This window comes from Fringilla coelebs (genome assembly GCF_963513975.1).
Source record: "Fringilla coelebs genome assembly, chromosome: 17".
Classification (NCBI taxonomy): Eukaryota; Metazoa; Chordata; class Aves; order Passeriformes; family Fringillidae; genus Fringilla; species Fringilla coelebs.
Genome location: NC_140043.1, coordinates 13,081,429 through 13,203,324, shown reverse-complemented (window position 1 = coordinate 13,203,324; position 121,896 = coordinate 13,081,429). Strand labels below are relative to the sequence as shown.

Below are 121,896 nucleotides of genomic sequence, written 5' to 3'. Positions count from 1 at the left end.
GAAGGTGGTGATCGGTCACAAGCTGTACTCGATGATCTCACAGGTCTTTTCCAACCTCAGTGACCGACCCCTCGGGACTCCGAGCGCCTCACGTGAGCGCAGCACACAAAGCTCGCTCTGTGCGGGGCTCTGCTCATGGAGGGGCTTCACCCCCTCACAGGGGCTTCCCTCACAGAGCCCTCGAGGGGTTTCACCCCCTCACAGGGGCTCCCCCCACGGACACCTCGAGGGGCTTCACCCCCTCACAGGGACTCCCCTCACGGACCCCTCGAGGGGCTTCACCCCCTCACAGGGGCTCCCCTCAGCCCGGGCCCACTCAGCCCCGGCGGCCCCCCTCCCCAGGCCCCTTTGGTTCCGTCCAGCAGCGCCCCCCTCCCGCCGCGCAGCCCCCGTGGTACGCCCCGACACGCCCCCCCGGCAGGGGGCGCTGAGGGCGGTGCCCGCCGGGCCGGGGCGAGACCGCGGCGGCACTTCCGGTCCGGGGCCGGGGCGGGAACGGCGGCGGGGCCGGGATGGCGCTGGACGCGCGGCGCCTGGAGGCGCTGAGCCTGCAGGAGCTCAGCGCGCTGCTGGACGACGAGGAGCAGCTCCAGGACATGGCCCGCGAGATGGAAGAGGTGAGGGGCTGCCTCATACTCCCCGGCCGCGCGGCCTCTCCTCGGGCCGCCCCCCTCAGCCCGCCGGGTACCCGGTGCCGCTCGGTGTGGGGCGTTCGTGACTCCCCGCTCCCCGGAGCCGCCGGGCGGTCTCGGCCCCGCCGTGGAGCTGCCGGTGCGTGAGGAGCCCCGGGGGCTGCGGGAAGCGCTGCCGGTCCCTGCCTTGCTCCCCCTTCGCTGCCGCCCCCGGCCCTCGCTCTCCCGGCCCCGGCCCTCCGGCCTTTTGTTCGCCGGCCCCCGGCGGGGCGATCGGTGCCCGCTGGGTGCCGTGCGAGGGGTGAGGGCTCGGCGGGCTGAAAACGCGAAATTAAATGAATTTCAACCGCTGAATTAGGAGACAGTGACGGCCCGGAGGTGGGATCAGCTTTTCCGTTCGCACAGCCCTTGTTTTGTGCCTTGGCCGTGGTGAAGGATTTTGCCAGGGTGAATTCAAAACAATGTGAAAGAGATTTCTGTGTGCCTCGGTTGGTATGCCGGGCGCAGCCAGGGCTGTCAGGCTTTTCTGCTGCTTGTTTTGCCTATTTGAAGTGTCTTTGTCAGTGCATCGGGCTCTAAGTCGGGCTTTTGGATCTGTGATTGTTAAAATAGGAGCCTGTTTTCTTCCTCTGGCTGTGGTTGTCTTTAACTGGTTTTTCTATGTGCCAGTGGACACAGGGTGTTTCAGTTCAGATATGAGACTGTTCTGGGTTTATTTGGTCACAGATGTCCCTGAAAGAATCTTACTCTTAGTCAGATAAGAGCAAATAAGATGAAACTATATGTATGAAAAGTTTAAAAGAAAAAAATGTGCTCTGCTTCTCTGGGTCCTGTATTTATTTTTTTTTTTTTTTTTGTTTGTTTGTTTGTTTTCTTGAATTAGAGGACAAAAGCCTCAGGAGAAGGAAAACAGTGGCAACATGTTCTTGAGAAAGAAGCTTAAGTTTATTAAGTAAAATCAATTATAATTGTGTTCTCTCGAACTAAGATTCTGGCCCTTTTGGTGCTCCTGAGGAAATTGTTCTGGATCACCTCTAGCCAAATTATCAGAGTATTACACATGGAGAGGCCCACTGAAGGCTGGGGCTGAGTTGATGAGGTGTCCTGGGGAATTTATTTGCTGTATTATGCAACAATTTGGATTTTGAACTTTGTGCAAGCCTATATTTTGAGAACTTAGAAGAAACAGACGGTGCTGTGGAAAGTAGAACATGCAGAGAGCTCTTGGTTTGCTGGGAGCAGGAGCACCCTGCTGAATAAAACCTATTTAAGGAAACTCAGCAGGTTATAATGGGCTGAACTTGGTGGAGATGTGAAGGGGTGCAGTGCTGCTGGTTCCAGAGTGACCCCTGATAAAGGATGTGGGCTCTTTATTATGATTTGTCAGTGTGGACTTAAGACTGTAGGCCAGAAGTGACAGAAAACCTCATGACCTCAGTAGAAAAAATCCTTCCTCAGTACACAACCAGCCCATATTCTCGATTTGACCCTCGGGTTTTCCTCTTTCATTGGCATCTTAAGGCTTTTAAATTGTAGAGTGAAGTTCTGTGGGCCCGAGGGAATATTCTGTGGTGTTTGGAAAGTGTGGCCAGGTTTGGAGGTGCTCAGGCTGTGTGGAAACAGGGCTGTGCTGCTGTCTGCTGTAATCCTCTTTTATTGGATGTGGAGGCTTTTACTGGAGTCTGTTCAACTAGAAATGTGTTTACCCATCTTGGAAGGAATTGGCCATGCTTGAATATTCCTTCCTCCTCCTGTTTTTTGCCTTCACTGAATTGTTTATTGCATGTGCTGCTGAGACCTGAGTTTTCACTGGGAAGTGTGTGGCAGGAAGAGGGAGAGAGGGAAATCCTGAACATTAAGGAGGCACCATGGTGACCTCGCTGCTGCTTGGCTGTCAGTCCATATGTATCCGGGTTGTGGGGTTATTCCAGAGTCCTTAAATTCCTGATTTTACTGTGACATTCCAATTAAATCACGATTCCCAAGTCACTTCTCTGAGGCCACTTGTATTTTCAGTGGCAAAGTTGGTTAAAGCTGATTATTCCACAATTGAAAAAACCCTTTGTTCTCCTTGTTGCAAGGGAAACCCAGCTCAAACCCCAATGTTTTGTTCACAGAGGAGGAGGATTTGGAAAAAACACTTGGCTTTCTTGCTGACAGCTAAAAATAGGCACTTCCAGCCTTAGAGGGAATGTATCCTGTGTGGCATTTGAGCAGGATTTGTGGGGGTGTGTGCCTGTGTGCCACGGGGTGATGTGCTGGCAGAATGTCCTGCACGTGTCCCCAGGTGTGTGACACGGTGGCATCAGGGCTGAGCTGCTGCTTTTCCTGTCTGAGGTTGGGTTTGCAGGGCTTGAACAACGAACTCTTGTCTGCCAGAAAAAGGAAGGAAGCTGCTTGTCTGGTACTCCCAGCCTCCTAAAACTGAGGAGGGCTTTTTTTATCATCTCTCAGGTTGATCTCTGCAGTGCTTGTACAGCATCCGTCTTCATTAAATAGACAATCGCAGGATGGTTTGGGTTGGAAGGGACCTGAAAGATCATTTAGTTCCAAACCCCCTGCCGTGGCAGGGTCATAAAAGTAATTTGTTTATAAAAGTCAGTCTCAGTGAGATAGCCCTAAAAAGCACAGATGAGAGAATTTGTGACCTGACACTGGTGATGATTTGATGAATTTCCCTGCGAAAGTGAATTTTCTTTTTATCTCCTGGAACATTACTTCTGTAGCACTGCAGTATTGTGTTACTGACTGCTAAGGTTCCATGGCCAAAAATTGTTTGCTTTTCAATACCTTGATTATGTGAAATCAAGAAGTCAGAAATGTATTGCCTTCTTCTCATTCCAGCATTTCAGAGTACACTGGCAAGCACAAAAGGAATTTTTTGAGCATAGTCCTTTTCTCAAAAGCTGATTGAACAGATCATGCAGGGCAGAAAGTCCAAGTTAAACTATGTGCATTCATGCCCAGATTTCTTGGATTCCTCCTCCTGTCCTAAAACCACACTGTGCAAGTGGTCATGTTCTTGTTGGCCAAACATGAAATTTAGTTGCAAAGTTAGGAATTAGACTTGGTGACAACTACAGATTTTTCTTTTCTAGCTGAGCATCAAATGAGTAACCTGTCTGTGTCTGATGAGTGCAAATTGCAGTGCTGAGTGTCTTGCCTCTGCAAGAAATGTCTAGGAACTGCAGCTTACCTTCTAAGCTTTATTTTGTCATTTTCAAGTAATCAGAAGAGCTAAATTTAGCCAATCTAATTACTTTGCAGTATGTTTTAATATTTATTACAGAACAGATGTTATTAGGGGGCGTATTATTATTCACCAGTCCTTGATGAAAAGCACTCCTAAATCTTCTGTAAAAGAAGTCTCTTCTCCTACTCTGCACCTGTCAGCTCCTGTTTCAGGGGTTAATTTGACACTCCAAGTGTGCATCTTTATACATCCACAGTGTGACTGCATATTTTCTTCTTAATTTGCAAGTATGTGTAAGTGAAAGAGAATGTGGGAATGGTAGAGGCTGGAGAAATCTAAAACTACCACGGATGTGTCCTATGTCTAAAGCAATTAAAACGGTGCCACACAAAGCTGCTTTTTATTTATAGCTCCTTAAGAGACTTTTTCTCGAAGGTACCAAGAGACTCCTCTCTGTGGTGCTGGCCAGAGCAAGCTTATAATTATAGCAGCTCTTGATGGGCTTTGTGGGTAGTCAGGATTGCTCAGTTTCTCAGGAGGCAGCTCCTCTGGGAATGTGCTTTTGGATGAACCAGGGTGACGCTTCTCAGAGATGCTTTACACAAATAACTCCTGCTGCAAACCATTATTTTGGAGTAAGAGATCAACATTTATAGTATGAATGTTGCTAAGCTAGTACTAGTTCTGGTTTAATTTTATCCAGCTTTTTTTTTTTCTTTTTTTAAAAGTGGGATGAAACAAAGCTGCAGTTCATAAAAGTAGTAGACTCTAAATTCCCAAAAGCAGTTGCTGCTGCCTGCTCTTGGAAATGCTCATTAAATAAATCCTTGAGTAAAATTATTCAAATTATGGCCATTAAAGAAATTCATTTTTTGAGCAGCTGAAGTTTTGCAGTGCTGCATAAACCGTGACTTCTGTTTTTAATAACCTTTGTGTGTCCATGGCTTCATTTTCTTGCAGCACAGTTTGGTGTTGAGTGCTCTGCTCAGGAGTGAGCAATCCTTGTACCATGAAAATCCCCTTATAAGCAGCTCAATATGGTTGCCCCATTTGTCCCATTCAGAATTCATAGTGAGAGCTTAGCAGTTATAAAAAAAAAAAGAAGTCATATTCTCCTTAATATTGTCCTGTCTCACTGTGTCTCATGATTCTGACTGGTATTTTCATCTGGTTTCAGATTAACATTTCCTGCCTGTTGAAGTGCTCATGACCTCAAGAGTCTTGTTAGGAATTCTGCTGGACTCCCATGCTCCTGACTTTTATCTCTAAATAACTTTTTTCCTCACACTTCCAGTGGGCAGGTGAACAACCAGTGCAGGAGCAGTTCCCTGCTAAAGCACATTTTTGTCACACGTGACAACAAAATACCTTTTGTTGGATTTATTCCTTCCCCAGCCTTTGTCTTGGGCTTGTGGAGAGCTGTGAATGGATGCTGAAAGCATGCTTTGTGCTGCACTGATAATCTTAATAGACTGCTCATGCTGGACTGTGCATTAGACCCTTGGATGATTTTGCAGCTGTTAATTTTTTTTTTTTGGTAGTTTTAAATTACTCATTTTTAAAAAGCTTTTCTGCAGCACTCTTTATGCAGACTTGACAGTGCTTGCTTTCTGATTCCTTGAATTAACTTCCAGTTGTAGTGGAACAGTTGCTGTAAGGTTTTTGCACAGCCCTTAACATCAGTGACAGATTGTTCTGGTTTATAGATTGTGACTGTATTCGAGTTGCATTGCTCTGGGATTGTGTCTGTTCTGTTTGTGAAATAGAACTCGCAGACTTCAAAATTCTTTCAGTGACATGAAATATTTCAATGTCCTAAAACGAGTGGATGGGTCTTCACCAACTCCTCCTTAAGTTTCAATAAACATCATTCCTGAGTTTGCTTTGTATCTGTGGAACTGGTTCTTCTCATGGTTTTGGGTGAGATTCAAGTTTCTCATCTCTCCAAGGGTGCATTGTTAAAAGAATTTTGACATAGACCAATGCTGGAAGTGAAGACTTCAGGAGTGACATTTTAATTCATCATTAAGTGTCAATTACTATTTTTTATCAACTTCTGTTAGAACAAAGATGTCCTTCTCAGAAATGCTCTAATATGGAGAAAGTTAAGTCCTGTGTAATTTCAAGCACTATAACTTAAAGTACAGTTACAAGTACCTTAACTTCATCAGTTTAAAACAAGTATTTTTAAGACTTCTGCTAAAGCTTTGTCTAGTCCATAATTATTAGATATCAGATGCAAAGGACAGGATGTCATTTTGCCTTAGAGGTCAGCAGGTCACATTAATCACGTTTTTCTTATTTTTGCAAGTCAGATACATCATGTCATAGTGGTATTTACTCATCTCCACACATTTGAAATGATTTAAAAGTAAAGTTATTCAGCAGATCGTGATGAAAGGTTGGGAATTTGTGGCTTCTTCCTCCTGTCTGGTCCTGTTGAGAAATATTCTGACACTTGAGGCAGGGACAACATCACAAAAGTCTCATCTGACTTTAGGAAGCCTTTTCTTATTCTGTTTATTTGGAGTTCTACCTCCTCCTCTTTACTATAAATGATTATAGTAAAAGCTTAATTTTCTTGGTATTTGTGCTCTTGAAAGGCTTACAGGTTTGTGTCCACTGGCTTTTTCTCTGCCCTGAGTAAAGGTACATCTTCTCATCCTAAAAGAGAGATCAAAGTTCACTCATTAAACTGCTCTCTCCTGACTGACTGTGCTCCTGCTTTGACATGAGAACATCAGCCTCCCAAGCAGTGAAAATACTGAATTTGCTGTGAGGAAGTAGTGAGCTCATTGAAATGGTGAAAGAGGCACCAGAACCCATCAATCTTTTTGCACACAGTTTTCCTTGGCTGGCAGTTCAGGAGGCAGCCAGTAACAAGGCTTGTGGGGATGGCAGGGGTTGGTAAGAGTGGGATGCCATTAATTAAGCTGTTAAACCTTGTGTATTTTAGTTCCCTTCATAATTCTTTTTTATAAAATGTAAATAGGGGGACTTCAGCTTTCTGAAAGCAACAGTCCTAACTGGATCATATTATATGAGAATAAACAAATGGAAACCAGTTTAATTTAAATGATTTTGCATTAGATTCAAAAGTAAGAAGAGAACTTTCTTTTTATCCTTTAAAAAGATCCACATTGAACATAAGCATAGTGCTGGATGCTTCTTTAGGCTTGAGGAAACAAAACAATATTGAAAGTGTAATTTCTGAATTTCACAATTTGGAGTGAAATTGGGATTGATGTAGAATTTAGGACTCTGCATTATCCTTGGTGGTTGTTGTTGGGTTTTTAAGGGATTTGGCAAGAACAGGGTGAGAGTGAAGCTTTGGTTTTTGATGAGCAATATTTGGGGACAGAAGTGTTTAAGTAGCAAGTTTGGAATTTAGGAGATTAAAGTAGCATATAAATATTGCAAAAGGAAGTAATTGTTCTCAAAGACAGCTGCTGTGCTTGGAAAAACACCTGAATTTTGATGCTGACCTTTTCTGGGGCTGTTAAACAGCTCATTTGGGTTTCCTCTTTTCCTGTTTGTGGGGTGTGGCTCTGTGTCCACCCAGAAGTGTGGCAGGAGCAAGGTCTGTGCTGCTGTTTGCAGGGCTGTAAGTGGGAGCAGCTGCAGCTGAACAGGGATGACCTGGACAAGAGGGAACACATGGATGCAGGAGGTCACAAAAATGTGCCAAATTTCTGTTGGTTTTGAAGGCAGCTCAATAGACTTAGTCTGTTGTGCCCTGGGAGGACTATTCCACTTGTTGATTCAGCCTGAGAATCTGAAATCAAATCCCTTGGTTGGTTGGGTTTTTTTCCCCCCTTTTGATGTCTGAATATTTTAGTGAATCTGATGTGACACCCAGGGCAGACTTCTCCAAACACTCAGCTCTCCCAGAGCTCCTGAAGGCTCTCTTGATAAACTCGTGTTCATGTGTGAGTGTGAGCAAACTGGAATCTGGCTGAATCTTGGGTGTGTGAGAATTGTAATTTTTTCTTTAGGCTAGGAACTGTTAAGCAGAAGGATTAAACTGAAAAAAATGAAGGTTTTGGCGTTAATCCAGGATTGGTGTGACACAGTTGGGGAAGAATCTTCTGGAGAAGGAACAGTCACGATGCAATCCTTATTTTTTACACATTAACAAGATAAGGGATGATATTCTTCTGCACTCATTGTATCTCACTGCTGGAATTCAGATTTTTTCAAGAACTGTTGCTTTATCTGTCGATTTTCATCATTTGTTCATCAGTTGCAGGTCCAATGCCACAGCACTAATTCTTACATAGTTCTGTTATTTATTTATAAGTTTTCAAAGTCTCATTTTGTCTTGCTTAATAATTTCACTGTCATTTCACACACTTTTCTTTTTTGTTGTTGTTTTTCATTTATATCCAGGCCCAAAATGTTCAGCACAGCAAGGACATGACTCTTGCCAGCAACCGCAGTCTGGCAGAGGGAAATCTCTTGTACCAGCCAAAGTTGGAGTCTCTAAAATCAAATTTAACTGAGAAATATCAAGAGCTGCAAGTTCTTTTTGAAGCATACCAGATAAAGAAAACAAAACTAGGTAACAGTGGCTGTTGACAATTATGATTTGCTGTTTTTTAAGTGAATGTAAATCTGTTGCCTGTTTGTTGTTTGGTTTTTGGTATCTCATTTTTAGCTGTGTGAATTAGGGTACAAAGTGAACTGTCATTCTTGTGTAGTGCTGAAATAGATCACACTTCTGATGATTTATTAAGTGACTGTCACACCTAGTAACAGATACTGTGGATTCTTCCTGTTACCTTCCTGTTCTTGACCTACTCTTCTCTAAATTATCCACTTCAGTTACTTTGCTAAAGAGCAAAACACTCGGAATTTTTAGTGACTATTTATAAATCAAAAGGAATATTACATGTAACTTTCATACTGAATTATATTGCACATCTGATACTGCACTTGCTGAAGTGCTTTCAATATTATAAATATATAATTGGAATTAAATTTCAGCTCTTAGCACTCTGACAATATTCCTGAACTTGTGAATATATTTCTGACTGTGCATCCCCCTGTGTACAGCTGCAGTGTGCTGGCTGTGCAGATGTGCCTTGGAGGTTGTTGTGTAGTTCCAAGTTACTTAGAGCCTGCTCTCATTTTCTGTCCTTCCTGTGCCTTTGCAGACAGACAATCCAGTAATGCTTCCCTGGAGACCCTGCTGGCACTGCTGCAGACTGAGGGGGCCAAGATTGAGGAAGACACAGAGGTAATGACAGAACTCCCCAATTCTGCCACTTCCACCCATTGCCAGAACCTTCCAGTGTCCATGGCTGCAGTGCTGAGCCCAGCATGTGACAGATTTAGGAGTAGTTTTAAGAATATGGTCTTGTCTCTGCTTTGAGCTTCAGAAAACAGCTATTTGATTCCAGCAATTTTATTTCTTTTTTACCTGAGTAATTTTTTACTCTCGACATCTCTGAAGTTCAAGAGAGAAAGTGCTCCTTTTTAGAAAAGATAGGCAAACCCTCTTAGTTCCTTGGCTGTGCCTTGAGACTTGTAGAGTTTAAAATGTGGCATCTTTTTTCAATGGGATTTGCCTGGTACATGTATTACTTCATAATAAATGTCAATTAGTGGCCTAATAGAAAAACCTGTGCCTGTGCTGCTTTTCCTCCAGTGTTTCTGGTGAAATATTCATTGTGCTCTCAGTGTGTCTGTGCAGGTGCCAGTGGTCACCACTTGCTGACACACAAGTGCTTGAAGGGTGGTGTGACTTCAGAATAATGGGAGTGTTTGGTTTTGTTTGCTGATTTGCATGCAGGCATTTTCTGTAATTAATCAGGAGAAAAAAAATGTGCTTATTGGCCTTGAGTTGTGATCGTAAAAAGACGTTCCCAGGACAAGCTGAATTTTGTGATTTTATGTTTGTTCAGCTCTCAGTTATTAAATATCTTGTACCCAAAGCCACAAGTAAGGGTGAGTCTTAAGCCTGACTTAGCAATAATCTCTGTGCTGAGTCTCACAGAGTTCCCAGTGTTTCTGTTGGCATTCAAGCAGCACTGAGCTGAGCTGTAATTCAGCTTAGCTGGCAATCTGGGAAGCTGCTGGACTTGGTTTGTTCCCATCTCTGGTGATCAGGGGAATGCTCAGAGCAAGATTCATATGTTTTTATTGCTGTTACTTCAGTATAAATTTATGCAAAAGTGATATTTAACTCTCAGTGCTTCTGAGTAATAAGTAACTCAAAGTTCTGCTCAGAATTCTTCAGTATGCCAGTCATCTTCCATATGCCAGCTGGAAATTCACAGGCAAAATGCTGCTATTTTTGGGATGTGAGCCATTTAGATTCTCTTGCAGTAGGCTGTTTCCTAAGAGAATGTTCTGTATTTGACAGAATATGGCAGAAAGGTTCCTTGATGGTGAAATACCACTGGATTCCTTCATCGACGAGTACCAGAGCAAGAGGAAGCTGGCTCACCTGCGCCGGGTGAAGATCGAGAAGCTGCAGGAAATGGTGCTGAAGGGACAGAGACTTCCTCAGGTTCAGCCGCCGGCACAGCCCAGGGCAGCCGAGCCCGCCGCAGCCCCCGCCGATCCCTACAAGGATGCGAACCCTCCTCCCTCGGTGGTGCCGCGGCGGATCCCGCCCCCTCCGCCCGTCTCGGGCCCGGCCGGACGCTTCCCCACTCCCTTCACGGCCGCCATGGGCTCAGGACCAGCTCTTCCTTACCCCGGTGCTCCGTACCCGCCTCTCCCGCCGCGGCCGGGAGCAGCTCAGCCCGTGAGCCAGGCGCCCCAGCCGGGATGCCCGGCTCAGTTTGTGCCACCCTATCCTCCACCTCTTCCCCAGAGACCACCTCGCCTTCCTCCACATCCTGGCTTTATCCTCCAGTAAATATTTGGGTGCGCCTGACTTTTGTATTGGTGCTTATATTTCCTTTTCCCCCATCAGAGACTTGCTGTAGGCAATGGGAAGCCTCTGTTCTTTGCACAATGGAGCACAAAGGCCAAGCTGTGGCACAGAGGTTTGCAATTTTTTTGCTAAATGTGATGATGTTTGTTTGCAAAGGTCAGCGGTGACGAGGTTTTCCTAGGAAGGTGATGAGTCTAAATTCTGTAAGTCCATCAAATTGGGAAGGCACTGGCAGTGGATTTGGTGGTGTTACAGAGTCACGCCCTGAATTCCTCAGTGGTGGTAGATCAGCATCCTCCTGTGTTCTGATGTATTCCCCTGGCAGCTGGATGGATGTGTGGAAAATGGGGGGCTGGTTGTCCCTCTGAGGAATTCTGTGACAGTGTTGGGATGGTAACAACCATATCTGATGCTGGGCAGGGGGTGTGCACAGCACCCCCCTCAGCATCCTTTGCATCCAGGCCCAGGTGCACGTTGTTTTCAGAGCTCACTGAGCTGAAACTCCTGTCAGATCGTCTTGGGGGGTTTTAGACAGGGAGAAGGACAAGAGTTTCATTTCTGCATTTCAGTTGTTACCTTAGACAGTGTATAATCAAAGTAGGCACTACTCCCACTCCTAAATAGCTTGATACCCTCAAAGTCCTGGTCTCTTGAAATGAAACTAAACTGTTTGTAGAGCCAGTTTAGGGTTTTATAGACACTTTACCAGGCAGTTTTATTTCCTTGCCTATTAAGACTCTTTCTAACAGTTGGTTTTTCTCTCCTTTTCCACACCTTGGATACAGAAATGATTTTTTTTTACACAGGTGCTTAGCTTTTGCTACCATGTGATTCCAGGAATCTAGGCAGGGTATTTTCTTAATCAAATACTGGATTTTCACATGTAATTGCCCACTTGAATTTCCACAATTTCATTTTATCCCTTAACTCTGTCTCTCCCTTGGCAGAACTACTTTTAACTTTCCCATTGTGTTTAGTTTTGCAGTTTGGGGCATGTGTATCTATCTCGAATTTGCAGTTAATGTTTCTCTGCAAGTAGGCAAAAAAGAAAAGCCTTTTGAAGTTCATGGTGGCTGTTTGCATCTTACAGGATCTGTTCTTGACTTCTGCCACTGGAAGGGAGAGGCTTTTTAGGGCAGCTCAGATTTCACTCTCGATGTGACTCTTGAAGCCTAAGGTACAGACACATGCTGGTATTTTAATCCAGCACTGGGGGAGGCAGATTTGAACCCCTGTTGTTTGCACAGAATGTGTCTGTGAATTTGTTATCAATCAGTCCAGAATCTGTCAAAGCCCCTGGTTATTTCAGTTATTTTGGTATCACTGTGCTGGAATGCACTGCATTGTTTGGAAGTTTGTACTACAAACATCAGTCAGAATAGAATATCTTTTCTTTTTTTCTTTATGTAAGACCTGGATTGTCCCTTAATCATTTCCTCTGGAGTGTGCTGGTTAGCAAATACTAATCTGAAATTAAGCTCATAACAGGAAGCTCTCGATTCTGAAAATAAGAAAATGGTCATTTGGCTTGTTTGCCTTCTGCAGACAAAGGCGGAAGGTTGGTCAGTGTTCCTGGCATCTGAACCAATTCCCCAGTGGAAGTCTGGCAAGTTTTTATAGATGGGGGATTTTGTGAAGCAATGTCCATTGGATTTGTTTGCAAAGTGTGTTTTTTCTGTAATCTAGTGATGGTACAGGATGTGGTTGTTTTGTTGTTTTTTTTTTTTTTAATAGTGTGATATCTTTTCTTGGTATTATTTTCTCACTGAAGCTTTGTATAAGCATGGTTAACTATGACTCGTTTCAAAGTAACTTTGCTGTGCTGTTAGTGCTGGTATTTGGGTGGCAGCTGTTGTATCTGGATGCTAAACATGAGTCTGCTGTAGAAATGGTTTGTGTCCTAGACAGAATTAAAGTGGGTGAGGGCTACCAGGGTGGTGTCTGAGTGCAGAAATTCATACTTTGAGCCTGCTACACAAAAACTCTACAACACTCCCAATTCAGTTTTACTGAGATTTCATAAAAACAACCAGGTATATTTTACACTTATCAGGTGCCAACTTTTTCTCTGAGGGTTGGAAGTCCTCAGAAGTGATGGGGGTGATGGATAAGTGTATGGTGAATTTGCACTGCATTTTATGTATCAGACTTTATTGGTATTAGTAGTCCAGAAATATTTTTACTACTTGTTAAATCTTCTGTCTTTTGGTAACTTTTGTGATAACAATGACCTTTCAGGGATACTTTATCTAAAAACAACCTCTTGTGCACACTAAATACAGACAAAGCTAATGCAATTTTTTTGTCTGGAAGCAAAACAATGCATTATTGCATATGCATGTGGCTGATGTGCCTTAGGATCACTACTTGTGATTGTAATTCTAGGATACTAGCATTTTTATCATTTGAATGGCCATTGCTTAACTCTAATTTAAGGGCTCTTTGGGAGCACTGACTTTTACAAAAACTGACCCTCATACTTCAGAAAAAAACAGCTGTATCTGCTATTTGTAAGCTTATAGTTGCCTTCACTGATGGGTAAGTTTGAACGTAGCTGATGTAACTAATGTGATGTTTCAGTTATTGCAAGCTCATAACTGAAGTCCAACTGCTCATGGAAAAGTTTTGCCATTAATTTTGTGTGTGTGTGCACACAAACTGTAAATATTTACTTGACTGCTGGTGATGTTTAAGGGTAAAGGAGAAGAATGACTGTGGAAAGCTGTTCAGTCCTTTCAGCAACAAATCTGACGAAACACTAACCTGGCAAGAGCTGTGTCAGTGCTTTCAACCTGTTGCCCTTCAACAGCTTCTCCTGTTCTGTTATAGCTAATGAATTAATTCTGCTCTGGCTAGGATGTTTAGAATTGTACTAATTTGCACTGTTTATAAGATAGTGAGATTAAAATGCCATAGGCAAGCTGAGACTTGAGAGGGGGGGCTCACGATGCTTGCCAAGAAAAAAATAAATATATATATATATATAAAAAAAGGATTTTTGATGTCTGCTACAAATAGCATATACCTCCCCAAAGCGATTGGAGTGGAGAAAAATCCTTTAAATACAATGTGTAACACGGCTTTAGAGTGTTGGTAGCATTGGAAATGCTCTCTTTGGGCAGCATTGTTTGTGCCAGTGTCTCTTGTGCAGTTCTGTGAGTTGGGACTTGGACCTGGGACTGCAGTGAGCAGTTCTGACTCCTGGAGGGTCTCACTGCACTCAGGACTGCCTCCCAGAGAAGGTGGAGTCGTTTGTTCCAGCACAGCTGATGCAGACAGCTCCCCTCGGTACCGCTGGAGGGAACAGGAGCTGCCCGGGGATGCCAGAGGCAGCCGGGCCCTGGCACATCCCCACTGCTGCCCCAGCCTCCACAGCCTCAGCCTCCACCTCTCCTGGGACTTCTCTGCCCTCTCAAACTGGAATCACGACGGAGATGCAGAGCTCAGACCAGCAATTCTTGTACCCCCCCGTGGAGCTGCGTGGTGGACGTGGATTCAGAGGGGGCAGAGTCATCCTGTGCCTGAACAGTTCCTCTGTGTGACCCTGGACTGTCTCAACAAGGGGCAGTTTTATATGCTGAGCAAGTTGTGAACATACAGTGGAGTTGTTTGCATAATAAGTCTTTCTGTTATCTACTGTGTTCTGATTTTAAATAAAATAGCATATCTCTTGGTGTCCTGTCCCTTGTGGCTCCCTTCAGTCGTGGTGCAGTTACGTTAATGATTTTCAACCCTAATGGGGTTTTTTCTGTAGCAACATAAACACAGTTTTTAGGTGGATGTAGAACATAAAATTGCAAAATGCTTTAATTATTCATAGTAAATCTGTTGGCTGTGTTTTTAGTGACTGGATATAATGAGTCCATTTTGTGTGGAGCTCACACAAAAGATGGGTTTGCTCACAGTAGATTTCACATGTTGTAGTCAGGGCAGTGAGGTAGGTGGGCTGTCTGTCAGGTAAAAGCCCTTTGCTTTTCTTCTAATTTCCTACAATTAGCTAGTGGGAATGTTCAGAATCACCTCGAAAGGCTGAAGGGAGAAAGCTTTTCTTTTTTAAGAGAGGAAAATCTTAGATATCAGCCAAGTTGGGAGAAATGAGTCAACCAGAGTTATTTAGGAATATGAGTCAGAGGGCAGAAAAGACCTGATGTAATTTTCTGTGATATCTGTCACTTCAGTAGTGATGTAAAATAGAAATCAGAATGACTGATCAGGGAAGAAATACCCTTTTAAAATTGTTTTTTGATCCCTTCCCTTTGTGGTGGCTGCAGAGATTGGATAACCTTCTGCAGAAAAGGGAGAGTGCAGATGAGGAAAAGCTGCTGTGCTGACTCAGTGCAGGTGGGCGAGGGCAGGGGAAGGTGTTATGTAAAAGCTGCAGCTCTTCAGCTCAGCTCTTCTAAGAATTTGCTCTGTTTTGTGGCTTGAAGAGCTGTGGGACTCCAGCTGTGCCTGTTCCAGCCCTGGGGTTGGTGTCCCCAGAGGTTGTTCTGGCTGGGATTGTTCCCACTGCAAAGGAGCTGTCACCTGCTGGGGTCAGACCTTGCCAGGGAGGGACTCAGGTGCCACTTGGGTGTTGGAAAAAGCGAAATGCCACAAGAAAAAGTGTCTTGTTGGGGACACACTGCAGTGTCCGTGTGGCCTTGGCTTGTCCCTTCCCTGGAGGTGGCTTTGGAGGCTGTGCAGGTCCTTCCCTTGCTCCTGTCATTTGAGTCCTCTCATGCCAGGCTTTTACAGCTTTGCCTCTTCACCTCTCTGAGACTTGGACACCAGGAACTGGGCGTGTTGGTTGAGGGTTTTTGAGGGATTTTGGGTCTCCACTGAAGTTTTAGAGGTGCCCTGCTGAGGCTGTGCCCCAGGACACCTTGTCCCTGCAGGAGGCTGTCCCTGGGCAGCCTGTGCTCCCACTCTCCATTTTTCCCCCTACCTGCAGGACAAATCCAGGCTGCTGAGGCTGGGAGAGGTGCCAGTGCATACCCTGGATCCTGCTGTAAGCTAAAAGCTATGTTTTAAACACTGCTTATTATTTCCAAACCGCTCAAAGGTGCTTTTTCTGCACTCCTGTAGGTGATGAGTAGGAATTATTTTTTCCTTCAAAGCTAAAAATGTTTCCTTCTCACCACACAATCCCACACCTTGCTACGTGCACTAAAAACTGCACATTATTCTAGCAACCACTGTGGGGATGGGCTAATTTTTGAGGGGTTTGTTAGTCCTGGAGGGAACCAGTCACAGAGGATGGGAGGTGACAAAGTTCTCAGCACTGGAATGAGCCCACCTGGCTGAGCAGAAAATGCTGGAAATGCCTTTTGGCCTGGGGTGTGATGTCTCACAAGGTATGAGGGGAATCCAGACCAGCTTTGTATTTTTTTGTTTTTATTTAAACCTGCATACCCATGAAGCATTTGTTAAATGATTTGATTAGCTGGTGCTTCTGGGTTACCCCAGTCATTTTTCTGAGTGGGTCATTCAGGAAATACCATCCTTAAATACTCTGCTGCCCAAACTCAATCTAATTCATGCCTGGTTGGGCACAGCAGAAAAATAACTTTTCTTGCAAAAGGCTGCTTTTTGTGGCTTCAAGGGCTCTTAAAAACATACTTTTGCAGAAGTTTTGTGGCTTGGTTTCTTTACCTGACTTCCTAGAGCCTGCACCAGCCTGTCTCCTATTTGTATGCTTGATTTCAATGCACTTTTTGCCCCCAGTGAACTGACACTTTTGTTTTGCCAGCTTTGCTCTCTGTGCTGCTGTTGCTGAGCTGCAGCTGCTTCGTGTGCTGGTGTTCAAACTAATCTGTGGCCACTGGAGGTTTGGCTGCTGAGGGAGCCAGAGGAGGGCTGTGATAACAGCCTGCTTGAAAGCTGCTTCGAGATAAAATAAACTGCTTCACTCACCTCGGTGGATTATTTCACAACTTGGTTGTTTTCCACTGCTTCTCTTACAGGTACCGAGTAAAATTTGTTCTCAGGAGCACATGGAGTGAAACATCTTCCTCTCCCCACAGCCACAATAATGGTATTTAAAAGTCATTAGCAAATTGGATCCTGCACAACAGGATGTCTTGATGGAACCTCAAAATAAACCTTTGCAGACACAGTTTGTCGTTCTGATGTTTTTGTCAGCTACAAAAAGCAAATGCTTTCCAAAAAAGTATAGGACTGAAGAAAAAAAAATTTAGACTGGACAGTAAGAATAATTTTTTGTACAAAAATTAACTTAGATTACGTTTCAAGTGGTTTATAGAGCTTCTTTTTATTTGTGCTGCTACTTTTTGAGACTTTTGATTATCCAGCCTGGATGGTTTTAAGTAAATCACAGCGTGACAGCAATGGAGGAAAACAAATTCCATTTAGCCACAGCATCAATCTCAAAGCTACATTTTATTTTTGATTCTTGAAATATAACAAATCCTTTAAGTAGGACTGTGGCTGGACTTAGGGTAGTAAGAGTTTAAAAGTTTGGTTAGTCAATATTTCTGGGATGAAATGGGATGGTGTGAGTGGCTGGGTGACGTCAGTCTCCCAGCAAATATAACTTTATCACTGCCTATAAATAGACCTTGAGCTACTGCAGAAAGCACTTCCTTGAGAGAAACCAAACTCGGCGGGGAGCTGGCCCCTGTCACTGCTGTGTCATTGTCACTTGATGTGACAGCAGCCACCCAGGGCTGTGTAAGCCTCTCCCAGGGCAGAGCAGGGAACAAACCTCGGGGCTGGGCTGACCTCAGCAGCACCTGCAGGATCGCAGAGCAGCTGCTCCCTCAGCAGCACTCCAGGGGAGCACCAGAGCCCTCCTGGGCACTGCACTTCGGCCTCACAAGGAGCCCTGGCACTGGGGCCACTGCCCACAACCCCACAAACCTGCCAGGCAGGCTGGGCATGTGCAACCTCAGAAAGCTGCGGCCATCACGAGACTGTTTGGTGACTAAAATAAATAATGGAATACCTTAGAAATGTGTTTACCTGAGATACAGCCACTTGTATTTCTTGCTAACTGCTTTACAGCCTCTTGGCAGTCACAGAGATGAAAAGCCCTGGGTTTCACTGTGGCTTTTATGAAGTTTGATTGTAATTGGGCCTGAGGGTTAACGAGGGATGGGATGTAAATGTTGACTGAACATGACAAGGACCCTCACAAGGGTCCTAAACACAAGGCAGCTGTGGTGACCTTGTCATGCTGAGCTCTAAATGCTTCACTCTTATCACCTATATGATATTATGTATCATATATAGCTGCCTATTATTTACATATATATACATATATACACATACACACCTATATTTTATCTAATAGATATATAATATATATGCAACATGTATATATAATATGTAATAATAAATATATATTACAAATCACCTAGATTACCTATCATCTATCTATAATAATATATTTATATATATAAAATATAATTATCTCTTATATATTACATTTTATATATAGCGCTTAATAGTATAGGTACATAAAATATGCAAAAATGCATCCATATATATATATATATATATATATATATATGCAAAAATGCAACCATATATATATGCCTATATATAGATATATATAGGCAAATGCAGAACCATAGATACATATGGCTACACATACATAGAGAAGACTCTCTCTATATATATTTATGTGTATATACAGATATATTTATGCACATTAAGCTAATTTCCTGCCTGTCTCTTCCCCACAGCTCACGCCCAGTTTCCTGCAACCAATCCTGTCATGGCCCTGGCCCTGTCATCAGCCCCTCCCCAACAACAAAGCAACACAAAAGTATTTTAAATATTGCTCCTTTAATAATCTACATCCTGGTAGTTGCTCCAAGGGAAGACACAGCTGACAGGGTTTTGATTCTGCCCCCGCATCTCTCCACATCAGCAATTCCTTATTGCTGCAGACTCCTCTAGTCCCTGGCTCCCGCACGCCAGTTAGATTTAATTCTGCTAATTATCTTAAATATAAAACATAATGCAACTGATCCCTTGACATTGCTGTAGTAATAAAAAATAGAAAAGGAAAAAAAAATAAAAACGTTTGTATCCTTATTGCCAGTGTGTGTCAGTAACTGCTTTTCCCTAACAAAAGCCCTGCTCCATGTGCTGGGGAAGGCAAACATTTCCCTTCCTGCTGAGGGCTGATCCCAAAATGAAGTCAAATATTCCTCAGGCTGGAAAAAGGGGAATTTAAAAAAATGGTTGCAAGAAAAGCCCACCAGTTTCCTACTGTAAAACCAGTTCACAGTTCTTGGAAAGCGTCTGAGCAGTACAGTAGAGCTACATTTACTGAAAACTTCTAGTGCTGATAAAGTCCTTAAAAAAAAAAAAAAATTAACCCAAACAAACCCCAAATTAAATTAAACAGGGAGAGCCAGTTGGCAGGAGGAGGAGGAGAAAAAGAGAAAGAGGAAGAGAAGGAAGAGGAGGAGGAGGAAGAAAAGGAGAAGGAGGAAAAGGAGGAAGAGAGCACTCAGCGGTGCCCGGGGAGCGCAGGAGCCCCGCCGCTCTGGAGTTCAGAAAAAAGGAAAACAAAAACCAGAATCCGTTCCTCGAGCAGCCATCCAGTGTGGGGTTGTTTCCGGGCCGGGCGTGAAGGCACAGCAGCGCAAGGCACCGCGGAGTGTGGCCGGGGGCTGCTACGGCTGCAACGAGAGGGGCACAGCGGCCGAGGCGGTCAGGGCCGGGGCCGGGAGCGCCCCCCGAGCCCGGCCCGCGCCCCCCAGCCGGGCCCCACCTCGCCCAGGCCGGGTTTCTGGGCAATGGGGGGCTTCTTCAGGATCCCTCGCCGCGGCGCCGGCGCCGGCCGGGCCTCGCCGTCCTCCGGCGCGTCCTCGCAGCCCCCGGCCAGGACGTAGTGCTGCTTCCTCAGCTCGCCCAGCCGCACCCGCTCGCCCTCCAGCCGCTTCTCCAGCTCCAGCACCTTCACCTGTGCCCAAGAACCGTCCTGGGGGCCGTGCCGGGGGCACAGGGACCCCCACTGCAGAGCCGGGCCCGCCCGCGGCCGCGCTGGACCCGCCGCGGGGCCCTACCTGCGTTTCCATCTCCTCCTTCTTCAGCTTGATGAGGGACATGCCCGAGAAGTCCATGGTGTCTGTGGGGGACAGCGGGGCCCCGCTGAGTGCAGCCCTCACGTGCCAAAGCAGAGCTGGACGAACACCTCGGGGTGCTCCCCAGGCCAGAAAGGGATTTGGGGTGGGGTTTTCTACCTTTTCCTTGTAGGAAAGCTCACCTTTCTCCTCTATCTGCTCTTGCCCCGACTTGGTGGAAGCCACCACGTTTGCTGCCATCTCGTTGACATTGCGTGAGCACTCCTGGAGCCTGGCCAGGTTCCTGCTGCTCTTCTCAGCCTTCACCTGCAAGGAGCACAGGAATGGCTGTGGGTGCCCACCACAAACCCCCCAAGGAGCTCCAGGGAGCCCCAGGCAGAGGCAAAGAGCGTTTGGGCATGAAAACCAGGGAGTGGGAAGAATGGATGGAGGGACAGATGGGGAGGTTTATCCTCAGTGATCCCATCATGGCCAGACAAGGTGATCCCTGCAAAGCCCTTCAGCCCCAGGACACCAAACCAGCTCTGCTCCCACCTGAGCCAAGCAATCAGTGAAGACACAGCTCTGGTTTTTAAACTGTGCTCTTAATTTTAAATCCGTCTGGTGTAAAAATCCCCATGGATCTCCCTCCCCCCCACACCTGCATCACTGAAAACTCCACCCCTCACTTCCACCCACACCAACAGGAAAGGTGGCAAGGACCAAAGTCCACCATCCTCAACTCCAGCAGCTGCTTCTCTGGATTTCTTGTTAGTTATTAACATTCTCTTTACATAACCAGCTTGACAGGAGGAAGACGGGAGGTTTTACACATCTTTGTTTCCAAGGCAAGCCTCGGGTGTGGGAATATTCACACAGGGATTCAAATCACAGACTGGAAAACAGCAAGAGCTTCCCTTCTCCCTGCTCTGGGAGACTGCAGGATTGGCAGAGAGGAGGGGAAGACCGTGGGACAGGAGCAGGAGACACCCAGAGGATCCTGCTGGGACAGACACCCACCTTGGAGGCAGCCACCAGCTGGGCCGTGCTGGCAGCGATCTCGTGGGAGCAGACGATCAGCTCCTCGTACTTCCCTGTGTGCAGGACAACCCTGTCTGCAGACTCCCTGCAGTGGGGGTCAAAGGGAGATTGTGTCACAGACACAACAGAGCAAGGGCAGATATTAATCTCCTGCTAATACCCTCAGAAATCAGCAGCTGGATCCAGCAGCTTTGTAATTACAGAATCGTGGAATTGTTACAGTTGGAAAAGATCTCTTAAGATCTCTGAGTCCAGCTGTTATTAAAGCTCATACACAAAGCAATTATTCAAAGCCACGATCCAGGTGATTTGGACCTAGGAAGGATTTTGTTTTCATAATGGATGAGATTTTTAAAGCTTTGCCCGAGAGACCCCTCCCACCACCACCACATTTCCTGCACTGGCACTGGGCAATGTCCAACCACCCATCCACAACCATCTGAGCAGGAATTGGGACAGGGGGGATTTGCTTTCCCATTTTGCAGACAGGGAGGAACTGCCATCCCTAGCTGGGTGACCGTGTGGTCCAGCCCAGGCCACCATGCTCCATGAGGAATTAGCAATGAACCAAACTGAGGGTCCAGAAAAACAGAGATCTCCACAAGGAGCCAGCAGTGAGGCTCCACAAGGAATCAGCAATTCAGCAGTGGGAATTTTGGAATTTTGGAGGATGGGGTGAGAGGGAAGCACGAGCCAGCCCTGCCTGGGGGTACCTACACGAGCTGTGTGGCTCCCCAGCCCACGGCCTTGGAGGCAGAGATCAGCCCTTCAGTCCAGCGCGAGTTCTTGGCATAAAACTCCTGAGTAGTTGCTGCCCCCTGTTGTTATGAGAATATTATGGCCTGGATTAACTTCTGTCGAATATGCAGCAACATATAAATCTGTATTAAATACCCATATAAAGTGTAATAATGTGTAAATTCATATATAGTCATAAATCAAGGGAGCGACAGCATTCCTGTGCTCTTCATGCTGCTCTTACTGACCTGCTTAAATAATTATCAAAAAAACATCATCAGAGTCCCAAGCCAACAAATCTGAGCTGGGGTTGGTTTAAAACACACAAATTTGAGCCATGATCTTTAATGGACAAGGCTTTGCAAGGGTGGCAGCGATTTGTGCAAGAGAGCACAGGGCTGAGCAGCCCATATCCAGCAACTGGGACTGCCAGAGTGCTGCTAACATGGGAAACCACAAAATCCAGAGTGTTTCTGCAATTTGGGGGAAATCCTCCTGTACTTCATCAGCACAAAGAGATGAGTGTAAGGGAGGACTTACCCGGCCACTTTCCACTATCTCCTTCTGCAGGTTTGTAGATGTTGTTACGAGAAGTCTGATAGCCTGGAATGAAGGAAAACAGGTTTTGGGGTTTGATGGGGGTCTCACAGAGGAGGATTGATGCTGCTGCTGGTGGGAGGTGACAGTTTTGTGCCCCTCAGATGGTTTCTGCAGCACTGACCTTCATTAGATCCGTGCAGGAGTTCAGAATTCTGAAAGGAAGCAAGGAAAAAGTGTTCAGCATCCAGGGAAGCTTTGGCCTCAGAAAATGGGGCTTTTTTCAAGGCCAGCCAGCCTGTTTTGGAGCAGAGCACACCCCAGCAGGGCACAGACCTGTCACGTGTCAAAACTCACCGCTCATTCACTTCCAGCTTAACCCCAGAGCTCTCGTTCCTGGCCTGGCTCATCATCTCCTGTTGGGAAACACAAGAGGAAGGGTTGGATGCTGTGTTGGGGTGAGGATGTTGGAGGAGTGAAGGACACTCTGCCTCCCCAAGGCCCCAGAATGGCCCATCCTGCAGCTCTGTCTCACCTCTATCCTCCTGACAGCATCCTCAATGGCCTCTGAGGTGGAGGCCATCTCCTTCTCAACCATGTCCCCCAGCTCCTCCTGCTTGATGTCCAGGCTCTTGGGTCTCAGCTCCTGCCAGAGGAGGCAGCAGGCATGAGGAGGTTTTAAGCAGAGAAACAGAAGGGAATAACTACAAACCAAGATATCCAATTCCTTCCCGCCCCCACCAAATAATTAAAGCTGCAGGAGCTGCATTCTGCAGCCTGCAGTGAAGGTACATGTGCCACCAGCTTGCAGCAAACATGCCATGGGGACCTCAGAGGTAAGAAATGCCCCAAATCAAGGGGACAAAATTCCATCATAGGAGCAGTTTCTGCTCCAGAGGGCCTGGGAGAGCTGAAAGTGGTGTAAAAATATAATGGGGCTTCACCAGGAGAAATATCTGCAAGATGGGAAGTTTCCTTCCACAGGGTTTACTGGGCTGAAAGACTTCAGCTGATCAGAGGCTGACCAGCTCTGTGCACCACCAGGAAGCGTCTCAGTGCTTGGAAACTGAGATGGCTCAAGGAAAGCACCAGAACTTGTGGGCATGGGGGGGACAAACCCCACACCCAAAGTGTTCCCTGGGACCCACCCTGCCAGCCTGAGTGGGAAGGTGGCTGTGCTGGGCTCCATCTCCTACCTGGGCCAGCTGCAGGACCCCTCGCAGTGCCCCCTGCACGTGCCCCAGCTGGGCACTGCCCAGCCTCTGCCTGTCCTTCAGCTGCTCCAGGTACTCCAGGCTGCGCTGCCCGCACTCCCGGCACGTCTCCGTCAGCCCTGCCGAGAGCACAGCCTGGGAAAGGGCTCCCTTCATCCCAGCCCTGCCCACCCTCATCTTCCTCCTCCCCTCATCCACAGCTGAGCACCAGCAGCACCCTGCAAATGTCTTCCAGGAGATTACAAATGAAATTTCCAGGCCCAGGGAGGGGCACTAGAGGGCAGGGAATATCGGGAGGGGGAGCATGGGGAATGTGCTGTGTTTAGGAAAATCTGCCCTTGCCAGAGGAGGCTTTGGCATGGCCTCCCTAAATAAAAGGCCCATGAAAAATAATCCCCCCAACACCCCCTGCCTCCCTGCACTCACGGTCAGCGTGGTCCGTGGGGGCCAGGTGGGCCGTGGCGCTGCCGTTGGCGATGGTGTCGCCTGTCAGGTGTGCAAAGAGGGCCAGAGCCCCCACCAGCCCCGCAGCATCTGCCACAGACAGCACAGGCTCAGGAGCTGCCAGCCCCTGCCAGGTGCTGGGGGCTGCAGCTCATCCTTGAAGGCACTCAAGGATCAGTGTAAACTCAGAGATGTTGGGATTGACCCCTCCAGTGTGAAGGAGCACACGGGAACCCCCCAGTGCCACCCGTGTCCCTCTGTCACCAGGGCATTGCTGCTTGCCCATGGCCCCAGAGCTGCTGGGGGCTGCTGGCTGCATGGGAACACGAGCAAGCCGGGAGCAATGCCAGTCCCCAGCCCCAGGTACCTGCCATGGAGGCCACGTACTGCGCGTGCCCCTTCTCCAGGGCATCCGTGGACTCCAGCGCCGCCTGCGCCCGGCTCAGCAGGTAATCTGCAGGGATTCCATTTCATTTCCTTAGCACAGCCTGGTGGGTGTCTGCACCAGGGCTGACCCCACAGGGCACCACTGAGTGGTGTCTATCCCTGGCTGGGTAACAGCACTAAAATCTGAGTGAAATAGCGCTGAACATGAGAGCTGGAAATTCGTCCTGGAAGTCTGACCCCAACCCCTCAGGCATGATGGAAAAAAAGCCATGGGAGAACTGAGATGCAACATTATCTGTCCAGGAGGGAGAAGGCACAGTGTGTTTCAGTCCCCTGCATGAGCAGGACATACCTGGGGAGCTGGTGCAGCGGAGGTGCAGGGGGTCATCCAGCTTGGCCATGGCATCACTGAGGATGGCCTGGGCTTCTCTCACTGTCTCCTGCAGGATTCCAAACTGCTCATCCAGCAGCTTCTGCTGCAGGCTCTGCTCCTGGTTGCTCTGTGAAACAGGAGGAACGGGTGAGTGGCAGAGCACCCCCATCAGCAGCATATCCCTTGAGATCCCCTTTCCAGGATCAGACCCAACCATCCCCTGACCGCTGCTGCAGGTGATATCTCACTGCCTGCATTAGCTGGCACCCCCAAACATCTCACCCCAGTGAGTAGAGAGGCAGTGGGCCCTTCACACAGCTCTGTACCTTCTCCAGGAGCCTGCCCTGGAGCTCTCGGATCTCCCTGGTTGCCTTGTCTGCCTCCTGGCTCAGCTGCAGCTCCTTCTCCTGCACGAGGCCCCGTGTGGACAGCAGCTCACACTCCTTCTCGCTCACCGACCGCCTCAGCACCTCCTTCTCAGCGTGCAGAGCATCCAGCTGGGCACTGAGCTCCACACCTGCCTGCCATGGGGGGCCAGGACACCCTGTCACTGCCCTGTCACTGCCCTGTCACTGCTGGCAGCCCAACAGAACCAGGGGGAGCTCAGGACATGCCCAGCTCGTGACACTGATGGGCTGGGCCCACGCTCAGCCCCGTGACAGCTCCTTGGGCTGCTGCTGAAGCTCAGGCTCAGCAGGGGTGGCAGGTCCAGCCCCCTGTGACAGGGTTTGATGGGCACCTGGGCTGCCCTTACCTGCTTGGCGTGGCTGAGCGAGCGCTGCGCCTGCTCCAGCTCGTCCCGACGGGCGTCCAGCTCCTGCCTCAGCTGCTCCATCTGCACGCTCTGGTCCTCCAGCTGTGCCCACACACCATGCCCAGGCTCAGCCCCTGCCCCACTTGGCACCAGCACCAGCCAGGATGCAGGGAATGAACCCAGCCATGCCTTGCAGGGAGGGGGTTTTGGGGTCTTGGGCAGGGGGTGTCTCCTGGAAGGGCTCCTTTTCCCATGCCAGAATTTTGGGAGCAGCCCTCACCTTGAGCCACAGAGAATGAAAGCACTCAAACCCAACAACCTGCATTGTGGCATTTTCTTGGGGGTAAAAAAGGCAGATTTGGACAAGAAGGAATGAGTCATATATTAACACCTTCCTGAGGAGCCAGGGCAGCTCCTCCTGGAATCAGGGTCCAACAGCAACAACCACAACGTTCCCTCACTCCCAAACTGCATTTCCCAGGCTGGGGAGGGCTCAGTGCTGATCCAGAGCTCACCTTCATCTCAGCCTCTCGCTTGACCTGCTCCACCTGAAATGCCAGCTGCTCCTTGACACGTGCCACCTCCTCCTGGCTCTGCTGTGTCACCGTCAGCTGCTTGGCAGTGTCAGCGTTCTGTGGGGGGACACGGGGCTCACCTCACTGTCCCACACTCATTCCAACCAAATTCTAGCTCAGAGAATAAATCCAAGATGCCTTTCTCACAGCATCCAAAGTGCCAGTGGACATGGATTCAAGGGGTGCCCCCTGCTTGGTGCTCAGAGGGTGATGGCCCCAATACAGGGGGACTGGGCAGGCACAAGTCACACCAGTGGTGGCAGAGGGACCAAGGGAAAAAAGCAAGACCAAAACACCCAAAGCAAACAATTACATATGTGAGTGGCACAGCTGAGACACAGGACCCCCAACACCAGCACATCCCTTGAGAGCCCCTTTCCAGAACTGGAACCAAGCACGCCATGACTGCTGGTACAAGTGATATCCCACCAGCTACACTGGCCACAGAAACCAGCAGAAACAGACCAAACAACAGCAAAACACCTCAAAAAACAACAACAAAAACACCCAAAGGCACCATGATGAAAGAGGGAAAAGGTGCTCAGCTCTGCCCTGGACACCCCAGCCCCAAAAGGGAGGGATTTAATTCGGGGACACTGCCTTCAGTGCCAGTCCCTGCCTGCAGAGGCAGCAGCAGCCTTACCTTTCTCAGGAGCTCAGCGTGGGTGTTGATGAGCTCGCTGTGCTTCTCCTTCAGCTTCGTGTAGCGGATCTCGGTGGCGTTGGCTTTCTCTGCAGGGGTGAGAGACCCTCAGTGACCACAGCAGGGGCAGCCCACAGGCCCAGGCACCCCAGGGCACCTACTCTCGGCCTCGGCGCAGAGTCGCTGTGACCTGTCACTGTCCTGCTTGGCCCTCTGCAGCCTCTCCAGCTCGTCCCGCAGCTGCTCGTTGTCCACCAGCGCCTTCTGCTTCTGCTTGCGCTGCTCCTCCACCTCTCCCTCCAGGCTGTTCACCTGGGCCTTCAGCTGGGTGATGTAGCGTTGTGCCTGCAGGAGGCATCGGGCACTGGGGCACAGCTCTGCCCTCCCCAACACCCCCAGCCAGGTGCCCCTCTGGAATTTGGGGAAGGCAGGCATGGGATGCACAGGAAAGCTCTGCCCTTTACCCCTGCAGTCGCTCTGTCCCTGTTGGTAACATCAGGACAGCAAGGGACAGGTCTCACATGCCCCCACCCCATCAGAAATCACATCCTGGCACAGGGAGAGGTCCCAAAATACAACCCTGGATGCCAGGACCCCACCCCTGCTGCATCCCTTCAGGGTTTCCACAGCACAGCACCAAAGCCTGCCCCAGCTGCTCCCCAGCCAGGCTTTACCTCCAGTTTAATCTTCTCCATCTCTGCACGGAGCGTTTCCACCTCCTTCTTCAGGCTCTCAATCTGTGCATCCCTGTGGACAGGGGCAGGTTGGTCCCACGTGGCAGCAGCCCCTCTCCCCCGCTGGCCCCCCCATACCTGTCATCCCAAACGCCGTTGGGCGGCCCGAAGGTTTGCTCAAACAGATCCGAGGTGATCTGGGAAGGACAGAGGGTGCTGAACTGAGCCAGGACACAGCAGCCTGCCCCCATCCCAGCCCCAGGCCCCCACCTGTGGCTCCGTGGTGGAAGTTGTGCTGATCTCAATGAGGTTCTCAGGCTCCTCATCCTCGGGGGCCTCCTCGGGGATGACGACGACCGGCTTCACGTGCTCGGCCAGCGCGGACGCCCGCAGGAAGTTTGGGGGGCTCTGCAGGGACAAGGAGTTGTTGCAGCCTTGCAGGGGGTTCAGGAACTGCAGCAGGCAGAGTGCCAAGGGAAGGGAGGGAGCCAGCCCTGTGCTGCTGACAGGGCCAGAGGCACTGTCCCCACACCCCAAACCCATCCAGGGGGGCACCCACAAGCTCTCCAGAGCACCACACCAAATCCTGCCCCACCTCTGGCAGCCGCGGGATCTGGATGAGCCGCTTGAAATACAGCATGTCAGATGCCTTCTTAAAGAAGTTTTTAAGGCTGGAGAGGAGGGAAAGACAAAGGGGAAATGAGAGGGGGCTTGGAAGGAGAGAAGGGACCCCAGTGCCCCACCTGGGTCCCGGTTACCTGCGGAACTGCTCGTGGAAGCGGTCCCGGTGGCCCTGCAGGGTGTCAGCTGGCAGACCTGGGTGAGGAGGGACAGCTGTGACTGATCTGGGGCTGCACATGTGTTCACATGCACCCAGACCCCTCCTCTGCAAAAGCCAGCAGGGTAAAAGCCAGGAGGGAGTGGGATGTGAGGGGTCAGGATGGGAGTGAGGTGTTCCCATCCCCTGGCACAGGGATCAGGGATGTGGCACAGGGAGATGTGGGTGTGGGAACTCCAAAATACCCACACGAGGCTCCTGGCACTGTGGTGCCCATGCAGGAAGCTGGCAGGCCAGGGGACGTGGGTTTGAATTAATCAAGAACAAGTCCTTCTAATTCCTTTATCTGGAATGTCTGTGTGGGATGGAGCAGGCCCCTAGAGCCCAGCTGGGATACAGGGACACGGCAGTGGATGCCTCAATCCACACCAGCCTCAGAAGCCCACCCTGGGAAAACACCAGCACGGAGCACATCCCCGGGACTCACAGGAGTGCAGCTTGAACATCAGCTTGACCGAGTAGTGGTAGAGGTGGCTGCAGTCCTGGATGACCTGGATGAGGGGGGCCAGGCGGCACTGCACCGCCGACATCTGCGACACGGCCATGGAGGTGTTGAGCTGCCTGAAAACTGAGGGGAGCCGTGTTTGCAGAGCTGCCCGCGCCCGGCCACGCCGCTTGATCATTAACCACGGCGGATGTGGGGCACGGGAAACACCAGGGCTGCTCCTGAGCTCAGAACAACGCTGCTCCGAGCAGCAAAAACACCCAGAGGGACCATGCTGGCACAGGGAAGGGGTGCTCGGCTCTGCCGTGGATACCCCAGCCCCAAAAAGGAGGGATTTAACCCCAGGATGCTGCCCTGAAGCTGCTGCTGCACGACACAGCTGGGGGAAGTGAGAAGTTTGGCTCCATTCTGTTTAATCATGCAAGGATCTGGGAGAGGATGCCAGGGCAGGGGATGAGCCCGGCGGCACCGCAGCCTCGCCTGCCCCTGCTCGGAAACAGATCCCTTCCCTTGGCAGGGATCCAGGCAGCATATCCACCCTGGCTTCTTCCCTGCTCAGCTTTAAAGTATTTATGAATATAAATTCTCTGTATAACTGGGTCAGGAGGAGAAGCAGGAGGCTGTTGGGAGCTCGGTCTCTCCGGCTGTGCCGTTTTCCAGGGCAGCTCCATGCTCCTGACTCCCGGCAGAGGAAGAATCTGCCACCTCTCTAAGCCATCTAAAAATTCCTGAGGAGGTGAGAGACATGAGCAGGGGCCTCCAGCCCTCCCCAGAGGCATTTCAATGAGGGGAAATTAGTCTTTAAAAAGAAGTACAGCCCCATCCTCTGCTTCAGAGGCACAGAAGAGATTTGTGTAATGGATATGATTAATGTGGTTGTACAAAAAAGAAATAAAAGAGTATTTCAGAGCAGCTCTGCACTGAAAACAACACTCTGCCTTGCTCAGGTGGGTTCAAAGCAGCCACATGCTCTAAATATTTTCCTACAACTGCCTCTACAGAGCTTCAACGGGAGAGTCCAGCTGAGAAACCACCTCAGAAATCTCAGGAGGAGGAGGAGGGACCTGAGCCTCCAACCTCGGCCTCCCGGAACTCCATTCCCGACCAAAGAGCGAAACTATTGCTCAAGAGCCCCGGGGCGAGCGGGAGGGACCTGCCCCTGCCGCCTCCTCACCTGACTCCGACAGCTTCAGCTCACAGTCCAGGTAGTCAAACAGCTCGACCGTCAGCTGGAAGCTGCCAAAACAAACCAAAACTCCATCACTTGACAGCAGAGACACCTTTGCTCCAGCTGCTCATGTTCACTGAGAGTCCTCATGATGGCAAGGGCTCTGACTGACAAGAATTTGGGACTTTTTCTCCCTGCATTTACACCCCACAGTGCTCTGTGGATAGAGGAGGGATTGGGCACCATCCAAACAATTCACAAAATCCTGGTGACTGCCCCATCCTGGGGTGGTTTTGTCAGCAGGACACTGCCAGCTGGGGGTCATGGAGCTGGTGACCACACCCTGGGCTCTGGGCCCCACCAGGACACTCACATGTTGTTCACATCTGTCCCTGCAGTCTTTTCCAGCACCTCATCCGACACTTCGAGGCCCGGGGGGAACTCGGGATGCTTTGTAAAAGGAAGGAAAAAGCCATCAGCTGCTGCTGGTGAGGCACATCCCCCCGTTCCAGGGCTGTGGAGGTGGCAGAGCTCTCACCTTGACGTGGAAGGAGATCTTGGTGAGCAGGAGCCGTGTGTAGATGCTCACCAGCTGCCCGTACCTGTCGTGCAAATGGCCCTGCAGAGACACGAGGGGAGACAGGGGGAATCCAGAGTGAGGTAACCAGACCCAGCAGATCTCACACCAGCCAGTGACCTGTGGCTCCACCACACACACAACCAATACCCAAAGAGACAGCAGGCTGTTTCAGGCAGTGCCTCACCCTCTCTGTGCCCACCGTGCTCCTCAGTAACCATCTCCAACCCCCTGGGAGGCACAAACCTGCACTCTGCCCCACTCACCCACAGGTCCCCTGTCTCTCGGATGTTGCTGCGGTACCTCTGGCAGTCCTGGAGAACCTGGGGACACAAAAACGAAGGATGTGGCACAGTGGGGTTGGCTGTCTGCTCTCATGCTGGGGAAGAGAAGGGATCCAGCCCCTTACACCACTCCAGCTCTGGGAGAAGTTCCAGCCTTCCTCAACACCCAAAGGCTGGGGATTTGCATGGGGAAGTTTCAAAGATGTGAGACCACAGAGTGCCTGGGGAAGGTGGCTGGGATAGGGAAGGGATCCCACTCCCTGTGCAGAGGGATGTTGGCAAGAACCAGAAATTCCCCAAGAGAGAAGCAGGAGGGAGGTGGCCGAGGGGACACTCACATTGGGGTGGCCGTCGCGCAGCACCTTGTGCAGGACGTGGCAGAACTTCCAGCTGAGGATGGCACTGCTGGGCAGGGGCAGCCCGATGGCGTAGGACCAGAAGGTGAAGGCTCCCTTCTCGTGGTGGGTCCCCAGGATGATCCCTTCCAGGGCAGTCAAGGCCAACTGGACACACACATGGGACAGGCTGGACTGGGGACTGTTCAGCTTTCATTGAAAAGGGGACACAGGTGCCCCATGAGCACAGGGATCACCGGCACAACGCTGCACCCCCAAATAAAACCCCCAATTGTCATTTTTGGGCACACCTCCCCCTGCTGAGGCCACACTGGGGCACTCTGCATTTTACTGCCAAAGAAATGCAATTTGATTGCACTGCTCATTTGCCTTTCCACTGATGGATGAACCTTTGTGATGCCAGCCCCCAGCCGAGCTCTGCAGGGGTTTTTGTCTCCCAAATCTTCTTCAGCCTCAGGGGGTGACACCCCCAGAGCCCAAACTCCTCTGTGCTGTCCTGGGAGCCAAGGGAAAGGATACGGCGGGCATGTTTCTCCTTCACTGGTGCTTCCTGTGTGTTTATGGCTTTGCTGATGCTGATGGCCTGCAAGAGGAGGGGACAGTGGCTGTCAGACATGGTGAGACCCCCATGACCACCCAAACACCCCAAAGTGCAGTGCTGGTGCTCTTGGGGAATACCCTGAATTTCAGAACACATTTGTCACCTCAAAGTCATTTGTAACACATCAGAATAGGCCTTTTTATCCATAACAAAGCATCCATTAAAGCCCCCATCCCCAGCAGCATCTGACCACTGCTGCTGGTGCTCCCGGCTGTCCCTGTCCCAGGAAACCAATTTTTGCATTTTTGCAGCCTGAACTCAGCGCCGTGCCCAGGGAACATTAAAGCACAATAGTGAGATGCCAAATTCCAGGGTTGTTTGTGTAATCACAAGGAGCCTTTGAACCACGGGGGAGTGGTTTGGGTTCTGCTGAGGATGTTGCTGCATGCAAACAGCACGTGGGGAAAAGCAGCCCCCAAGCAAGGAGGGAGTGGCAGCCTCAATGCCCATCTTGATGGAGCAAAAATCCAGAGCAATGTGATTATCAGAAGAGGATTATCTATATTTTGATGTGTTTGATCACAGCAGACTTTAAATTAGGAATTTATTCCAAAAGATGACCCCAGAGTGAGGTCGGTTGCATCCCCCATGTGTTGATGGGCTGCAAATCCAAGTTGCTGTGTTTGATGAGGATCTTCCTCCTCCTCCTCAGACTCAACTGAGCTGCTTCACCCCCTCACAGGAGCGCTTGGGCTGTGCCTGTGTCACCAGCAGAGGAAAAAGGTCCCAGCTGGGAAGGCAGGAAGCCACCCCGCTGGCAGCACTTGTGCCGGAAGAGGAACTCGGTCCCTCCCTGCAGCTCCACAGCCCTAAAGCCTTATAAAAACCCTATCTACCTGCCCAGAAAGCACCTGCTTCCACGTGGCTGCTTGTCCAGAGACACCTCTGAAACGAGGTGCGTTTCTGTAGGAGGAGGAACCTGACCCCAAGTTATCAAGTGCTCCTGACTTATGCAGGGGGAACCCGACACCAAAGGGACAATGTCAAAGGTGTCCATGCACCAAACCCACCTGAAAAGAGTCCAGAACAGCTACCCAGGAACTGACCATGACAGCAGCAAAACTCTGAATCATCCTAAAGAGTGAAGCTGTCCCAAAAGGCTGAGCCCAGCTGCTGGGGAGAGGGGCTGGCTTTGCCTTTCGTGCACCAGGAGAGTCCCGGGCTTACCCCGCCATGTGGGGCCGTAAAGCAGCAGTGGAGTTAAGCCGGTGACTTGCTGTAATCCTCTTATCCCCAAAGGTTAACGAGCCTGGAGTGCCCAGGAACAGGCACTTGCAGCACAGCTGCCTCTCCCAAAGTGCCTTCACAGCTACCCAAAAGCCTGGAGCTGGCACAGGCTGTGCCCTCGATGGCAGCTTGGCCAGATATGTGCCACAGGTCCTCAGGGATGCCAGCACCTCCCACGGGATACTGACAGAAAGGATGGCTTATCCTGGACCAGGCAAGGAAGGATTTGGAAATCCTTCCTGCATCTTTCCTGAGGTGTTTTGCACAGAGGGAGCAGGGCAGACACGTCTCCCACACTGGGAGTTCTGCTGCCAGCCCTAAGACAGGCCTGACCCAGCCCATCACACTCATCCCAAGCCATCCATGGAACCCGGAGGAGGCACAGCCAGAAGGGTCAAAGTGTAACACATGCAGACCCCCAGGAAAGGAAATGTTGTCCCTTATCCCCAGGGACAGGACCTCAGCTGCTGAGTGAGCTGGGATCCTGCTGGTCTGACCCAAAACAGAGCTGTAATTCCCACTGGCAGTGGTAGCTTTATTGCAATTATTGCCCTTAGTCTCACTGGTAGCCTGACCAGCCAAAATTCAGCCCAGGAGCTGCTGGAGAGGTTGGTTTCATCCTTGGGGATTCAGTGCAGAGGTTTCACTGTGCCATTTCATGTCCAGCACAAGGACTGGGCCCATGCAGGACCAGCCCCAGCCCACCCACAGCACCACCACGAAACACTGGGTCCAGCATGGTCCCAAATAAACAACAGTGGCACCAAACCAATGCCAGTCCCTCAGGGCTGCCACCCCAGGTGTGCTTTCACTGCCTCCATGCATCAACCTGGCCAGGAGATCCAGGAAAATGGGAGGGTGGCACCAGGGAAGAGCACGGGGCAATGCTGCAGCCTGGCACACGTGTGCTTGTAGGATGCTCCTGCTGGCTGTCTGGCAAAGCCAGGCTGTGGAGGATGGCTCCAAAATGGGGAGATTCACCCTTGACCCAACCTCTTGGGACACCACTGGCACGTCCGGAGATGGGCAGGTCCCAGCTGCCACTGCAGGTGCGCAACCAGCCAGGCCAAAACTTTGATGCAACCTGTGGGCTGCTCCCCACCACTGGCAGGCACCAGGGTGAGGAGCCAACCCCAAAACCTGCCTGGCCCTGGGCTGTGAGATCCCACAGGGCTGCAGCCCCAGTGCTTTGCTCACAGCCTGCACGTTCCAAGGCGGTGACTAAAGCCGGGATCAAAGCACCCAAATGAAGGAGCACAGTTTAACATCCACCCTTTCATTCCTGGCTGCTTTTAATTAGGGCTGATCCTCCTGCCCACGGCTCCCTGGAGCAGGTGGATGCCGGGTCCCAGCATGATGCCACAGCAGGAGAGATTATCTGGCAGCTGGAAACCTCCCCTGGCCAGGCAGCACAAGAGCTGTCAGAGCAGCTGAGCTATGAACTCCTGAGTTCCCTTCCTAACGCTGCTCCTTCCCAAATTACACCAGGAAAGCACCACTTGGCAGTCACACACAACGCAATCCTGCAGGTTCCAGAGCTCATTGGATTTTTAACCTTTCTGTTTAAGAAAAGCAAAAACTGGCAGTAGAAAAGAACAAGTTTTTCCTCCTGCCAGGCTGCCGAGCAAGCGCCTGCTGTGGGATGGTGATTTCCTACTTCCCACGCTCAGCTTCTCTGAGGGAGACATCTACATCACCCTGACACAAGACATGGAAAAGCATTTCCAGGGAAAGCAGGTGACCTTCATGTCACCCTCAAGGACCTGGGATCACAGCAGGGTCAGCAACTTCTGTAACCACAGACATCACCTGAGCCCTCACAGGGGAAAAGGTGATGGGGCTCTGGACTCTGGTACAGAATCCTCAGGCAGCAGAGGGGACGTGCCAGCAGCACCCCTGTGACACAGAGATGAGGAGGGGACGTGCCAGCAGCACCCCCGTGACACAGAGATGAGGTGGGGACGTGCCACCAGCACCCCCATGACACAGAGACAAGGAGGGGATGTGCCACCAGCACCCCCGTGACACAGAGGCGACTGGCGGCCGGCTGGGCAGCTGCTATAATTAGAGGTAAAAGGCAGATCGATACCCACGTTCTGACACTGAACAATTCTGCTCCTACTGAAGCACCACCACAGGAAACCACACCAGAATAAGGCTCCTTTAGGACAGTTTTTAGCAGTTGCTGGACAAAAGGTCAGCTCTGGGCAGCTCTGACCATTAGCCAGCGAGCCAGAGAGCAACCACCTCTTTGCCCTGTCCATGTCTCTGCTCACAGCATCCCTGTGACTGCGATGATTTCCAGAGCACAAGTGCCAGTGAAATGCCCTGGAAGGGCGGGGGCAGGAGGGCACGGGCAGCCCCCGGCACACGGGGCAGCGCTGCGGCCGCGATCGTTTATCAGCGCTGCCCAGCGGGACGACTGAAGGAGACGCGTCCAGAGGGAACCGGAATTGCCGGTTCTCCCGTGTTGCTCCCCAAACCCAGCAAGCTCCGTTTCCTACCCAGCACCGTGACCCTGCGAGGCCTGAAATTCCCACCTGCCTTCGCTGGCGCTCTCCGGGACCAAACCAGCCCAGGGGCTGAGGAAGGAACCGCAAAGCAAAGGGGCAAAGGGGAAAACATCTGCGATGAATGCACAGCCTGCAAAAGCAGAGGGGTCAGAGGAGGCATGCGGGAGGGCACTGTTATTTTTGCTGGGGCAGCATCGAGCCTGACACTCTGTCCATCCCTCTATACACCCCTGCCCACACTGTCTGAGTACTTCATTTCCCACCAGCCGCATGCCAGCCCCACCAGTGCCCGACCACTGCCCACCCCGTGGGGGCCACAGGAGTACGGACACGCCGGCCAAGCCGGACACGATAGGCACAAACGCTTTTGGGCTTTGTTTCCACTCTGCCGCCCTCCGTGGGTCCAAACACCTCGATCCACGCAGGGTGACCCGCGGGTGACCCGGAGCCGCGGGGCAGGGGTGAATCCAGCCCCGCTGCGGAACATTTCCCGGTGTCAGTGGGGCCGGAGCTCGGCAGGGATGCGGAGATGCCCATTCCCGGGGCGCGGGGAGCCCGCGGGCTCGGCCACGTTCCCGCCAGCACCGTAAAACTTTCCCCGTGTGCTGCCGGCCGTGTTTACCTGCGATAAGGCCCGGGAGGTGCGGGGCGGCGCACGGCCGGCGCGGGGCCCGGCTGCCCGCGGGGGCGGCGGCGCACGGCGGGGCCGCGGCCGCCGGGACGGGCGCGGGGGCGGCGGGACGGGCGGGTGCCCACGCGGGACCGTCCCGCGGCCGCGCCGGGAGGAAGCGGCGGCGCAGGTGGGGGCGGGGGAACGCGCGGCGGCGGCGCCGGCACCGGGGACGGACGGGCGGACACGGGGACGGGCAGAGGGACGGCGGCCGCGCCGCCCTACCGGGGCTTCCCCGGAGCCCGGCGGAGACCCGCGCCCCCCATCCCGTCTCATCCCATCGCCAGAGAAGCCCAGCGTGCCCCGAGGCGATGCCCCGCGGAAAGGGCCGGCCCGCCCCGTCCCCGAGCCGGTAGCAGGACCGGGACTAAAACCGGGACCGTAACCGCGGCCGGTCCCGCGGCCCCGCCGCCCCCTCCCGCCGTCCTTGCCTGGCTCTTGTCGAACTGCTCCCGCTCCGCCTCCAGGCTGTGCCCGCCGCGGCGGCTCAGCACCCGCGCCGGCACGCTCTTGATGCTGTTCATGGTGGGCCGCGCTGGGAGCTCCCCGCTCCGGTATCCGCGCTCTAGGTACGGGCGCTCGGGGCTCCCGGGCAGGAGCGACCGGCGCCGCCCGCCCCCCGCCCCTCCCGGTATCCGCGCACTGCGCCGCGCACTACCGCGCCCCTGGCGGCCGCGCCCGGAACTGCAGCGCCGCTCCCCCCGCGGGCAGGTGGGACCGCGCAGCGCCGGGGGGACACGGGAGGGGACACGGACACGGGAGGGGACACGGGGAGGGGACACGGACACGGGGAGAGGACACGGAGAGGGAACACGGACACGGAGCGGGAACACGGAGACCGAGAGGGGACACGGAGAGGGGACACGGAGCGGGGGGGACACGTCCCTTAGCGGCCCCCGCGGGGCACTAGGCACCGAGGTGATTCCCCAGCTCAGGAAACGCCAGGAACGGCGGTCACCGCCAGCACGACCGTCCCATCTCAGCGCCCATCTTCACCCCTCTCCCACCGCACTTGCACACAGCTCGTTCTGAGCCCCGGGGCTCCAACACCAATTCCCGTTACCAAAGTCAATGACCGGAGCTCGCATCCACCCTGCGGAAAGGCCGTGGCTGAACAGAAGCTTTGTTGTCTTTAAATAATAATTCAAACCAAGCATACAATAGCAAAGGGCTCCCTGGAGTATTTGAGCTGCTTCCAGAATTAAGGCACCGAGTTTGAAGCGCTTCCATTCGAGCATCCGAGTGTGGTCAATAATGCAGCTGGGTTTTAAGTCACTTAGTGCTGAATAAATTAACCCAGTTATTTCCCTTCTTCCCATTCCACAAATCCAGGGCAGCCCCAACACAAAATCCTAAGGCTCTGCAGGTCCTTGATGCATCACTTGAGCTCAGTTTTCTGTATTGATTTTAAAGTCATCATTTTAAACTCTCTAGGGGTTTAAACTCAGTGAGTTCATCCAATAACCTCAAAACCATTTAAATGCAGCTGCTGCTTGGAAGTTACACCAATTTCTCTGTGTAGCTGCTGGACAGCTTCAGGGTGGGCATCATGGCATTGTCATCATTGGCTTTTTAGGGGGAATTCTTGTCATACCCAGAGTAGGAGATTGTGAGGATGGAGCCTGAGAAGGCTCTGTGCAGGCAGAGGAATAAATGCACTGTAAAGGCTTGAGGAAACCTGGAAAGAGCTGGAGCAGCTGAGCTTCCCTCTGGGTAATGCTGGTGAGCAGGCAGGGAAAGAGTCTGGAGAACAGCAGCTCTCATCAGAACTGGCCACCTAATTCTGGGGCCATTAACACCTGCAGAAAAGGCTGTCACTGGAGTAATTAAAAAGAAAGCAGAAAATGAAATGAAAGAGTTAACAATGGGAATCCACAGAAACTCCCACCCCTGGCTCTCCCCAGCAGGAAAAACGCTGGCACAGGGCTGTGGGAGGGACACTGGTCCCAAAGTGCTCCCAACCTACACAGGATTGGGCAGCCCACTTGTGTCTGTGCTGAGAAATGTCAGAAATCAAGTGCTAAATGTGTTCAATGGCAAGAGAGACACAGCAAAGTATCACCTTTATCAGCTTATTTGATCTCTTTGTTAAAAAGTAAGTTTAAGTGGTGATAACAGCACATCTTGCCCAATCAGCAAACATAAATCCAGTTTAAATGCTCAAATAAGGTGACATCATACCTGGCTACCTCTACAGTGCAGAGGCCACACACACCTGATCCCATAAACTTTTTTGGAAGAACCAGCTCCTGAGTGTGGAAAGTTGTGGGTGACAGCTCTCCCATTTCAGCCACATCGGAGGCAGTTCCTGCTTACAACACTAATTGGGAACTTCCTATAAACATTATTCATCTCTCTCTACAAGGCAAGACATCCAGAACAAAAACAATGTGCTATAAAAAAAAAAAAAAAAGGAGAATGCTTGGCTGTGTCATACTCTATAAATATTTCTGAGCCACCGTAAAAAAAAGAAAAAGAAAAACAGTTCCAATGTTGTAACAATTACACACTTCAGACTCTCAAAAAACAAGCTAGTGTTTAACCTGAGCTCTCAGCTATAAAAATAGCTCTGTTAATCTTGGCGTAATTCTGTGTTTTATTTCAAGATAAAATACATTCCTGCAGAGTCAGATCTTGCCACTTGTGAGTCTTTCAAACATGCAGGAGGACCATGGGGAAAAAAATGAGGTAACTTTCCATTGTAGCTGCTAGGTGAATGATCTTCAGTCCTCAGAATTACCTCTGTGTTGGAACCAACTTCTTCCTCTGCAGAAAATGGAAAAGATTTTTATTAAAAAGCAGGAACATTTCCTCTGAAACATCAGAAGCAACCACACTTATGTGAATTTACTACACAAATTTTCACACTGCAAACGGAGTAAGAACATGAAGTAAAACATAAAGAGAAAAAGGTAAACAGAGTACTTCACAGAAAGGCAACAGTCTCAGGGCCACCACCAGTGGGATGTTGGGAAATAAAACCTTTCCAGTTGGCTTTCAGGAAAGGAGTGATCTTTGTGCCCCAGGCCAGCCACTGAGTCACCATTTATGAGCACTGGCACATGGTGCTGTGTCCAAAACTGAAAATAGCCTTTTCCTCACTGCTTTCCTCCTGAGTTTTCAACTCCCCCCACCCAACCTCTCTCTAGAGGCAAAACAACTGACTGATGAGAATGGCTAAATCACTGGCAGCTAGGGAGGAAATTGCCCTCATGTTTGTCAGTGCACCTGCCCTCAAATGAGTTTCAAAGCAATTTAAAACCAAACAAACACAACCAAAATCAATTCAATCACTTCTGTATATGAAACTGCACAAATGTTTGGTTATTTCTGGACCTGCTCTGCTTCAGATCTAACTGATCACAGTGATTCAGTGCCTTTTAACACAGAAAGAAAATGAGAATTATGCATTAGCCAGTGACTTGGAGAGCCACTCATGCTTGTCATGGATCTACAGTGGATTGTGGTGTGTTTGTTCCACCAGCTCTTTCTCACTTGAGGCAAATGTGATTATTTCTGTAGGATCAGCGTGCTCTCCCCACTCTGCTGCCTCAGCACGGGGCTCAGCACTTTTGGGGATTTGCTCCTGAAGCTTTGTAACATCAGTGGTTTCAGGATGCAAGTCACAGTGCTGGCTTCAACCTATAAAACCTCCGGCTGCTTTTACCTCAGGGCTCTTTTCAGGAAAAGAAGAGCTCTCTCTGTGCACAGGAAGGTTTGGCATTCCAGCTACTCAGCACCCATCTCCCCAGTGCCCCATCAGCTGCTCTCCTCAGACCCCAGGGTTCTCAGAGCAGCCTCAGTGTCTCCAGGCTTAAAGCAGAACCAGCAGAACACCAAACCAGCCTGACTGCCCAGGCACAACCAGCTCAGGGACTGCAGCTGGAGTATCCCAGAGAGAACTGAGCAGCAGCTCCCCATGGATGGAGGCTGATCCACAACTGGTGTCACACAGTGGCACAGCCCAGCTGCCTGTGGGGTAACCTCCCTTTGCAGGCACAGTGCTTGTCAGCACTGGGAGATATCTTTTTTTTGTTGTTTTTTTGCCAGTTTCTCTCCTCATTGTTGCTGGTTCCTATTCAGTTTCATGTGGTGTTCAGGATTTTAACCATATCTGGTTACTCTTTTGTCCTCAGAACCAGACAAGGTGGTGCCTACTGCAAGCATCCAATCCACAATAGGAGAACAAATAATCAGAGAGTGAGAAATTTCCTGATTCAAAAAGAAAAAAAAAAACAATCTGCTGTGGGCAAGGCTGCTTTGGATATTCTGAAACAGCTCTATTCAATACCCTCTACTTTTGGGGCTCTGAGCCCAGGAACAGTATCCTAAAACAGCCCTTGGCCTTGGCACTGGAAAAAACTTCCCAGTCTCTCATTCAACAATGTTCACATCCTTGATCCTGTTATCTGTAACACACAGAAGGGTTTTAACTACAATAAGGAGAATGAAGGTACTGGGGAATGAAGCTGTGAGATCTGACTGCCCCAAGGATGAGGAACATGCTTCAGAAAAGTTTAATTATTTGACTAAGGGAACTACTTGACTGAATATCTGTTTGCTGTTACAGTACTCACAAGAGTTTTATTGGAAATGCACTTAGAATCCTGCGCCAGGCCCATCTCAAAAATCCATAAAGGGTATTAATATTGCAGATGCATTTATAAAGAGGGAAGCAAACAAAAAAAGATCAAGCTGAAAACACTTTCATGCTCAGGGAACATCACAGAGAAAAAAAGGAAGCTTAGCATCTCTTTCTTCTGCAGCAGGTAACTGGCTTCTGTGAAGAGTTCTGTTGTTTCTATTGTAATGTAAAAACACTACATGGAAATCAAAGGACTCAGAGAACAAAATTTCAGAGCTGCCAGGTTCAAGCTGGTGAGCAGCAGGGGTACAGTTCTTAATTCCCCCTTCTCCTCCCCGTCCCAGCAGGGCACAGAATCCAACACATACCACTTCCCCCTGATTAAATTCCAAGGGCTGTATCTCATATTTATTCCGTTCTAAAGCTCAGTTTTAAACAGCCCCAGGTAAGCCTGGTTTGCAGCACAGGTTAGCTGGCCTGCATAGATTAACTCAAACACGCTTGACGAGTTTTTGCCCAGAACTGCTCTGAAAGGAGATCAAAGTTCCACAGATGTGGCTCAGGATCTGCTCCCGCCACTACACATGAGTTTGCTTCATTTTCTATCCACTAAAGCTGAAGGAGAAGCCAATTTCCAAGCTCAAAAATGCAGCATCAGATCCTAAAGCAGAGTCATGGGCAGACAGAGGAGCTGAGCTGTGACGTGCCAAGCAGTGAGCAGGAGCCAGACAGCTGATGGGGCTGGGCAAGAGCCACAAGCAAGCACTGTGTGCAGGGAGCTTTTCAGGAATCCTCCTACTCAGGAGTCTTTGCAAAAGACTAAACTGCTGCTGTCTTTGCCACTGAATGAAATCCTGCAGAGGAACTTCTGAACAAAATATCCTTTCAGTTGATGCAAACGCTGGCACACAACCTTTACAGTCAGGCCCAGCACAGCGAAGGGTTTATGGTTCTGAATGTTATAAAAATGGCTTTGTCTGCTCCTTACAGCAACGCTGTTCTGGCCAGGTTCATCTAAGGCTAAAAGGAGTGCAACTTTTTAGAGGGAGGTGAAATGTGTGAGGATGAAAATGAGGGTTCAGCACTGCTCTGAAACCAGGAGCCTAAATCCTCCCTTTGGGATATACACCAGCACAAGTGTGCTCACTGCTAGGGACAAAAGGTACAATGTCCTTGTCAAACAAGGTAGAAATTCTTATGGATATTTACCCACCAAACAAGTGACCCTTTCTCTGATTACTTCTGCTGCCCAAATACTCAACAGGAACTTTATCAGCACTTGTGCTCATAAAATAAACTGCTATGACAGCTACATACAGGTTCTTTTCTTTGACCACTGAATATATTCTCTGACCCTGCAATGACGGAGCTAAAACTACTAACCCACAAGAACTCTGCCTTTATTTAAGCTGAGCTTCTGGTTTAAATTCACACCCAAAGTATCCTATATATTCCCTATACTGCCCTCCTTTCCATGAATATTATAATAAACAAGTTCTGGGACAGCAGAGCAGTGATTGTGTGCTGAGCCTGAGAAATCACCTAATTTGCTTCAAGTCAGAAAGAACCAGTGTTCACTTTTTTCTAGACCTCCTACAGCTTGCCCCAAAATGACTTCTGCCTTCCATCTGTTCAGACACATGCAGGAGTCAAATCCTGTCATGACCTTGAGCAGCCAAACAGAATCCTATAAAAAATTCAAGCACTAAGGCATGCAGGAATTGTCTCTTCACAACCAATATCCTCCTCATGCTTTGCTAATGCAGTGCAAGCCAGGCAGAAGGGAAAGGACGTTCCCAATCAGCATCCCTGAGACATCAACCTCATCCTGGGAGAGCAATCTGTACCTTATTCTTGTTGGTGGTGCTGGGAATGCTTGTGTGGAGAAGGCTGAGCTCCAGATCAGTCAGCATCTGTCGGGACTGGGCCAACGAGCGCTCCAGCTTCCAGAACAGGGAACTGGTGTCCTGCAGGACACAGAGAGGGAGCCAAAGTTAGGGAAGGATCTTTTTTTTTTTCAAAGAATTATAATGCACCAAGAATCAGCATTTTGATTTTGAAATGTTTCTGTTCAAAATACTGCAAAGTAACAGACCGTGTCTAATTGCTGGTGTTTCTGATAAACACAGAGCTCTCTCCTAGTGCCATTTTAAACAGATTTCCACATGCAGGTATATGGAGCACTCACAAGAGAGGTACTTCAGGGATAAAGGGGAGAATAAAGAAATGAGAAACAGGGAAAAACTAGCAGAACAGGAAAGAAACCATGTCCAATAGCTTCTGATAACTGCATCCACATGTACCCAGATATTTAGTGGAATTACCAATTAGCCAGCATCCATTTTCCTCAAGCTTTTCATTCCAAAACCTTATTAATTTTTTAAAAAATTAATTTATACTTATGCTGTCCAAGATATATTGAGGCAACAAGGACCTATTTTAAAAAAAGTATGTTATCACCTTAGCCATAAGCCTGCTGTCTCATCATTTGAGTCCCCAGTTCTTCCATGCCTGGAGACATTTGCATTCCTACCATCAGTCATAATTCCCCATAATTCCCCTCAAAATGAGTCAAGGACATTGTGCAATAAGATACTGACTGTGTTCATGCAGTATCTCTTTGTTGGTTTAGTCACTGCCAGGTCATTGATGTCCAGAGGGGAATCTTCATCAGAGAATTTCGCAGAACTTTGACTCTTGTTGCTCTTCTCAGTGGATGCCAAGAGAGGAGAAGCCAAGTGGAGGGAATTCAGATCCACGTTTCCTTCACTGTTAAAAAAAAATTAAGACATTGGCAGAAACAGCATCACCATCCTTTTTAAACTTTCAAGGGGAAATCATGGCACAACATAAATAACTGTGGGCCCTGAGCCAAGGAAACCAAGAAGCTTGGGAGATTACTCTGCTCCTCAGAGCATTCCCATGTTTAACAGCTTCCCTAGATCACTTTCATCCTCTGAGGACAAGGCTTGACTTTCAACCAGTCTCAACCAGCTCCACGACCATGTGTTCGAGTGTGTGTTTAACCTTGCAAAGAGCACACAAAAGGCAAAACTTTGTTCTTCCCAATACTCTGCTACTCACTCCCCTCTCACACCCAAATCCTTTTGGTTCTAATCAACCATTAGGCAAATTAATATTGGTAGGTGTACCTTTCAAGAGAATTTCACAGTTTTACAGTCATCATCTCACTTCAGAGATCACAGGAGAGCTTTCCCAAAGAGGCTTGGATTTATTTATTTTTAAATATAGGAGCAAACCACATGAATCAACTTCTGAACACAACAGAAGCCGAGTGCTAGCCCTGCCTGGACTGGCAAACAATGAAAAAAGATGTGTATTTTAAAGGAAATCTTCTCTTTGAATTGATGACATCTCAGTAGATACTCAGTTAGATACTTATTTTGGTGTAACAATGCATTCCATACCTGATAAGACTGTTAAAAATAGGTGCATTTTTAACTGACACTCAATCTAGGAAAAAGCCCTCATGAGAGCTGCCAGCTCATGAGTGTCTGCTGTGTCCCATTTCACTTCTCCCATAAAACACAGGGATAAAACAGGCTCTTTTTTAAGAGAGGAAAGCTCATGTCTGTGTTTCTGACAGGGAAAGGTTCTGTGGAGACATGAGGGAACAAGCAGCCTGGAACGGAGATGTGAGGAGATGAGATGAGCAGGGCCTGTCCTGGAAAACACACAGCCTGGAAAGGAAGGGGACACAGTTTGATTTTGAAGCAGGGAAATGGCTCTGGAATGAGTGGCTCAGTCCAGCCCAGGCAGACTCAACAAGTACCTGCTGATGCTCCATCTGTAAAATGAGAATTGAGATAAAAATCCAAAGGCAGCAAATGTTGGCCCAACATAAATGAAGTCACCAAGTCAGAGCACACAGAGATGATTCCTGCGCTCTGGGATTTCACAACCCCCTCTGCCATTGGGGAAGGCATTTGACTGTTAACAGCCTCCTTGTTGGCTGTTCCAGAACTCAGGAACTCATGGCAAAAATATTTGCTGGGATGACAGGGAGGTGCCAGCACCCTTCCCTAAACACAAACCACATCATCAGCACTCTGAAAGCAGCAATGGAAAACTGGAGGATCCAGATCCAAGTCCCAGGAGGAATGTTGTGCCGGTCTGTGCCATTAATCCCTTCACAGAAGCAATGCTCCTGCCTTCCTCCCGTGTAGGGGTGAGGATTTATTGCCTGCCAAATCCGAGTCAGCCGAGGCTGGAGAGCAGACAGTCAGGGATTTGCACTGAGTCAATCCATCTCCAATTAGCAGGGCCCCAGGACCAAATGTGGGCATCAAGAAAACTGGAGAGCTCAGCAGCAAATCCCAAATGGGTAGCACAGCTCCCCCCTAACTGGAGGATATCTTCTAGCTGCACTGCCCAGGTTGAATTTGTTCCTTTCCCCTTAAAACTCACTCAAGGACAAGACAAATAGGGCAAGACAAAAAGTGAAAGCAGCTTTCATGATGCAGCCTCAAAAGGGATTTGGAGGGATGGCAGTGTGTCATTGGTGCTGCTGGGGGAGCTGATAAGGAAGGTCAGGGTAGACAGAAGGGGAGTGGAGTCTTTCCAATGATTTATAGGCAGTGGAAACTAGAGAGAGCCCACATGGAGAGTGAAGCTCAGCTAAGGCACATGGGAATGTGCCAGGCCAGCATTCTTTTTCAGTAGCTGCCCATTCACCTTGTTTCTGAACAGGTCTGTCTCACTGCAGCAACAATTCCTACAATATTTCTGTTTCAAAAGCCACACAGAATGAAAGCATCCATACATCAGATCTTTCCATTCCATAACATTAATCTGTTTGGATGCCGGGCAGGCTTGCTGGCAAACACTGTGAGCAGGTTTAAACAGCTGTTCATTTAGTGTACTTGTCAAACCACCAGCTGGAAGGCTCCTCTCCTCTGGCTAAAAAGCAGCTATGAAATCGCTGTGAAACTTCAGAGATCCTTCTAAAATAGAGCTGGGTAAATCGATTTTTTGAACAGAAATAGAGGAACCAACAGAACAAATCCACAGCAAGTCCCAGCTCTGAATGCCTTTGCTTATGCAGGCACAAAGCCACTTCTGTAAATGCAGAGCAGGTTTTTTATCTCGGAGACATTCCAACATCACTGAGGCACCTGGGTCTTCTTCTGACACTTCTCAGCATTAGAAACCTCATCCTGCTCGTCCCCAACCACATGTCCTTCTCCTCCCACAGCACAAACAGAAGGATAGAGTCCCACGAGCTGGAGAGTGGACAGATTGCTGTCCTTTACATCTTTGCCATCTCATTTCTTGCCCTGACAGAGGCAGCAGCCTGTGCTCAGAGCTGTGTCCTACATTCTTGCCCGGCCAAGATGTGATTTCTCAATAGAAGTAACACAGTCACTAAAGCATCACGCAAAACCTGCATCTGTTTCTTGCCTCACAGAAACATCACTGTACAAGTCCAGCTTTGGTCAAAACATATCTTACCCATTAGAGTCGTGAGCAACACCTGGGATTTCAAAAAAATCTTAAGATTTTCTCAATTAGTTTATTTGCCTAAAAGTTATATGGTATTGCAGCTTCTCCTACCCACACAGCTCTTGGGGATAAGAGAGGAGAAAAAAAATAAATGCATAAAAATAGAATCATGATACTTTAAGAGCTATTTTTATTTTAAATTTGTTACTTTTCAGGTAAGAAAGCTAAATTTAAAACAGCAGTTACTCTAAACATAGCTTGAGCTAATACTGAGAGCTTATATACCTAAGTTTCTACATAGTCTAGCTTATGCTTATTTCTTAAAGGCAACAAACTCATAACCTTTTTGAGCAGGTACATTTCATCTCTTGTGCAGTCTCCAAACAGCTGTGATCTCTTCCACGCCGTGTATTTCCATCTCTCTTTTTGGGCTTGAAAATCTCCAGCCATTCCAGATCTGAGAGTGGCTTCCACTGTTTGTCTTTAATTACAATGAAGTTACTAATACTGGAATCAGAGTCAGACTTGCAAGTGGCAGGAGTCTCTCTGCTTTTTTGGCCAGACTCAGTGTCAGATCTCTCGTCCCAGGTTTTGTTTCCATTATCAGTTTTGTCGGAAGTGGTGCTGCTCTGGATTAAAGTGCTTTGCAAATCTACACGAGATTTGATTTTAAGCCAACGATCATATGAAGGCAAAGACACCTCAAAGGTTTTTTGGTCTCTGCTTTTCACTTCATTCTCTCCAATTTCCCTGTTTCTCAATGGACTTGTGTTGTTTACCTCATCAAATTTTTCACTGTCTAGCTCATCAAAGCTTGATGTAACATCCTGCTTTGCTCCTTCTTCCACAGGCAGGGCCAAGCCTTTCACAGCTTTTTGACACTGGTTTAACAACGCTGAGGCAGTTTCCTTCAAGTCTGAAGCATTCAGTAACTGTCTATTATCTACTTCACACATCTCAGGGGTGGGTTTTACCCTACTTGCTGGAACTGGTGCAGTTCCACACTCCTCGCACATCCTGTGGCTGCCCTCAGTCCTACCCTTGTCTGTCTTGCTGGACCTTTCAGAGGCAGAGAGTGTGGCCCCTGAGCTACAACGGCACGACAAAAACAAGTCAGAAACACTGCAGGTAAAGAGCATCCCCACGTGCACTCCTAAAGCTCTACAGAACACAGGCTCTGCCACGGTTCTGCAGCAGCTCACACACCACCAGGCAGCTGTATCCTGCCAAAACCCCACAGAAAATCTGCCCAGATTTGGCTGTTACTTTTCAAAACCAGTCTGAGAGTTCCCTCATGTTTTAATCACAGTATGGTGATTCTGTCTGAACTTCCAGGGTGTGCACCAATTCTCTAAGTTTACTTCCTAAAATAAACTTTGCTTTTTAAATAAAAGTAGTAGGGAGCCAGGTTAACACCCCTACCACCAGACTAGTTCACTTTCTAAAAAAAATCATGAGCTGTCTGGCCTGCTACAACATTTGCTCTGTGACTGATGTTCATGGTCTCTCCTGACCAAATAAAACACAAGGTGCTTGACAGCTTCACTGGATGTTTGTGGTCGAGTCCAGCAAAGCCATCCTGACCCAGCACACACCTCTGTGAGGATGTTAGCTGGGGCTGAACAGTGAAGTCTCTCTTTGAGGACAAACTATTTAAGAAAAAAAAACATTTTAAAATGTCTTTACCTCTTTCCACTTGATGCACTTTCATGGTTTTGCCTGGATTCCTGAGAGCTATCAAAGTTGACATGGAGGAAGTGCAAGTCCCGCTGCTGTTTTACACAGACCTGTCAGAGGCAGTGAGGGGCACTGGTGAATGTCTGGGTGCAGGAACATCATCATCAGGTAGTACCACAGTGCTTGTCTTCCAAAAACATCCTCAAAATGTTTTTATAAACCAATGCCTGTAGTCAAATTATTGACAAAGGCTTCCAAATCTAAGAGAACATCTCTGCATATATTTAGGAAAATGTTTTGCAGCAATAAACAGGATTTCTATTAGAAAATTAGGATATTCTTCTAAGAAGGAACCACACTGAACAATAAATAAAGTATCATTACTGTTACCTGACACTTAATGCATGTTGTTATTATGTTGTTCACAGCTACAGAATTACAGGACATGGAGGATGATCATGGGATTTAGCTTAGACTGCAGGCGTTTTTTGGTGAAGCTAATGGAGAAGGTAACTACCCATCAATTATTTGCAATTAAAAAATGGAACATGCTTTGAGAACCTCAGCTGAGAGCAGGTGAACACACAGGGTCTAGGTTGTGAAAAACAGACCTGCCAGGACACTGTGTCCCTTACTCTGCTGAGTTCACCTTGGGCAGGTGTGTGATCCCAATCCTGGAAGCACCGCTGGCTTTTCAGCTTAACCCCAAATGAAATAAATCAACATTCTACAGCAAGGCACAAACAGACTTTTGTTCCTTAATCAATACTATCTAGATCTAACTTTTTTACACTGTTCCACACAGATCTGATGTTCCTGAAAAAGCTCCTCTGACCTCAGAGCAGGAACACAACCAGGGCTGTACCTGTCGCAAACTGGACAATTCTCTTTCAATCCGCACTTGCTTCGACTTGGCGAACTGAAAAAGTTGATCCTTTCTCTGGGCCTCTTCCACTGTTTCAAAAGATAATCATTATTTTTATTACTTCAGGTGAACGGACACAAAGCAAGTGCATTGCTAATGCTGTGTCTGTAGCAGTAGGAGATGGTACAGAAACAAAACAAAAGCATTTTCTTAAGATCAATGGGACCTGTTTCTCCTCCAGATAAAGAGAGCACAAAACCCACAAGAAAACAAAAAATCAAGTATTTTCCTTGGACTTTTCCTCAGCACCTGGCTTCATTTTACTAGCAGCAATACTGTGCTTCACTGACTGATTTATTTAACATTTTCAGAAAGGAAAAGAGAAAAGGGAAAGGGGAAAAGGGGAAAAAAAAAAGAGGAAAGCATAAAGGAAATTCAGCTAATAAATTTTAATTCATGCACGTAGAGAGAAGTGCAGCAAAACATTTCCCAATTTCATTGGTTTTAAAATAATGAGACATGGCATCAATATCTGACAAAGGTCAAACAGCAGACTAAAAATGATAGGCAAGGAAATTATCTGAGAGCAGAGGACACCTTTAGCCACCTAATCTTTCAAGGTCTCTGTGGTTGTCCCCAAGAATATCCTAAGGTATTATGGAGAGCAAGATGCAGTTTACCAAGGCCTGCATGTTAAACCAGCCTAAACCAAAGCCATCACCTAAAGAAAGCAACAGAAAAGACAAAGTCTCAACATTTTCAGGAGAGAGTCCCCTGAGCCACTCACTCCTCTCTGTGTAATCACCCTGGTGAACTTTGTGCTTTCACAAGATTTTATAAAGTGTCCCTGCAGAAGCCCCAGATATTGCTTCCACAGAAGAATGGCACACAAGGGATAAACTTTTATTAAACTGCAAGGAAGGCAGGTAACAAGCTGCCTCCTTCACAGATATCAGTGACCTGCTGCCCAGAAGTCTCTGAGCTGTCGAAAGCCAAGGCATGAAAGGCCAACTGCTCACCCTCACCTGCCAGTAACAGCTCACTCCTCAAGCAGCCATTTTCTTGCTTCAGGTGACTGATTTCTTCCTGGTTCTTGCTGCTCTCTTTCATTTTTTCAGAGAGGATATCTGCAAAACAAAATGTAGCATTTCCCAGAGTGAAAAGAAATCGTGTTGGCCTACACTATATTAGGTGCCCAGCAGAAACATTTACCTTTCATCTTATTTACTTGACTCATGACATCGTTCAGTGTCACCTTGAGGTCTTGGTGTTCCCTGTTGCGAGTGAATTCATCCAACTTTGCTGTACGCAGGGCATTCTCCAGAGTTTTAAATTTAGATGTAACCTCAGTAATCTGATCAGTTGTTTCAATTAAGGCCTTGTCCTGAAATAGGAAACACAATGAAATCTTATTTTTAATATCATGGATGGGTTTGGACAAAACAACAGTATATCCTTCTGCAGTAAAGTGATCCACAGATTTCCTTCTGAGATTTTGAGGAAAAACCCACCAAATTAAACCTTAGAAACAAGCTTGTTTATGAAAACAAACCAGTTTATTCCTGACCTTTTTTCCCTTTCTCAAACAAGCCTAAGAATTAACCATGAGTGAGATCACCAGGGACAGAAGCCTTGTGGCACAGTCACCAACAGCTGCACTGCAGCTTGACCACATTTAGTGCCCATGAGCTGACAGATGTTACAGATGTTACCTTCATCTGAAGCATAGAGAGAAGCTCCTGCTCCCTAGCTTGCAGCTGGCCTGTTTTAGCAGACAGTTCCAAAACTGAGCAGTGGAGACTCTGATTTTTCTCCTAGTGAATAGAAATAAGCGTCAGCCATTACTTCAGTGATTCAAAGTTATTATTTTTTTCCAATAAATGCATCCACAACGTTATTGAAACATCGTGAGTGGCAATGGGGGATCCTGAGCAAACCGGAGAAAAGAGGACTGGAGTAAAAATTGTTCCCCAACTTTCTTGTGATCAAGGGTCTTAATACTCTGCATGTCTCAGTTTTGGAATGTTACAGTTCATCACAGGCATCCTGTAAATGCAGGGATTACAGAACCAGACCATTACTCAACCCCTACCTCCAGAGCCTGGCAGTGAACGGATGAATCTGATACTTTTTGAGTGAGCTCTTTAAACTTCTGTTGTGTGCTTTCAAGTGTTATTTTACTGTCATTATGCTGGGATTCTAATAACTTTAACTTTTTGGTCAGTGATTTTATAACTGCATTTTTCTCATTCAGCTCACCTGAAAAGAAAGAAGACAAAGTTATACGTGAGAAAAGAGCTCAGAGGCTGTCATGCACTTTCTTAAATCGCAGAAATCATTTCACCCAGTGTTTTAAAACCACACAATTCAGACCTGGATGCTCATGCTGCACACTCTGAAGGAGGATTCCCTGGCTATCCAGGTCAGCTGGAACAGGAACTGCATGGTGAACTCTGTCCTGAGACTGCTCAGAGCCACCAGGTGTTTTGCTGGGTGGTTTGTGTTTGCTCAGAACTGTGCAGCAGAACCTCAGGGCACAGGGCTCTCTAACTCACCAGCAGGTTGCAAATTTTTCTCTTCCCCCACATTTATTTAATCAGATTATTTTTAAAACAATTCACAGAAGCAATTCACACATTCAGACAAGAAAGAGTCTGATCATCACAGCCCCTTCAAGATCAGATCACTTCAACACCAGTGTGGAAGTTTAGATACCAGAGAAACAATAAAATTTAAGGCTGAAGGGTAGGAAATAGTTCCTTATATGATGCAAAACTGTTATTGAGGGGTTGAAGCACCTGAACATACTTAACAGACCAAGATGTCATTCTTTACATCACAACACTTACTAGTTAATAGGCTGCATCGTTCTGCTAAACTCAGTATTTTTTGGCGATCATCTTCCCAGGCCTGAATGTGTCTCTCGTGCACTTCCACCATGTCATTGAGCTCCTTGTCACGATCTTTCAGTTCTGCAATTAAAAGCTTGAGCTCCTGTCTCTGCCTCCTAATGATGCTGTTCTTGTGACTGGGGCTAAATGCCTACAAAAGGTGAGACACGGAATGCGTTTCAACACAAGGAAGTGACAAATTCTCTCATAATAAACTTGAGAGGTTTATTTTTAGTTGAGCTGTGTTTATATTATAAATAGAGACCATTCCAAGAAGTTCCTTATGCTCGTGGAACCACCTGTGGCCCTTGACTGAAGCCCTTTGCAGAACAAGGTGCTACCACCTGTGGTCCGTGACTCAACCGGGCAGTAGCACAGTGAGTACCCTCCTACCGAAAATAGAGCCGATTGTTAACGGCACTTTCATCTTTTACCTGGGGCGAAGCAGAGCGCTGTAGTGATGAACTCATAGGGGACTGGGGGCCAGAGCTCTGCCAGGCATTCGTGGAAGCGGGAACGCTTCAAGGATGTCACGTTCAGCATGGAGGCTCCCCCGCCGCACACCCGCCTCGCGGCCCTGAGGGAGCACAAGCGGCCTTGGAGCGGACGGCCCGGGGGCGCAGGCCTGAGGGGGGGGCCCTGCGGTGCCACCCCCGGGCAGCGACCCCCGTTCCCGGGCAGAGCTCCCCCGCTGTCCCACCCGGCTGGGGCGGCCCCTCCCGAGCCCGTGGGCTTCCCCTCCCCTCCGGCCTCCCTCATTACCCCCCGCGCAGCCCCGGTTACCCCGGCCGCACCCGACCCACCGGCACCGCCCCGCCCCGCCCGCCGTTGGAAGAAGCTCCGCCCCCCCAGCGAAGGGGCCGCGGGTTCGAGTCCTGGGGCTGCCGGTTCGAGTCCTTGAGTCGCAGGTTCGAATCCCGCGGCCGCCTCCTCACCCCGGGGCTGGAGCTGCTAGAAAAATGTGATAATTAATAACGTTGTTAATAGGGGATGAGTAAGAACCAGGCCGGAATGTTAAGGGTTGGAGGCAATTTCCCTGTCCAGTGTTAAATGGGAGGACTGTAGAGATGAAGGCAGCTCTTGAGAGACACTACTTCCAACGACAGGGATGGAGTTATCTCTCCAGACACATCCATGGTTTATAAATAGAAATCACTGAAAAAAGCAACCTTACAGGAAGAGAACAGAGAGTCTGACACATCACCCCCTTGGCTTTCAGCTCACCGAGGCTCTGCAGTGACAGGAACATGTCACTTCCAGGACCCTGCCACCAGGGAGCATTTATTGTTATTAAATGGAACAGTGAAACAAAAAGCACCAAATCGATGCTGGAGGCTGTTTGTGGGAGTACAGACAGCAGAACTGGCACCCCACCCCACCTGCTAACATGGCCTGTGAAATAGTGCTCACTATTAATTTGTGTTCATTACTACAATTTTTGAATGAGTTGCAAGTTAAAAGCATAGTCATTACAACTGCCTCACCTAGAAGCCCAGCAGAGTTAGAATATGTTTGGAATTATGAAAATAGGATAAATTTCTAAGTCCTATTCACATATTTCTCAGTGTTTCCACTTAAATAAAATAATTCAGTTGGCAGGGATGTAGAATGACCACTTCAGGATTCACAGTTCTTTCATTGCTAACCAACCTTTAGATGTTTGTTCCATTCTGATTTCTAAAATTGTCTCTAGGTAAATGAGAGGTAAAAGTGTCAACATCAGCCACGTGCCTCATGTTAAGCTCAGCAGAAAGGACAGTAGATGAAAAACAAACTTTTAATGCCTTAAATTCTTATTTTCCTATAAGACAGGTAGAGGAAAGTAGATGTAAAAAACCTCAGAAACTATTCAGTGAGGAACAGTAATTTTATTTAAATCTACTTCATGCTTAAGCATGGTAGAACCCCAATTTGGCAAATATCACAAAAAAAAACCCCAAAACAAAAAAGAAAACCAAGCAGCCTATACAGAACAGTGAGAATGCCAAGGACATGGGTTCTCCACAGTTTCACTGCAGAGCACATGGATTTAGAAGCCCCACTTTTGCTATATCATTTATAACCATATAATTAAATAAAGGTAGTCCTCCACTATCACTTCTTGACTTCTCCAAGATCTTCAATGCTGTCATCATCCACCTAGGGAGAAAGAGCCACAACACAGCAAATTAAGTATTTTCTTTTTACATGCCTCCTTCAATGTGCACCCTGTAAATGTAGAGAAGTGTGGGAGAAGTGAACAGCCCCATTCCAGATCCCCTGCTGTAAATCCTGGGTGAGTGACACGTGCTTACAGGACACAGCTGAGCCTGCAGGGCTGGGAATAAAGACAGCCCTGTGGAGTTAAACCATAAAGAATTCCACTTGGGAAATGCCAGGACAAGGGAGAGTCAGAGAAAGCCCTTGCAATTACAGCTCTCAGCTTTAAATTTCAGTCCAACCCACACTGGCTGATCTCTTCTGAAGCACAAATGCGTGGGGCTTGGGGCTTTTTTGTTTGTTTTAATTTTGCAATATTTTATGAGGTGTTGAAAAACACGATGGCAATGTAAGAATACTTAGACACTCACTGTTAAGAAATGGTCACAAAGAAGGCACAGATATTTGACAGCTACATTTATTCTGACATGCCTCCCTCACTGTAGGGTGGGAATGCAACAACTGCTCTTTTATTTTTGTGCACCAATCTGTGCTGCTGAAGATGAATCCCTTTTCCAAAATAATTGGTAAATCACAGGCTAATGTGGAAAAGTGTGTGTCTTCCTGAGAGAAAGAAAGGTTCATTACCTCAGGCCACTTCTCCTGGATTACGTCAATAATGTCATCTGTGAAGTCCCCCTGAATGATGATTTCATCTTCTCCTGTTACTGAGGCACCGCAGGAAAATTTCTGAGCAAAAAACCTCTGTGCTTCCTTAAGATCAATTTCTGCCCAGGGGAAAATGAACAATTTAAGTACAGCTGTTGTCATAAAAATATTTTCTCAAGATTAAAGGCAAAATCTTGTTTTAACTTGAGAAAGTAGTGGCACTTCACAGCTGAAGCTTTGCTAGACTTTCCACTGAAAGCCAAGTCTGTTATTTACAACCAAAACATCTGACTCTACAGATCTACAAATGCTTCAAGGTAGAAATTGCTGAATGTCCTCTAAGTGCTATGTTGAGGTGAGTCTGCACCCTATTTCAAAAAAACCTGTGACCCTCTTTTACTAAGGCAATAAGTACCTTAATAATTTATCCCTGTGGGAAGTAAGCGTACTTTTGACATGCTTTGGAACTGCTAAAAGCACCTTGGGACTTCCATCTCACAGCTGGAAGCAGACTCCCCAGCGGAATACAACCAGAAGAAATATCATGAGGTTAAAGGCAGGCACATACAATACCAGGAGAATCCAAACTCACCAAATGTGGCAAGGCCACACACTCTTGTGACATATTTTTTCTTTGCTCTGGGAATTTTAGCTATCGTGACTTTCTGTGGTACAGTCTTCTTCTTCTGTTTTATCTGACCTCTTCCACCTTTAAAACAGAGCATAAAGTTACATGATTAATTAAATTATGTCATAGTTCAGCAAAGAAAAAAGCATACAAGGTCAGATTTTGCCCCTATAAACAAAGAAACTCTTAACTCCCCAACACGGCTGGTAAACAAAAATGTATTTTGTGCATTGTCTCAGATTTACGATTATTTAAGAGAGATCCCACGTCATCAAGGCCCAGTATTATGGGAAATAACAATATATACATGTGAAATGTGCATTCAAGCACAGGTTGCACACCAGACCCCCACTACAACCAGCAAAAAAAGGGCTCTTCCCCACACTTTACCAACCGCTGTGTTTGGATAATTCTAGAAATAAATTTTTCTTTGATATTTTCCACAACTATTTTAACATCCTCATGGTTTGTGTCTGAGGCAAAGCAAGCTGCTCACGCCCATTCCCTGAGGCCACAAGGTCTTGCTTTCCCCAGGCTGCTGGGTTAAACAGCAGATCAAGTTCTGGACACCTGTGCACGACCCCACAGTGAACCAGACACAGAAATGTGAGCCAGCAGCCAACCCCACCCTCTGAGAGCAGCCAGAACCCCAATCCCACTCCACGAACACCCACCACCTCTCCCCCTGCCTGCTCCGAGGCCAGCCTGTGGGAACACTCCCCATTTCAGGCATTTCTGAGTCAGAGTAAAGCATGCAAAAGATACATTCCACTCATTAGGATTCTTCAAGGCAGATTAAGATCTCAGCTAACGTCGTGTACAGTCACCATGTTATTCCAGGGTAACCAAAGTTTCATGTTTCTGAGCCTTCTCAGCATGAAAACCTAAAGAATTTATGACAAGTAAACCAACCCCTGTGCCTGTTTCTGTTTCTAACACACAGCACTTCCAATTCTGTTTTATTATAAACTGGCATCTAATAATTTTTAGACAGTAAATCTGTCTAAAATTTCCTTCAGTGAGTTTCTGCAGTGTCTTATGAAGTTTGTGCTTGTTTTCCCTCCCACTCTTATGGTCACTCTTACATCATCCTACTGAACACCATGCTGTAAGTTTTCATGAAACTTTAGATTCTAGGAGAAAAATCACCAAGTATTTTAAACACTTATCATACCCACCCCTCACAACAAATTAACGTTGAAATAAAAAGTCCTGAAATCTCTGGGAAAAGCACCCAAGTTACAGAACATGAATTACTGTTGTCACTAGACATTGCCTGCTGAGAAGGTAACTTAAACTGGTTACCACGATACCAAAAATAAAACAGAAATACATGTGGCATAAAATATGAAACTTCCTAGGTATTAACTGTAATTTCTGGAGCATTACACACAACTGACACTGCACAGGCAAATACATATGAACAGCTCCAGGACTCTGATTTATGGTGGAAAGCATGTTAATTAATTCAGAAGAAAGAGCTCCAACGATGGAAGATAAAAGTGTGCTTAAATTGTTCCACATAACTTTGTATCTTCCAAAGCTGGGTTTTGAGAATGTTTTTTATCAGTACTGCTGGGAGGAGACACAGGTAACAGATTTAAAAGCACAAAACCAAATCCTGTTCCGTGAATTCAGAGAGGTGGAAGGAACAAAGGCAGAGCAGAGTCATGAGGCATTACCAGAGGGAAGCAGCCTTTGTTCCACTCTGCAAGCAGCCCATAAAGTGCTGCTCAACAGGGCTCAGCATTCTGGGAGAAATGCCAGCTGATTCCAGCTTGGGAGGAGTTGCTCCCTGAGTGTGACAGTGGTGACAGGAACAGTGGGGCACAGGATGCAGGTCACCTTTCCCTCCTCTCCAACATTTCCATTGGCACAAACCACAGGGAGGAAGATATTCCCAATATTCCAGAGCTAGCCACCAAAATGCAAAGAATTTGTGCCCTGCTCCAGACCAGCAGGTGAGAAAGGGATGCCCCAAACTGCTTTGAAATCAGTACCACAATCAACTATTTAGACCTTGCCTCTCTTTTGCTTCTTCTTCTCCTCTTCTTCTCCTCCTCCCACATTTCCTTGGCCTTCTCCAACCCCAGCTTCCTGTTTAGGTGAATTTTCTAAAATGCAGCAGAAAGGAGTGAGGGGAAAAAAGAACAAAATTAGTGATCAAACACCCACAGCCTTACAGGAGCAGAAAGGAAGTAAAGTGATATTTTGCTAAATCAGTAAACTATGCTGAAGTGCAGCAGCCTTTTGACTGATGCATGTTACATCTTCATTACAGTATTTGTTCAAATTAGACTCCAGAAAAGCCTCAGCTCGAAGCTACAATGACAATTTCAATAAATGCTCCTGTACAGAGAGACAGAAATTAATGATAATGTTAATATTGAAATTCCAAATGCAAACAAATAAGTTCCCCATTATTAATGACCTTTCCTCCAGCCATCCACTGTAAACTGAAAAGACAGAAAATCCAATAAATTAACTCTGATGGGAAACAAGTGCATGGATGACTGTTTATGGCAAGAATCTTAAGAAAGCTCTAATATTATTAATAAAACGACAAATTGATTATTTAGCGTTTTCTGACATTATAAAACCTATTTCAGAGCATCCAAAGCATTAACTTTCACATGATACAGCAGGAAAAGGGAAGAGATAAGAACTGGACAGATATTCCCAAATATGTCCAAGGACACATATCAGTTAGAAAATAGAAAAGACTCTTACCTACTGTAAGTTTTGCAAACTCATCTGGAAAATTCTTTTCTAACCATTGTCTGCATTTAGTCACATCAGGCATGTATTCACAGTACTAGAGAAAAGCCATATGAATGTTGTTAGTGAAGGAATGACAAAATGCATCACAAATACACCAAAACCAGGGCATAGCAGGACAGAAGAAAATTTGGACAACAAAATTTAACTCACCTCTGTTGGCAACGAACAGACTAGAGAAAGAAGGGGGAAAAAAAGAACAGATCACAAAAGGAATTTTTTACTTTTTACTTACAGCCTTAGTAATTAAATTCCAAATGGTGCTTCAAAGTCAGGGATGGGTTCTTACATAACTTCTGGTTTTAACCACACACTGACTCAAAAACATTTCTTTATTGTTGCCACTCCACAATTTAATTCCTCTCTCATTAGACCTGTGCTCACATGCTCTGCATTAGGGTAAAACCATCACAGCAAGAGCTGCCAGTTACTGAGGAAAGGGGAGGAGAAGCCCAAGGTTGGGAAAAGCTACAGAACAAAACACCACTTCCACCTGAGGCAAAAGAGACACTGAACAAAACACCAGGTGGTTTGGTCAGCTTTCCTTTCTCCAAGAGCTGCCAATGTCACAAAGAGGGGACAGCCAAGCCAACTGTGCAGGGCTGTTTCCTACTGTATTCCAGCCTGAAGCAAAATGACATTCCTATCTAAAAAACACACCTGCCAAGACAATTTACTTCCCTTTAAATTCCACCCACATAACTACAAACGGAACGACTAAAGAACACTTCCAAACACAGCACAGCAGTTTAATGTATTCCATTTCTTGCCATCACACTAATGCTCTGAGCTGTTCTGTGCTAATGGCTTCCTGCAGGAAGGGATGTGTGCTCCCACTCCTGTCCCTGTGTGCTCCCACTCCTGTCCCAGCACTTGCCTCCGCAGTAGAGCACCCTCAGGGGGTAATCGGCGTCCGACCTGGCTCCGCTCCTGCCGTCCCCTCTGCACTCAGGGAGCACGGGTTCAGCCACGTCCGTGGCCATGTCACAGGCCTGTGGGGCACAGGGGACACAATCAGCACTCAGAGTCTGGGTTTGAGTCAGTCACAGCCCTCCCAGCTCAAGAATCCCAGAGAAAATAGGGGCGAGCGTCAGAGAGAGATCAGGGAGAGGAAAATGGGAGTCAAAAATAATGAAAACACTGGGAGAACTGCTATAAAGGGCACCAAGCAGTATTGGAGTTCTGGCACCTAAGGGGAAAGAAGCCAAAGCGCCACAAAATGAAGAAAAATCTTTCAGAAACCCACATGGAATTAGAGAACGCACTGGGTTAAGGACAACTCAGTGAAGTATCACGTTAAATCAGTGGCACACGAACAGTGGAGGCACTGGGGGCAGGTACCTCTTGCATATTAGCAAAGAAAAGGGGTCATTTAAATCAGTGCCTGAAGAGCCACAATCTGATCCAAGAACACTGGGAAAAAAAAGAGAGCACAAAAAAAGGAAAGCAAACCTAAGTCACTAATGGGCTTAACAGTGGTTTACACACACGTTTACAAGCAAGGCGCTTAGAAGGCAAGACTCAACAAGGAAAGAGTTTGGAACACACAAGAAATCCCCCAGGACAAACAGGACCTGTGTGAGGGAGCCTGGGATGTGCACAAGCCGCGCTGAGCAGTGAGGAAGGCTGAGGGAGAATTCCCGGGCGGGGGGCTCAGGGCAGGGCCACAGGGACAGGAGGCACGGTGCCGTGAGGATGCTGGCTGCTCCTGACACCCCGCAGAGGCGCGGGGGGGCTCGGTGGTCCGGGGGCAGAAGTGAGGTCGGGTCGGGGGAAGGGTGGTGGGACACCGGACACGGTGGGGATCACGGACACGGTGGGATGGGGGAGCGGGGGGATCCGTGGGGGCAGAATTGAGGGGATGGGGGGGAGCCGGAGGGATGCGGTTCGGGTACCTGAGGAGGGGCGGGCTCGCAGGGCGGGGCGGTGCCGGGGCTGACGGTACGGAGAGCGCCGGGAGGATGCTCGGAACAAGCACCGGGGGAATCCCTGCGAGGGGCGGCGGTGCCGCGGCTCCGGAGGAGAGGGAGCGGGCGCGTGCGGGAGCCGCCAGGCGGGGGCTGAGCGGAGCGGGGCGGGGGGGCCCGGGGGCGGTGTCGGTGTTACCGGAGGCCCCTCGGGCCGCGGCGGGTCCCGGTCCCTCACCGCGCGCGCACGTGCGCCCGCCCCAGCGCCGCCGTCTCGCGAGAGGGGCGTGCACGGTTTGACCCCGCCGGCTCGCCGTACCGCGGCGGGCGGGGCCATGCGCTGAGACGTCACAGGTTCGGCCGAGCTACGGGGCGCCGCAGCGGCCATTCCCCGCCGGGCCGCCGCAGCCATGCCGCGGTACGCGCAGCTGGTGATGGGCCCGGCGGGCAGCGGGAAGGTGAGCGGGGAACGGCGGGGAACGGGGGCGGCGGGAGCCCCCTGACGGCTCCTGACGGCCGCGTGTGCCTTGCAGAGCACGTACTGCTCCACCATGGTGCAGCACTGCGAGGCGCTGGGCCGCGCCGTGCAGGTGGTGAACCTGGACCCGGCGGCCGAGCTCTTCAGCTACCCCGTCATGGCAGGTGAGCGGCGGCCCCGGGCACGGCTGGGCTCCAGCGCCCCTGGCCGTGAGACCCGACCGGTTCTGTTCCTCTAAAACGGAGCCCGTGCAGCAGTGGGGGAAGATGCGGCAAAATCGTTTCAATAAAATCGGGTGTGATCCTTAAATCGGTGAATAATTCCAGTATGGTAGCAAATGGTGCTCAGTGCCTGTGTCAGAGATGAACGCGCTCTTGTAGCAGGGATAACTCCCTGCATCAGGGGCTCCTGCCCTGTGCCAGCTCCTGCTCCATCCCTGTATTGACCTGCACCACTGATTGAGATGTACCGGCAGCTTTGAGAACAACAGCCGTGTTTGTGTCTGAACAAAGATGATAAGAAAATGCATCTTGACCTGGCCACACAGCTGAGATACTTTCAGAAGAGATTCATCAGAAGATCCAGGACCATAAGAGGAAAATCTGGGGAATGAGATGTTCCTCAGACAATCAGCAGGAACCCTCAAAAGACCCCCTCCCAAACAAGTCCCAGGAAATTTTTAGCATATATTTACTTGGGGGATTAAGGCATTTGTGTAAGTTTTATGAAGATAACCTGTTGTGTTTGGCTGCTGGCTGTGCCAGGGAGATCCCCCAGCACTGCTGTGAAGTCCTGTTGGTTTTCTCAGCTGCCAGGCTGCCTGCAGAGCCCATTCCCTGCCTGCAGAGCTCATTCCCTGCCTTTGGTGCCTTGTGTTGTCACAGACATCCGGGAGCTGATAGAAGTGGACGATGTCATGGAAGATGAGTCCTTGAGGTTTGGCCCCAATGGTGGCTTGGTGTTTTGCATGGAATACTTTGCCAATAACTTCAGCTGGCTGGAGGAGAGCCTTGGGCACGTGGAGGACGACTATGTTTTGTTTGATTGCCCAGGTAAACACATGCCAGTGTTTTGGTATCACTCTTCGTAAGCACTGGAAAATTTGCAAGTTGGAAAATTTGGTTGTAGACTGTTGTGATAATTCCCATTTTGTTGAGCTGTTAACAGTTGTCAGAGTCACTTTCAGGTGTCTCAGGAGTGAACTTGGTCCTGGGCTGATCTGGGTGACTGCACAGATGTTTGGTAGCATCATCAGCTGTGGCAACTGCACACTAACACTAACTGGAGACCAAAGGAGGAAAAAACCCCTTTTATTTCTTTTCCACTTCACCCAAACAGTCAGAGCTTCCTGAAAAGAGGGTGCTTTCCTTACCAGTTTTTATTTTAAGTGCAGTTCCCCTGTCTACATATAACTGCGGACTGTTCCTGTTTGCTTCACATTCCAATCTGTTAATATCCTGAGTGTGCCCCAGGTCAGATTGAACTCTACACACACCTGCCAGTGATGAAGCAGTTGGTGGAGCAGCTGCAGCAGTGGGAATTCCGTGTCTGTGGAGTTTTCCTTGTGGATTCTCAGTTCATGGTGGAATCTTTCAAGGTATCCATTTGAAATATATTGATAAAGTTCATTTTTATAAAGCACAACAAGTCTGAGCCATTCAGAGAGCTGGGTTTGCCCAGAGGGAAAAATTGCCAGGTCCAGGGAGATGTGGTTGCTGTCATCAGCTGCCTCAGGCACAGCCTGCAGCAAGGACAGTTCCAGATGGATGGAAAGACAGCCAGCACTGTGAGAGTGGTCAGACTGGGACGGCATTCACAGAGTCAAAACTTGACTGGGAAAACCCCAGAGCAGCCTGGTCTGACCTGGAAGTGCTTCTGTTTGAGCAGCTGTAGGAGCCAGCTAACCTCCAGAAGTCCCTTCCAGCCTAAATTCTTCTGTGATTCCACGAGAGTTTTCTCAGATCCCAAGAACAAGCAGGCCACCTTGCCCATTTAGCAGTAACTATCCCAAGAAGGGTTTGGGTTTTCTTAATGCCCTGTTCAGTGGCAGATCCGTATTTGAGGCTCCAAAAATTGAGGGGGTACTTGGCACCTTCTTTTTCCAACAGAGAGAATGATTCCTCATATGGTTTTGTGTCCATGTTCCATATATTCATTACCAGATTTGGCCTGTGGTTGAGTGTCCTGCGTGTTTGTGTTGTGTTTTTCGGTACTTTAATACATCATTTTTCATCCTCTTCAAGTTTATTTCTGGAATCCTGGCAGCTCTCAGTGCAATGATATCTTTGGAGATTCCACAGATTAACGTCATGACCAAAATGGATTTGCTGAGCAAGAAAGCCAAGAAGGAAATAGAAAAGTAAGTTCCAAAAAATTATTTACTCTGTAGTACAATATACTGAGGCAAAGTTCACTGAAAGTTGAGTCTAATGCTTCCCACAATGAAAACATACTCTTTTGGAATGGGAGAAGATGGATTTTGTTTATTTCAAACAATAGTATTTAAACATCTGGGTAAGATGCTTAGTTTAGTCAGAGTCAAAAGAACAGCTCCATGTTTGTACTGATCTCTTGATTTTTCTGTAAATAATTATCTTGGATCTTTTGTGTCATTCTGAATGACAGACTTTCAGTGTTGATGATGACTTTATTTCTCCAGGTACTTGGATCCAGATATGTATTCTATGATTGAAGATTCTACAAATATATTGAAAAGCAAACGGTTTAAAAAACTGACCAAATCTATATGTGGATTGGTAGGTATATTGCTTTTTGCCCCTATTAACTCAGTTTTTTAGTTTTTCAGATCAGAATGAGATTCTTGATATTACTGATATGATACACATGATATCTGGATTATAGCCAATACATTTTCTTTGAATTCTTTTCTGTTGGCGATTTTGGGAATTTGCTGCTGTGTAGAACTTAGGATTGGTAGCCAGGTGTTCTGGGTAGGGAATTGCCATTGGTTTGCAGTGTGACTAAACTGTATTTTAGAAGTCCAGAAAAGAGTGGTTTGAGGAAGTGGCTTCGAGTGCTGTGATTGAGAATGAACTTTCTGCATTTCCCTGCCAACATCCCTTGAATCCTTGTGCAGATTGATGACTATGGCATGGTTCGATTCCTGCCTCTGGATCGCTCAGATGAGGAAAGCATCAACATCGTCCTGCAGCACATCGACTTCACCATTCAGTACGGAGAAGATCTGGAATTTAAAGAACCAAAGGTAAGGGACTGTTAGTGAGAAGATAAAAAATTAGAAAGTATCCATAATAGAAGTTGTGATATAAATGTGTTCTTTGCCTTGCTAATAAAGTATTGTCTCAGTACAGTTCAAAATAAGCCATGTTTAGTCTTTCAGTGACAATGCTTGTATCATCTTCATTTAGTTATAAAAATTAAATTCTTTAATATCATCTGGCATATGCAGGTTGATCAAATGGTTGTTTAAAAGTATTGCTTTGGTTTTCAAAAGTTTTAACCTTCAAATGCCAGAAGGAACCACTGAGATCACTCAGATTTTTTTCCTGCATGACTGTTCAAAGTCTCCTAATGATTCCTGTGTTCATCCCAGGAAAGTTTATTTTTCTGGTTTTTTTTTTTTTTACAGGAATGTGAAGAAGATAAATCTGCACTTGTGGATGAATACTTTCAAGATCATGTGGATGAGTAAGAAACACGTTCAAACCGGGAGGAAAATACTTTGTTTTTAGTAAAAAATAAAAAATGAAATTAAAAAACCCCAGCCCCTACACAAACACACTTGATGAATTATCTGTAAAATAACTAATATTTATAATGGACAGTGAGTTACATGACCTCGTAACTACTTTAATAAACAATTTTTTTTCTATGCTTGTGTGTGTTATAAAATACTTAGACCAGTGTTAGTACGTATAAAAAAGCAGAGCCAGAACTGGGCAAGAGGTTCAACAGACCAGCCAATCCTGCATATCTAGAGGAAAATGGCTCAGAAAAATCTGTATGTGGCAGGTCTTGATCTGGCTGAATAAAACCATTCAAAAGCTGGGAAAACTACCATGGTTTAATTCACCTCCAGACTTGGGATGAGCCATGCTTGGGGCGTGTTGAAAGGATAAACCCCAGCCCTGCAGTTGAGTTATTGTGATTCACCTTCCAAACCTCCCCATTTTGTCTCTCTGAGTCATGCCGGGTGTCAGATACCAGGGGACAATTTCAGCAACGCTGGGTGTCAGGGAAGGAAGGTAATGGTTTGACAGCAATTGGAGTGTGCGCCTCAAAATACTGTGTCCCTCTGAACACAGCACGTTTGGACCCCTCTTGTTACGCGAAGTGCCCCATGCCCCCGGCTGGGATGTGCTGGAAACGCACGGCAGAGAAACCAGCTGCGACCGAAGCATCCCGGCACCTTTCCCGATAGGAGCGCTGCCTGCCGGGCCCCCTCCCGGTACCGGCAGTGCCCTGGTAGAGCAGTGCCTCTCCGTGGCCGTTCCCCGTACGGGCAATGCCGGGCACGGCGCTGCCTCCCGGGATCCCTTCCCGGGGCGGTGCGCGGCTCTCGCTTCCCCTCCTCGCACCGCCTCTGCCGCTGCCTCATTTCCTGCAGCGTAGGCGGAGGAGGAAGCTCTGTGCCCGCTTTCCTGCTCGGTTCGCCCCGTTCCCCTCCCGCCCGGCCCCGCCGAGCCGCCTCCTGCCCTTCGAGATGCCGGTGAGCGGCTCCGCGCCCGGCGCTGCGCGGCCCCGGCGGCGGCAGCGCGGGCAGGAGGGCGCGGGCGGCGGGGCCGGGCCGGGGGCGGCGGGGGCGATCCCGGGCCGGGGAAGGGGCTCTGCTCGCTGCGGGGTCTGGCCGCGGGCACTGCGGGAGGAAAGAGGGGCTGCAGCTGCGGGGAGCGCTGCTGAGAGCGGGGAATGGCTTTTCATGGGAGGCTGCTGCAAGGCCAGCGCCTTCCTCTTCCTCTTCCTCCTCCCCCTGCCAGGGATCCACCCGCAGCCGGGAGGGTGCGAGCCCCGGCAGCAGCGGGGCAGAGAGAGGGCGGTCACAGCAGGGCTTTGCTCTGGCTTTGTTCACACCACCTTCCCCTCAGAGAAATAAACTGCTTTTTACACCCGGCCCCACCCAGTCACATCCTCCTCTGCCCCCCACAAAAGGTGGGTTGTGAGATGAGGGATTCCCAGTGGCCTGGCGCAGCACCTTGGAAAGTGCCTGAAACTGAACCCATTAGTTGCTTAAAATCGGTTTTCTAGGAAGAATTTGTTGTATGCAGAAATCTGGTTGGTTTTTCTGTTTTGTTGGGCTTTTTTTACTGCATGAAACCTGGCTATTTTAATAATTATCTACTACTGATAGTCAGACATGGAAATAAATTACATATTTTTTAATGACCAACTGACTTTCAGTGCAATGCCCCAAAATTCAGGCAGGTGAACAAGGCTGTTACCCCTTGATGCTGCCAGGATAGGGTCAAGCAGCCTGGGGATGAACTGTGCCTGCAGACCAACAATACAGATTTTATCCAATCTCCAGGTGCTTTCCTGGTCTTCACCAGAATGGCACCAAGATCTGGACTTAATAGAAAATAGCAATTGTTTCTGCGAGGAAAAAATGCTGGAAGCATCATAATGAACTAGGCTGTGACTCCTGCTTGATGAAGACGCGTGATTGGATAGGGAAATGTCTATTTTCAGTAGGATCAATAACCAGCTCTCCCTGTCTCTAGGCTTACCACTCCACTTTAATGGACTCAGACACCAAGCTAATTGGGAACATGGCACTGTTACCCATCAGAAGCCAGTTCAAGGGCCCAGCACCTCGAGAAAGTAAGTTTATAATAATCTCTGAATTACTGGATGTAGCTCATCATCTCAGGGGCTGCTCTAAGCCAGACCCAGCAAGAGTCACCAGTGGGAAATGGAAAGCTTTGCAGTTTAGAGAGGAGGAAAGTTTTCAACTACTTCAGCTGTGCAAATCATAGAAAATAATTATGCACAGATAATTGTGCCCCATGTTGAGTTAGTGGTTTCAGTAACCCAAGCCTCTGGTTGCTGTTCTGGTGCTTCCCCCTGTGCTCCTGAGCAGGGTTTGAGGAGGCTGTGCTGGTGTGAAGCCTCTGTGTCAGAGGAAGTGGAGGTTTAGCTACAGAGAGCTCGCACTCTGCGCTGCTCTGAGGGACAGCAGCACTCAGGGTGTGGGGCTCCAGAAACTGAAGTGAAGTTCCAGGCACCCTGACAGGGCCCACAGGCAGCCAGAACAGATTCCCCTTCAACACCTGAACTTCCCAGGCATGCTATTCCCCAGAAATGTGGGGTTCAGTTTGAAAAGGGAAATGGAAAGGGAGTGTTTCTGGATTTAACCAGTCTTGGATAGTAGCAGAAGTCAGATTGTCACTGACTGTGGCTGTGTTCTGCTCCCCGCCTTTATTTGAAGAAGATAATGGAATCTGAGTGATTGTGCTTTCTCCAAAAACTTTCTTTCTTTCCTTTTATGAGTTACTCAAAAGTGGTAGAAAAGTGGGGAACTGCTGAATTGCTGCTGTTTCTGAAGTGACATAACAGAGAGGAAGGAGAAGGGAGTAGGAAGCTCAAGTATTACAGTCTGAACTCATGGTGTTTCAGAAGTTTTCTGTTACGTGGTGCTGACTTCTGCTTTTTGTAATACCCGTGTCTTGCTTTTGCAGTAATCCTTATTTATGCACTTCAGTGAGTAAAAGTTATGACAAATGTACTGTAACAGTGCACTGCTTAATTCTGTATCTTCTTTTTAATAGCTAAGGACACAGATATTATAGATGAAGCCATCTACTACTTCAAAGCTAATGTTTTCTTCAAAAATTATGAAATTAAGGTAATTTTTTGAGGTACTGAGCATATTCTAGTTCTTTGGAGGGTTGGTGCTGTGAATATAAATTTATTTTCAAGGAAGTAATTCTAGAAGATCACAAAATCTCCCCTTCCACCTAATCTTTAAAGTTGGGTAAATGTCATGAATTGCAAATCTCTCTCTCATGGGGAAACTATAGCCCAAAATGGCTTGAATTCATTCCTGTTTCAGACCTTATCAGTTCCACAAAGTCCTGTAATCTAAGAGTTCCTGCTTTTGTTTTGCAGAATGAGGCTGACAGAACACTGATCTATGTCACCCTCTACATTTCCGAGTGCCTGAAAAAGCTGCAGAAGGTAAGAAAACTGAATTCCTGGGCAGGTGGGAAAGAGTCTGTTCTGAGGGTTGTTCTAAGGAAAGGATTTCCTGATATTCTCCTTCCAGAGGAACAAATAATCCTGTTCACCCCATTCCCTGCTGCCAGAGCCTCAAATACTCCAAGGCTGTGGATGTTGTATGTTGCTCTTCTTGATGAGTTTTCCTGTTCCAGATTTGTAAAATATTTGGGTCTAATGCTCTGTCAGTTTTTGTTCATAACTGCTAACCCATTGTTTGCCTGGTTCTTCCAGTGTAACTCCAAAGGCCAGGGAGAGAAGGAGATGTACACACTAGGAATCACTAACTTCCCAATCCCAGGGGAGCCTGGCTTTCCACTGAACGCCATTTACGCCAAACCTGCCAACAAGCAGGAGGAAGGTAAGGCTGACCCAGGGCCTCTGAGGGTCACACGTTATAAACTGCAGTTAGAAAGATTACTTTAAACCTACATCTTCTAAATCTGCAGTCTGTCTTCTGAAGGCAGCACAAGCTGGATTTTCTGACCTTGAGGATTCCCCTGGTTCCATAGATAAATTGAGCTAATCAGCTCAGCCAGCTGCAGCCTGAGGATGTGAAACTCCCTCTCTGCTTTAGGCAGGGATGTCTGACGTGTCCCTGATAAATCCAGTTTGGGTTGGTGCTGCCCAGTTCACCCTGGTTTTGCTGTGTTGCTTTCAGAGGTGATGAGGGCCTACCTGCAGCAGCTGAGGCAAGAAACCGGCCTTCGCCTTTGTGACAAAGTGTTTGATCCTCAGAGTGACAAGCCAAGCAAGGTGAGAGCTCAGTGCCACCAGCACAGTCAGTGAGAGGCCGGGGGTGTTTGTTCAGCCTCGTGTGGAGAGGAGTGAGGTGATGGGGTGAGGGTAACTTCAGCCCAGCCTCTCTGAAATTACAGTGAAATGGCAGCTGCGAGTTATCAGTTCATTTAATCTGATGTGATATGACAGTGAGTGCCAGTTTGGGTTGCTTTCAAAAGCAGGGCAGTAATGAGAGGGGTCTGGTTCAGCTCTTCAAAGCACATCTGCTTGTGGCTGGGGTTGCAGATGGAGTTCACAAGCACGAGAGGGGCTGTTTGTCTTCCCAGGCAGCTCTGCTTTGAGAGCTGCTTTGAAGTCGATTGTTTTGCCTCATGTCCAGATTGAAAATATCGCTAATCAATGAATGAGTCACCTCCTGGGTGTTCATGTTTCATGTGCAAATGTGACTGCATTTAATGTCAAAATCACTGAGGCTAATTGGCTTTCAAAGGCATAGCCTCCTGATACATCCCTCATTTATGATTGTATTGGAATAAAATGTAACAGAAGTAAAGGACGAGAAAGTAGAATTTCCCGTTTTAATTCAAAGTCCTGTAATATGAACTCATTGTGTCCATTCCTGTTGTCTTGTTCACCTCAATTCAAGTGTGGAAAACTATGTGTAAAGCTGGAACCTTAATATTTGTTGTGTGTCAGAGATTGAATACTTCAAAGTCAGTGGAAACCACTTCTGATTTTCTGACTCTGTACTTCTTTCTGCAGTGGTGGATCTGCTTTGTGAAGAGGCAGTTCATGAACAAGAGTCTCTCAGGCCCTGGGCAATGAAGCAAAGTGGCAGCAACTTTAAGCATTTCACAATAAGATGTTTGAGTCTTTTGCCTTTGTTTTGGATACATTTTGTACCAAGAAAGAATTAAGTGCTTATGAAGTAAAAAAAAAAAAAAAAAGAAAAAATCCAAACCTGTCAATGAGTGATAGAGGGAGAGCAAAAAGATAAGTCGTGTAAGCAAATATTATTAAGCTGGTGCTTAATAAGTGATTTCTGACGTGCTGTTTCAGATGCAAGCTGCTTTGTAATCGTGGCTACAGCATTTAAAACAGGGCTTGTATTTAAGAGAAGAAATGGGCTTGGCTGTGGGGCAGGGGAGCTGTGTCATTGCTCTGCTGGCTGGAGTCTGGGTGTCGTGTGTCCCGGGAAAACAGACCTCTCACGCTGTGTTGTCCAGTGCAGTGATTTTTACCTTGTTTTCAATAAAATTTGCTTGTAATTAACGTGGGAACTACTGTGTGTCTTATGGACAGCCTTCAAAGAAATCAAAGAGGTTTTTTTCTATATGGTGAAAGGTTTTGGGGTGACCCAGTTGTCGCCTTTCAGGACTTGAGGGGAGCCACCAAGAGCCTGGAGAGCCGGGACAAGGGGGAATGGCTTCACACTGACAGAGGACAGCTTTAGATGGGATTATGGGGAAAAAATGTGAGGCATTTCCCAGAGGAAATCTAGGTTTTGAACGGTCTTTCTCCTCCATCACCAATTTTTATAGGCAGGAGCGTCATTATCTCAGAGACCTCAGTCACATTTAGCTGCAGCAACCACCAGCGTATTCGCAGAAGGACTCGGGGCAGACTCGGGAGCTGTGGAGGCGCGGGGAGCGCGTGTCTCGCACCACAGCACCCACAGAGGAGCGGATCCCCTCACAGCCGGGCCCGGCCCCCGCTCTCCCCTCACGCCGTTCCCGCCTCCGCGGGGGTCCTCGGCTCGGGCTGCCCTCCGCGCGCCTGTCGGGCCGCGCGGGCAGCGCCTTGATCGCCTGCAGGCGGCGTAGCGCGAGGACCCCTGGGTGGCGCCATTTTGGAGTGGCGGCGGCCGGCGGCGGCAGCTCCGTGCCCGGTGCCTCGCTCGGGTCTCTCCCGCTTCCTCCTCGGCCCCGTCCCGTCCCTTTCGCCCCGCCGGCGGCAGCATGAGTGTGGTGGAGCACGTGCGCGAGATGGCGGCCGCCGGGCTGCACTCGAACGTGCGGCTGCTCAGCGGGCTGCTCCTCACCATGAGCGGCAACAACCCGTGAGTGCCCCGCCGGCAGGAGGCGCGCGGGGCGCGGGCCGTGAGGGAGCGGGGCCGCTCCTGGGCTGACCCTGACCCTGTCCCGTCCCTCTCCCTGTCCCGGCGCCTTCCCCTGGGCTGTCCCTGTCCTCTGCCCTGCCCCTGCCGGGCATGGAGCCCGCCTCTGTTCGGGTATCAGCATCAGCGTCCCTTTGGGGTGCCCCCTACAACATGGGTGTCCTGGCAGAGAATCACAGAATCTCCGAGGGGACCTTGAAGTTTGTTTTGTTTCACCCCTCCTGCCTTGGGTAGGGGCACCTTCCACTATCCCAGGTTGCTCCAAGCCCCATCCAGCCTGGCCTTGGATACTTCCAGGGATGGGGCAGCCACAGCTTCTCTGAGTGACCTTTGCCAGGGCCTTCCCACCCTCACAAGGAAGAATTTTTTCCTAATATCCAATCTAAAGCTGCCCTCTCTCAGTGTGAAGCCATTCCCCCTTGTCCTAGCACTCCAGGCTCTTGTAAATTGTTTTCTCCATGCTTTTTGTTGACTCCCTTCAGGTCCTGGAAGGCCACAGTTGGGTCATTTGGTCTGCACATATATTAGGAGTTATTATAATGTAGGAACAAGGATATAATGTAGGAACAGCTGTACAAGGAGCTGTGTTGCCTTTTAGACTTGAGTCCAAGCAAAACTCTGTTCTGAAATCTGAACAGGCAAAATGCTGGATCCTTACCTAATAAAAGGTGAATGAATCCCAGGAGAAAGTTGATGCAGTGCAATGGATGTTTACAGCCTGTGGCTTGATACAGAAGGGATGGGGACAGTGGCCAGGCAGCCAAACACAGCTGCTGTTGCTGATGAGGTGTTAGGAGTGGCTGCTGGATTTGTTTGTTTACAGATAAAAGAAATTGGTGAGATAAGCCCTGTGTGAGGAGTCAGTGCTGTTACTCAATGGTCCTTCCAGTGCAGTGAAGGGGCTGCAGCAGTTGCAAGTTGAAGCCAGACAAACCAAAGCTACAAATACTTTGTTTCTGTAAGGTTTTGATTCTTTTGCAGCCGTCTGATCTCAGCCTTTCTGTTGCATTTCTTCCAGGGAGCTGTTCTCTCCCTCTCAGAAGTACCAGCTCCTTGTCTACCATGCAGACTCCCTCTTCCATGACAAGGAGTACAGGAATGCTGTCAGCAAGTACACCATGGCCTTACAGCAGAAAAAAGCCTTAAGTAAAACCTCCAAAGTCAGGCCTTCTACTGGGAATGCTGCATCAACACCCCAAAGCCAGGTATTTAAGAATTGATAATGTGCTGCATCAAGTGATCACATTCCTCCTTCCAGTTCATGCTGCTGACTCAATATTCACAGAGTCACTGGGGCTGGAAGAGATCCTTGAGGGTGAATCCCTGCCAGGTGCATCACTAACCACATCCCTGAGCATCACCTTTACACGTCTTTTAACCACCTTAGATTGTGTATTTGTCATGTCAAATAAACCTGACCTTTAAGGCTAATTAGTTTGATCATATCTGTGGTGTTTTCTAATGCAAAACTTAAAATGGTGTCCAGCATGAAATTTTTCTGTATGTGTATATCATACTTTTAATTTGAAGACAGGAACAATGTGAACAAGCAGTGAGCTGCATTGTTAACTTACATGCACCAGATATTTTTCAACACAGTATAAATATTTATGAGGAAACCTTATTAAAATTTTAATACCTGATTAAACCAACGTTGTATTTAAATCTTTCTTTTTTGTTTCAGTGTTTACCATCAGAAATTGAAGTGAAATACAAAATGGCTGAATGTTACACAATGCTGAAGCAAGATAAAGATGCCATTGCTATTCTTGATGGGATTCCTTCCAGGCAGAGAACTCCAAAGGTGAATTCTGGCAGGTTTTTGTCACAGCCTCGTGGTCAGTGTATCTCTAGGGCAGAGCATATAATGTAGGTTTAATGGCACTATGTCTTTTTCATTAGTTAAATATTGTTTGGTAACATTTCCTACTTTTAAATTAGCAGATTTGGACCCTTTTCTTTAAAATCATACCAATTTTGTATTTCCTCTGTTAGAAAGAATTTAAAGAAAAAAATGAGAGGAGTTACATGTTTTGTGCATCTTTATTAACTTCTTGTATAGTTGGAACAGTGACAAATCCTTGAGAGGCTGGAGACTTTGGCAAGTAGAAGGTTTGCTAGTGCTCCATCTTTTAAAATCTTTTAATCCTTTTCAACAACAGTTTAGATAATGTTAAATATTTAGATCCCTTTGTGGTCTGCAGTGCCAAGGCTGTGGAGTCTTTGCTCGTTGGCTCTGCTACTCAGAAGGGCTTAAAAGATTAACACATCAGATCAGTGAGCTGTGTTTCATGTTAAATTGTCCTAAAAGTGTACTTAAACTCCAGTTAATGTCAGAGTGTTCTGACCAACTTGCAGAGCAGAAAAAGAAGAAAAGATTGAGAAAAGCAAACTTTTTGCCTATATTGGCCAGTAAATGGAAGTGCTGCAGCAGAAACCAGCTGCTTGTGTTGTGAGGAGCTCAGATAATTTCTGTTCTTTGGTCAGTCGTGGCTCCATTCAGAAGCTGAATGGAAACTCCTCTGACTTGCTAAGCTAATTCAAACACTTCCATGGACAGAGAGATTCCTGGAAGGGACTGATTCAGGGATGTACAGATCCTTCTTGGCATTGTGTACTCGCCCATCTTTTGGCTTCTTTGCTGCAAAGCAGAGATTTCAAGGTGCACTGTGCACGTACAAAAGAAGGTAGATTTTTTTTTTGTGCTCAGAAGGAAGCCACAGTTTTAATTTTGTCCTATATGGTACCTTGGAGTGTTCTCAGAAATGCAGGTTATTTTGTCTTCTGCCCAGAACAGAGGCAGGCACGCTTGAAGACAGAGTTGTGACCTTTCTTAGTGGCTCTTTCTCCTCCTCACACTCAGCTGTCCCCACATTTCTGTTGCCTGCAGATCAATATGATGCTGGCAAACCTCTACAAGAAGGCAGGCCAGGAGCGCTCCTCGGTGACGAGCTACAAGGAGGTGCTGAGGCAGTGTCCCTTGGCCCTGGATGCCATCCTAGGTGGGTGTCTGCACTCTCTCAGCACTGCAGTGTTCAGCCCTGTTTAAATTTTAATTACACTTCTGTAACTGTCTTGCATTTGCATGTCATACCACAGTATAGAAATTGTAGCAAGCCCTGTAATCGGCTGCTTGTGCTTGTCAATGGATGGAGTTTCTGCCCCTCAGACAGTTTGTATCAAAAGCAGTTTTGGGTGGCTGAGACTGATATGTGAACCCCTCTAAACAGGCTTGCTCTCGCTGTCGGTGAAGGGAGCAGAGGTGGCCTCCATGACCATCAACATCATCCAGAGCATTCCCAACTTGGATTGGCTCTCGGTGTGGATCAAGGCATATGCCTTTGTGCATACTGGAGACAACACCAGAGCAATAAACACCATTTGGTAAGAGTTGGAAGAGCGTGGTGCAATCAAGTCATACATAAATTCTTGTCTATGATGATATTCAAAATGTCATTTGTAAATAACAGGCATTTATTTTTCTTTTAAGCTCTTTAGAGAAGAAGTCATTGCTGAGGGATAATGTGGACTTGCTGGGGAGCTTAGCAGACCTGTATTTCAGAGCTGGAGATAATAAAAACTCTATCCTAAAATTTGAACAAGCACAAATGCTGGATCCTTACCTTATAAAAGGTGAGTAAATCCTGAGAGAAGGTTGACCTGAGGAGTGACGTGCAGTGGAATATTGTATATTGCTTCCCCAGCTTCAGTCCAGAATTGACATTCAGAAGCTGCATGTCTTGAACCCTTCTAGGCAGTTGTGCAGTTTAAAGTAGGTGTTTGTGGTTTTTGTGGCTTTTTTTTCTTGTAAATGAACTTTCTATTTCTTGAGGATTGATCCTCCATCATGTCTCTTTAGGAATGGATGTTTATGGTTATTTATTGGCACGTGAGGGTCGGCTGGAGGATGTGGAGAACTTGGGCTGCCGGCTCTTCAACATTTCTGACCAACATGCAGAGCCCTGGGTGGTGTCTGGGTGAGTTTTCTTTCCTTTCTCACCTCAGCTCTCCATTTGCTGAATGTGGTGGGTTACAGCTGACACAGTGGGTTCAGCTTGTTTTATTCAGAAGGTGCTTTTCTATCCTGTCTGTTCTCTTCTTGGGTTACTTATATTAGCTCTCTGCAAATATCTATTGTGGTTTTTTTCTGTATGTTAAATCTGTTAGAGTTACAGACCTGTGCAATACCAACAATATATTGAATAGTAACAGTTTTAATATCTATATTTGGGTGTTTTAAATTTCTGAAGAAGTTTTTTTCTTAACTTCAAACACAAGAAGTTCAAAACCCCCGTGACTGTGCACAGGCACTGCAGGAGCACATGTTTACAATCCCTCTCCTTTTTCTGTAGGTGTCACAGTTTCTACAGCAAACGCTACTCCCGTGCCTTGTACTTGGGAGCCAAAGCCATCCAGCTGAACAGCAACAGCGTGCAGGCCCTGCTGCTGAAGGGAGCTGCCCTGCGCAACATGGGCCGCGTGCAGGAGGCCATCATCCACTTCAGGGAGGCCATCAGGCTGGCACCCTGCCGCCTGGACTGCTACGAGGGTGAGCCCTGGGCAGCTGCTCCCAGCTGCTCTCTGGGAGGGTGAGGCAAGGGAATGGGCTGCAGTTCTTGCCTCCTGTAAATAATTGTTACCCCAAAACCTACGGTGTGATCAGGGGAGGGATGCCAGAGAACGCGTGGGTTTGTAAGAATGATGTTCAGGGAGGGGTTTTCTTGGTTTTTGTTTTGTTTAATGTGGAGGTAAACAAACTTGGGTGTTTTGAGCAGCTCGCTTTTGGATGATGACGTTAGCTGATGGTTAGTTCTGCTGGGAGCTTCGTTTTGTTGTATTTGTTTAAATATTTAAATCTGGCTGATCTCAACAGCAGCTTCAAGTAGTGAGGAGTCCAGGTGAAGTATTAATTCTCTCAGTATTGTAAAGGGACAGAAACATTAGATGAGGTGTACTTAGGGTTGGAGGTTTTTTTCAGTGCCTGACCATTAATAAACATCAAGTCAATTATCTGTAGAATGAGTATGTTGACAAGCACAGATTCACTTTCTCAATTGCAATTTGTATTTGCTTATTGGAGTGTCAGCTGTTCAGCACCTGAGTGCTAGTAAGTGCAAATAACAGTGGAGGGCTGAGTGCCTGTGGTGCTGACTCAGACCCTGAAGTGTTTCCATCTGACACCACCAGGTCTCATCGAGTGTTACCTGGCATCCAACAGCATCCGTGAAGCCATGGTGATGGCAAACAACGTGTACAAAACCCTGGGGGCAAACGCACAGACCCTCACCCTGCTGGCCACAGTCTGCCTGGAGGACCCAGTCACACAGGAGAAGGCAAAGACATTGCTGGACAAAGCTCTCGCACAAAGACCTGACTACATTAAAGCTGTTGTAAAGAAAGCAGAACTTCTCAGTAAGTTCCTTTTTCCCCTGTGTTGGTTTGTTTCAAGATACCCTTGCACATGGAAAGGTGTCCTGGAGCCACATCCGTATGAAGGATGTGACAGGGATGGTACAGTCCAGGGGTTTATCAGTTCTGTCCTGAGGGAAAAATCACAGGAATGAATTGCATCCAGCAGCTGATATTACACTTAAATCAATTGCAAACAAATGTTTTGACTTCAAAGTAGATGTAATTGTGAATGTAACAGCTATTGCAACAGAGAGTCATTGTTTAGAGTTAATCTTGCAAGAAGCAGAGCCCTGCTCTACTGACAGCTCTGGAGGGACAAATAGCCTTGTGTTGGGAAGACTGTGAACACTGTGACTTTTTATAGATTTGTCTCAGCTGTTGATTAAAGCAGTAGTTTTGTCTGTGAACAGGCAGAGAGCAGAAGTATGAAGATGGGATTGCCTTGCTGAGGAACGCCCTGGCCAACCAGAGTGACTGCGTCCTGCACCGCATCCTGGGGGACTTCCTGGTGGCTGTCAACGAGTACCAGGAGGCCATGGACCAGTACAGCATAGCCCTGAGGTAATGCACACCCTCAGCAGGAGCTTTGGAAGAACCACTAATCAGTTTCACTGAGTAAAAAGATGAGCTGCTGATTGATTAGGCTGAGAATCAGAGGTGGCTTTGTGTCATTCTCCCTTAAAACAAACAAAACCACACAAATGACACCCTGTTCATGAATTGGTTGGTCTTAAGATTTCAAAATGAAAAGTGCAAAATGTAGAGACTGTATTAATGCTAAATATGTCACTAGGCTTGTGATTCCTTGACTAACAAAAGGATTAAAGCATGAAATTATTTATAGTTATTAATTATTTTATAGTCAGACCTTAGGATCATTCCTTTACACTAGAAGGTGCATATGAAAATGAGCTGTTTGATAAATTTAAATAGTATGATTCAACTTAACATAATCTAAATGCTATTTTAGGGTGTTACTTTTTAAAATATTCCCATATTTTGATTGCAACATCTTCAATTTGCCTTAAACCCAGCACTTTATGTCCCCTGCAAACTTGCATAGCTTAAATGGGTCATCTGGTTTTTGCCTGCTTAGATTATATTTAGTCAGAGTCATTTAAATTTTTACTGCCTTCATGTTACTTTATAATTAGTATTGCTGGGAGAGGTGACTAAGTTTTCTGGAAGAGTGGGATGTTTAGATAAATGCATTCTTGGGGATCAGAACTGTTTTATAAAGAGATTTAAGACTCAGTGTTACAGCAGCTCAAGGGGAAGTTGCATCATCATCTAAAATAAGCTTCCTGATGATGTTAAACAGGAAGTGCAGACAACAGGATGAGATTTTATTGTTAATCTTTACACTGAGGCCATAAAGAGAAAAAAGTTTCAAGACTGCTTTATTTTTCTTCCTTTCTTCAGTTTGGATCCAAATGATCAGAAGTCACTGGAAGGATTGCAGAAAATGGAAAAGGAGGAAAGTCCAACAGATGCCACCCAGGAAGAAGATGTGGATGACATGGAGGGAAGTGGAGAAGAGGGGGACTTGGAAGGCAGTGACAGTGAAGCAGCTCAGTGGGCAGATCAAGAACAGTGGTTTGGGATGCAGTAAAAGCCTCCTGCTGCTTGTTTTGGCACTTGAACACACCACTAGGGCCACTCTTCTTAGAAGAACAGAAACTATGATTTTTTTTCAGTAACAAAGGACTTTTTTTTTTGTTTTAATAGACTCTGAAACCAATTAATAGTTCTGTGCATCTCAATACTGTGGAGATTCTTGATGCTTCTTATTTATTAAGTGTAAGGGACTAACTGCATCCAAGGTTATTAGCAACTTTCATTTTGAAAACTTCCTGCTTAAACTAAAACCATCAGAATCTGAGGTGTGTAATGAGCCTTTTGTTTGTGATGGAAACAATGTCTGAGTCCTGTCCAGGGCTGAGTGCTTGGGCAAATTGTAAATACAGTGGTTTGTACTCCTTTGTGGGAAAGTCCTTGCTCATTTGTGTGCAGCCATTTGAGTCTGGGGGAGCTACTTGAGTGTGGCTGAAAGCAGCACTTTTCTTCTGCTGTGTTTGTTGAATTAATTTGTCTTTTTCTAGGGCATTACCTGTGCTGTCCAGGATAAATTTGGGACAATAGGCAACCTGGACTTGCTGGACACTTTTTGTAGCTGTTTTCTCTGTGTGCAGGATTGAGCCAGTGGTGGAGAATTAAAGGCATTTCTTCAACTCTTACTAAACCCTGCAATCACTTTAGGTCTGTACATGAGCATTTATTTTAAAATGCAGTTTAGTTTTATTTCAGTATGTTCCTGGAAGGTTTTGCAGCAGTGACTCAAAGCACTTTACATTCTGTGTACAGCACTGACATTTAAAATGCTATAAAAAGAATTAATCCCTCTTCCCTTGCACTGCTGGAGAAATGTTAAATTATGCAAATTCACATATTGTCCTGGTTTTTCCATGTTTATATACTTCCTGGCTTTGTCAGGTAATTTTGAATTCATGTCTTTTCCCCTCACCTTTTGAAACAAATTTGCTTCATGTACAAATTTCCAATCTCAACATTTCAAGGGTGAACTGCTTTGGGTAATCTAAAAACTGTTTCAGTTCTGTGGGCTTGATGTGTGGGAAGAGGAATTACTTATTTTTCTTACAGTTCTGATTTCCTTATATCTTACCAAAATGTGGTTTTATAATCTTTATAACAAGAGTTTAATTCCTTTTGTATTTATTTTGTTACCACAGGTATGCTGGAGCACACAGCCTTTTTAGACAGCTAAAAAAATAGTTTTGAGTATCAGTTGGAGGAAAAATGGCTGTTTGTTACAAACACATGACATGGAAAAGAAGCTTCTCCCTGAAAGGCAGATAAGGGTAAAATATCCCTCTGTGATGTTGTATCAAAAATGCACAACAAAAGAGGCAGATTATTTCTGTTTTGGAAATGTTCTGGTGTGTCATGGCTTGCAGAGGAGGAGTCCAATAGTTCATCCATTTAAGAAAAGAAAACAGCTGCTTGTCTGTTCTCTCTGGAATTCTGTGGGCTTTAGAGTTTCCAAAATACCAAAGTGAGTTATGGTTCCTGAAGGTGGTAGGGGAAGAGCAGCAAAGCAAAGCTGTCATGGCAGTTGGGTTGGCTCTTCCAGGGAGCAGATTCACCAAATGTGTAACATCTCAGGGAAAACAAATATTTCATTAATGGCTTCCTGGCAGAGGAGAGGCCTTGTCCTATTCATCTCTTTGCTGTTGCTGTGGGATGCAGTGGATGGATTTCAGCTCATCACGTGTCTCATAACAGAAAAAACGTGCAAGATATTCAAAGCATCTGTTTTTATATAAAAAGCTTTGCTTTCTCCTCACCCAGCATTCACCAGCTGAAAGCTGGGTAGCTGCATTAGCTTTCTAGTTGTATTCCAGACCTCTGCTGAGAATGAAAATTGAGTTGTTTGTGTTATTAAACTAAAGACAGGATACATTGAATTGATGAGGAGTATATGAGGTATGTGCTGTATTTTTCAGCCATTTCAGTCTAATGGTTCCTTCATTCAGGTGGAATCCACTGGCTTTGCACATTTGTTTGGAGTATTTACATAGAAGAGCAAACAGGAGAGCCACAGTTCTGTTGAAACCATTCTGTAGTGTGTTTGTAGATAATCTGATCATCTCTGCTTTTAGAACAGGCAGGAAACTAAAACTACTTCAAGATGAGTCCTTGAGTGCAGCTTGAGCAAACAAGTCCAGGCACAGCTCAGAGCACCTAGAGATGGCTGTCAAAAGTGATTTGTATCCTCACAGCTTTGGTTTTCTGAGAACTCGGTTCCTTACTGGAAATGGGAAGTTGTGAGAGTCTGCAGGTGAAGCCTGGTGAGTACTTGATGTGTTGGGCTCACGTAGCTGAGCGTGATCTTTGCTGAGAGTTGCACTGTGCCTGTGGAACTTTGAGGTGCCATACATGTTGAGATTGTATAGAGAGATGTATTTGGCCCTCACTTCAGAATTCTAGAGGGATTCTGCTTGCCTATTAATGAGCCTTCATTACTGCTTTAATTTTAGAATGTGATCTCTGGTTCTGCAGAGATCTGGTACTCTCCATTTAGTTCAGGGAATACAGCAACTAGCCCTTAATAAGCAGCTGACCTCATTCCCTGCCTCAGTCACATGCTCTGCACCCGAGAAGAAAAGATCACAAAGCCAAGATCTGAAGTTCAGGCTGTGTTAGATCAGTGATGGAAGTGAAACAGTTTGGATGTGAGGCAAGAAATCCGTTGCCATCCAGTTGTACTGTGAAGTGTTGGTGTGTCTGAGGTCCTGGGTAAGGGCACAGTGCCCCTGTTTGCCTGAAATCCTTGATTTTAAACCACAGATTTCATACTAACTTTTAACTCTTTCCTGCTTTTACAGGAGGTGATGGGAAATGGACAGAATTTCTGCAAACTGTGCATAGACTTGGCTAAGGGCTAAAAGGCTGAATTTACCAGAGTCTAAAAGCAGCACACATTCATGGTGTGGTTAGAAATTGCCTAAATAATGCATTTACTCCTTTCATGTGCTGATATCACCTGCAATACTGGCAGAGTTTCTAATTCTGAAGATTTCTAGATCATGGAAATTCAGGAATTGTGAAGCAGAAATAAAGGAGGGACTGAGGACTGCTGACCAATACCGATGTTCTCTGTTGAATTGAGGTGCTTCTTTTGCTGCTGCTGTTGCTTACAGAGAAATTCTTGATTAACTAGGACTTTTTTCCCCTCCCTGTCTTCCTCATTAAGCCTCTTTGTGTGGTGATTCTTCCCTTCTTGCTTTTCAGGAGCTCAGTGATGTGGAAACTGATCCATGCAGAGCAGGAGCAGGATTTCTGACTCAGCAAACCTTATTCCCTCATTTAGACCTCAGTGGTAAGGAAATCTGAAAGGCTGTGTCTGCCATTGTTATTTCAAGTTACACAAATGTTCCACAACCAAATATATTTTAAAAATCCAGATCTGTCTTAAATTTAGTGACCTTAGGAGGGCTTAAACTCAGTATAAATCTATGGTTTCAAACTAAATAGTCTTAGTTGGTTAAAATGTCCTTTGGAAGCTGGCCAAGAGGAGGCAAGGATGTATATAAGACTAGGTGTTTGGGGAGGAAATTGATAATAAAATACAGTTATTTTGGTGCAAAGAGGAAAAAAATCAAATGTTCACCTGGGGAACTTCAGTGTAACAATTTATGAAAGCCTTTTGGCCAGTCCCTATCACTTGATGGAACAGCAAATTAGAAAGAATAATCTCTGTTTTCATTTAGTGGCTTGAGCCTGGCCTTTGCTTTGCAAAGTCTGGGGTGTGGGAGTGGGTCCCCAGTGGATGTTTACTCTGTACAAGCCTCTCCCTTTCCAAGAGCTTCCAGAGGGGCCAAGGACTTTGGGAGTTTGGGGATCAGATTCCTTTTCCTCACCTATCACCCCATCAAAACAGCAGTGTGGCAGATAGGGTGATGGTTTGAGGTAAATCCTGGAGCCTGATCAGTTGATGCCCAAAGTCTTCTCTGCACCTCCATGTGGGTAAAATGTTGGGATGAAATCTTTTAGCAAACCTCTTCAGGTGCTCAGAGCTTCTCTCACTTCTTACCCACTCTCCTGGGGGTGGATGTGGGCTCTAATCATACTCAAATTCACCTCGAGGTAAAAATAGTGATATTGCCTGTCCTCTGTATTTAGAGTTTAATGCAATATATCCATAATGCCTCATAGCTTGAGCTGTGGGGAGTGGTTCCTTTGCTCTGTGCTGTCAGTGGGCTCATCCATGTGGTGCTTTAGAGCTGGGGGTTTGCAGGGAGGAGGAGGAGGGGGAAGATGAAGCTGTTTATTTCAGCATCTCTTACCACATATTCTTGCACTGAGCACCTTGGCAACCCACTAAGCATCACGTTCTCCTCACATGGCTGAACTCCAGCTGGGGGACTCATTCTGCTTAAACTTGCAGATCATCATTTAAAGCAATGTTAAAGGTGTGAGTTGGTGTGAGTTGGCTCAGGAGCTGCTCACCAGCAGAGGAATGCAGCTCGGTGCTGAATAACGACTTCCCATCAGGGCTGAGCTTTCCTTGTGGCACCTGTGCTGGGGACAAGTTCCACATGCAGAAAAAGGGCAGGAGAGCAGCTGGGCTGGAGCAGCAGGTGCCAAGGAGAAAACCCTCGAGGAGGCCAGCTTGTGGCAGTTTTGCGATGCCCCTGGGATGCCCTTTGCAGCTGCAGTGTGCCCGGAGCTGTGGGCCTTTTAGTTTGCGGAACCCTAACCCTAGGCGTAACCCTAACCCTAACCCTAGGCAGGGCAGCCAATCAGCCTAGGGTTAGGGCAGGTGCCAAGGAGAAAGGCCTCGAGGAGGCCAGCTTGTGGCAGTTTTGCGATGCCCCTGGGATGCCCTTTGCAGCTGCAGTGTGCCCGGAGCTGTGGGCCTTTTAGTTTGCGGAACCCTAACCCTAGGCGTAACCCTAACCCTAACCCTAGGCAGGGCAGCCAATCAGCCTAGGGTTAGGGCAGGTGCCAAGGAGAAAGGCCTCGAGGAGGCCAGCTTGTGGCAGTTTTGCGATGCCCCTGGGATGCCCTTTGCAGCTGCAGTGTGCCCGGAGCTCTGGGCCTTTTAGTTTGTGGAACCCTAACCCTAGGCGTAACCCTAACCCTAGGCAGGGCAGCCAATCAGCCTAGGGTTAGGGCAGGTGCCAAGGAGAAAGGCCTCGAGGAGGCCAGCTTGTGGCAGTTTTGCGATGCCCCTGGGATGCCCTTTGCAGCTGCAGTGTGCCCGGAGCTGTGGGCCTTTTAGTTTGCAGAACCCTAACCCTAGGCGTAACCCTAACCCTAACCCTAGGCAGGGCAGCCAATCAGCCTAGGGTTAGGGCAGGTGCCAAGGAGAAAGGCCTCGAGGAGGCCAGCTTGTGGCAGTTTTGCGATGCCCCTGGGATGCCCTTTGCAGCTGCAGTGTGCCCGGAGCTGTGGGCCTTTTAGTTTGCGGAACCCTAACCCTAGGCGTAACCCTAACCCTAACCCTAGGCAGGGCAGCCAATCAGCCTAGGGTTAGGGCAGGTGCCAAGGAGAAAGGCCTCGAGGAGGCCAGCTTGTGGCAGTTTTGCGATGCCCCTGGGATGCCCTTTGCAGCTGCAGTGTGCCCGGAGCTGTGGGCCTTTTAGTTTGCGGAACCCTAACCCTAGGCGTAACCCTAACCCTAACCCTAGGCAGGGCAGCCAATCAGCCTAGGGTTAGGGCAGGTGCCAAGGAGAAAGGCCTCGAGGAGGCCAGCTTGTGGCAGTTTTGCGATGCCCCTGGGATGCCCTTTGCAGCTGCAGTGTGCCCGGAGCTGTGGGCCTTTTAGTTTGCGGAACCCTAACCCTAGGCGTAACCCTAACCCTAACCCTAGGCAGGGCAGCCAATCAGCCTAGGGTTAGGGCAGGTGCCAAGGAGAAAGGCCTCGAGGAGGCCAGCTTGTGGCAGTTTTGCGATGCCCCTGGGATGCCCTTTGCAGCTGCAGTGTGCCCGGAGCTGTGGGCCTTTTAGTTTGCGGAACCCTAACCCTAGGCGTAACCCTAACCCTAACCCTAGGCAGGGCAGCCAATCAGCCTAGGGTTAGGGCAGGTGCCAAGGAGAAAGGCCTCGAGGAGGCCAGCTTGTGGCAGTTTTGCGATGCCCCTGGGATGCCCTTTGCAGCTGCAGTGTGCCCGGAGCTGTGGGCCTTTTAGTTTGCGGAACCCTAACCCTAGGCGTAACCCTAACCCTAACCCTAGGCAGGGCAGCCAATCAGCCTAGGGTTAGGGCAGGTGCCAAGGAGAAAGGCCTCGAGGAGGCCAGCTTGTGGCAGTTTTGCGATGCCCCTGGGATGCCCTTTGCAGCTGCAGTGTGCCCGGAGCTGTGGGCCTTTTAGTTTGCGGAACCCTAACCCTAGGCGTAACCCTAACCCTAACCCTAGGCAGGGCAGCCAATCAGCCTAGGGTTAGGGCAGGTGCCAAGGAGAAAGGCCTCGAGGAGGCCAGCTTGTGGCAGTTTTGCGATGCCCCTGGGATGCCCTTTGCAGCTGCAGTGTGCCCGGAGCTCTGGGCTTTTTAGTTTGCGGAACCCTAACCCTAGGCGTAACCCTAACCCTAACCCTAGGCAGGGCAGCCAATCAGCCTAGGGTTAGGGCAGGTGCCAAGGAGAAAGGCCTCGAGGAGGCCAGCTTGTGGCAGTTTTGCGATGCCCCTGGGATGCCCTTTGCAGCTGCAGTGTGCCCGGAGCTGTGGGCCTTTTAGTTTGCGGAACCCTAACCCTAGGCGTAACCCTAACCCTAACCCTAGGCAGGGCAGCCAGTCAGCCTAGGGTTAGGGCAGGTGCCAAGGAGAAAGGCCTCGAGGAGGCCAGCTTGTGGCAGTTTTGCGATGCCCCTGGGATGCCCTTTGCAGCTGCAGTGTGCCCGGAGCTGTGGGCCTTTTAGTTTGCGGAACCCTAACCCTAGGCGTAACCCTAACCCTAACCCTAGGCAGGGCAGCCAATCAGCCTAGGGTTAGGGCAGGTGCCAAGGAGAAAGGCCTCGAGGAGGCCAGCTTGTGGCAGTTTAGCGATGCCCCTGGGATGCCCTTTGCAGCTGCAGTGTGCCCGGAGCTGTGGGCCTTTTTGTTTGTGGAACCCTAACCCTAGGTGTAACCCTAACCCTAACCCTAGGCAGGGCAGCCAATCAGCCTAGGGTTAGGGCAGGTGCCAAGGAGAAAGGCCTCGAGGAGGCCAGCTTGTGGCAGTTTTGCGATGCCCCTGGGATGCCCTTTGCAGCTGCAGTGTGCCCGGAGCTGTGGGCCTTTTAGTTTGCGGAACCCTAACCCTAGGCGTAACCCTAACCCTAACCCTAACCCTAGGCAGGGCAGCCAATCAGCCTAGGGTTAGGGCAGGTGCCAAGGAGAAAGGCCTCGAGGAGGCCAGCTTGTGGCATTTTTGCGATGCCCCTGGGATGCCCTTTGCAGCTGCAGTGTGCCCGGAGCTCTGGGCCTTTTAGTTTGCGGAACCCTAACCCTAGGCGTAACCCTAACCCTAACCCTAGGCAGGGCAGCCAATCAGCCTAGGGTTAGGGCAGGTGCCAAGGAGAAAGGCCTCGAGGAGGCCAGCTTGTGGCAGTTTAGCGATGCCCCTGGGATGCCCTTTGCAGCTGCAGTGTGCCCGGAGCTGTGGGCCTTTTAGTTTGCGGAACCCTAACCCTAGGCGTAACCCTAACCCTAACCCTAGGCAGGGCAGCCAATCAGCCTAGGGTTAGGGCAGGTGCCAAGGAGAAAGGCCTCGAGGAGGCCAGCTTGTGGCAGTTTTGCGATGCCCCTGGGATGCCCTTTGCAGCTGCAGTGTGCCCGGAGCTGTGGGCCTTTTAGTTTGCGGAACCCTAACCCTAGGCGTAACCCTAACCCTAACCCTAGGCAGGGCAGCCAATCAGCCTAGGGTTAGGGCAGGTGCCAAGGAGAAAGGCCTCGAGGAGGCCAGCTTGGGGCAGTTTTGCGATGCCTCTGGGATGCCCTTTGCAGCTGCAGTGTGCCCGGAGCTGTGGGCCTTTTAGTTTGCGGAACCCTAACCCTAGGCGTAACCCTAACCCTAACCCTAGGCAGGGCAGCCAATCAGCCTAGGGTTAGGGCAGGTGCCAAGGAGAAAGGCCTCGAGGAGGCCAGCTTGTGGCAGTTTAGCGATGCCCCTGGGATGCCCTTTGCAGCTGCAGTGTGCCCGGAGCTGTGGGCCTTTTAGTTTGCGGAACCCTAACCCTAGGCGTAACCCTAACCCTAACCCTAGGCAGGGCAGCCAATCAGCCTAGGGTTAGGGCAGGTGCCAAGGAGAAAGGCCTCGAGGAGGCCAGCTTGTGGCAGTTTTGCGATGCCCCTGGGATGCCCTTTGCAGCTGCAGTGTGCCCGGAGCTGTGGGCCTTTTAGTTTGCGGAACCCTAACCCTAGGCGTAACCCTAACCCTAACCCTAACCCTAGGCAGGGCAGCCAATCAGCCTAGGGTTAGGGCAGGTGCCAAGGAGAAAGGCCTCGAGGAGGCCAGCTTGTGGCAGTTTTGCGATGCCCCTGGGATGCCCTTTGCAGCTGCAGTGTGCCCGGAGCTGTGGGCCTTTTAGTTTGCGGAACCCTAACCCTAGGCGTAACCCTAACCCTAACCCTAGGCAGGGCAGCCAATCAGCCTAGGGTTAGGGCAGGTGCCAAGGAGAAAGGCCTCAAGGAGGCCAGCTTGTGGCAGTTTTGCGATGCCCCTGGGATGCCCTTTGCAGCTGCAGTGTGCCCGGAGCTGTGGGCCTTTTAGTTTGCGGAACCCTAACCCTAGGCGTAACCCTAACCCTAACCCTAGGCAGGGCAGCCAATCAGCCTAGGGTTAGGGCAGGTGCCAAGGAGAAAGGCCTCGAGGAGGCCAGCTTGTGGCAGTTTTGCGATGCCCCTGGGATGCCCTTTGCAGCTGCAGTGTGCCCGGAGCTGTGGGCCTTTTAGTTTGTGGAACCCTAACCCTAGGCGTAACCCTAACCCTAACCCTAGGCAGGGCAGCCAATCAGCCTAGGGTTAGGGCAGGTGCCAAGGAGAAAGGCCTCGAGGAGGCCAGCTTGTGGCAGTTTTGCGATGCCCCTGGGATGCCCTTTGCAGCTGCAGTGTGCCCGGAGCTGTGGGCCTTTTAGTTTGCGTAACCCTAACCCTAGGCGTAACCCTAACCCTAACCCTAGGCAGGGCAGCCAATCAGCCTAGGGTTAGGGCAGGTGCCAAGGAGAAAGGCCTCGAGGAGGCCAGCTTGTGGCAGTTTTGCGATGCCCCTGGGATGCCCTTTGCAGCTGCAGTGTGCCCGGAGCTCTGGGCCTTTTAGTTTGCGTAACCCTAACCCTAGGCGTAACCCTAACCCTAACCCTAGGCAGGGCAGCCAATCAGCCTAGGGTTAGGGCAGGTGCCAAGGAGAAAGGCCTCGAGGAGGCCAGCTTGTGGCAGTTTTGCGATGCCCCTGGGATGCCCTTTGCAGCTGCAGTGTGCCCGGAGCTGTGGGCCTTTTAGTTTGCGGAACCCTAACCCTAGGCGTAACCCTAACCCTAACCCTAGGCAGGGCAGCCAATCAGCCTAGGGTTAGGGCAGGTGCCAAGGAGAAAGGCCTCGAGGAGGCCAGCTTGTGGCAGTTTTGCGATGCCCCTGGGATGCCCTTTGCAGCTGCAGTGTGCCCGGAGCTGTGGGCCTTTTAGTTTGCGGAACCCTAACCCTAGGCGTAACCCTAACCCTAACCCTAGGCAGGGCAGCCAATCAGCCTAGGGTTAGGGCAGGTGCCAAGGAGAAAGGCCTCGAGGAGGCCAGCTTGTGGCAGTTTTGCGATGCCCCTGGGATGCCCTTTGCAGCTGCAGTGTGCCCGGAGCTGTGGGCCTTTTAGTTTGCGGAACCCTAACCCTAGGTGTAACCCTAACCCTAACCCTAGGCAGGGCAGCCAATCAGCCTAGGGTTAGGGCAGGTGCCAAGGAGAAAGGCCTCGAGGAGGCCAGCTTGTGGCAGTTTTGCGATGCCCCTGGGATGCCCTTTGCAGCTGCAGTGTGCCCGGAGCTGTGGGCCTTTTAGTTTGCGGAACCCTAACCCTAGGCGTAACCCTAACCCTAACCCTAGGCAGGGCAGCCAATCAGCCTAGGGTTAGGGCAGGTGCCAAGGAGAAAGGCCTCGAGGAGGCCAGCTTGTGGCAGTTTTGCGATGCCCCTGGGATGCCCTTTGCAGCTGCAGTGTGCCCGGAGCTGTGGGCCTTTTAGTTTGCGGAACCCTAACCCTAGGCGTAACCCTAACCCTAACCCTAGGCAGGGCAGCCAATCAGCCTAGGGTTAGGGCAGGTGCCAAGGAGAAAGGCCTCGAGGAGGCCAGCTTGTGGCAGTTTTGCGATGCCCCTGGGATGCCCTTTGCAGCTGCAGTGTGCCCGGAGCTGTGGGCCTTTTAGTTTGCGGAACCCTAACCCTAGGCGTAACCCTAACCCTAACCCTAGGCAGGGCAGCCAATCAGCCTAGGGTTAGGGCAGGTGCCAAGGAGAAAGGCCTCGAGGAGGCCAGCTTGTGGCAGTTTTGCGATGCCCCTGGGATGCCCTTTGCAGCTGCAGTGTGCCCGGAGCTGTGGGCCTTTTAGTTTGCGGAACCCTAACCCTAGGCGTAACCCTAACCCTAACCCTAGGCAGGGCAGCCAATCAGCCTAGGGTTAGGGCAGGTGCCAAGGAGAAAGGCCTCGAGGAGGCCAGCTTGTGGCAGTTTTGCGATGCCCCTGGGATGCCCTTTGCAGCTGCAGTGTGCCCGGAGCTGTGGGCCTTTTAGTTTGCGGAACCCTAACCCTAGGCGTAACCCTAACCCTAACCCTAGGCAGGGCAGCCAATCAGCCTAGGGTTAGGGCAGGTGCCAAGGAGAAAGGCCTCGAGGAGGCCAGCTTGTGGCAGTTTTGCGATGCCCCTGGGATGCCCTTTGCAGCTGCAGTGTGCCCGGAGCTGTGGGCCTTTTAGTTTGCGGAACCCTAACCCTAGGCGTAACCCTAACCCTAACCCTAGGCAGGGCAGCCAATCAGCCTAGGGTTAGGGCAGGTGCCAAGGAGAAAGGCCTCGAGGAGGCCAGCTTGTGGCAGTTTTGCGATGCCCCTGGGATGCCCTTTGCAGCTGCAGTGTGCCCGGAGCTCTGGGCTTTTTAGTTTGCGGAACCCTAACCCTAGGCGTAACCCTAACCCTAACCCTAGGCAGGGCAGCCAATCAGCCTAGGGTTAGGGCAGGTGCCAAGGAGAAAGGCCTCGAGGAGGCCAGCTTGTGGCAGTTTTGCGATGCCCCTGGGATGCCCTTTGCAGCTGCAGTGTGCCCGGAGCTGTGGGCCTTTTAGTTTGCGGAACCCTAACCCTAGGCGTAACCCTAACCCTAACCCTAGGCAGGGCAGCCAGTCAGCCTAGGGTTAGGGCAGGTGCCAAGGAGAAAGGCCTCGAGGAGGCCAGCTTGTGGCAGTTTTGCGATGCCCCTGGGATGCCCTTTGCAGCTGCAGTGTGCCCGGAGCTGTGGGCCTTTTAGTTTGCGGAACCCTAACCCTAGGCGTAACCCTAACCCTAACCCTAGGCAGGGCAGCCAATCAGCCTAGGGTTAGGGCAGGTGCCAAGGAGAAAGGCCTCGAGGAGGCCAGCTTGTGGCAGTTTAGCGATGCCCCTGGGATGCCCTTTGCAGCTGCAGTGTGCCCGGAGCTGTGGGCCTTTTTGTTTGTGGAACCCTAACCCTAGGTGTAACCCTAACCCTAACCCTAGGCAGGGCAGCCAATCAGCCTAGGGTTAGGGCAGGTGCCAAGGAGAAAGGCCTCGAGGAGGCCAGCTTGTGGCAGTTTTGCGATGCCCCTGGGATGCCCTTTGCAGCTGCAGTGTGCCCGGAGCTGTGGGCCTTTTAGTTTGCGGAACCCTAACCCTAGGCGTAACCCTAACCCTAACCCTAACCCTAGGCAGGGCAGCCAATCAGCCTAGGGTTAGGGCAGGTGCCAAGGAGAAAGGCCTCGAGGAGGCCAGCTTGTGGCAGTTTAGCGATGCCCCTGGGATGCCCTTTGCAGCTGCAGTGTGCCCGGAGCTGTGGGCCTTTTAGTTTGCGGAACCCTAACCCTAGGCGTAACCCTAACCCTAACCCTAGGCAGGGCAGCCAATCAGCCTAGGGTTAGGGCAGGTGCCAAGGAGAAAGGCCTCGAGGAGGCCAGCTTGTGGCAGTTTTGCGATGCCCCTGGGATGCCCTTTGCAGCTGCAGTGTGCCCGGAGCTGTGGGCCTTTTAGTTTGCGGAACCCTAACCCTAGGCGTAACCCTAACCCTAACCCTAACCCTAGGCAGGGCAGCCAATCAGCCTAGGGTTAGGGCAGGTGCCAAGGAGAAAGGCCTCGAGGAGGCCAGCTTGTGGCAGTTTTGCGATGCCCCTGGGATGCCCTTTGCAGCTGCAGTGTGCCCGGAGCTGTGGGCCTTTTAGTTTGCGGAACCCTAACCCTAGGCGTAACCCTAACCCTAACCCTAGGCAGGGCAGCCAATCAGCCTAGGGTTAGGGCAGGTGCCAAGGAGAAAGGCCTCAAGGAGGCCAGCTTGTGGCAGTTTTGCGATGCCCCTGGGATGCCCTTTGCAGCTGCAGTGTGCCCGGAGCTGTGGGCCTTTTAGTTTGCGGAACCCTAACCCTAGGCGTAACCCTAACCCTAACCCTAGGCAGGGCAGCCAATCAGCCTAGGGTTAGGAGAGGTGCCAAGGAGAAAGGCCTCGAGGAGGCCAGCTTGTGGCAGTTTTGCGATGCCCCTGGGATGCCCTTTGCAGCTGCAGTGTGCCCGGAGCTGTGGGCCTTTTAGTTTGTGGAACCCTAACCCTAGGCGTAACCCTAACCCTAACCCTAGGCAGGGCAGCCAATCAGCCTAGGGTTAGGGCAGGTGCCAAGGAGAAAGGCCTCGAGGAGGCCAGCTTGTGGCAGTTTTGCGATGCCCCTGGGATGCCCTTTGCAGCTGCAGTGTGCCCGGAGCTGTGGGCCTTTTAGTTTGCGTAACCCTAACCCTAGGCGTAACCCTAACCCTAACCCTAGGCAGGGCAGCCAATCAGCCTAGGGTTAGGGCAGGTGCCAAGGAGAAAGGCCTCGAGGAGGCCAGCTTGTGGCAGTTTTGCGATGCCCCTGGGATGCCCTTTGCAGCTGCAGTGTGCCCGGAGCTCTGGGCCTTTTAGTTTGCGTAACCCTAACCCTAGGCGTAACCCTAACCCTAACCCTAGGCAGGGCAGCCAATCAGCCTAGGGTTAGGGCAGGTGCCAAGGAGAAAGGCCTCGAGGAGGCCAGCTTGTGGCAGTTTTGCGATGCCCCTGGGATGCCCTTTGCAGCTGCAGTGTGCCCGGAGCTGTGGGCCTTTTAGTTTGCGGAACCCTAACCCTAGGCGTAACCCTAACCCTAACCCTAGGCAGGGCAGCCAATCAGCCTAGGGTTAGGGCAGGTGCCAAGGAGAAAGGCCTCGAGGAGGCCAGCTTGTGGCAGTTTTGCGATGCCCCTGGGATGCCCTTTGCAGCTGCAGTGTGCCCGGAGCTGTGGGCCTTTTAGTTTGCGGAACCCTAACCCTAGGCGTAACCCTAACCCTAACCCTAGGCAGGGCAGCCAATCAGCCTAGGGTTAGGGCAGGTGCCAAGGAGAAAGGCCTCGAGGAGGCCAGCTTGTGGCAGTTTTGCGATGCCCCTGGGATGCCCTTTGCAGCTGCAGTGTGCCCGGAGCTGTGGGCCTTTTAGTTTGCGGAACCCTAACCCTAGGCGTAACCCTAACCCTAACCCTAACCCTAGGCAGGGCAGCCAATCAGCCTAGGGTTAGGGCAGGTGCCAAGGAGAAAGGCCTCGAGGAGGCCAGCTTGTGGCAGTTTTGCGATGCCCCTGGGATGCCCTTTGCAGCTGCAGTGTGCCCGGAGCTGTGGGCCTTTTAGTTTGCGGAACCCTAACCCTAGGCGTAACCCTAACCCTAACCCTAGGCAGGGCAGCCAATCAGCCTAGGGTTAGGGCAGGTGCCAAGGAGAAAGGCCTCGAGGAGGCCAGCTTGTGGCAGTTTTGCGATGCCCCTGGGATGCCCTTTGCAGCTGCAGTGTGCCCGGAGCTCTGGGCCTTTTAGTTTGCGGAACCCTAACCCTAGGCGTAACCCTAACCCTAACCCTAACCCTAGGCAGGGCAGCCAATCAGCCTAGGGTTAGGGCAGGTGCCAAGGAGAAAGGCCTCGAGGAGGCCAGCTTGTGGCAGTTTTGCGATGCCCCTGGGATGCCCTTTGCAGCTGCAGTGTGCCCGGAGCTGTGGGCCTTTTAGTTTGCGGAACCCTAACCCTAGGTGTAACCCTAACCCTAACCCTAGGCAGGGCAGCCAATCAGCCTAGGGTTAGGGCAGGTGCCAAGGAGAAAGGCCTCGAGGAGGCCAGCTTGTGGCAGTTTTGCGATGCCCCTGGGATGCCCTTTGCAGCTGCAGTGTGCCCGGAGCTGTGGGCCTTTTAGTTTGTGGAACCCTAACCCTAGGCGTAACCCTAACCCTAACCCTAGGCAGGGCAGCCAATCAGCCTAGGGTTAGGGCAGGTGCCAAGGAGAAAGGCCTCGAGGAGGCCAGCTTGTGGCAGTTTTGCGATGCCCCTGGGATGCCCTTTGCAGCTGCAGTGTGCCCGGAGCTGTGGGCCTTTTAGTTTGCGGAACCCTAACCCTAGGCGTAACCCTAACCCTAACCCTAGGCAGGGCAGCCAATCAGCCTAGGGTTAGGGCAGGTGCCAAGGAGAAAGGCCTCGAGGAGGCCAGCTTGTGGCAGTTTAGCGATGCCCCTGGGATGCCCTTTGCAACTGCAGTGTGCCCGGTGCTCTGGGCCTTTTAGTTCGTGGAACCCTAACCCTAGGTGTAACCCTAACCCTAACCCTAGGCAGGGCAGCCAATCAGCCTAGGGTTAGGGCAGGTGCCAAGGAGAAAGGCCTCGAGGAGGCCAGCTTGTGGCAGTTTTGCGATGCCCCTGGGATGCCCTTTGCAGCTGCAGTGTGCCCGGAGCTGTGGGCCTTTTAGTTTGCGGAACCCTAACCCTAGGCGTAACCCTAACCCTAGGCAGGGCAGCCAATCAGCCTAGGGTTAGGGAAGGTGCCAAGGAGAAAGGCCTCGAGGAGGCCAGCTTGTGGCAGTTTTGCGATGCCCCTGGGATGCCCTTTGCAGCTGCAGTGTGCCCGGAGCTGTGGGCCTTTTAGTTTGCGGAACCCTAACCCTAGGCGTAACCCTAACCCTAACCCTAGGCAGGGCAGCCAATCAGCCTAGGGTTAGGGCAGGTGCCAAGGAGAAAGGCCTCGAGGAGGCCAGCTTGTGGCAGTTTAGCGATGCCCCTGGGATGCCCTTTGCAGCTGCAGTGTGCCCGGAGCTCTGGGCCTTTTAGTTTGTGGAACCCTAACCCTAGGTGTAACCCTAACCCTAACCCTAGGCAGGGCAGCCAATCAGCCTAGGGTTAGGGCAGGGGCCAAGGAGAAAGGCCTCGAGGAGGCCAGCTTGTGGCAGTTTTGCGATGCCCCTGGGATGCCCTTTGCAGCTGCAGTGTGCCCGGAGCTGTGGGCCTTTTAGTTTGCGGAACCCTAACCCTAGGCGTAACCCTAACCCTAACCCTAGGCAGGGCAGCCAATCAGCCTAGGGTTAGGGCAGGTGCCAAGGAGAAAGGCCTCGAGGAGGCCAGCTTGTGGCAGTTTTGCGATGCCCCTGGGATGCCCTTTGCAGCTGCAGTGTGCCCGGAGCTCTGGGCCTTTTAGTTTGCGGAACCCTAACCCTAGGCGTAACCCTAACCCTAACCCTAGGCAGGGCAGCCAATCAGCCTAGGGTTAGGGCAGGTGCCAAGGAGAAAGGCCTCGAGGAGGCCAGCTTGTGGCAGTTTTGTGATGCCCCTGGGATGCCCTTTGCAGCTGCAGTGTGCCCGGAGCTGTGGGCCTTTTAGTTTGCGGAACCCTAACCCTAGGCGTAACCCTAACCCTAACCCTAGGCAGGGCAGCCAATCAGCCTAGGGTTAGGGCAGGTGCCAAGGAGAAAGGCCTCGAGGAGGCCAGCTTGTGGCAGTTTTGCGATGCCCCTGGGATGCCCTTTGCAGCTGCAGTGTGCCCGGAGCTGTGGGCCTTTTAGTTTGCGGAACCCTAACCCTAGGTGTAACCCTAACCCTAACCCTAGGCAGGGCAGCCAATCAGCCTAGGGTTAGGGCAGGTGCCAAGGAGAAAGGCCTCGAGGAGGCCAGCTTGTGGCAGTTTTGCGATGCCCCTGGGATGCCCTTTGCAGCTGCAGTGTGCCCGGAGCTGTGGGCCTTTTAGTTTGCGGAACCCTAACCCTAGGCGTAACCCTAACCCTAGGCAGGGCAGCCAATCAGCCTAGGGTTAGGGAAGGTGCCAAGGAGAAAGGCCTCGAGGAGGCCAGCTTGTGGCAGTTTTGCGATGCCCCTGGGATGCCCTTTGCAGCTGCAGTGTGCCCGGAGCTGTGGGCCTTTTAGTTTGCGGAACCCTAACCCTAGGCGTAACCCTAACCCTAGGCAGGGCAGCCAATCAGCCTAGGGTTAGGGCAGGTGCCAAGGAGAAAGGCCTCGAGGAGGCCAGCTTGTGGCAGTTTTGCGATGCCCCTGGGATGCCCTTTGCAGCTGCAGTGTGCCCGGAGCTCTGGGCCTTTTAGTTTGTGGAACCCTAACCCTAGGTGTAACCCTAACCCTAACCCTAGGCAGGGCAGCCAATCAGCCTAGGGTTAGGGCAGGGGCCAAGGAGAAAGGCCTCGAGGAGGCCAGCTTGTGGCAGTTTTGCGATGCCCCTGGGATGCCCTTTGCAGCTGCAGTGTGCCCGGAGCTGTGGGCCTTTTAGTTTGCGGAACCCTAACCCTAGGCGTAACCCTAACCCTAACCCTAACCCTAGGCAGGGCAGCCAATCAGCCTAGGGTTAGGGCAGGTGCCAAGGAGAAAGGCCTCGAGGAGGCCAGCTTGTGGCAGTTTTGCGATGCCCCTGGGATGCCCTTTGCAGCTGCAGTGTGCCCGGAGCTGTGGGCCTTTTAGTTTGCGGAACCCTAACCCTAGGTGTAACCCTAACCCTAACCCTAGGCAGGGCAGCCAATCAGCCTAGGGTTAGGGCAGGTGCCAAGGAGAAAGGCCTCGAGGAGGCCAGCTTGTGGCAGTTTTGCGATGCCCCTGGGATGCCCTTTGCAGCTGCAGTGTGCCCGGAGCTGTGGGCCTTTTAGTTTGCGGAACCCTAACCCTAGGCGTAACCCTAACCCTAACCCTAGGCAGGGCAGCCAATCAGCCTAGGGTTAGGGCAGGTGCCAAGGAGAAAGGCCTCGAGGAGGCCAGCTTGTGGCAGTTTTGCGATGCCCCTGGGATGCCCTTTGCAGCTGCAGTGTGCCCGGAGCTGTGGGCCTTTTAGTTTGCGGAACCCTAGCCCTAGGCGTAACCCTAACCCTAACCCTAGGCAGGGCAGCCAATCAGCCTAGGGTTAGGGCAGGTGCCAAGGAGAAAGGCCTCGAGGAGGCCAGCTTGTGGCAGTTTTGCGATGCCCCTGGGATGCCCTTTGCAGCTGCAGTGTGCCCGGAGCTGTGGGCCTTTTAGTTTGCGGAACCCTAACCCTAGGTGTAACCCTAACCCTAACCCTAGGCAGGGCAGCCAATCAGCCTAGGGTTAGGGCAGGTGCCAAGGAGAAAGGCCTCGAGGAGGCCAGCTTGTGGCAGTTTTGCGATGCCCCTGGGATGCCCTTTGCAGCTGCAGTGTGCCCGGAGCTGTGGGCCTTTTAGTTTGCGGAACCCTAACCCTAGGCGTAACCCTAACCCTAACCCTAGGCAGGGCAGCCAATCAGCCTAGGGTTAGGGCAGGTGCCAAGGAGAAAGGCCTCGAGGAGGCCAGCTTGTGGCAGTTTTGCGATGCCCCTGGGATGCCCTTTGCAGCTGCAGTGTGCCCGGAGCTGTGGGCCTTTTAGTTTGCGGAACCCTAACCCTAGGCGTAACCCTAACCCTAACCCTAGGCAGGGCAGCCAATCAGCCTAGGGTTAGGGCAGGTGCCAAGGAGAAAGGCCTCGAGGAGGCCAGCTTGTGGCAGTTTTGCGATGCCCCTGGGATGCCCTTTGCAGCTGCAGTGTGCCCGGAGCTGTGGGCCTTTTAGTTTGCGGAACCCTAACCCTAGGCGTAACCCTAACCCTAACCCTAGGCAGGGCAGCCAATCAGCCTAGGGTTAGGGCAGGTGCCAAGGAGAAAGGCCTCGAGGAGGCCAGCTTGTGGCAGTTTTGCGATGCCCCTGGGATGCCCTTTGCAGCTGCAGTGTGCCCGGAGCTGTGGGCCTTTTAGTTTGCGGAACCCTAACCCTAGGCGTAACCCTAACCCTAACCCTAACCCTAGGCAGGGCAGCCAATCAGCCTAGGGTTAGGGCAGGTGCCAAGGAGAAAGGCCTCGAGGAGGCCAGCTTGTGGCAGTTTTGCGATGCCCCTGGGATGCCCTTTGCAGCTGCAGTGTGCCCGGAGCTGTGGGCCTTTTAGTTTGCGGAACCCTAACCCTAGGCGTAACCCTAACCCTAGGCAGGGCAGCCAATCAGCCTAGGGTTAGGGCAGGTGCCAAGGAGAAAGGCCTCGAGGAGGCCAGCTTGTGGCAGTTTTGCGATGCCCCTGGGATGCCCTTTGCAGCTGCAGTGTGCCCGGAGCTGTGGGCCTTTTAGTTTGCGGAACCCTAACCCTAGGCGTAACCCTAACCCTAACCCTAACCCTAGGCAGGGCAGCCAATCAGCCTAGGGTTAGGGCAGGTGCCAAGGAGAAAGGCCTCGAGGAGGCCAGCTTGTGGCAGTTTTGCGATGCCCCTGGGATGCCCTTTGCAGCTGCAGTGTGCCCGGAGCTGTGGGCCTTTTAGTTTGTGGAACCCTAACCCTAGGCGTAACCCTAACCCTAACCCTAGGCAGGGCAGCCAATCAGCCTAGGGTTAGGGCAGGTGCCAAGGAGAAAGGCCTCGAGGAGGCCAGCTTGTGGCAGTTTAGCGATGCCCCTGGGATGCCCTTTGCAGCTGCAGTGTGCCCGGAGCTGTGGGCCTTTTAGTTTGTGGAACCCTAACCCTAGGTGTAACCCTAACCCTAACCCTAGGCAGGGCAGCCAATCAGCCTAGGGTTAGGGCAGGTGCCAAGGAGAAAGGCCTCGAGGAGGCCAGCTTGTGGCAGTTTTGTGATGTCCCTGGGATGCCCTTTGCAGCTGCAGTGTGCCCGGAGCTCTGGGCCTTTTAGTTTGCGGAACCCTAACCCTAGGCGTAACCCTAACCCTAACCCTAGGCAGGGCAGCCAATCAGCCTAGGGTTAGGGCAGGTGCCAAGGAGAAAGGCCTCGAGGAGGCCAGCTTGTGGCAGTTTTGCGATGCCCCTGGGATGCCCTTTGCAGCTGCAGTGTGCCCGGAGCTGTGGGCCTTTTAGTTTGCGGAACCCTAACCCTAGGCGTAACCCTAACCCTAACCCTAGGCAGGGCAGCCAATCAGCCTAGGGTTAGGGCAGGTGCCAAGGAGAAAGGCCTCGAGGAGGCCAGCTTGTGGCAGTTTTGCGATGCCCCTGGGATGCCCTTTGCAGCTGCAGTGTGCCCGGAGCTGTGGGCCTTTTAGTTTGCGGAACCCTAACCCTAGGCGTAACCCTAACCCTAACCCTAGGCAGGGCAGCCAATCAGCCTAGGGTTAGGGCAGGTGCCAAGGAGAAAGGCCTCGAGGAGGCCAGCTTGTGGCAGTTTTGCGATGCCCCTGGGATGCCCTTTGCAGCTGCAGTGTGCCCGGAGCTGTGGGCCTTTTAGTTTGCGGAACCCTAACCCTAGGCGTAACCCTAACCCTAACCCTAGGCAGGGCAGCCAATCAGCCTAGGGTTAGGGCAGGTGCCAAGGAGAAAGGCCTCGAGGAGGCCAGCTTGTGGCAGTTTTGCGATGCCCCTGGGATGCCCTTTGCAGCTGCAGTGTGCCCGGAGCTGTGGGCCTTTTAGTTTGCGGAACCCTAACCCTAGGCGTAACCCTAACCCTAACCCTAGGCGGGGCAGCCAATCAGCCTAGGGTTAGGGCAGGTGCCAAGGAGAAAGGCCTCGAGGAGGCCAGCTTGTGGCAGTTTTGCGATGCCCCTGGGATGCCCTTTGCAGCTGCAGTGTGCCCGGAGCTCTGGGCCTTTTAGTTTGCGGAACCCTAACCCTAGGCGTAACCCTAACCCTAACCCTAGGCAGGGCAGCCAATCAGCCTAGGGTTAGGGCAGGTGCCAAGGAGAAAGGCCTCGAGGAGGCCAGCTTGTGGCAGTTTTGCGATGCCCCTGGGATGCCCTTTGCAGCTGCAGTGTGCCCGGAGCTCTGGGCTTTTTAGTTTGCGGAACCCTAACCCTAGGTGTAACCCTAACCCTAACCCTAGGCAGGGCAGCCAATCAGCCTAGGGTTAGGGCAGGTGCCAAGGAGAAAGGCCTCGAGGAGGCCAGCTTGTGGCAGTTTTGCGATGCCCCTGGGATGCCCTTTGCAGCTGCAGTGTGCCCGGAGCTGTGGGCCTTTTAGTTTGCGGAACCCTAACCCTAGGCGTAACCCTAACCCTAACCCTAACCCTAGGCAGGGCAGCCAATCAGCCTAGGGTTAGGGCAGGTGCCAAGGAGAAAGGCCTCGAGGAGGCCAGCTTGTGGCAGTTTTGCGATGCCCCTGGGATGCCCTTTGCAGCTGCAGTGTGCCCGGAGCTGTGGGCCTTTTAGTTTGCGGAACCCTAACCCTAGGCGTAACCCTAACCCTAGGCAGGGCAGCCAATCAGCCTAGGGTTAGGGCAGGTGCCAAGGAGAAAGGCCTCGAGGAGGCCAGCTTGTGGCAGTTTTGCGATGCCCCTGGGATGCCCTTTGCAGCTGCAGTGTGCCCGGAGCTGTGGGCCTTTTAGTTTGCGGAACCCTAACCCTAGGCGTAACCCTAACCCTAACCCTAACCCTAGGCAGGGCAGCCAATCAGCCTAGGGTTAGGGCAGGTGCCAAGGAGAAAGGCCTCGAGGAGGCCAGCTTGTGGCAGTTTTGCGATGCCCCTGGGATGCCCTTTGCAGCTGCAGTGTGCCCGGAGCTGTGGGCCTTTTAGTTTGCGGAACCCTAACCCTAGGCGTAACCCTAACCCTAACCCTAGGCAGGGCAGCCAATCAGCCTAGGGTTAGGGCAGGTGCCAAGGAGAAAGGCCTCGAGGAGGCCAGCTTGTGGCAGTTTTGCGATGCCCCTGGGATGCCCTTTGCAGCTGCAGTGTGCCCGGAGCTGTGGGCCTTTTAGTTTGCGGAACCCTAACCCTAGGCGTAACCCTAACCCTAACCCTAGGCAGGGCAGCCAATCAGCCTAGGGTTAGGGCAGGTGCCAAGGAGAAAGGCCTCGAGGAGGCCAGCTTGTGGCAGTTTTGCGATGCCCCTGGGATGCCCTTTGCAGCTGCAGTGTGCCCGGAGCTGTGGGCCTTTTAGTTTGCGGAACCCTAACCCTAGGCGTAACCCTAACCCTAGGCAGGGCAGCCAATCAGCCTAGGGTTAGGGCAGGTGCCAAGGAGAAAGGCCTCGAGGAGGCCAGCTTGTGGCAGTTTTGCGATGCCCCTGGGATGCCCTTTGCAGCTGCAGTGTGCCCGGAGCTGTGGGCCTTTTAGTTTGCGGAACCCTAACCCTAGGCGTAACCCTAACCCTAACCCTAACCCTAGGCAGGGCAGCCAATCAGCCTAGGGTTAGGGCAGGTGCCAAGGAGAAAGGCCTCGAGGAGGCCAGCTTGTGGCAGTTTTGCGATGCCCCTGGGATGCCCTTTGCAGCTGCAGTGTGCCCGGAGCTGTGGGCCTTTTAGTTTGCGGAACCCTAACCCTAGGCGTAACCCTAACCCTAACCCTAGGCAGGGCAGCCAATCAGCCTAGGGTTAGGGCAGGTGCCAAGGAGAAAGGCCTCGAGGAGGCCAGCTTGTGGCAGTTTTGCGATGCCCCTGGGATGCCCTTTGCAGCTGCAGTGTGCCCGGAGCTGTGGGCCTTTTAGTTTGCGGAACCCTAACCCTAGGCGTAACCCTAACCCTAACCCTAGGCAGGGCAGCCAATCAGCCTAGGGTTAGGGCAGGTGCCAAGGAGAAAGGCCTCGAGGAGGCCAGCTTGTGGCAGTTTTGCGATGCCCCTGGGATGCCCTTTGCAGCTGCAGTGTGCCCGGAGCTCTGGGCCTTTTAGTTTGCGGAACCCTAACCCTAGGCGTAACCCTAACCCTAACCCTAACCCTAGGCAGGGCAGCCAATCAGCCTAGGGTTAGGGCAGGTGCCAAGGAGAAAGGCCTCGAGGAGGCCAGCTTGTGGCAGTTTTGCGATGCCCCTGGGATGCCCTTTGCAGCTGCAGTGTGCCCGGAGCTGTGGGCCTTTTAGTTTGCGGAACCCTAACCCTAGGCGTAACCCTAACCCTAACCCTAGGCAGGGCAGCCAATCAGCCTAGGGTTAGGGCAGGTGCCAAGGAGAAAGGCCTCGAGGAGGCCAGCTTGTGGCAGTTTTGCGATGCCCCTGGGATGCCCTTTGCAGCTGCAGTGTGCCCGGAGCTGTGGGCCTTTTAGTTTGCGGAACCCTAACCCTAGGCGTAACCCTAACCCTAACCCTAGGCAGGGCAGCCAATCAGCCTAGGGTTAGGGCAGGTGCCAAGGAGAAAGGCCTCGAGGAGGCCAGCTTGTGGCAGTTTTGCGATGCCCCTGGGATGCCCTTTGCAGCTGCAGTGTGCCCGGAGCTGTGGGCCTTTTAGTTTGCGGAACCCTAACCCTAGGCGTAACCCTAACCCTAACCCTAGGCAGGGCAGCCAATCAGCCTAGGGTTAGGGCAGGTGCCAAGGAGAAAGGCCTCGAGGAGGCCAGCTTGTGGCAGTTTTGCGATGCCCCTGGGATGCCCTTTGCAGCTGCAGTGTGCCCGGAGCTGTGGGCCTTTTAGTTTGCGGAACCCTAACCCTAGGTGTAACCCTAACCCTAACCCTAGGCAGGGCAGCCAATCAGCCTAGGGTTAGGGCAGGTGCCAAGGAGAAAGGCCTCGAGGAGGCCAGCTTGTGGCAGTTTTGCGATGCCCCTGGGATGCCCTTTGCAGCTGCAGTGTGCCCGGAGCTCTGGGCCTTTTAGTTTGCGGAACCCTAACCCTAGGCGTAACCCTAACCCTAACCCTAACCCTAGGCAGGGCAGCCAATCAGCCTAGGGTTAGGGCAGGTGCCAAGGAGAAAGGCCTCGAGGAGGCCAGCTTGTGGCAGTTTTGCGATGCCCCTGGGATGCCCTTTGCAGCTGCAGTGTGCCCGGAGCTGTGGGCCTTTTAGTTTGCGGAACCCTAACCCTAGGTGTAACCCTAACCCTAACCCTAGGCAGGGCAGCCAATCAGCCTAGGGTTAGGGCAGGTGCCAAGGAGAAAGGCCTCGAGGAGGCCAGCTTGTGGCAGTTTTGCGATGCCCCTGGGATGCCCTTTGCAGCTGCAGTGTGCCCGGAGCTGTGGGCCTTTTAGTTTGTGGAACCCTAACCCTAGGCGTAACCCTAACCCTAACCCTAGGCAGGGCAGCCAATCAGCCTAGGGTTAGGGCAGGTGCCAAGGAGAAAGGCCTCGAGGAGGCCAGCTTGTGGCAGTTTTGCGATGCCCCTGGGATGCCCTTTGCAGCTGCAGTGTGCCCGGAGCTGTGGGCCTTTTAGTTTGCGGAACCCTAACCCTAGGTGTAACCCTAACCCTAACCCTAGGCAGGGCAGCCAATCAGCCTAGGGTTAGGGCAGGTGCCAAGGAGAAAGGCCTCGAGGAGGCCAGCTTGTGGCAGTTTAGCGATGCCCCTGGGATGCCCTTTGCAACTGCAGTGTGCCCGGTGCTCTGGGCCTTTTAGTTCGTGGAACCCTAACCCTAGGTGTAACCCTAACCCTAACCCTAGGCAGGGCAGCCAATCAGCCTAGGGTTAGGGCAGGTGCCAAGGAGAAAGGCCTCGAGGAGGCCAGCTTGTGGCAGTTTTGCGATGCCCCTGGGATGCCCTTTGCAGCTGCAGTGTGCCCGGAGCTGTGGGCCTTTTAGTTTGCGGAACCCTAACCCTAGGCGTAACCCTAACCCTAGGCAGGGCAGCCAATCAGCCTAGGGTTAGGGCAGGTGCCAAGGAGAAAGGCCTCGAGGAGGCCAGCTTGTGGCAGTTTTGCGATGCCCCTGGGATGCCCTTTGCAGCTGCAGTGTGCCCGGAGCTGTGGGCCTTTTAGTTTGCGGAACCCTAACCCTAGGCGTAACCCTAACCCTAACCCTAGGCAGGGCAGCCAATCAGCCTAGGGTTAGGGCAGGTGCCAAGGAGAAAGGCCTCGAGGAGGCCAGCTTGTGGCAGTTTTGCGATGCCCCTGGGATGCCCTTTGCAGCTGCAGTGTGCCCGGAGCTCTGGGCCTTTTAGTTTGTGGAACCCTAACCCTAGGTGTAACCCTAACCCTAACCCTAGGCAGGGCAGCCAATCAGCCTAGGGTTAGGGCAGGGGCCAAGGAGAAAGGCCTCGAGGAGGCCAGCTTGTGGCAGTTTTGCGATGCCCCTGGGATGCCCTTTGCAGCTGCAGTGTGCCCGGAGCTGTGGGCCTTTTAGTTTGCGGAACCCTAACCCTAGGCGTAACCCTAACCCTAACCCTAACCCTAGGCAGGGCAGCCAATCAGCCTAGGGTTAGGGCAGGTGCCAAGGAGAAAGGCCTCGAGGAGGCCAGCTTGTGGCAGTTTTGCGATGCCCCTGGGATGCCCTTTGCAGCTGCAGTGTGCCCGGAGCTCTGGGTCTTTTAGTTTGCGGAACCCTAACCCTAGGTGTAACCCTAACCCTAACCCTAGGCAGGGCAGCCAATCAGCCTAGGGTTAGGGCAGGTGCCAAGGAGAAAGGCCTCGAGGAGGCCAGCTTGTGGCAGTTTTGCGATGCCCCTGGGATGCCCTTTGCAGCTGCAGTGTGCCCGGAGCTGTGGGCCTTTTAGTTTGCGGAACCCTAACCCTAGGCGTAACCCTAACCCTAACCCTAGGCAGGGCAGCCAATCAGCCTAGGGTTAGGGCAGGTGCCAAGGAGAAAGGCCTCGAGGAGGCCAGCTTGTGGCAGTTTTGTGATGCCCCTGGGATGCCCTTTGCAGCTGCAGTGTGCCCGGAGCTGTGGGCCTTTTAGTTTGCGGAACCCTAACCCTAGGCGTAACCCTAACCCTAACCCTAGGCAGGGCAGCCAATCAGCCTAGGGTTAGGGCAGGTGCCAAGGAGAAAGGCCTCGAGGAGGACAGCTTGTGGCAGTTTTGCGATGCCCCTGGGATGCCCTTTGCAGCTGCAGTGTGCCCGGAGCTGTGGGCCTTTTAGTTTGCGGAACCCTAACCCTAGGCGTAACCCTAACCCTAGGCAGGGCAGCCAATCAGCCTAGGGTTAGGGCAGGTGCCAAGGAGAAAGGCCTCGAGGAGGCCAGCTTGTGGCAGTTTTGCGATGCCCCTGGGATGCCCTTTGCAGCTGCAGTGTGCCCGGAGCTGTGGGCCTTTTAGTTTGCGGAACCCTAACCCTAGGCGTAACCCTAACCCTAACCCTAGGCAGGGCAGCCAATCAGCCTAGGGTTAGGGCAGGTGCCAAGGAGAAAGGCCTCGAGGAGGCCAGCTTGTGGCAGTTTTGCGATGCCCCTGGGATGCCCTTTGCAGCTGCAGTGTGCCCGGAGCTCTGGGCCTTTTAGTTTGCGGAACCCTAACCCTAGGCGTAACCCTAACCCTAACCCTAGGCAGGGCAGCCAATCAGCCTAGGGTTAGGGCAGGTGCCAAGGAGAAAGGCCTCGAGGAGGCCAGCTTGTGGCAGTTTTGTGATGCCCCTGGGATGCCCTTTGCAGCTGCAGTGTGCCTGGAGCTGTGGGCCTTTTAGTTTGCGGAACCCTAACCCTAGGCGTAACCCTAACCCTAACCCTAGGCAGGGCAGCCAATCAGCCTAGGGTTAGGGCAGGTGCCAAGGAGAAAGGCCTCGAGGAGGCCAGCTTGTGGCAGTTTTGCGATGCCCCTGGGATGCCCTTTGCAGCTGCAGTGTGCCCGGAGCTGTGGGCCTTTTAGTTTGCGGAACCCTAACCCTAGGTGTAACCCTAACCCTAACCCTAGGCAGGGCAGCCAATCAGCCTAGGGTTAGGGCAGGTGCCAAGGAGAAAGGCCTCGAGGAGGCCAGCTTGTGGCAGTTTTGCGATGCCCCTGGGATGCCCTTTGCAGCTGCAGTGTGCCCGGAGCTGTGGGCCTTTTAGTTTGCGGAACCCTAACCCTAGGCGTAACCCTAACCCTAGGCAGGGCAGCCAATCAGCCTAGGGTTAGGGAAGGTGCCAAGGAGAAAGGCCTCGAGGAGGCCAGCTTGTGGCAGTTTTGCGATGCCCCTGGGATGCCCTTTGCAGCTGCAGTGTGCCCGGAGCTGTGGGCCTTTTAGTTTGCGGAACCCTAACCCTAGGCGTAACCCTAACCCTAACCCTAGGCAGGGCAGCCAATCAGCCTAGGGTTAGGGCAGGTGCCAAGGAGAAAGGCCTCGAGGAGGCCAGCTTGTGGCAGTTTTGCGATGCCCCTGGGATGCCCTTTGCAGCTGCAGTGTGCCCGGAGCTCTGGGCCTTTTAGTTTGTGGAACCCTAACCCTAGGTGTAACCCTAACCCTAACCCTAGGCAGGGCAGCCAATCAGCCTAGGGTTAGGGCAGGGGCCAAGGAGAAAGGCCTCGAGGAGGCCAGCTTGTGGCAGTTTTGTGATGCCCCTGGGATGCCCTTTGCAGCTGCAGTGTGCCCGGAGCTGTGGGCCTTTTAGTTTGCGGAACCCTAACCCTAGGCGTAACCCTAACCCTAACCCTAGGCAGGGCAGCCAATCAGCCTAGGGTTAGGGCAGGTGCCAAGGAGAAAGGCCTCGAGGAGGCCAGCTTGTGGCAGTTTTGCGATGCCCCTGGGATGCCCTTTGCAGCTGCAGTGTGCCCGGAGCTGTGGGCCTTTTAGTTTGCGGAACCCTAACCCTAGGTGTAACCCTAACCCTAACCCTAGGCAGGGCAGCCAATCAGCCTAGGGTTAGGGCAGGTGCCAAGGAGAAAGGCCTCGAGGAGGCCAGCTTGTGGCAGTTTTGCGATGCCCCTGGGATGCCCTTTGCAGCTGCAGTGTGCCCGGAGCTCTGGGCCTTTTAGTTTGCGGAACCCTAACCCTAGGCGTAACCCTAACCCTAACCCTAGGCAGGGCAGCCAATCAGCCTAGGGTTAGGGCAGGTGCCAAGGAGAAAGGCCTCGAGGAGGCCAGCTTGTGGCAGTTTTGCGATGCCCCTGGGATGCCCTTTGCAGCTGCAGTGTGCCCGGAGCTCTGGGCCTTTTAGTTTGCGGAACCCTAACCCTAGGCGTAACCCTAACCCTAACCCTAGGCAGGGCAGCCAATCAGCCTAGGGTTAGGGCAGGTGCCAAGGAGAAAGGCCTCGAGGAGGCCAGCTTGTGGCAGTTTTGCGATGCCCCTGGGATGCCCTTTGCAGCTGCAGTGTGCCCGGAGCTGTGGGCCTTTTAGTTTGCGGAACCCTAACCCTAGGCGTAACCCTAACCCTAACCCTAACCCTAGGCAGGGCAGCCAATCAGCCTAGGGTTAGGGCAGGTGCCAAGGAGAAAGGCCTCGAGGAGGCCAGCTTGTGGCAGTTTTGCGATGCCCCTGGGATGCCCTTTGCAGCTGCAGTGTGCCCGGAGCTGTGGGCCTTTTAGTTTGCGGAACCCTAACCCTAGGCGTAACCCTAACCCTAGGCAGGGCAGCCAATCAGCCTAGGGTTAGGGCAGGTGCCAAGGAGAAAGGCCTCGAGGAGGCCAGCTTGTGGCAGTTTTGCGATGCCCCTGGGATGCCCTTTGCAGCTGCAGTGTGCCCGGAGCTGTGGGCCTTTTAGTTTGCGGAACCCTAACCCTAGGCGTAACCCTAACCCTAACCCTAGGCAGGGCAGCCAATCAGCCTAGGGTTAGGGCAGGTGCCAAGGAGAAAGGCCTCGAGGAGGCCAGCTTGTGGCAGTTTTGCGATGCCCCTGGGATGCCCTTTGCAGCTGCAGTGTGCCCGGAGCTGTGGGCCTTTTAGTTTGCGGAACCCTAACCCTAGGCGTAACCCTAACCCTAACCCTAGGCAGGGCAGCCAATCAGCCTAGGGTTAGGGCAGGTGCCAAGGAGAAAGGCCTCGAGGAGGCCAGCTTGTGGCAGTTTTGCGATGCCCCTGGGATGCCCTTTGCAGCTGCAGTGTGCCCGGAGCTCTGGGCCTTTTAGTTTGCGGAACCCTAACCCTAGGCGTAACCCTAACCCTAACCCTAGGCAGGGCAGCCAATCAGCCTAGGGTTAGGGCAGGTGCCAAGGAGAAAGGCCTCGAGGAGGCCAGCTTGTGGCAGTTTTGCGATGCCCCTGGGATGCCCTTTGCAGCTGCAGTGTGCCCGGAGCTGTGGGCCTTTTAGTTTGCGGAACCCTAACCCTAGGCGTAACCCTAACCCTAACCCTAGGCAGGGCAGCCAATCAGCCTAGGGTTAGGGCAGGTGCCAAGGAGAAAGGCCTCGAGGAGGCCAGCTTGTGGCAGTTTTGCGATGCCCCTGGGATGCCCTTTGCAGCTGCAGTGTGCCCGGAGCTGTGGGCCTTTTAGTTTGCGGAACCCTAACCCTAGGCGTAACCCTAACCCTAACCCTAGGCAGGGCAGCCAATCAGCCTAGGGTTAGGGCAGGTGCCAAGGAGAAAGGCCTCGAGGAGGCCAGCTTGTGGCAGTTTTGCGATGCCCCTGGGATGCCCTTTGCAGCTGCAGTGTGCCCGGAGCTCTGGGCCTTTTAGTTTGCGGAACCCTAACCCTAGGCGTAACCCTAACCCTAACCCTAGGCAGGGCAGCCAATCAGCCTAGGGTTAGGGCAGGTGCCAAGGAGAAAGGCCTCGAGGAGGCCAGCTTGTGGCAGTTTTGCGATGCCCCTGGGATGCCCTTTGCAGCTGCAGTGTGCCCGGAGCTCTGGGCCTTTTAGTTTGCGGAACCCTAACCCTAGGCGTAACCCTAACCCTAACCCTAGGCAGGGCAGCCAATCAGCCTAGGGTTAGGGCAGGTGCCAAGGAGAAAGGCCTCGAGGAGGCCAGCTTGTGGCAGTTTTGCGATGCCCCTGGGATGCCCTTTGCAGCTGCAGTGTGCCCGGAGCTGTGGGCCTTTTAGTTTGCGGAACCCTAACCCTAGGCGTAACCCTAACCCTAACCCTAGGCAGGGCAGCCAATCAGCCTAGGGTTAGGGCAGGTGCCAAGGAGAAAGGCCTCGAGGAGGCCAGCTTGTGGCAGTTTTGCGATGCCCCTGGGATGCCCTTTGCAGCTGCAGTGTGCCCGGAGCTCTGGGCCTTTTAGTTTGCGGAACCCTAACCCTAGGCGTAACCCTAACCCTAACCCTAGGCAGGGCAGCCAATCAGCCTAGGGTTAGGGCAGGTGCCAAGGAGAAAGGCCTCGAGGAGGCCAGCTTGTGGCAGTTTTGCGATGCCCCTGGGATGCCCTTTGCAGCTGCAGTGTGCCCGGAGCTCTGGGCTTTTTAGTTTGCGGAACCCTAACCCTAGGTGTAACCCTAACCCTAACCCTAGGCAGGGCAGCCAATCAGCCTAGGGTTAGGGCAGGTGCCAAGGAGAAAGGCCTCGAGGAGGCCAGCTTGTGGCAGTTTTGCGATGCCCCTGGGATGCCCTTTGCAGCTGCAGTGTGCCCGGAGCTGTGGGCCTTTTAGTTTGCGGAACCCTAACCCTAGGCGTAACCCTAACCCTAACCCTAACCCTAGGCAGGGCAGCCAATCAGCCTAGGGTTAGGGCAGGTGCCAAGGAGAAAGGCCTCGAGGAGGCCAGCTTGTGGCAGTTTTGCGATGCCCCTGGGATGCCCTTTGCAGCTGCAGTGTGCCCGGAGCTGTGGGCCTTTTAGTTTGCGGAACCCTAACCCTAGGCGTAACCCTAACCCTAACCCTAGGCAGGGCAGCCAATCAGCCTAGGGTTAGGGCAGGTGCCAAGGAGAAAGGCCTCGAGGAGGCCAGCTTGTGGCAGTTTAGCGATGCCCCTGGGATGCCCTTTGCAGCTGCAGTGTGCCCGGAGCTGTGGGCCTTTTAGTTTGTGGAACCCTAACCCTAGGTGTAACCCTAACCCTAACCCTAGGCAGGGCAGCCAATCAGCCTAGGGTTAGGGCAGGTGCCAAGGAGAAAGGCCTCGAGGAGGCCAGCTTGTGGCAGTTTTGCGATGCCCCTGGGATGCCCTTTGCAGCTGCAGTGTGCCCGGAGCTGTGGGCCTTTTAGTTTGCGGAACCCTAACCCTAGGCGTAACCCTAACCCTAACCCTAACCCTAGGCAGGGCAGCCAATCAGCCTAGGGTTAGGGCAGGTGCCAAGGAGAAAGGCCTCGAGGAGGCCAGCTTGTGGCAGTTTTGCGATGCCCCTGGGATGCCCTTTGCAGCTGCAGTGTGCCCGGAGCTGTGGGCCTTTTAGTTTGCGGAACCCTAACCCTAGGCGTAACCCTAACCCTAACCCTAGGCAGGGCAGCCAATCAGCCTAGGGTTAGGGCAGGTGCCAAGGAGAAAGGCCTCGAGGAGGCCAGCTTGTGGCAGTTTTGCGATGCCCCTGGGATGCCCTTTGCAGCTGCAGTGTGCCCGGAGCTGTGGGCCTTTTAGTTTGCGGAACCCTAACCCTAGGCGTAACCCTAACCCTAACCCTAGGCAGGGCAGCCAATCAGCCTAGGGTTAGGGCAGGTGCCAAGGAGAAAGGCCTCGAGGAGGCCAGCTTGTGGCAGTTTTGCGATGCCCCTGGGATGCCCTTTGCAGCTGCAGTGTGCCCGGAGCTCTGGGCCTTTTAGTTTGCGGAACCCTAACCCTAGGCGTAACCCTAACCCTAACCCTAGGCAGGGCAGCCAATCAGCCTAGGGTTAGGGCAGGTGCCAAGGAGAAAGGCCTCGAGGAGGCCAGCTTGTGGCAGTTTTGCGATGCCCCTGGGATGCCCTTTGCAGCTGCAGTGTGCCCGGAGCTCTGGGCCTTTTAGTTTGCGGAACCCTAACCCTAGGCGTAACCCTAACCCTAACCCTAGGCAGGGCAGCCAATCAGCCTAGGGTTAGGGCAGGGGCCAAGGAGAAAGGCCTCGAGGAGGCCAGCTTGTGGCAGTTTTGCGATGCCCCTGGGATGCCCTTTGCAGCTGCAGTGTGCCCGGAGCTGTGGGCCTTTTAGTTTGCGGAACCCTAACCCTAGGCGTAACCCTAACCCTAACCCTAGGCAGGGCAGCCAATCAGCCTAGGGTTAGGGCAGGTGCCAAGGAGAAAGGCCTCGAGGAGGCCAGCTTGTGGCAGTTTTGCGATGCCCCTGGGATGCCCTTTGCAGCTGCAGTGTGCCCGGAGCTCTGGGCCTTTTAGTTTGCGGAACCCTAACCCTAGGCGTAACCCTAACCCTAACCCTAGGCAGGGCAGCCAATCAGCCTAGGGTTAGGGCAGGTGCCAAGGAGAAAGGCCTCGAGGAGGCCAGCTTGTGGCAGTTTTGCGATGCCCCTGGGATGCCCTTTGCAGCTGCAGTGTGCCCGGAGCTGTGGGCCTTTTAGTTTGCGGAACCCTAACCCTAGGCGTAACCCTAACCCTAACCCTAGGCAGGGCAGCCAATCAGCCTAGGGTTAGGGCAGGTGCCAAGGAGAAAGGCCTCGAGGAGGCCAGCTTGTGGCAGTTTTGCGATGCCCCTGGGATGCCCTTTGCAGCTGCAGTGTGCCCGGAGCTGTGGGCCTTTTAGTTTGCGGAACCCTAACCCTAGGCGTAACCCTAACCCTAACCCTAGGCAGGGCAGCCAATCAGCCTAGGGTTAGGGCAGGTGCCAAGGAGAAAGGCCTCGAGGAGGCCAGCTTGTGGCAGTTTTGTGATGCCCCTGGGATGCCCTTTGCAGCTGCAGTGTGCCCGGAGCTGTGGGCCTTTTAGTTTGCGGAACCCTAACCCTAGGCGTAACCCTAACCCTAACCCTAGGCAGGGCAGCCAATCAGCCTAGGGTTAGGGCAGGTGCCAAGGAGAAAGGCCTCGAGGAGGCCAGCTTGTGGCAGTTTTGCGATGCCCCTGGGATGCCCTTTGCAGCTGCAGTGTGCCCGGAGCTGTGGGCCTTTTAGTTTGCGGAACCCTAACCCTAGGTGTAACCCTAACCCTAACCCTAGGCAGGGCAGCCAATCAGCCTAGGGTTAGGGCAGGTGCCAAGGAGAAAGGCCTCGAGGAGGCCAGCTTGTGGCAGTTTTGCGATGCCCCTGGGATGCCCTTTGCAGCTGCAGTGTGCCCGGAGCTGTGGGCCTTTTAGTTTGCGGAACCCTAACCCTAGGTGTAACCCTAACCCTAACCCTAGGCAGGGCAGCCAATCAGCCTAGGGTTAGGGCAGGTGCCAAGGAGAAAGGCCTCGAGGAGGCCAGCTTGTGGCAGTTTTGCGATGCCCCTGGGATGCCCTTTGCAGCTGCAGTGTGCCCGGAGCTGTGGGCCTTTTAGTTTGCGGAACCCTAACCCTAGGCGTAACCCTAACCCTAACCCTAGGCAGGGCAGCCAATCAGCCTAGGGTTAGGGCAGGTGCCAAGGAGAAAGGCCTCGAGGAGGCCAGCTTGTGGCAGTTTTGCGATGCCCCTGGGATGCCCTTTGCAGCTGCAGTGTGCCCGGAGCTGTGGGCCTTTTAGTTTGCGGAACCCTAACCCTAGGCGTAGCCCTAACCCTAGGCAGGGCAGCCAATCAGCCTAGGGTTAGGGCAGGTGCCAAGGAGAAAGGCCTCGAGGAGGCCAGCTTGTGGCAGTTTTGCGATGCCCCTGGGATGCCCTTTGCAGCTGCAGTGTGCCCGGAGCTGTGGGCCTTTTAGTTTGCGGAACCCTAACCCTAGGCGTAACCCTAACCCTAACCCTAACCCTAGGCAGGGCAGCCAATCAGCCTAGGGTTAGGGCAGGTGCCAAGGAGAAAGGCCTCGAGGAGGCCAGCTTGTGGCAGTTTTGCGATGCCCCTGGGATGCCCTTTGCAGCTGCAGTGTGCCCGGAGCTGTGGGCCTTTTAGTTTGCGGAACCCTAACCCTAGGCGTAACCCTAACCCTAGGCAGGGCAGCCAATCAGCCTAGGGTTAGGGCAGGTGCCAAGGAGAAAGGCCTCGAGGAGGCCAGCTTGTGGCAGTTTTGCGATGCCCCTGGGATGCCCTTTGCAGCTGCAGTGTGCCCGGAGCTGTGGGCCTTTTAGTTTGCGGAACCCTAACCCTAGGCGTAACCCTAACCCTAACCCTAACCCTAGGCAGGGCAGCCAATCAGCCTAGGGTTAGGGCAGGTGCCAAGGAGAAAGGCCTCGAGGAGGCCAGCTTGTGGCAGTTTTGCGATGCCCCTGGGATGCCCTTTGCAGCTGCAGTGTGCCCGGAGCTGTGGGCCTTTTAGTTTGTGGAACCCTAACCCTAGGCGTAACCCTAACCCTAACCCTAGGCAGGGCAGCCAATCAGCCTAGGGTTAGGGCAGGTGCCAAGGAGAAAGGCCTCGAGGAGGCCAGCTTGTGGCAGTTTTGCGATGCCCCTGGGATGCCCTTTGCAGCTGCAGTGTGCCCGGAGCTGTGGGCCTTTTAGTTTGTGGAACCCTAACCCTAGGTGTAACCCTAACCCTAACCCTAGGCAGGGCAGCCAATCAGCCTAGGGTTAGGGCAGGTGCCAAGGAGAAAGGCCTCGAGGAGGCCAGCTTGTGGCAGTTTTGCGATGCCCCTGGGATGCCCTTTGCAGCTGCAGTGTGCCCGGAGCTGTGGGCCTTTTAGTTTGCGGAACCCTAACCCTAGGCGTAACCCTAACCCTAACCCTAGGCAGGGCAGCCAATCAGCCTAGGGTTAGGGCAGGTGCCAAGGAGAAAGGCCTCGAGGAGGCCAGCTTGTGGCAGTTTTGCGATGCCCCTGGGATGCCCTTTGCAGCTGCAGTGTGCCCGGAGCTGTGGGCCTTTTAGTTTGCGGAACCCTAACCCTAGGCGTAACCCTAACCCTAACCCTAGGCAGGGCAGCCAATCAGCCTAGGGTTAGGGCAGGTGCCAAGGAGAAAGGCCTCGAGGAGGCCAGCTTGTGGCAGTTTTGCGATGCCCCTGGGATGCCCTTTGCAGCTGCAGTGTGCCCGGAGCTGTGGGCCTTTTAGTTTGCGGAACCCTAACCCTAGGCGTAACCCTAACCCTAACCCTAACCCTAGGCAGGGCAGCCAATCAGCCTAGGGTTAGGGCAGGTGCCAAGGAGAAAGGCCTCGAGGAGGCCAGCTTGTGGCAGTTTTGCGATGCCCCTGGGATGCCCTTTGCAGCTGCAGTGTGCCCGGAGCTGTGGGCCTTTTAGTTTGCGGAACCCTAACCCTAGGCGTAACCCTAACCCTAACCCTAGGCAGGGCAGCCAATCAGCCTAGGGTTAGGGCAGGTGCCAAGGAGAAAGGCCTCGAGGAGGCCAGCTTGTGGCAGTTTTGCGATGCCCCTGGGATGCCCTTTGCAGCTGCAGTGTGCCCGGAGCTCTGGGCTTTTTAGTTTGCGGAACCCTAACCCTAGGCGTAACCCTAACCCTAACCCTAGGCAGGGCAGCCAATCAGCCTAGGGTTAGGGAAGGTGCCAAGGAGAAAGGCCTCGAGGAGGCCAGCTTGTGGCAGTTTCGCGATGCCCCTGGGATGCCCTTTGCAGCTGCAGTGTGCCCGGAGCTGTGGGCCTTTTAGTTTGCGGAACCCTAACCCTAGGCGTAACCCTAACCCTAACCCTAACCCTAGGCAGGGCAGCCAATCAGCCTAGGGTTAGGGCAGGTGCCAAGGAGAAAGGCCTCGAGGAGGCCAGCTTGTGGCAGTTTTGCGATGCCCCTGGGATGCCCTTTGCAGCTGCAGTGTGCCCGGAGCTGTGGGCCTTTTAGTTTGCGGAACCCTAACCCTAGGCGTAACCCTAACCCTAACCCTAACCCTAGGCAGGGCAGCCAATCAGCCTAGGGTTAGGGCAGGTGCCAAGGAGAAAGGCCTCGAGGAGGCCAGCTTGTGGCAGTTTTGCGATGCCCCTGGGATGCCCTTTGCAGCTGCAGTGTGCCCGGAGCTGTGGGCCTTTTAGTTTGCGGAACCCTAACCCTAGGCGTAACCCTAACCCTAACCCTAACCCTAGGCAGGGCAGCCAATCAGCCTAGGGTTAGGGCAGGTGCCAAGGAGAAAGGCCTCGAGGAGGCCAGCTTGTGGCAGTTTTGCGATGCCCCTGGGATGCCCTTTGCAGCTGCAGTGTGCCCGGAGCTGTGGGCCTTTTAGTTTGCGGAACCCTAACCCTAGGCGTAACCCTAACCCTAACCCTAGGCAGGGCAGCCAATCAGCCTAGGGTTAGGGCAGGTGCCAAGGAGAAAGGCCTCGAGGAGGCCAGCTTGTGGCAGTTTTGCGATGCCCCTGGGATGCCCTTTGCAGCTGCAGTGTGCCCGGAGCTGTGGGCCTTTTAGTTTGCGGAACCCTAACCCTAGGCGTAACCCTAACCCTAACCCTAGGCAGGGCAGCCAATCAGCCTAGGGTTAGGGCAGGTGCCAAGGAGAAAGGCCTCGAGGAGGCCAGCTTGTGGCAGTTTTGCGATGCCCCTGGGATGCCCTTTGCAGCTGCAGTGTGCCCGGAGCTGTGGGCCTTTTAGTTTGCGGAACCCTAACCCTAGGCGTAACCCTAACCCTAACCCTAGGCAGGGCAGCCAATCAGCCTAGGGTTAGGGCAGGTGCCAAGGAGAAAGGCCTCGAGGAGGCCAGCTTGTGGCAGTTTTGCGATGCCCCTGGGATGCCCTTTGCAGCTGCAGTGTGCCCGGAGCTGTGGGCCTTTTAGTTTGCGGAACCCTAACCCTAGGCGTAACCCTAACCCTAACCCTAGGCAGGGCAGCCAATCAGCCTAGGGTTAGGGCAGGTGCCAAGGAGAAAGCCTCGAGGAGGCCAGCTTGTGGCAGTTTTGCGATGCCCCTGGGATGCCCTTTGCAGCTGCAGTGTGCCCGGAGCTCTGGGCCTTTTAGTTTGCGGAACCCTAACCCTAGGCGTAACCCTAACCCTAACCCTAGGCAGGGCAGCCAATCAGCCTAGGGTTAGGGCAGGTGCCAAGGAGAAAGGCCTCGAGGAGGCCAGCTTGTGGCAGTTTTGCGATGCCCCTGGGATGCCCTTTGCAAGCTGCAGTGTGCCCGGAGCTGTGGGCCTTTTAGTTTGCGGAACCCTAACCCTAGGCGTAACCCTAACCCTAACCCTAGGCAGGGCAGCCAATCAGCCTAGGGTTAGGGGCAGGTGCCAAGGAGAAAGGCCTCGAGGAGGCCAGCTTGTGGCAGTTTTGCGATGCCCCTGGGATGCCCTTTGCAGCTGCAGTGTGCCCGGAGCTGTGGGCCTTTTAGTTTGCGGAACCCTAACCCTAGGCGTAACCCTAACCCTAACCCTAGGCAGGGCAGCCAATCAGCCTAGGGTTAGGGCAGGTGCCAAGGAGAAAGGCCTCGAGGAGGCCAGCTTGTGGCAGTTTTGTGATGCCCCTGGGATGCCCTTTGCAGCTGCAGTGTGCCCGGAGCTGTGGGCCTTTTAGTTTGCGGAACCCTAACCCTAGGCGTAACCCTAACCCTAACCCTAGGCAGGGCAGCCAATCAGCCTAGGGTTAGGGCAGGTGCCAAGGAGAAAGGCCTCGAGGAGGCCAGCTTGTGGCAGTTTTGCGATGCCCCTGGGATGCCCTTTGCAGCTGCAGTGTGCCCGGAGCTGTGGGCCTTTTAGTTTGCGGAACCCTAACCCTAGGTGTAACCCTAACCCTAACCCTAGGCAGGGCAGCCAATCAGCCTAGGGTTAGGGCAGGTGCCAAGGAGAAAGGCCTCGAGGAGGCCAGCTTGTGGCAGTTTTGCGATGCCCCTGGGATGCCCTTTGCAGCTGCAGTGTGCCCGGAGCTGTGGGCCTTTTAGTTTGCGGAACCCTAACCCTAGGCGTAACCCTAACCCTAACCCTTTTAGTTTGCGGAACCCTAACCCTAGGCGTAACCCTAACCCTAACCCTAGGCAGGGCAGCCAATCAGCCTAGGGTTAGGGCAGGTGCCAAGGAGAAAGGCCTCGAGGAGGCCAGCTTGTGGCAGTTTTGCGATGCCCCTGGGATGCCCTTTGCAGCTGCAGTGTGCCCGGAGCTCTGGGCCTTTTAGTTTGCGGAACCCTAACCCTAGGCGTAACCCTAACCCCTAACCCTAGGCAGGGCAGCCAATCAGCCTAGGGTTAGGGCAGGTGCCAAGGAGAAAGGCCTCGAGGAGGCCAGCTTGTGGCAGTTTTGCGATGCCCCTGGGATGCCCTTTGCAGCTGCAGTGTGCCTGGAGCTCTGGGCCTTTTAGTTTGCGGAACCCTAACCCTAGGCGTAACCCTAACCCTAACCCTAACCCTAGGCAGGGCAGCCAATCAGCCTAGGGTTAGGGCAGGTGCCAAGGAGAAAGGCCTCGAGGAGGCCAGCTTGTGGCAGTTTTGCGATGCCCCTGGGATGCCCTTTGCAGCTGCAGTGTGCCCGGAGCTCTGGGCCTTTTAGTTTGCGGAACCCTAACCCTAGGCGTAACCCTAACCCTAACCCTAGGCAGGGCAGCCAATCAGCCTAGGGTTAGGGCAGGTGCCAAGGAGAAAGGCCTCGAGGAGGCCAGCTTGTGGCTGTTTTGCGATGCCCCTGGGATGCCCTTTGCAGCTGCAGTGTGCCCGGAGCTCTGGGCCTTATAGTTTGCGGAACCCTAACCCTAGGCCGTAACCCTAACCCTAACCCTAGGCAGGGCAGCCAATCAGCCTAGGGTTAGGGCAGGTGCCAAGGAGAAAGGCCTCGAGGAGGCCAGCTTGTGGCAGTTTTGCGATGCCCCTGGGATGCCCTTTGCAGCTGCAGTGTGCCTGGAGCTCTGGGCCTTTAGTTTGCGGAACCCTAACCCTAGGCGTAACCCTAACCCTAACCCTAGGCAGGGCAGCCAATCAGCCTAGGGTTAGGGCAGGTGCCAAGGAGAAAGGCCTCGAGGAGGCCAGCTTGTGGCAGTTTTGCGATGCCCCTGGGATGCCCTTTGCAGCTGCAGTGTGCCCGGAGCTCTGGGCCTTTTAGTTTGCGGAACCCTAACCCTAGGCTAACCCTAACCCTACCCTAACCCTAGGCAGGGCAGCCAATCAGCCTAGGGTTAGGGCAGGTGCCAAGGAGAAAGGCCTCGAGGAGGCCAGCTTGTGGCAGTTTTGCGATGCCCCTGGGATGCCCTTTGCAGCTGCAGTGTGACCGGAGCTCTGGGCCTTTTAGTTTGCGGAACCCTAACCCTAGGCGTAACCCTAACCCTAACCCTAACCCTAGGCAGGGCAGCCAATCAGCCTAGGGTTAGGGCAGGTGCCAAGGAGAAAGGCCTCGAGGAGGCCAGCTTGTGGCAGTTTTGCGATGCCCCTGGGATGCCCTTTGCAGCTGCAGTGTGCCCGGAGCTCTGGGCCTTTTAGTTTGCGGAACCCTAACCCTAGGCCTAACCCTAACCCTAACCCTAGGCAGGGCAGCCAATCAGCCTAGGGTTAGGGCAGGGGCCAAGGAGAAAGGCCTCGAGGAGGCCAGCTTGTGGCAGTTTTGCGATGCCCCTGGGATGCCCTTTGCAGCTGCAGTGTGACCGGAGCTCTGGGCCTTTTAGTTTGCGGAACCCTAACCCTAGGCGTAACCCTAACCCTAACCCTAGGCAGGGCAGCCAATCAGCCTAGGGTTAGGGCAGGTGCCAAGGAGAAAGGCCTCGAGGAGGCCAGCTTGTGGCAGTTTTGCGATGCCCCTGGGATGCCCTTTGCAGCTGCAGTGTGCCCGGAGCTCTGGGCCTTTTAGTTTGCGGAACCCTAACCCTAGGCCTAACCCTAACCCCTAACCCTAGGCAGGGCAGCCAATCAGCCTAGGGTTAGGGCAGGTGCCAAGGAGAAAGGCCTCGAGGAGGCCAGCTTGTGGCAGTTTTGCGATGCCCCTGGGATGCCCTTTGCAGCTGCAGTGTGCCCGGAGCTCTGGGCCTTTTAGTTTGCGGAACCCTAACCCTAGGCGTAACCCTAACCCTAACCCTAACCCTAGGCAGGGCAGCCAATCAGCCTAGGGTTAGGGCAGGTGCCAAGGAGAAAGGCCTCGAGGAGGCCAGCTTGTGGCAGTTTTGCGATGCCCCTGGGATGCCCTTTGCAGCTGCAGTGTGACCGGAGCTCTGGGCCTTTTAGTTTGCGGAACCCTAACCCTAGGCGTAACCTAACCCTAACCCTAACCCTAGGCAGGGCAGCCAATCAGCCTAGGGTTAGGGCAGGTGCCAAGGAGAAAGGCCTCGAGGAGGCCAGCTTGTGGCAGTTTTGCGATGCCCCTGGGATGCCCTTTGCAGCTGCAGTGTGCCCGGAGCTCTGGGCCTTTTAGTTTGCGGAACCCTAACCCTAGGCCTAACCCTACCTAACCCTAACCCTAGGCAGGGCAGCCAATCAGCCTAGGGTTAGGGCAGGTGCCAAGGAGAAAGGCCTCGAGGAGGCCAGCTTGTGGCAGTTTTGCGATGCCCCTGGGATGCCCTTTGCAGCTGCAGTGTGACCGGAGCTCTGGGCCTTTTAGTTTGCGGAACCCTAACCCTAGGCGTAACCCTAACCCTAACCCTAGGCAGGGCAGCCAATCAGCCTAGGGTTAGGGCAGGTGCCAAGGAGAAAGGCCTCGAGGAGGCCAGCTTGTGGCAGTTTTGCGATGCCCCTGGGATGCCCTTTGCAGCTGCAGTGTGCCCGGAGCTCTGGGCCTTTTAGTTTGCGGAACCCTAACCCTAGGCCTAACCCTAACCCTAACCCTAGGCAGGGCAGCCAATCAGCCTAGGGTTAGGGCAGGTGCCAAGGAGAAAGGCCTCGAGGAGGCCAGCTTGTGGCAGTTTTGCGATGCCCCTGGGATGCCCTTTGCAGCTGCAGTGTGCCCTGGAGCTCTGGGCCTTTTAGTTTGCGGAACCCTAACCCTAGGCGTAACCCTAACCCTAACCCTAACCCTAGGCAGGGCAGCCAATCAGCCTAGGGTTAGGGCAGGTGCCAAGGAGAAAGGCCTCGAGGAGGCCAGCTTGTGGCAGTTTTGCGATGCCCCTGGGATGCCCTTTGCAGCTGCAGTGTGCCCGGAGCTCTGGGCCTTTTAGTTTGCGGAACCCTAACCCTAGGCGTAACCCTAACCCTAACCCTAGGCAGGGCAGCCAATCAGCCTAGGGTTAGGGCAGGTGCCAAGGAGAAAGGCCTCGAGGAGGCCAGCTTGTGGCAGTTTTGCGATGCCCCTGGGATGCCCTTTGCAGCTGCAGTGTGCCCGGAGCTCTGGGCCTTATAGTTTGCGGAACCCTAACCCTAGGCGTAACCCTAACCCTAACCCTAGGCAGGGCAGCCAATCAGCCTAGGGTTAGGGCAGGTGCCAAGGAGAAAGGCCTCGAGGAGGCCAGCTTGTGGCAGTTTTGCGATGCCCCTGGGATGCCCTTTGCAGCTGCAGTGTGCCTGGAGCTCTGGGCCTTTAGTTTGCGGAACCCTAACCCTAGGCGTAACCCTAACCCTAACCCTAGGCAGGGCAGCCAATCAGCCTAGGGTTAGGGCAGGTGCCAAGGAGAAAGGCCTCGAGGAGGCCAGCTTGTGGCAGTTTTGCGATGCCCCTGGGATGCCCTTTGCAGCTGCAGTGTGCCCGGAGCTCTGGGCCTTTTAGTTTGCGGAACCCTAACCCCTAGGCCTAACCCTAACCCTAACCCTAACCCTAGGCAGGGCAGCCAATCAGCCTAGGGTTAGGGCAGGTGCCAAGGAGAAAGGCCTCGAGGAGGCCAGCTTGTGGCAGTTTTGCGATGCCCCTGGGATGCCCTTTGCAGCTGCAGTGTGACCGGAGCTCTGGGCCTTTTAGTTTGCGGAACCCTAACCCTAGCGTAACCCTAACCCTAACCCTAACCCTAGGCAGGGCAGCCAATCAGCCTAGGGTTAGGGCAGGTGCCAAGGAGAAAGGCCTCGAGGAGGCCAGCTTGTGGCAGTTTTGCGATGCCCCTGGGATGCCCTTTGCAGCTGCAGTGTGCCCGGAGCTCTGGGCCTTTTAGTTTGCGGAACCCTAACCCTAGGCCTAACCCTAACCCTAACCCTAGGCAGGGCAGCCAATCAGCCTAGGGTTAGGGCAGGGGCCAAGGAGAAAGGCCTCGAGGAGGCCAGCTTGTGGCAGTTTTGCGATGCCCCTGGGATGCCCTTTGCAGCTGCAGTGTGACCGGAGCTCTGGGCCTTTTAGTTTGCGGAACCCTAACCCTAGGCCTAACCCTAACCCTAACCCTAGGCAGGGCAGCCAATCAGCCTAGGGTTAGGGCAGGTGCCAAGGAGAAAGGCCTCGAGGAGGCCAGCTTGTGGCAGTTTTGCGATGCCCCTGGGATGCCCTTTGCAGCTGCAGTGTGCCCGGAGCTCTGGGCCTTTTAGTTTGCGGAACCCTAACCCTAGGCCTAACCCTAACCCTAACCCTAGGCAGGGCAGCCAATCAGCCTAGGGTTAGGGCAGGTGCCAAGGAGAAAGGCCTCGAGGAGGCCAGCTTGTGGCAGTTTTGCGATGCCCCTGGGATGCCCTTTGCAGCTGCAGTGTGCCCGGAGCTCTGGGCCTTTTAGTTTGCGGAACCCTAACCCTAGGCGTAACCCTAACCCTAACCCTAACCCTAGGCAGGGCAGCCAATCAGCCTAGGGTTAGGGCAGGTGCCAAGGAGAAAGGCCTCGAGGAGGCCAGCTTGTGGCAGTTTTGCGATGCCCCTGGGATGCCCTTTGCAGCTGCAGTGTGCCCGGAGCTCTGGGCCTTTTAGTTTGCGGAACCCTAACCCTAGGCGTAACCCTAACCCTAACCCTAGGCAGGGCAGCCAATCAGCCTAGGGTTAGGGGAGGTGCCAAGGAGAAAGGCCTCGAGGAGGCCAGCTTGTGGCAGTTTTGCGATGCCCCTGGGATGCCCTTTGCAGCTGCAGTGTGCCCGGAGCTCTGGGCCTTATAGTTTGCGGAACCCTAACCCTAGGCGTAACCCTAACCCTAACCCTAGGCAGGGCAGCCAATCAGCCTAGGGTTAGGGCAGGTGCCAAGGAGAAAGGCCTCGAGGAGGCCAGCTTGTGGCAGTTTTGCGATGCCCCTGGGATGCCCTTTGCAGCTGCAGTGTGCCTGGAGCTCTGGGCCTTTTAGTTTGCGGAACCCTAACCCTAGGCGTAACCCTAACCCTAACCCTAGGCAGGGCAGCCAATCAGCCTAGGGTTAGGGCAGGTGCCAAGGAGAAAGGCCTCGAGGAGGCCAGCTTGTGGCAGTTTTGCGATGCCCCTGGGATGCCCTTTGCAGCTGCAGTGTGCCCGGAGCTCTGGGCCTTTTAGTTTGCGGAACCCTAACCCTAGGCGTAACCCTAACCCTAACCCTAACCCTAGGCAGGGCAGCCAATCAGCCTAGGGTTAGGGCAGGTGCCAAGGAGAAAGGCCTCGAGGAGGCCAGCTTGTGGCAGTTTTGCGATGCCCCTGGGATGCCCTTTGCAGCTGCAGTGTGCCCGGAGCTCTGGGCCTTTTAGTTTGCGGAACCCTAACCCTAGGCCTAACCCTAAACCTAACCCTAACCCTAGGCAGGGCAGCCAATCAGCCTAGGGTTAGGGCAGGTGCCAAGGAGAAAGGCCTCGAGGAGGCCAGCTTGTGGCAGTTTTGCGATGCCCCTGGGATGCCCTTTGCAGCTGCAGTGTGCCCGGAGCTCTGGGCCTTTTAGTTTGCGGAACCCTAACCCTAGGCCTAACCCTAAACCTAACCCTAACCCTAGGCAGGGCAGCCAATCAGCCTAGGGTTAGGGCAGGTGCCAAGGAGAAAGGCCTCGAGGAGGCCAGCTTGTGGCAGTTTTGCGATGCCCCTGGGATGCCCTTTGCAGCTGCAGTGTGCCTGGAGCTCTGGGCCTTTTAGTTTGCGGAACCCTAACCCTAGGCGTAACCCTAACCCTAACCCTAGGCAGGGCAGCCAATCAGCCTAGGGTTAGGGCAGGTGCCAAGGAGAAAGGCCTCGAGGAGGCCAGCTTGTGGCAGTTTTGCGATGCCCCTGGGATGCCCTTTGCAGCTGCAGTGTGCCCGGAGCTCTGGGCCTTTTAGTTTGCGGAACCCTAACCCTAGGCGTAACCCTAACCCTAACCCTAGGCAGGGCAGCCAATCAGCCTAGGGTTAGGGCAGGTGCCAAGGAGAAAGGCCTCGAGGAGGCCAGCTTGTGGCAGTTTTGCGATGCCCCTGGGATGCCCTTTGCAGCTGCAGTGTGCCCGGAGCTCTGGGCCTTTTAGTTTGCGGAACCCTAACCCTAGGCCTAACCCTAACCCTAACCCTAGGCAGGGCAGCCAATCAGCCTAGGGTTAGGGCAGGTGCCAAGGAGAAAGGCCTCGAGGAGGCCAGCTTGTGGCAGTTTTGCGATGCCCCTGGGATGCCCTTTGCAGCTGCAGTGTGCCTGGAGCTCTGGGCCTTTTAGTTTGCGGAACCCTAACCCTAGGCGTAACCCTAACCCTAACCCTAACCCTAGGCAGGGCAGCCAATCAGCCTAGGGTTAGGGCAGGTGCCAAGGAGAAAGGCCTCGAGGAGGCCAGCTTGTGGCAGTTTTGCGATGCCCCTGGGATGCCCTTTGCAGCTGCAGTGTGCCCGGAGCTCTGGGCCTTTTAGTTTGCGGAACCCTAACCCTAGGCGTAACCCTAACCCTAACCCTAGGCAGGGCAGCCAATCAGCCTAGGGTTAGGGGAGGTGCCAAGGAGAAAGGCCTCGAGGAGGCCAGCTTGTGGCTGTTTTGCGATGCCCCTGGGATGCCCTTTGCAGCTGCAGTGTGCCCGGAGCTCTGGGCCTTATAGTTTGCGGAACCCTAACCCTAGGCGTAACCCTAACCCTAACCCTAGGCAGGGCAGCCAATCAGCCTAGGGTTAGGGCAGGTGCCAAGGAGAAAGGCCTCGAGGAGGCCAGCTTGTGGCAGTTTTGCGATGCCCCTGGGATGCCCTTTGCAGCTGCAGTGTGCCTGGAGCTCTGGGCCTTTAGTTTGCGGAACCCTAACCCTAGGCGTAACCCTAACCCTAACCCTAGGCAGGGCAGCCAATCAGCCTAGGGTTAGGGCAGGTGCCAAGGAGAAAGGCCTCGAGGAGGCCAGCTTGTGGCAGTTTTGCGATGCCCCTGGGATGCCCTTTGCAGCTGCAGTGTGCCCGGAGCTCTGGGCCTTTTAGTTTGCGGAACCCTAACCCTAGGCCTAACCCTAACCCTAACCCTAACCCTAGGCAGGGCAGCCAATCAGCCTAGGGTTAGGGCAGGTGCCAAGGAGAAAGGCCTCGAGGAGGCCAGCTTGTGGCAGTTTTGCGATGCCCCTGGGATGCCCTTTGCAGCTGCAGTGTGACCGGAGCTCTGGGCCTTTTAGTTTGCGGAACCCTAACCCTAGGCGTAACCCTAACCCTAACCCTAACCCTAGGCAGGGCAGCCAATCAGCCTAGGGTTAGGGCAGGTGCCAAGGAGAAAGGCCTCGAGGAGGCCAGCTTGTGGCAGTTTTGCGATGCCCCTGGGATGCCCTTTGCAGCTGCAGTGTGCCCGGAGCTCTGGGCCTTTTAGTTTGCGGAACCCTAACCCTAGGCCTAACCCTAACCCTAACCCTAGGCAGGGCAGCCAATCAGCCTAGGGTTAGGGCAGGGGCCAAGGAGAAAGGCCTCGAGGAGGCCAGCTTGTGGCAGTTTTGCGATGCCCCTGGGATGCCCTTTGCAGCTGCAGTGTGACCGGAGCTCTGGGCCTTTTAGTTTGCGGAACCCTAACCCTAGGCCTAACCCTAACCCTAACCCTAGGCAGGGCAGCCAATCAGCCTAGGGTTAGGGCAGGTGCCAAGGAGAAAGGCCTCGAGGAGGCCAGCTTGTGGCAGTTTTGCGATGCCCCTGGGATGCCCTTTGCAGCTGCAGTGTGCCCGGAGCTCTGGGCCTTTTAGTTTGCGGAACCCTAACCCTAGGCCTAACCCTAACCCTAACCCTAGGCAGGGCAGCCAATCAGCCTAGGGTTAGGGCAGGTGCCAAGGAGAAAGGCCTCGAGGAGGCCAGCTTGTGGCAGTTTTGCGATGCCCCTGGGATGCCCTTTGCAGCTGCAGTGTGCCCGGAGCTCTGGGCCTTTTAGTTTGCGGAACCCTAACCCTAGGCGTAACCCTAACCCTAACCCTAACCCTAGGCAGGGCAGCCAATCAGCCTAGGGTTAGGGCAGGTGCCAAGGAGAAAGGCCTCGAGGAGGCCAGCTTGTGGCAGTTTTGCGATGCCCCTGGGATGCCCTTTGCAGCTGCAGTGTGCCCGGAGCTCTGGGCCTTTTAGTTTGCGGAACCCTAACCCTAGGCGTAACCCTAACCCTAACCCTAG

General features: G+C 51.6%; 7 protein-coding genes across 10 annotated transcripts; 4 read left to right on the top strand and 3 right to left on the bottom strand.

Annotated features, from left to right (window-relative positions):
• The first annotated feature begins 487 nt into the window (after positions 1-487).
• On the top strand, positions 488-14,385 carry VPS37B (VPS37B subunit of ESCRT-I). Its single transcript, XM_084217224.1, has 4 exons — positions 488-617; positions 8,215-8,386; positions 8,982-9,064; positions 10,193-14,385. Exons 1-4 carry the CDS (start codon positions 513-515, stop codon positions 10,691-10,693), a joined length of 861 nt encoding a protein of 286 aa, XP_084073350.1. The 5' UTR covers positions 488-512; the 3' UTR covers positions 10,694-14,385.
• A 3,964-nt stretch (positions 14,386-18,349) lies between these two features.
• HIP1R (huntingtin interacting protein 1 related) lies at positions 18,350-36,407 on the bottom strand. 2 transcript variants are annotated; one of them, XM_084217198.1, is made up of 32 exons: positions 36,222-36,407; positions 31,299-31,362; positions 30,762-30,904; positions 30,406-30,462; positions 30,101-30,181; positions 29,936-30,012; positions 29,569-29,630; positions 28,377-28,517; positions 27,870-27,927; positions 27,707-27,782; positions 27,382-27,519; positions 27,250-27,308; positions 27,112-27,184; positions 26,599-26,782; positions 26,438-26,526; positions 25,735-25,851; positions 25,220-25,321; positions 24,792-24,986; positions 24,445-24,592; positions 24,073-24,159; positions 23,688-23,795; positions 23,244-23,380; positions 22,583-22,693; positions 22,405-22,463; positions 22,232-22,262; positions 22,051-22,113; positions 21,490-21,590; positions 20,752-20,857; positions 19,935-20,058; positions 19,735-19,796; positions 19,440-19,631; positions 18,350-19,347 (listed from the first exon to the last, which is right to left on the bottom strand). In XM_084217198.1, the coding sequence occupies exons 1-32, from the start codon at positions 36,312-36,314 to the stop codon at positions 19,342-19,344; spliced, it is 3,144 nt and encodes a 1,047-aa protein (XP_084073324.1). In that variant the 5' UTR covers positions 36,315-36,407; the 3' UTR covers positions 18,350-19,341. The 2 variants fall into 2 exon arrangements, with proteins under 2 accessions (XP_084073324.1, XP_084073325.1); XM_084217199.1 differs by lacking the exons at positions 30,101-30,181; positions 30,406-30,462; positions 30,762-30,904; positions 31,299-31,362; positions 36,222-36,407 and having other exon boundaries at positions 28,377-28,510; positions 29,936-29,968.
• A 1,518-nt stretch (positions 36,408-37,925) lies between these two features.
• CCDC62 (coiled-coil domain containing 62) lies at positions 37,926-52,091 on the bottom strand. Its single transcript, XM_084216929.1, has 13 exons — positions 52,055-52,091; positions 51,706-51,848; positions 51,230-51,422; positions 50,473-50,639; positions 50,093-50,194; positions 49,593-49,764; positions 49,406-49,507; positions 48,381-48,469; positions 47,525-47,625; positions 46,181-46,927; positions 42,976-43,144; positions 42,223-42,342; positions 37,926-38,556 (listed from the first exon to the last, which is right to left on the bottom strand). Exons 2-13 carry the CDS (start codon positions 51,739-51,741, stop codon positions 38,527-38,529), a joined length of 2,028 nt encoding a protein of 675 aa, XP_084073055.1. The 5' UTR covers positions 51,742-51,848; positions 52,055-52,091; the 3' UTR covers positions 37,926-38,526.
• Positions 52,092-53,002: 911 nt separating this feature from the next.
• Positions 53,003-59,695, bottom strand: DENR (density regulated re-initiation and release factor). 2 transcript variants are annotated; one of them, XM_084217435.1, is made up of 8 exons: positions 59,592-59,695; positions 58,363-58,477; positions 57,639-57,658; positions 57,438-57,522; positions 56,732-56,821; positions 54,672-54,788; positions 54,059-54,198; positions 53,003-53,410 (listed from the first exon to the last, which is right to left on the bottom strand). In XM_084217435.1, the coding sequence occupies exons 2-8, from the start codon at positions 58,466-58,468 to the stop codon at positions 53,366-53,368; spliced, it is 603 nt and encodes a 200-aa protein (XP_084073561.1). In that variant the 5' UTR covers positions 58,469-58,477; positions 59,592-59,695; the 3' UTR covers positions 53,003-53,365. The 2 variants fall into 2 exon arrangements, with proteins under 2 accessions (XP_084073561.1, XP_084073560.1); XM_084217434.1 differs by having other exon boundaries at positions 53,004-53,410; positions 59,381-59,684.
• A 32-nt stretch (positions 59,696-59,727) lies between these two features.
• Positions 59,728-63,721, top strand: GPN3 (GPN-loop GTPase 3). Of its 2 annotated transcripts, XM_084217162.1 has the most exons (8): positions 59,728-59,850; positions 59,926-60,034; positions 60,755-60,922; positions 61,343-61,467; positions 62,114-62,229; positions 62,530-62,626; positions 62,968-63,096; positions 63,481-63,721. In XM_084217162.1, the coding sequence occupies exons 1-8, from the start codon at positions 59,803-59,805 to the stop codon at positions 63,541-63,543; spliced, it is 855 nt and encodes a 284-aa protein (XP_084073288.1). In that variant the 5' UTR covers positions 59,728-59,802; the 3' UTR covers positions 63,544-63,721. The 2 variants fall into 2 exon arrangements, with proteins under 2 accessions (XP_084073288.1, XP_084073287.1); XM_084217161.1 differs by lacking the exons at positions 59,728-59,850; positions 59,926-60,034 and having other exon boundaries at positions 60,050-60,922.
• A 731-nt stretch (positions 63,722-64,452) lies between these two features.
• ARPC3 (actin related protein 2/3 complex subunit 3) lies at positions 64,453-69,071 on the top strand. Its single transcript, XM_084217331.1, has 7 exons — positions 64,453-64,560; positions 65,570-65,669; positions 66,617-66,693; positions 66,957-67,025; positions 67,299-67,425; positions 67,726-67,820; positions 68,568-69,071. The coding sequence occupies exons 1-7, from the start codon at positions 64,555-64,557 to the stop codon at positions 68,628-68,630; spliced, it is 537 nt and encodes a 178-aa protein (XP_084073457.1). The 5' UTR covers positions 64,453-64,554; the 3' UTR covers positions 68,631-69,071.
• A 582-nt stretch (positions 69,072-69,653) lies between these two features.
• Positions 69,654-77,575, top strand: ANAPC7 (anaphase promoting complex subunit 7). The gene is made up of 11 exons (XM_084217121.1): positions 69,654-69,864; positions 70,940-71,126; positions 71,606-71,725; positions 72,812-72,923; positions 73,152-73,305; positions 73,412-73,554; positions 73,781-73,898; positions 74,274-74,470; positions 75,109-75,333; positions 75,744-75,894; positions 76,756-77,575. The coding sequence occupies exons 1-11, from the start codon at positions 69,764-69,766 to the stop codon at positions 76,943-76,945; spliced, it is 1,698 nt and encodes a 565-aa protein (XP_084073247.1). The 5' UTR covers positions 69,654-69,763; the 3' UTR covers positions 76,946-77,575.
• Positions 77,576-121,896: the final 44,321 nt, after the last annotated feature.

What these genes read in the sequence shown, in the direction of transcription:
- VPS37B (XM_084217224.1), top strand. Translation starts at nt 513, where the DNA reads ATGGCGCTGGACGCGCGGCGCCTGGAGGCGCTGAGCCTGCAGGAGCTC. An exon ending in GATAAAGAAAACAAAACTAG is followed by an intron (nt 8,387 to 8,981) that starts GTAACAGTGGCT and finishes GTGCCTTTGCAG; the next exon opens with ACAGACAATCCAGTAATGCT. An exon ending in AGATTGAGGAAGACACAGAG is followed by an intron (nt 9,065 to 10,192) that starts GTAATGACAGAA and finishes TGTATTTGACAG; the next exon opens with AATATGGCAGAAAGGTTCCT.
- HIP1R (XM_084217198.1), bottom strand. Translation starts at nt 36,314, where the DNA reads ATGAACAGCATCAAGAGCGTGCCGGCGCGGGTGCTGAGCCGCCGCGGC. An exon ending in TGCGCGACGGCCACCCCAAT is followed by an intron (nt 30,463 to 30,761) that starts GTGAGTGTCCCC and finishes TTGTGTCCCCAG; the next exon opens with GTTCTCCAGGACTGCCAGAG. An exon ending in CCTGCACGGATCTAATGAAG is followed by an intron (nt 22,114 to 22,231) that starts GTCAGTGCTGCA and finishes CCTTCATTCCAG; the next exon opens with GCTATCAGACTTCTCGTAAC.
- CCDC62 (XM_084216929.1), bottom strand. Translation starts at nt 51,741, where the DNA reads ATGAGTTCATCACTACAGCGCTCTGCTTCGCCCCAG. An exon ending in GAGTGAGCTGTTACTGGCAG is followed by an intron (nt 48,470 to 49,405) that starts GTGAGGGTGAGC and finishes CTTTTGAAACAG; the next exon opens with TGGAAGAGGCCCAGAGAAAG. An exon ending in GCACCACCAACAAGAATAAG is followed by an intron (nt 38,557 to 42,222) that starts GTACAGATTGCT and finishes CATTTTCTGCAG; the next exon opens with AGGAAGAAGTTGGTTCCAAC.
- DENR (XM_084217435.1), bottom strand. Translation starts at nt 58,468, where the DNA reads ATGGCCACGGACGTGGCTGAACCCGTGCTCCCTGAGTGCAGAGGGGAC. An exon ending in TCTGTTCGTTGCCAACAGAG is followed by an intron (nt 57,523 to 57,638) that starts GTGAGTTAAATT and finishes GCTTTTCTCTAG; the next exon opens with TACTGTGAATACATGCCTGA. An exon ending in GTGTGGCCTTGCCACATTTG is followed by an intron (nt 54,199 to 54,671) that starts GTGAGTTTGGAT and finishes TCCCCTGGGCAG; the next exon opens with AAATTGATCTTAAGGAAGCA.
- GPN3 (XM_084217161.1), top strand. Translation starts at nt 60,595, where the DNA reads ATGAAGATAACCTGTTGTGTTTGGCTGCTGGCTGTGCCAGGGAGATCC. An exon ending in TGTTTTGTTTGATTGCCCAG is followed by an intron (nt 60,923 to 61,342) that starts GTAAACACATGC and finishes AGTGTGCCCCAG; the next exon opens with GTCAGATTGAACTCTACACA. An exon ending in TCATGGTGGAATCTTTCAAG is followed by an intron (nt 61,468 to 62,113) that starts GTATCCATTTGA and finishes ATCCTCTTCAAG; the next exon opens with TTTATTTCTGGAATCCTGGC.
- ARPC3 (XM_084217331.1), top strand. An exon ending in GGGCCCAGCACCTCGAGAAA is followed by an intron (nt 65,670 to 66,616) that starts GTAAGTTTATAA and finishes TCTTTTTAATAG; the next exon opens with CTAAGGACACAGATATTATA. An exon ending in AGAGTGACAAGCCAAGCAAG is followed by an intron (nt 67,821 to 68,567) that starts GTGAGAGCTCAG and finishes TTCTTTCTGCAG; the next exon opens with TGGTGGATCTGCTTTGTGAA.
- ANAPC7 (XM_084217121.1), top strand. Translation starts at nt 69,764, where the DNA reads ATGAGTGTGGTGGAGCACGTGCGCGAGATGGCGGCCGCCGGGCTGCAC. An exon ending in CCAGGCAGAGAACTCCAAAG is followed by an intron (nt 71,726 to 72,811) that starts GTGAATTCTGGC and finishes TGTTGCCTGCAG; the next exon opens with ATCAATATGATGCTGGCAAA. An exon ending in CAGTACAGCATAGCCCTGAG is followed by an intron (nt 75,895 to 76,755) that starts GTAATGCACACC and finishes TCCTTTCTTCAG; the next exon opens with TTTGGATCCAAATGATCAGA.